Below are 144,179 nucleotides of genomic sequence, written 5' to 3' on the forward strand. Positions count from 1 at the left end.
CACAACTCCTGAGCCGGCACCCTGGAGCCCGCGAGCCACCAGTACTGAGCCCGCGTGCTTAGAGCCTGTGCTCCGCAACAAGACAGGTCACCGCAGTGAGAAGCCCACATACCACAACGAAGAGTAGCTCCTGCTCGCCTCACCTGGAGAAGCCCTCGCACAGCAACGAAGACCCAACACAGCCAAAAATTAATTAATTAATTAATTTTTACAATAGATTCTGATTTCAAACTCCACATGATAAAAAAAAAGATGCTCCCTCCAAATGTCCATATTATCCTCTTTGCCTTAATAGTAGTCACACATTTGTTCAGCAGTTCTTAAAGTTAATTTATGTCTTCAACCTGCACCACTTCTTAGAGTAACAAGTTTGTTAAATGTATTCTCTGCCTAAAATAATGCTTGCTTCTTTCACTAAAAAAAAAAAAGAATTAGTTCAACTTTCACCAGTTATGCCTTAGTCCTAATCATACATTAGTTGAGGGTTTTATACTCAACACCTCCTTACTCGTCAAGGTTCTGGGGATATGATGTGTCCCTCTAGGGTTTGTCTACCAAGAACTCTGAGTTTTTCAGTGCGCTGGGAGCTCTGGCTGCAGGGAGAGGTTCTAGGTCAAAACTGAGATGAGAAGAGGGCAAAGAGGTGCCATTCATCCCTACATAACTTCTTTTTGTTTGTTTGTTTGTTTGTTTCTTTAACATCTTTATTGGGGTATAATTGCTTTACAATGGTGTGTTAGTTTCTGCTCTATAACAAAGTGAATCAGTTATACATATACATATGTTCCCATATCTCTTCCCTCTTGCGTCTCCCCCTACATAACTTCTTGTTGAGATAAAAGCCAAGCCTCGGCCAAATAATCCTGGACCACAAATTCACAGCAGGGAAAGAGCAACCAAAGACCACACACAATTAGCGTGACACAGTGGCTTTCAATTGGGACAACTTTGCCCCCCCACCCCCACCCCGGGAAGCATTTGGCAATGTCTAGAGACATTTTTGGTTGTCTACTGGCATCTAGTGGGTAGAAGACAGGGATGTCGCTAAACATCCTGCAACGCACAAGTCAGCTTCGGACAACCAAGAGCTACCTGGCCCCAAAGGTCAACAGGGTAAGGTTGAGAAACCCTGGTGTAATTAATAGGATATCAAAGAGGACTTCTCCTAGCTTTGATTTTCAGCGTATTTCGCAGGCTTTGGTTGACCTATTTGGTTCAGCCTCTCTAGTTGAGGCCCCAGGTGATAGTGGAAAACAGATTTTTATACTCTTATTAACAAGCAGTACTCAAAATCCTGTCAGTAAAATTAAAAGAAAAGAAGAAAAAGAAATCCCACCAGTGACTGCAGTGAGCTCCGGCCATCTATGAAATACATATTGATAGACTCTACAGGGTAAGTAGAGAGGTTTACTTGTGTGTGTGTGTGTGTGTGTGTGTGTGTGTGTGTGTGTGTGTGCACACGCTATGTAAAAATCACTATCATGTAAAGAAGTGTATCTAGACAAAAAAAAGAAGGAAAAATATTATAGAGGTGCACCTGGCATTTAATTAATAAAAATGTTATTTTTCTGTATTTTGTTGTGCATGGGATTTGTCAGACTTTTAAATTTATAACTTATTTTATGATTTCTCATTCTAAATAGATATTTACAGTCACACCTACTTCGTATTAACTCTGCATGATTTTTCTTGAAAAGAGCCCCCAGTGGTAGAGTCCTCAGGTCCCACAGGGATCTTCACCACCACAACGTTCTCCCTTTCCCCACCCACCGGCCACTGACTTGCTTATAATTAAACGCGATCCTCCCCTGCCTGAGCTCACTGCACACCAGCTGTCCTCCCCACTCCACAGATGCTGCTCCAGGGATTACCAACTACCTCAACCTGGCACCTCCAAGCGATGGTCAGCTGCCAGTCCTCATGCTGCCCAACCCTCTGCGGCATATTGTACACGTTGCCCACTCCCTCCTTCTTGACCCTCTCCTCTTGGCTTTCAGACACCACACCCTGCTGGTTTCCTTCCTCCCTCTCCATCAGCCTCAGAGGCTGCGTCTCCTCCCTCACACCTCTACTGCATCCTCTTATCGCCTCCCTCTGCCATCCCTGTCCAGATGATGTCATCCAGTCCCATGGCTGCAGGAATCCACACAGATTCCTGCAGTCCTCAAGTCGCCAGCCCTGACGTGTCCCCAGAACTTAGACTTGTTTATCCAGTGTTCTGCCCGACATTTCTCTCTCTCTGCACAGCTCATAGGCGTCTCAAGCATCATGTCCAAACCGAACATTTGATCCCCTCTCCCACCTCGACCTGCACTTCCCTCCAGTCTTCCTCATCACAATAAAAGAAACTACCATCTACAGTACCTGGTTGCTCAAGCCCCAAATCCTAGGGGTCTCCCTTTCTTTTACTCTCTAGATCCAAATCCCTTAACAACTTCCCCTGACTCTTCTTCCCAAACGTATCCAGGATCTACCCACTTCTCTCCGGCTTCTCTCTCCTCTTACCTGGGTCACTGCTGCAGTCTCCGGACTAGTCTCTCTGCTTCCACTCTTCCATGCCCTGCCGCGATCCACTCTCCACACGGCACAGTCAGTGTAAATCAGATCATGGTTTCCATCATACTCAGAGTCCAATGCCCTGATCTGCCAGACACTAGCACCCCCATCTGAGGCCCAGCTTCCGCATCTGCTTGCCCACGTGCTCCAGGAGCATTGGCCCTTCTCTAAGTGGGACACACCAAACTCATTCTGCTGTAGAGTCTGTACTTGCCGTTCCCTCTGCCTGGAAAGCTCTTTCCCATGATCTTCTCATGGCTGACTTCTTTTCACTCTGGTCATCTCTTCAGAGAGGCCTTTGCCAAGCAGCCATTTGACACTCTGCCACATAAACCTATTTTAATTCTCTTCAATGCACCTATTACTATCTGATACATCGTTATTTATTTATTTGCCTTTCTCCCTACTATAATGCAAACTCCATGAGAGCAGAGACTTTGTATGTTTTATTCACCCTGTGCCTAGAACATTCAATAAACATTTGAAAAAACCAATGAATGGGACTTCCCTGGCGACGCGGTGGTTAAGAATCCGCCTGCCAATGCAGGGGACAGGGGTTCAAACCCTGGTCTGGGAAGATCCCACATGCCGTGGAGCAAATAAGCCTGTGCGCCACAACTACTGAGCCTGCACTCTGGAGCCCACGAGCCACAACTACTGAAGCCCGCGTGCCTAGAGCCTGTGCTCCGCAACAAGAGAAGCCACCGCGATGAGAAGCCCTCGCACTGCAACGAAGAGTAAACCCTGCTCTCCGCAACTTGAGAAAGCCTGCGCGCAGCCACGAAGACCCAACACAGCCAAAAATAAATAAATAAATTTATTTTTTTTAAAAAAAGTGAATGAATGAATGAATCCCTGTTTTACAGATGGGAAAACTGAGGCAAAGGGTTAAGTCCCAAGGTAATGGTACCACGACCATAGGTGGCAGAGCCAGGGTTAGAACCCAGGCAGTCAGTCGTCAGAGTCCATGATCTTAACCACGAGAACATCCTGCTTTTCACCACCCACTAGGCTCAGACCTGGTTATAGAGACCAGGAGGGCAGGAGGACACGGGGTGGGTCTTCTGTCTTGGAACCAAGGGAGACACTTCCTGGAACACAAGGAGATGAAACAACCTAGTGGGGTCTCTTCTTAAATACTAGAAGGTGGAATGTGAGTAAATTTACAGAGCCGTATGCAATCCACTCCTGTCCTGCTAGAACCGTAAAGCCTGCGGCTGACTTTGACAGACCTGCTCATCAAGGCTTCCCAGGGATTCCGAGCAGACGTGAAAGTCACCCTCATCTTCATCAAACTCAAAGCAAAATAAAGTCGCCTTCGGGAGCCAGCTGGGCCTGCCTAGAGGCTGCCAGTTTGGGATTTATAAGGTCCCCTCCCAAGGTGAGTGTGAGGGAGCTGGGAAGCCAGGGGCCCATTCCTTGCTACACCGTCTGTGCCATCGTTCCCTGAGAAAGGAATTTCCTTCCCCTTCAAGCGGCACGCACTTTCAGAAAGGGGTCTCAGGGTTCCTGAGTCTGAGGTAATTTGTTTTTGCTGTATTTGATGAAATATTGTGGCCTATTCTTCCCAGTGCCTAAGTCACTTCCTGAAGTTAAATTGGCCCACAGAGCAGCTTTCTCATAGAGTTAATGTATAGAGGCACCACTGGGGAATTAACTTTTGTTAATTTAAGTACTTAACAGTATCTTCATCCCACTCCACCCCCAATGTCCCCCGCCCAACCCGCCCCCTGCCTGCCGTTAACTAGTTGGTTGGGGTTTTTTTTTCCTTTTTTTTTTGCTGATATCTAGTAAAGTAGAATGCTTTTCACGCATTGTAGACATTCTCCTTGTGTTTTCTGCTCAGCGTTTGACAATAGTAAGGAAGAATGAAAGGGTTATATAGATCCTTGGAATTGAGTATTTTCAAGCTCATGGCTTGGAGAAATTACTAATCATTTTAGCAAAGGTTATGTATTTGGAATCTTTTGATTTAAAGACACATTCCTCCCTTTCAGATGTAATTTCTGTGAAATGATAATAATTCAGCAGTTAGTAGAAAGAGCAGTAAAGCCATATATCAAGATCACATTCCAGCCCTCTATGATTCCTATTTCTGACATACAATAAAGGGCAACATATTAATAAAAGAAATTCAGAATTTATTTTCAGCCAAGAACTACTGGAAAAAGGTTATTTTTTGACCTTTGTCTTTTTTTTTTTTTTCTTTTGCTGAAGGAGAACTAAGACCAAACTATCAACCTTGGTAAACTTGAATGTCTTCTATATGTTGCTTAGGAATGATTATTAGAAAGCTAAAACGTATACAGGTGTATGTACTTTAATACTGGAATTTAAAAGTCATTACTTAAATATGGAGAAAGTTAAATCTTAGGCATATCAGAAAACTTGGGATCAACTGAGTTAAACTTAAATTAAATGTGTGTGTGTGCAAGTTTCCCCTATTTTTTGAAGTTTGGAGCATCCAGCATACATTTACTGATAAGGGCTTCGGAAAATCAAGGGCTGATGAGGTCATTACTGGGAAGGTCAGAGGCAGTGTTTCAGTTGAGTAGAGAGACCCACGGAATAGTGCACAATGTGTAACTATATTCATCTCAATCAAAAGACAACATGAGATTTCAGACTTGGAAGGGCCCTTAAAAGTCATCTAATCTCACCACCTTGTATTCAAAAAAAGGCTCTACTGATAATGTGTTATCTTATGAGGGTGGAGGAAGGAGTGCCTCCCGAGCTGATCCAGTCTGGCTGGGTTGTGTGGTAAACTTATTGATTACTTAATATTATCTGTTATCTGCCAGCGAAAAGGTCTGATCACAAATAAAGCAGAATTCCTAGATGGGATCCTTTGTTAATTGCTTCAATTCAATGCATAGAATTGAGAAGTTTGAGTGTTTGCTACATTCAGATGCTTCTTGAGTAAGGAGGGGTAGGGGGTGGGCAGATGGTGTGGCCATAGAGATCTCAATGTTCCCTTCCAAGTTTCCCGTGGGTCTTGGGCAGCTGAGCTCAGTTAAAAGCTCACATTGTCACTTCCCTAGTCCAACTAGAAATGACTCAAAATGCTGACAGTCTCCTGGAGCGTCAGTGGAGTGTACCTCTGCACGAGGGCAGATACAAGCTCTGCGGTGGAATCAACAGAAGTGGACAGGAGTTCAAGCTCTTTGTGGCCAGATAATAAACAGATATGGTGGTCATAACTCCCCTGATATACAAGGATCCTGCTCGTGAGATGCCCTCACATTAAAAACACCACGGGGCTCCTAAATTCACAGATGGCAGCAGACACTTCAACTCCCCCCTTAACATCTCATGCAAGTCTCATGCAAGCACTACTCAAATAAATGCATTTGTGAATTAAGAGGAGTCATTCTTCTGGACTTGGAAGCCAATTGTTTACCAGTTATCAGGTTAAAAAAATGTTTTTCCCTTGATTTTCAGATAGTGGCTGATTTGATTGACTTGTTCAGTCCCTTGAATTTCACAGCAAAACTCAAACAATGACCACTAACGTCTGAATTGTGCGGGGAGGATTTTGGCAGCTGAGTCCACACACCCAAGAGTGAAGTCCAGAGCTGTTTTATTTCCGCACCGGTCACATTTTTATCCATAACGTCCTACTTTTTAAAGGAAAGGGCCAGTTGGCATTTAGTCTGGTGGAACTCCAGGTGGCCACGTGCCACTGGTTATGTAGCACACATTAAAGGACGTGTGTGTCTCCTCTTTCTCATTCCTTTTGCCAGAAGGATGCACTTTCCTGATAAATGAAATTTGGGGACCTCTCTTCCCTCTAATTTGCATGAGGGAATTAGGCAAAGGGCCTACAAGGATCATGAAGGCTCTTGTGCCATTCACCTGGAGTCACAGAGCAGCTACAGAGCTCCACGCAGATAGCGCAATCGCCACCACGTTCGACACGGAAATTACTCTGTAATTGAACTCTATTAGACACTAAGGCTGAGCCTCCCTGAAGGAAGAAATTTGAACATTTGGGAATATTATCTGGGAAATTTAGCTTTAAAAAATATTCATTTGAAATATTGGAGTGATTTATTTAAAAGTACTTTCCCAGAAGTTTAAAATATTCAAAGGATGACCTGGATTCTTCCTTCCTGTTGATACGTAGGGACACATCTTATAATACACACATTCTATCCTAATTGCTTAGTCATTGAATTTCAGTTCTCTCTGGAGAAAGAAGTCAGCCTGCATCATAAAAGAGGAAAGTCTAGGTTCCTAGCCTGGCTGCTCTCCAGAGCCTCAGTGTTGCATCTCCACCTGCCTGCTGGACATTTGAACTTGGACGCCCTGTAGATATCGCAAGGCTTGGCTGACTCAGAGCCCCAACCTCCCCTCTGCTCCCAAATGGCTCCCCCTCTGCTCCCAAATGGCTCCCCCTCCCAATTCAATGCTCACTGCCACCTTCCTTCCTTTTGTCCTGAAGAGCCATGAGCCCCCAAGGCTCACTGGGCATTCCCTTGCACTATCTCTCACACTCCACCCTTTCTTTCAATTCCCATTGCCCCCACACCCCTGCTGCTTCAAGCCTGGATGATTATAATAGCCTCCTAACTAATCGCTTACTTGTTTCTCCCCCTCCAATTCACTGCTGCCACAGTAATCTCCCTAAAACACCACTTAATCATGCCAAACCCTTAATTAAAAATCTTCATTATCTCTTCATTACCACCAGGATAAAGTCCAAGCGCCTTAGTTTCCTTCTACTATCTGGCCTCAATCCACATTTCCAGTTTACTGCCCACTATTTCCCCACAGTCTTCGTAGACTCCGCTAAAACCTGTCTAGTCACACCATTCATCCACCTGGAATGGTTTCTCCAGCCTGTCGCTGAGATTTGTGTTCATTCTCTGAGGTCCATGTCAAGTTCTCCTGCCTTTTTGTGAGGTTTCTTCCCTGGGCGACTGTGTCCCCCTAAGAGTTCCTAGAACACTCAATGTCCCAAGTCAGAGCCTACCATGCGTCATTATTTAGTTCTACTTTGACTATATGTGTCTTAAAATCAGGAGTAGTTCCAGATACATATTTACATCTCCCTCTCATTAGAATCACCACCACCACTTACTGCCTGCCATCCCCAATAAATACCGATTATGGTGTGATCTTGTTATAAGATAGTTGTAGTTTGATGGCCAAAGGAAACAACTGTTGTAGTGTGTCCATTGTGGTCCTTTATATTTGCGACAGCCCGTATGGGTGACTGGCATGCCAGATTATAAAGGGAATTTATGTGGTGTGGACAGGGGCTCAGTTAAATTCAACCAATCCCAAAGAGATACAGTAAAGAAGGAAAAACGCTGGGGAAATCATTTTCAGGGAAAGATTGCACTCCTCTCCACCTATAAGGACTAAAGAATACAATGGAGGAGACCCTCATGCACAGCTGTAGAATGGAAGAGGCTGAAGGGAAAGCAGGCACTCTGCCTGTCCTTGCCTTTGTGCTAGACTCACCAGAGGAAGGCACAGTACACCAGGCACAGAGAAGCATCAGGTGATTCTCCGGATTCTCTTCTGCATTTTAGTTCTGATTACAATATAGATACCTTGTCCTGAAGAGGCTTTAATGGCTTTTTTAAAAAACAACCATATCGTGTCTTCCCTGCTCTGTGCAGCCAGGAGTGCATTTCATCTCAAGGGCCTTTCCCTCTTATGCTTCACCTCAACTCACTGTATCCCTGCAGGAGTGAAGTGCTCTCCTTGTCTCCGTGGAGTCCTGAGAATGGGCACTCAAAATCTCACATGCCAGCATCACAGGAGTGAAAATTTTCCTTAGAGTCATTTGAATAGAGAATGCCTCCTTCCTGTCTTTTCTCACTTTCCTCCCACTTTTCACAGGGAAGAACCATGGGGGAAAAAAAAAAACCAAAAAAAAAAACTTCACAAGGAAAGCAACACCAGATAGTTGAGGATGTTGGATCTTCTTTTTTCTTTTCTTTTTCTATCTCCACCCCCAGCCCTTCTTCTCTTTAAACACATTTCACTGGGGAAAAGGAATCTGGGCGACTTGGGCATTAGCATTGTTTCTGGAAGCCAGAGGCGCAAATGATCACCTCTACAATTGGCATGATCCTGTGGGCACTAGCCAGAAGCTTTCCCATGTCATCTGTGTCCCTATGGACAGCTGTCACTCAAAGGGGCCCCCAAGGATGAGTTGATGCCCTCTGATCCACTTGTCCCATGTTTCCCAAAGGGTCTTAGAACAGGCTTTTTTTGCTTCTCCTAATAAAACATCAAAAATGGTATTTCAGTCAATGAGATCTGAGGTCACATTATGTGTGCAAGAGACCCAGAAGACATCATTTTCAAGAGCTTGAAATCATTCCAAGCAGGTGAACTGACACTCTCATGACTTGTCCCCAGGTTAAGGTGACTATAAACACTTTTACAAATTACAAATACAATAAAGTATGTGGCTTATGGAAGTAACCTGTGTTAGAAGGTGTCTTAGAAGAGGTAAGTTTGAGTGAGATTTTGATGTAGATGAGAGAAAGTGGGAGAGAGTGGTGTATGAAAAGATAATGTGGTTGAGTCAGAGTAATTTCTATAAGGATGACGCAAGTTCTATTAAGATGAAATTCTGGATGAAAGTTCACTTTCCCATCAGGCTTGAAACACAGATTTAGTCGAATCTATCTTTTTTTTTTTTTTTTTTGCGGTACGGGGGCCTCTCACTGCTGTGGCCTCTCCCGTTGGCGGAGCACAGTCTCCGGACGCGCAGGCTCAGCGGCCATGGCTCACAGGCCCAGCTGCTCCGCGGCATGTGGGATCTTCCCGGACCGGGGCACGAACCCGCGTCCCCTGCATCGGCAGGCGGACTCTCAACCACTGCGCCACCAGGGAAGCCCTAGTCGAATCTATCTTTACATCCATGGTGACCAGCACAGTGCCAGGCACAATAAATGGGAAGCAGATGTCTGGTAAATTAATGTATGAAAAATTAATTGTTGCAGGATTAAATACATGTAGTAAAAAGTTAACTAGAATATTTCTAACTTTCTTTTATCTTGGTATAAGTTTTTTTTTCCTTCCCCTATTGCCTGCTGCTGAACTTTTTGACTTTATGACAGGGTTGAGTGACAAACAGAAATGCCCAGATTACTTTTATACGCACATCCATAATGTTCTACTTGACTCATGGAGGGTGTGTAACCAGAATGCATAATGCACTTTGATCCCTTCGTAGTAGAGAGGCTATGTTAATGCTTAAGAGAGATAATAACACCACTAAAGCATGTTTAAAAGCTTTTTGTTATTGGACGGACATTAATGTCCTCAGAGACCTTCCAGGCATCTTCCAGATCATTTATGTTCTATAGGGAACTTCTCCGTAAAAATTCAACTTAGGGACTTCCCTCGTGGCTCAGTGGATAAGAATCCGCCTGCCAATGCAGGGGACATGGGTTCGAGCTCTGGTCCGGGAAGATCCCACATGCCGCGGAACAACTAAGCCCGTGCGCCACAACTACTGAGCCTGCGCTCTGGAGCCTATGAGCCACAACTCCTGAAGCCTGTGTGCCTAGAGTCCGTGTTCCTCAACAAGAAAACCCACGCGGTGAGAATCCCGCACACTGCAACGAAGAGTAGCCCCCGCTCGCTGCAACTAGAGAAAGCCTGCGCGCAGCAATGAAGACCCAAAGCAGCCGAAAATAAATAAATTTTTAAAAAATTAAAAAAAAAAATTCAACTTACCCAGGGTTTTTTCCTAGGTCAAAGTAACAGTTGTCATGACCCTTTCTTGTCTGCGTACAAACTTTACATAACGTAACCTCCCAGTCTAAAGAGAAAACTACAACAATTTCACTCCACTTGGAAGGTCATACATAGGGTGCAGAAAAGAAGTATGAATAGAACAATCATTAATTACAGGGGAGACAATATGGAGGCCTTTCCCTCTGTGTGACCTTGCAGGTCTCCACAGTAACTGTGTGCTAATTGGCAAACTGCATCTGCAGGTGAGGGGCGGCTGCCCCCTGACCTCCAGGAACACGAGCGCCACCTAGTGAGGAAATCCCACTTCAAAACTTTCAATCCTAACTTTATTCACTTCCCCTTGAAAGTGATTACTAAGTTCACACAGACAGGTATATAATTTTAAATATTTTTAACAAAGAATCCTAACTCCGGAGTCAAAAAACTGAGAGTCAGGAAATTTAAAAATCCAACCCAACACTTTGTATCACTATTTAAGATTTCTTTTCACCCATGTATACTTTCAAAAGTGCTGATATGCTGTTTTTCAAATCTAAAGAACACTTTCAAAACTCTGGAAGAAAACAAAAGAGGCATGGATGAGTGGGTGATAATAGGGTGCTGGGTGGCAGAAACGAGGCCTTTTACTATAGACTATGTTGTTTGTTTTCAAACCACATGAATGTATTGCTAATCAACAAATTAGGTTTATAAAGAACAGTCAGTGTATATTCATGTTACAAGCAGCTGTGTAGTTTCAGCAAAAACAGTATTACTTAGTTACATTAAATTTATTTGCTAATTTGCAAAGAAAAATAATGCCTCCTCCAAAAAAAAAAAATAATGCCTCCTCATGTGGTTAAAGAATTTTCTCCATGTAAAAGTACTTGCCTGCTAAATGTAGGAGGTACTCATAGAAACTTCACCTCAATCACACACACACACACACACACACAAACACACACACACACACACCTCCTCAGAGTTTCTTACATCTTACATAGGCGCACATCTCAGCTACTGATTTTTTAAAAAACACTTGTGTCAATGTACTCAACTTTCTTGAACAAGCTCTACCAAGTACTTTACCTATCTTGATCCTTGGACATACTAACTAAAAAAGTAAATGGATGTTAAAAGTTACAAAGCAAGGCTTCCCTGGTGGCGCAGTGGTTGAGAGTCCGCCTGCCGATGCAGGGGACACGGGTTCGAGCCCTGGTCTGGGAAGATCCCACATGCCGCAGAGCAACTGGGCCCGTAAGCCACAACTACTGAGCCTGCGCGGCTGGAGCTTGTGCTCCGCAACAAGAGAGGCCGTGACAGTAAGAGGCCCTCGCACCGCGATGAAGAGTGGCCCCCGCTCGCCGCAACTAGAGAAAGCCCTCGCACAGAAACGAAGACCCAGCACAGCCAAAAATAAATAAATTAATTAATTTAAAAAAAAAAATTTACAAAGCAAAGTTCAAAGGACATGTCCTTCAGGTGGCCACAACAGCTGAAAGAAGACTTCCATTTATCTCCTGCAACCTGGAGAGAAAAGACGCATGGCATCCCGAGCCCAAAGCGGCTTATTGTCACGACAAAGACGGGAACCCAGAAACATCAGGCTGGCCTCGTCAATGTTCCTGTGACACCAGGCCACCATCAGTGTGTTCAGGATGGCAGACCACTGTAATGTCTTCCATCCTGCCTCTAAAAGAATGACAGCTTACTCTGAGGTTATTTTATAAAAACCAGAACTGTCTGGTTAAAAAAATGTGAAATATATCACATAGTCCTGAAGATTTTTTGTGTCTATTTGTGATTTAATTTTTTTTGTCTACCGACCACTTTATGATTAGGTAAAAGACCCTGGAGACTCCACAATTGTTTCCACAAAATTAAAACAAAGCAATATACAAGCAAACTCGACATCTTCTACTACGCAACTGGGTGCAATTTTTTCAAGTTCATTTTGGAATTCTGAACCAGCTCTTCAGCGAATAAAAACCACAGAACCACTATATTTTACTGTATTTTGCATTTTAGATGAATATTTGGGAAAAATGTATTTCTGTCCTATTTAAAGCATAATAATAGAAAATAAAAATACAGGCTTGGGATTTTGCATATTTTAACTATATGGACCACATATTGTGGCCTAAACATAATCTAATCTTGTTTTCTTAAACTAATTTTTATTGGAGTATAGGTGATTTACAATGTTGTGTTAGTTTCTGCTGTACAGCAAAGTGAATCAGTTCATAATCCAATCTTAATAGCATTTGTTGGTATACCTAATACCAAGTTTAAGTACTATCTTTATATACATATATATAAACTATAGAAAATATTAATTAGCTTCAGCAATTATTATGTGATATATGTTCACAATTTTTCCTTACTCATATTTCCTTCAGGAATTACACTGAATAGAGGCTGATCGCTACAAAAAAAAGTTAAAGTACAGGTGTTTGGAGATTTTAGATACACGCATTTCTGTCTTTTACTGTATAAGGTAGTGACTTTAGCAAAAACTATAAAATGGGTAGAATCGGTGATGAGGCCATTATCTTGTAAAAATGGACTAAAATGAGAGATTTTTTATTTAACTGAAAGTTATGGCATTATTTTAAAAAAGGAAAATATGTACAACGGCAACTGTTGAATGATATCCAATTTATAGCCCTAGTCACACGGCTACAAAGCTAAAAAGAAGTGAAATTGAACAATCTTCCAGTAAATTAAACTCATGCCAATATCCCATGGCAACTGCTGGCCCAGCCATTCTCTTCATTCCATCTGAGTTGATCCAGCCCTAAACCTGTCTGTTCTAAAATTGTTCTTACAGCAAGAACCGCAATCCAATATTTGGTAATGAGTCATTAAGAAGGGAAAAACCCTCACAAAACAGTCAGAACTTTTATTGGATTCTCAATTAGAAAATATTCGTCTTCTACACAGATCTACTAGAGAATGGACCTGAGGACATGGGGAGGAGGAAGGGTAAGCTGGGACGAAGTGAGAGAGTGGCATGGACATATATACACTACCAAATGTAAAACAGATAGCTAGTGGGAAGCAGCCTCATAGCACAGGGAGATCAGCTCGGTGCTTTGTGACCACCTAGAGGGGTGGGTTAGGGAGGGTGGGAGGGAGACGCGAGAGGGAGGGGGTATGAGGATATATGTATACGCATAGTTGATTCACTTTGTTATACAGCAGAAACTAACACACCATTGTAAAGCAATTATACTCCAATAAAGATGTAAAAAAAAAAAAAAGAACATATTCGTCTTCTAGAGCTATTGGCAATATGGGAAAATTTATGCTATTTTTGTATATATGTCATTTTGAAGCTATTTCTCTAAAAGTGCAAGCCATTTTGGTTACTTAGTTGTTACAGCTGAGGAGAACCTAACATTCTCCATGAAACATTACACCTAGTTTCTTTTAAAAAATTACTGTATAAGACATATTTTACCACTTAGTAGATGGGTTTACATGTCCAACTGAACGAACCATTTGCAGCTCACTCTCCAATTAATGGATAGGAATGGTGACTGTTTCAATTTGACCATTTTAACAACTGGATTGGAGCTAATAACCTTTCTATTCAGAATTTTACCTTAAACAAACAGCAGAGCTATTATCAAGATTATCTGAATGAGATAAATCTCTGGTTCATATATAATTCTTTGAACATCTACTGTCTAACATGTAATTACATACTATGGGATCTGAGATACTTCAACACTACTCTCAACATATTCTGTGAAAATTACATTAACTTCCTAAAGAATCTCATTTTTCTCTGTAAACTTGTTTAAACGGTGACATTTAAATCAGCTGAAGGATGAACCTGAAGCAGCCAGGTGATGAGTGAGGTGGGATTGGCTTTTAATAAGCAACAGCTAATTTTTTAATATAAGTTTGCAATACTTGGAACACTCTTCAACTAAGAAAGTATTCGTTTTTTCTCTGAAACATGAATTTAACTGGGCATCCTGTATTTTATCTGGCAATGCCCAGTGGGCACCTGAGCACAAAGCGGGTGGGAAGGCTGCCACCACTTGAGAGGAAGCGAGGTGGCTGACGTGAGGTGATGGAAGGGGCAGAGGGTGAGTTGAGATGGGAGAGCCAGGAACCCAAGTTCTCTGTATGACCTATAGGTATCATTCTGTCATGCCTTCTGTTCTGCCTAAAGCAAAGTTTTACAGCACACTAACCACAGGCTAATTTCAATTTAATATAACTTTTCAATTAATAGAAAAACCTGAGAAACATTCTCAGGAAATAGATGTGCTGTAAACTCCAGAAAGATTTGCTTATTCTCTTGAAAGAAAGGTTAAATAAGGCTTCAGTGGATAAAGCATGTATATGTTCAATCTGCTTTCCACTTGGCTATTTCATCCTGAACTGGCCGAGTCTGTCGTGGTACGTGCAGGGGGTTCTGAATGATGCTGTCTGGGGAAACCTATTGTACTGGTGGGCTGAGGTGTCCTGCAGAGGCATAGGATTCAACTCTTGTCTATTAAATGCTGTCCATTTCTGCCCCCTTAGGTATTCTCACATAAACCTCTCTTAGTAGCACATGTAATTTGGCCTTCTCAGGTCTCTGAGTCAAGTAAACATGTTAGCTTCTGTTTTACAATTTCTACCTGGTGTTAGAAATTATATCATCATGTAACCTCCCCTGCCATCTTCCCCCACCCCCTCAAAAGTGTGTACAAGTGTCAAAACGTTTGTTTATCATGTATTCCAAATTCATTAACATTTAGCTGGTAGCTTTTTGTCAATATACAATTAAATAATATAACAAAGTCTTTTGCCCCAACCCTGAAATATTCTAGAAAATAATAGAAAACTCTGCAAAGAACGAAACTGTCTCTACTCTGCAAAGAACTAAAATACAATGATGTTAACACTAGCTGCTACAAAGTCTCCTGGCTTGTCATATGTGTGCATGCGTGCCTCTTCCGTAATTCATTCACTCAATATAGATAAAGCTCTCACGTGCTACACGAAGTATTTTCTGGCACTTTCAAAAGGAAGGTCAAATAGAGCCTTATTAAATTTACTAAATAACTCAGGCATTTTTGAGAGTCTATCAAGTTAAAAACTAAGCACAATGACAAATTCTAGGGATACTTATTGAATCACATTTAGAAAGAAAGATGAAATAATACTGGAAATTCAAAGAGTCCCTGAAGAATAGGGTTTAAATAGTTGTAAACTAAGGGTTACAGATCTCATTTCCTTTTAAGATCACCAAGGGTGACTTTCTCCAAATACATGTAAGACCTGTAACCTCAAAACTGCCTTCAGCAAAAGAAAAAAACAAACACACATGAAGTAACCCACAAAAAGAAATCTGCATTTCATATTCCTTTTGGGAGGTATGTTAGCTTTCTAAGGCTGCTGTAACAGAGTACCACAGACCGGGTGACTCAAACAATAGAAATACATTGTCTCGCGGTCTGGAGGCCAGAAGCCTGAGATCAAGGTGCTGGCAGGTTTGGCCCCTTCTGAGGCTGTGAGGGAGAATCTGTTCCAGGCCTCTCCCCTGGCTTCTAGTGGTTTGCTGGCCATCGTTGGCTTTCCTTGGCCTGTAGGTGTGTCACTCCAATCCTCTGTCCTCACCTGGCATCCTACTTGTGTCCTCACATCCTCTTCCTGACCAAATTTCCCCCTTTTATAAGGACACAGTCATACTGGAATAAGGCCCACACTAACGACCTCATCATAACTTGATTATCTGCAAAGAACCTATTTCCAGATAAGGTCACATTCACAAATACTGGGGATTAGGCCTTCAGCACCTTTGCGGGGAACACAATTCAACTCAGAATAGGGGGTATTGGACAACAATCCAAATACCTCTGGGTTTAAAAAAAGGAAACCATGCGAAGCTAGTATGATTTGCTTAGCCTCAATTTTGATTCAAGAACAGTTGATGTTTGGGTTCAAGAGCATCTTAATCTAGACAGTCACAGGAAGGCAAGTGTCACACCACAAGACACAACACAAGATGCTATTAGATCAGACAGCCATACGGGAGATGATTACAACTCATTTTCCTGACCCAGTGACCAAAAATAAATTATCAAAAGCTTCAAAAATATTGATTTCAAAAGCTACTAGTAAGGTCTGATTTTGACAAGTCAAGATTCCTTATAAAGACATTGCCTAGTTATGTGGTGAAAAGGGACACAGGACAAAGTCAGAGGCAGAGTTCTGCTTTCCAGTCATGGTTTCCTCAGATAGCTGGTAGCTTTAGGCAGATAATTACATTGGCTCTTGTATTTGTGGGTTCCACATTCTTGGATTCAACCAACCATGAATAGAAAACACTCAGGAAAAAAAATTCCAGAGAGTTCCAAAAAGCAAAACTTGAATTTGCCGCTTGCCAGTAACTATTTACATAGCATTTATATTGTATTAGGTATTATAAGTAATCTAGAGATGATTTAAAGTATATGGGAGGATGTGCATAAGTTATGTGTAAACACTATACAATTTTCTATAAGGGACTTGGGCATCCACAGATTTTGGTATCTGCGGAGGGTGGGGTATGGGAGGATGGAACCAATCCCCCTTGGATACGGAAGGATGACTGTAGCTTTTATTAGTCTCAGCATCCTCATGAGGGGGTTGGACAAGTGATCCCTAAATTCCTTCGCTGACTTTTGTATCCATCACCACTGCACACTGAACGACCTGATGAGATACACCCACGCATCCCTGAGATGGGGCCAGAAGTAGCCCTTTCCAGCGCTCCAAGGTGAGATCCTCAGGCCCTAAGCCATGCTGTGTGCACACTGTGTGCTCCACTGATTTAACTCTGACCTGCCAATAAATGCTATTTTCACTCCCACACACAGTGAAAGGATGGGGTGACGGAATTATCAAGGCCTTGATCACATGAAATGAAAAACATAGAGCAACTCTTACTAGGCAGCATGTCCAGGTGTTCCTCTCATCTCGTAATAACTAACTTCCTCTCCAACTCGCTCACCAGCACTGGGGAGTCACTCTGTGAACAGCCCTACAAGGGAAATGGGAGCTAAGGCCTTTGCCTTTGATAGCTTGGTTGACTTATGTAGAAGGTTCAACCAACAAAGGCATCCTTGAACTAAAAGGATCATGAACACATTAAAAAGTGTCTATGTAAGTACAGAGGAAGAGCCACTCTACAGAGCGGTGAGGTCCGGGGACACTGGCCACTTTCACCAGGATGATTCAGAGATGCCTGACAGCGAGGTTGAGAGGCTGACTTTCGTCTTTTCAGAACAACAATCCTACAGAGCAGTTGGTAGCACATGCATGTTTTTGTGACTGTGAACACATTGATGGCGGTCATTAGCCGAATGACTGCTTTAACTGGTTTTCACAAGGATCCAGTTCGTATCGACTGCAAAGTGTCTTGAAAGCCTCAGAAAACTACCCCAAATCTGGCTTCCCTTTGAATCCTTGAACACCTCCTCAAAACACACAGAATAGAACTGGACCCATGGACACCTATGGATGAAGACTTGGCAAGACCCTCTCCTTTGCAACATCTCGGCCAGGCCACTTGCAGGATTTTTGTACAATGGTCTGGAAACCTGTGTCTTTTCACTTTTATATTCCCGAACCTCATTTGCCGAGGAAGGGTGTATCAGGCTTCTTGATGTCAATTACTCCAGAGAGGTGGAACCAAGTTAGGTTTGGTTTGGTGAATTTCTCTGAATTTCCAGAGGGGTGATATAAGAGCCCTCTCATATCAGAAGTAGTAGCTGCCGTTGTCCTATCCAGTACCACGTGTGAAGGGGTAAAGAACCTATTTCCAGATAGGAAGCTTCATAAGGCTTCCAGCATTCCATGAAGGGAAATGATTCTTCTTTGCCTGGAAGTTTAGACTGACTCCTTGGTTATGAGGATGGAACAGAGATTTTTCTCCGAGAACAAGTTTTGGTTCCTGCTGGGTGAGAACATTGGAATGGAATGTCACTACTCAAAGCAGTAAGGCTGAGATTGTCAAGTGATTTGTCCCCTGTCACTGAGATAGCGCACTGATGCCTCTGTCAGGACTTTTCTGGCATATGACACACTGGAGAAATCAGAGTGGTGAGCATATGTGTATTTTTACAAAGGCACATACCATACTGTTGATAAAAAGGCACACGTTGTGGGGAAAAAAATCTGCTGGGGGGACTCAGTGCAGTTTCTACTCATTGAAAATCTTGATCAGATGCTGAGCACTCCTGAGTCAGGCGTGATTTTGGATTTACAATGCAGCTCTAGGCTTCATGGGCAGAAAACAGCCACACCAATATACACAGGAGTCCTTTATGAATCTCTGCGAATACAAATCCCTAGTCCTTTACTCCCACCAAGCTGGTGATGTGCTTCCTTCTTCGGTTGTCGTAAATGACTCTCAGCTACACGTGTGTGCAAGTTACCACCTGCACCTCCTCATTCCCTCAGCTTCTACCACAGCAGCATCAGCCCCTGATTGCAAATGCAACTTAGGGGGTGTTTTGTACCTAGAGAGAGCAGGGCCCCAAATGTTGCTTTAGGGAGGAAGAATTCATGATCACTAATGGCAAGGCTAATAACACTGGGTATAAAGAAAAGCTGGGGTGAGAGAGGAAGTAGTCCTTTATTGCCAGCTGATCTGCCCCGTCAGAGATAAGGGGATCCTTTGGGCTGGACAGTTGCATCAGTTGTCATCTTGGTTGCAGCTCACCCCTTGCCTGGTCCCATTTATCTTCCCCCTGATATTATCCATGACTCAAAGACTCCCATCCACAATAGAGACTTCAGATAGGTGGGGAGGAGAATTAGGGGCTTGTAGACACCTGGTGATAGGCGACTTGGATTTAGGCTTAGACGTTATAGGATCTCCATTTTAAAACATCCAAATGTTCATTTTGTGCAGTTTGAAATGTGACTTTCAAAGATGACCCTAATCTCTGGGGAGTAGATAGTCCATCCAACCGATGTGAATTTCGCTAGACAGCCCGTTTTTGCTTCCCCGTGAGGAATTAAAGTAGATATGCTAAAAGGTTGTACCTCTTTCAAAGCCGATTCTCCCTGTAAGAAAGTGCTAAACCTCAGAAGGCGATGGAAATGGCTGATAAGGCGTCTGGTCGGTGCCACCGCCTCCGTGGGTGGCTGCTCTTTTGACACATCTGAATTCGGAGCGAGAGGCTGTCGGTAACAAAGTCTTATATACAAAATATCCACTGTGAGAAAGGTTTGCAGTATAATGAACACCCTTATCATCACTCGAATCTTTACAACAGCTTGGATGACTTTCTAATTGTGGCTTAATATAGTTAATTATGGCAACCCTTCCCCATTTTCCAGGATGATGCATTAATACTACAGATCATTAACGTTACTAAATTGGCATAATGATACAGTAGATTTAACGTCCTAGTTACGTTAAGACCTGCTTTATAAGTTGGCTCCTTTGTTATTTGCCTTACATAGGAAAAGTACGCAAGCAAGCCTCTTAACAGTAGGCTGCATGTAACTACTTGTGTCGTTTTCCCTAATAAATTATTGATACAGAAAACCCCAAATGGAAGACTTCTTCATCTTCAGACTGTATGGGAAGCCAACATTTTCTTTCTAATATCCACTTCATCAGTATAAAAGTTAGAAAGCTGCAGCTCTCGAGCCAGGTTTTATAATTAGACAAGACTGTATTTTACATCTGCAAAATACTCATGCTTAGTGGGGAAAAAAATGAGAAACGCGATATGTTCCATTCTGTTGCAATGGTTATACCATTTTAATCTCTTAAGTTCAATATATATCCTCTAGCAGGCTAGACTTCTAGGATTTCATTTTTAGATCCTTAAGGCTGCATATATCTGTCAAACCAACATAATGAATTTAAAGTGCTAATGCCCAGAAGACCAGAAAAACATTGAAATATATCCTTGGTTGATTAAATTACCACCTCCAGCCACTTTACATCCTTATGTCCAAATAGATTTTCTTTTTACTTACCAAGTGCTGGATCTGGAAGATGTGGAAGATGTAATTTTATGGTAAAAACATGCACATGTCTTTAGACAAGAGCATTTTATTTAAGCATCTTTTTAAAGTCTGTAGAGTATTTCTGTGATAGGGCTTGCAATTTGATTACGGGGCCTTTCAATTATGCTCAACCTGCAGGTTAACCAGTAACTTTCAAGCGTATTCTTGGAACGGAATTTATGTTAAACATCTGAAGTACTAATATTCAAATGTTCATGATAACAATATCTAAAATAATGCGAACTTGTTTTGCAAAAATATACAGCAACCATGAATACTAATCTTTATGTTAAAAAAGTTGTATCTTCAGGAACTGCTTCGATTGACAGACTGACAACTCGAGATAGCAAAAATGACTCAGAGATATTCCCTTCTCCTAAACAGGGTGGCTTGGTCGTTTAAGTAGTCTGTCACTTAAAAAGATGAGACCGGGTGCAAAATCTTATTCCTCCTTGTAAAATGGGCAGTCAAAATCACCCTAGAAATAAAAATGCTGTGGACCTGAGTGGGGAGAAAATATTGGTTTTCCACTCAACTTTTACTGCTGGCATTTAAAGTAGAATCAAATCTGAAAGATTAGTCATGTCTTTCTATATGCCTGTATTCAGAGACTTAACAGTACACTGCCTTAACCTGTACACACTTACCACGTGGTCTGGTTCAAACACATATATGAACACACACATACACACTCAATTACACAATCACAGAACTCAAATATATGCATATTTCAGTAATTGCCCTCACACAAAAGAAAAGTAGCAGCAAATGTAGCCGCAGGATGTGGGGCTCATGTTCTAGCGGAAGATGGCTCATGACAAGCATCCGCTGTTGGACACCTTGTCCTGGCCACCAGGCTCTGGAAGGACCAATTCTGACCATACGTTCACTGTTCACACCCCTCCAAACCTGACCAAGGGGGTGAGAGAATGGTCCTGCCATTCCAAGGGGAAGTTTCTAGAACCTTGCAGTACTAACACATGGTGTAAAGACAGTGGGTATCAGTGGTTAGACATCGGGGTGCTGTGATGTCGGGGGGTGAAACTAAAGACCGAAATGAATGCAAAATAAAATGACAAGTATCAGAGGAAACAGGGGCAGGGACCAAAGGCAAGAGAGCAGATTTGTAGTGCTTTGAAATGAAACGTTATAATCCCTCCGACAATCCTGTTGACTATGAGCTATAGCACTAGGAGTACAACACAGGGAAAAAGATACATTGTGGGATAAACAGCTTCTTATAAGGTAAAACTGAATGGCCAAAATAGATGAATAAGGACACACAATGGAGAGGAAAAAAAAAATGAGTCAGTGGCAATATGAGAAAAAGGCAAAAGTGAACAGACGACAGAAAGGCAGAAGAGAAAAAAATGTAAATGAGTGAGACAAAAAAGCCAAAAGACAAAAAAGAAAAAGAGAACAAGAAGGGGAAAGAAGTAATATTTTCCTTGATAAAAATGCACAAAAGGGAAGATGAACTTTGTTCTTTTTCTCTTTCTACTCTCCTCTCTTTTTCTGCTTTTCGCCTCGCAGCACGCCAGCCTAAGCTGAGAGCTGTAATGTCATTAAATTGCAAATGCTTTTTCATTTCCGACACACACTGTTTACTTATCTGGCAAAAACATATGTTGGAAGGAATCCGTTAAATTCTGCCCATTGCCTTGGGTAAAAGTGCAATGGAAACGGACCCACCGAGCGTCCTCTTTCTTCTTCTTTAGCACTCCCCTTATCTACAAGACGGCTTCGCAGAAAACTGGCTAGTTCAATGAAAAATGAAGATACAGCGGGAGATTAGGGAAGAACACTGAGCACAAAATTCCTGGAGAGAGGGTCACTCCATTGCAAATGATTTCACTCCTCTAGATCTGCATAAATTACTATTTTTAAGGCATCTCCAAAGTCTGTATATTTTTCTCACTCTGTCAAACATTTAATTTCACGCCCCGTGTTCTGAATATGCTAAAATGCATATCTCTGATGCACCTTTAAGCCAGAAAAACGAATGCAAAATTGAAGATAAAATGATGTGATTTGCACTACAAGCCTATTACTTGAGGTATTTACATATAGTTTACCTCTGCAGTTCTGAGGATGATTTATTAAAAAAAAATCTGGATTAAGCTCATATAAATATGTATAAATCTTTGTTTAGAAAATAGATTTTGCAGCTGTTGTGTCGAAAAAGTTCTTTAAGATTCTGTGAAGAATTTTCCTTTTAGCATGCTTTGAGAGGGAAAAAAGGGGGACAGAATCTGACATTCTGCTTTGGTTGGGGGGAGAAAAGCATATTCCACCATCCGGCAGTTATAAAGACTCCTTTATTGCCCTTCCTGGCCCAAAGCAGGTTGGCCCCTCCTCGGCCTTTTATTATACTTATTTAATTTTCTTTTTTTCCCCCTGTTTTGCTTGGGTCCAAATAATAGTGCCCTGGACTACTAAACTCAAATGAAATATCGGTGTTTAATGACTGAAACAATCGTGAGCCTTTAGGATCTGCCCCCTCACGCAACCTCGGCCCCTTCTCGCGCCTTTTGTTAATACGCTCTCTTCCAATGCATCCTCACTGACACCAAGCCCGGGACCTGCCGGGAGCGACTTCCAGTTACCGATGTGAAAATGATTATTAACACACTGCAAGCAAGATCTCTTATCCGATGGGAAAGCAACTCTAAAAATACATGATTGCTCTAAACAATCCCCACGTGTGTGTTTTTGCCGCTCTTCTCTCTCTCTCTTTCTCCCCCTCCCCGCCAATCTCGAGTTTTGCCTCTTTGTCTGAAAAATGCTTTATTTAGTCCGGGCTCTCCCATACCCCTCTGATCCCTGTCCCTCTGTAATCGTTGTGGGGGAATTACTCTTTGCTATTTTCTTGTGAGGCTTTGGGTTTAGGAGAATTTAGATAACAAAGTTGACTAATTCAGAGCTGAACACACATTGGACTCTGCAAATATACCTCCTGCCACATGATAAGGGCAGGGCCAGCTTCTGGGCTGCACCTGCCGAGATGCTGTGGGAACAGCTGCTTCTGGTACTGGGTACAGGGAACAGCTATTTCTTCAAAGCCTGCATTAATCCTTTCGCAATTAAACAAGAAAGGGATGTTTACAGGCATTTGATCGCTTTCGGGGGGAGATACGAGTTTGCTTACAAAGACTGAATTCCAGTTCTGGTGTGCGGCGCCGCTTAAAGTTGACTAATGACAATTTAAAAGAGCGAAACTGCAGTCATTTTCAAAAGTTAAGAGTCATTCTTTTTGCACAAAATGGCTGAACAATCCCCCCTAGTGGTCTGTTTCCTGTTACTGTGATTTATGAACACTCTCCTTTCCAAAACTGCCCACTTGGTTTGTTTATAGGTTCATAGCAAAGAAATTGGAAGAAAAAAAACAACCACCAAAGTCAGACTATTTAGAATTGAGATGAGCTTTCACTGAATTCGTCCTTTCGACACCCAGACAGAGTCTAATTTCCCACAAAGTGATGGGGCTAAACCCTACTGTAAAGCCAGCTTTCTATCTCAAGGGTTTTCTCAAAACTGACAAATAACCTCAGAGCTCTGGTGTTCACGCTCCCCTCACTGAAATCAAGGAATAGACCAGGGGTGTGATGCGCTCAAAGTGCTGGGTTTGGGTTTCTGAAGGGAAAAGGAGTAAATCATGGAAATGGCCTGTGCCTTTTTTTCTAGAAGGTTTGGCCCCAACTGGATTATTTCAATCCTTTAGGATAGAATTACCTTTAAATGATTAAAGAACCTTGTTTCTCAAGTGTAACTGCTAAGAAAATGCCTGGTCATCGATGCCATCCATTGTCCCATCCTTCTGTTGACTCTGTGCACGAAGGTGGGAAATCCTGCTTCCGTCAGTGTCTGCAGGCGAGATGAACTGCCTAACATCCTCCACTGCTTCCCTCTAGGCCCCCCAACACACGAGGCCAACTCTCACTGGGTTGAGGTCACCCAAGCATTTCAAGCTCTGAACACTGAGATGAGGAGACATCCCATTCTCCTGAGCGCTGGCTTCCTTTCCGTCGGCCATGTTCCCAGTCATGCTCCTTTTCCAGACTAGATAGAAATGGAATCTAGCACATCCACTGATCATGGAAGAGACTATATAGCATTGCCCCGGACAGCTCAGATGGGGAGAGTATCAAGATTTCTTATATTACTGGACATCTTAGTCTGTTCAGGATGCTACAACAAAATACCCCAGACCGGGTACCTTATAAAGAGCACAAATTTACTGCCCACGGCTCTAGGGGCTCAACGTCCACCATGGTCGGGTTCTGGTGAAGGTCCTCTTCACACTGCTGACTTCTCACTCATGGTGGAAGGGGGAGGGCTCTCTCTGGAGTCTCTATAAGAATACTAATCCCATTCATGAGGGCAGAGCCAGTCACCTCCCAAAGGCCCCCCCTCCTAATACAATCACATTGAGAGTTAGGATTTCAGCATATGAATTTGTCGGGGGGTGGGGAGGACACACATCCAGAGCATAGCAGTGGAACGTGGGAGGAGAAGAATATTAAATATTTACTAAATATTCATCTACCAAAAACAGTGCAAGATAATCCTAAAAACCTAAGCCCTGACTCCCAAGAAGCTTATGACATAAGAAAAAAGTAACATCAAAAAACAAATCCATTGCCAACCTCCTTGCACTTCAGCCTTAAAGCTTGCAGATTTTTAAGTCTGGTTTTCTCCCAAACGTCTAGACTATTTTTTTCAATAACACTTGGACTTGGCTTCATTTCCTTCCTTTCAGTTTCTTCAGTCTCTGTCCTGGTCTACAAAATCATCATTTCTTGCTAGAAACATCTCTGGGAGCCCCAAGGCCTCTTTTTATTTATTTATTAATTCATCTTAACCCCAGTTGCAAGATAAGATCTACCTAACCATGTAACTTTCTTTCTCAGAAGTATGCTCCAGTTCCCAACTACATCATCGTGAAACTTAATCTCCTTAGCTTTGAGGCCCCCTTAAAAGGACTGTGGCCTTTTCAATCAACCATTTAGTAACAAAACTGTCACCTTCCTCTATACGTTAGACCATAATTGGATAAATCTGTTTGCTCTTCCTTGAACCACGACTTAGATTTTTACATGTACACATACCCCTTCTGTGGAGACAAATTCACCGTCAGTCTAATGAAGCTTAGGCCTCAGGGCCTATCACCTCGGTCATTTCTAAGAACTTATACCTAATTTTGCCTTTGTTTCTTAAAGAGGATCCTTCCCCACCAAATTACGTAACTTTCAGGCTCCACAAAATTGGTACCTGCCCCAGTCCCTCATCACTGCACCTGGATGTGAGCATTCACTCAGTCCAGAAGCTTCTTAAGACCTACACACATGCCAGCTCATCCTCTCTCTGAATTACATGTCTCACTTGTGCATATTATCAGTTTTAGAAGGTTGAGGGCTTTTCCCTGTGATTATATTATCTTTTCCATAAGATGATCTAGTGAACGACTCCACAGTAGAGACTATCTTTTTTTTACATTCTGTACCAGAATATCAAAGTGTTGGTCTACTATTTGAAATGTACTGAACAAACATTTGGCTGACTGTTTCTGAGGAAGTTGGAAATTGTTTATTTATAGGTATCAATATTAAAGATTCTTAGAGGCTAAAATTGTAACTTCCCAATCCCAAGGTCATTCAAATAAAAATCAAAATAAGCAGACATTTCTGGAGCATGTTCATTGCTGCATCTTTAAACTTTGAATGGGTGGGTAATAAATACTTCTTGAATAAGTCGTACATAAGTCAGGACAGGGGTGAAGGGTGAAGACTGTTACCCATTGGCTTATCACTAAAGAAGCCAGGGAAATTTAACTGGCTTCTGGCATGGGCTAGACCCAGACATCAACCTCTTCCATCATTGGTTCCACTGTCTTCTGTGTTGGATTCACTCTCAGGCACGTCTAACCCGTGCACTAGCACGACCTTCAGAACCTCTAAGCATATATCCCATTAGCACAGAAGCCCCAGAGTAAAAACAAAACAAAACAAACAAACAACAACAAAACTCCTTTTCCCCAAAAATTTCCAACAAAAATTGTGTCACTGGGCCAACTTGAGGCACAACCTGAGTCACCTGTCCCTCCTGACCTGGGCCTGGGGAATGGGCCAGGCCTGGGCCACATGTGTGTCTGGGTAGTGGGATGGGGGCCAATCCCCCACTGTTTTTTTCATTATGATTGAAAAAAAAGCAGGAGGTGGTTTCCTAACAGAAAATTGAGGAGGCCACTGTCATTTCTTTATAGAAAAACATGAATAATTACAAAGTGACAGAAATCTTTATAAACTGGTGGTTGGAGTATACGTTGGTAGAACTGCTGTAAAATATAGTTTGGGATTGTCTTGTGAAGTTGAATATGTGTGTTGTCCCTGACCCAGCAGTCCTGCTGGGTCAGGGTGTGTCCCAGAGAAGTGTGTCCAGAGAAGTGCTTCCACACACGCACAGGAACATCCATGGCAGCAGTACCCAGATTATCCCTGAGTTGTCTGGAGTTGCTAAGTGGTGGCAGTCCGTCACCCCTCATTTATGAGCCAGAATACTTGTATAAAGAGAAACGTCCCCTCATCTACTGGTACAGTTTACATAGGTAAGACAGGGTAAACATTTGATTTTTTTTCCCTTTTATCAATTTTCAAAATCAAGATTTAGTTTCTTTCAACTTTTTGGTATCCTTATGAACTCACGTGTTTAACTGTGTTTGATGCATTTTAACCCATTGCAGTTTCTGTTCTTAATAATATCAAATTGTTCCATCTTTGGCTGCTGGAAACCTTTTCAAGTTGGCTCCAAAGTCCATTAGATAAGACCCTGGTAATCTTTAATAGTTTCCTTTCTTTCTGGCTTGACAAGATGCTCTGACATCATCTTAGACATTCCCTGCCCCAAAGCAGCAAATTCTGCAAGAAGACCTAGCTCCTTTGAGTGAGAAATGATATATGCAGATGGCACTAGAGGTGCTCATTGCTGCTGGGTTCACCATCGTTTCTGGGTTTTTCCAGTGGACAGTACTAGGCATGAATATATACTAAAGATAAACTATATCAAGAGTTCATAGTGATAGTTCTAATTTAAATTCAGGGCTGCAGGGTTTTACTTAACCCCTTCTATATTACATTGTATCTCTCTTCTACATTGAGAATGCTGGTTCTCAAAGCACTTAATATTTGATCAAAAAAACTTGCTTTTAGTAGTTGATCATTTTTACTAATTGGACAATTTAATTGACAATAATGTTTCAATTGTTCTTACAGTTTTAATAAAGTTTACTCAAAGAAAATTATCTTAAAGATATCATTATTTTCCTACAGAAAAATTTAAATTGCAATATTTTACATTTTACCTAGTTTTGCAAAACATGTGGGGGGCTTCCCTGGTGGTGCAGTGATTGGGAGTCCGCCTGCGGATGCAGGCGACACGGGTTCGTGCCCCGGTCTGGGAAGATCCCACATGCCGCGGAGCGGCTGGGCCCGTGAGCCATGGCCGCTGAGCCTGCGCGTCCGGAGCCTGTGCTCCACAACGGGAGAGGCCACAACAGTGAGAGGCCGGCGTACCGCAAAAAACAAAAAACAAAAAAAACATTATGGGATATCCCACTTCTCTTCTAGTAATGTTAGTGATATGTAATGTTGGCAATGTTAGTATTTTCCCGTTTGGGGCTTGAAATTCAAAAAACATGACTTTTGACTTTTAGTCAAATTTAGTCAGATAAGTCTTCTGTTCACACATTCCACATGTCTTTCTGTGTAAAACATGTGATACTAAATTAGAGCAATGATTATTTAGTTTTGTATTAAAGAATGTCTTGTGAGAGAGCCTGGAAATGGCTTACAATGGCATCAACACATAAAAAGATAGGCCCAAACTTTCAGTTCCTCGCTGGAACAATAAAAATTTTATCAACCCTCCCGAGCAGGTTAGTGGGGAGGTAGGCTTAAATGCCAGTCTAGGATTAAATGCCTGAAGGGTGGGTTCCTTCCTAAGCAGGCCCCTCTCCCTTCCTTCAGGAAAGTTAAGAATTTAAATGTATACAGAGTTATATCACTAAGTGATGGCAATGGAATGATCCTTGAGCTGTAAGAGGCCAATGTCCACACATGTTCTTTCCACTAAGATAAACTGTTATGATTTTTAAATACGTGAACTGGGACTTCCCTTGTGGCCCAGTGGTTAAGAATCTGCCTTCCAATGCAGGGGACGCAGGTTTGAACCCTGGTTGGGGAACTAAGATCCCACATGCCGCGGGGCGACTAAGCCCACGCACCACAACTACTGAGCCCACGTGCCCTGGAGCCTGCACCACAACTAGAGAGAAGCCTGTGCACCGCGAAGAAGAGCCAGTGCACCGCTATGAAAGATCCCACATGCTGCAACTAAGACCTGGCGCAGCCAAATAAATAAATATTTTTTAAAGTAAAAAATAAAATAAAATATGTGAACTATCCACATGCCTAGCTCTCTACATACTCACATTGTATCTTGTATATATTTGCATATATATGTACACATGTGTATATGGCTATAAACTCATATATACACATATGTGAACATGTACATATATTATACATACATATATTCATATATAACTAAGATAAAGGATAAGTATGTAGGAAGTCAGGCATTTCTATAATTCATAGATATATCCAATACATATATATGGCTGACACAGTCTCTTCAGGTAATGAGTTTTTTATATTAACTACGTGTTTTAACAGCTTGTCTTTGAAGTATATGCTTATTTTAGATCATAAATCCAAGCACCAAGTTTACCTTCCAGTCTTGAATCTTGTTTAAATCTCAGCTTGTGCTCAAGAAATATTAAATTGTTACCATAACGTTACAGGAAACAGAGTGAACAATTCAAAATCACAGGTCATACCAAGGAAAAAATTAAACTGGTCATTTATGGAAAAGCAACAGTCATTGTGATCTTAACTTTTCTAACCAAGATAGACTATTAAAAAAAAGAGCAATGTTCCAAGTAGATTACACACGAAAGGAAGTGTACTGATTTCTGAAATCCTTCCTTATGTAGATGTTTGATAGTGCAACATCTGGTCCCTGGGGCAGGGTGGGGCAACTTAATGTTAGCATTTCAACCATAACTTTAAATTTCTCACAATGCAAACATCTACTGGATGTGCTTTTAGGGAAACCTATTAGTTTTCGTAATAAATGAGGCCTCACACCTAGTAAGTATCAATATACATTTGTTACAATCAGGCAAAAACAAATGTTATTAAATTTCGTGTCACTTGGTGGATGTAAGGAGAGTGAACTAAACTGTATACTTCCAACACACAATTCCACAAATGTGGAATCCAATGAGTGAATACATAATAAAATGAAATGAGACATATCTGAAAAGTAGCTGCTGTACTTATGTGCTAATCACACCTCAAAGCATAACGTTGTTTGTTTTTTTTAAATAACAGAGGCAATAAAATCCTATTACGGATTAATCTTGTGCCGAACTTTGTTTTTTAATCAAATCTATTCTGAGCTAAAGAAAATTCAAAAATGCAAATGCAGGGCCTGATCCTTCAGATCTTGTGAATATGTAAAGGCTGATACACTTCAAAGATTTTTTTTTAGAACTCAAATATTAAAGTCATCATGAGACACAGCAAAACATACTTATTTGTAAACATTTTAATTTTATATTCCATGTGAAATTTCACCCTAATAAAAGTCTTCAGGAGGGAGGGTTTTAAAATCCTGAAGTTAGATGTTTACTGAATAAATACTGCTCTAGTCTGATTTCTCACATAGGTACCACACTTTTAGACTGCAAGTGAGAATTCTATTGTTTCACATGGCAAACCAAACCAAACAAGAAGAAAACCACGTTCGAAAAGAGTCAGTGCTCTCAAATGTGCAACCCCGTCCTCTCTGGATACACACACCACTTGAACACAAAGGGTGGGTGAGTTCACGGAAGGGTTGTTAGTGCGGCAGTCCCCTGTGTGTTCCCTCCACCGGGGATGAAATATTCATTAGTAGACCTAAACAAACTCTTCAGAACATTTTTATCTCAAAGTGAGAAAATGCTATTCACACAGGCTGTTAATGAAGCCATCCACCATCTTGTTTGATGTTGTTCTTGTAGTTAAAAGGAGCTCTGAAAGGCCTCAGGCAGTGCCTACTCTCAGTTGGCAACTGTTTTATCCTTTGTGGGGCAACTGTGTAGCTGTAACACAGACTCTTCCCATAAAATGCCAACCCACATGCTGCAAATGCAAAATACAACAGTATTCATGGACACCAACTATATAATATCAGGTAGCACATAAACTACACTTTACTGCATGAGATCACAGTCTGTAGAAGGACATAATAACATATCATTATAAGGATGCTTCTTCTTAGAATTCAAAGCATAAGAAAGAATGTGTTTTGGTTTCTGTCCTAAAGCCAGAGAACCCAGAAAATATTAGGAAATAAATGTATACTGTTGATGTAATACATTAAACATGTGGTCTGTGCATCCATTTTTCATAAGAATATCTCACACTACTTAGAAGCAAATATATCATGGGAAAGAACTTCACGTTATTTTGAGATATGTGTATATACACATATGCACAAAACTATAAGTAAAATGTATAAGATTGAAAATTTACATCAAGGTTGTAATGACACAGTCAAAGAAATTTTAAGATGCTCTTATCATTCATGCAACTACTACTTCTGTCCCATTGGATGGGTACAGTTATTCAGAAGATGATTTTGCAGTATTTGTACTGGAGTGGAATGGTTGCCAAAGTCCCTGGGGACTGTGGGTAAAGTCACCAAACACAGTATTCTACACCCAGGTGACACACGGGCATTTCAAACTCAATGCCTCAAATATTAGACTCAATATTTAACCCCAATAAAATTGCCCATCTTCATGTATTTTCTATTTCAATTCATGACACATTACCTGTGCTGGGCAGAATCCTAAGGTGAACCCCCATGACCCACACTCTTGAGTGTGGACAGGACCTGTGAGTATGGTGGGATAGCACTCACACTCACTGTGTGTCAAAGGTGAAGGGATTTTGCAGATGTAGTTAAAGCCCCTAACTGGTTGACTTTGAGTTAATCAAAAGGAAGATGAAACTGAATGGGCCTGATTTAATGAGGTGAGCCCTTTAGAAGAGGATCTAGAAGTCAGAGAGATTCTCCTGCTGGTTCTGAAGAAGGAAGCTACTTCAGATGTAATACATTGGGAGAGGACCACATGTGGATGGCCTCTAGGAGATGAGAGTGACCCCTGGCTGACAGCCAGCAAGAGACTAGGAACCTCAGTCTTAACAGGTGCAAGCGACTGAACCTTGCCAGCAACCGCATGAGCTTAGAAGAAGACCTTGGGCCCCAGGAAGGAAGATGGCCCGGCTGCTACCATAACTGTACCTTTATAAGACTCTAGGCAGAGGACCCAGCTAAGCCATGCCTGGTTTCCCAACCCATGGAAACTGACATAATAAATGTATGTTGTTTTAGGCCACTAAGTTTGTGATAATTTGAAAATTGGAAAACTCGATACAGTATACTAAGGCAAGAACCTGTAAGCAGAAGCATAAGGGGGGAACATCTAACACTGCCTGGGAGAAGGGTGAGCCGGAGAGGCTTCCCAGAGGAGTTAACACTTAAGTTGAGGCCCAAAGATCAAAAGTCAGGGGATTCTTATTAGTAAAAAAATCATTAACAAACACCTTCCTTTATTCTGTAGTTCATGAGAACCGAAATGAATGAGGGTGTGAACTGACTTAGGGGTTTCCTTTAACTGATCCCAGATATCCTGGGTTCACCAGATCAGGGCCGTGAGGGGCTCTCAAATGTCCAGTAGTTCTTCATGCGGTTGCAGGCAGAACTACCAACACTGAACTTTTAAGGCTCCAGTGTCTAACCTTTGGCCAGCGCGAACATGTTCAATCACTAAATTCTTTCTAAAAGTCTAAACTAAATTGCTCTTACTATAGTTTTGAATTATTGCATATAATTGTCATCTGTGAAATATAAAAGAGCTATTTCCTCCATTGACTCTTTTATTCACATTATTGTTTGTTTTTTAAGAAGCCCCTCTGCCATTTCTTGAATCTGTAACTGTCACTCATTTCACATTTTCTCATAGAAACGACCACACTTTTGCTTTGTCTTCTACGCTCTTCAATATGTCCATAGTCCTCTCAAAATACTAAAATCCAATTGAACTGGTTTCAGTAACAAAATAATGCATTTCCAGCTCTTCCATGTAATGTTTCTAAACATTTAGTACATCCAGGCTTTGTAGGGTAAAATATATTCCATTGTTTAGTAATATTCAACAGTAGTCCAATATGAATTTTTCTTCGATACCCTGTGCATACTTTTTTTTTAAATTTAATTTTTAAAATTTTTGGCTCTGTTGGGTTTTCGTTGCTGCATGCAGGCTTTCTCTAGCTGTGGTGAGCGGGGGCTACTCTTCATTTCAGTGCACAGGCTTCTCTTTGCAGTGGCTTCTTTGTTGCAGAGCACAGGCTCTAGGTGTGCGGACTTCAGTAGTTGTGGCTCGCGGGCTCTATAGCACAGGCTCAGTAGCTGTGGCTCACAGGCTTAGTTGCTCCGCGGCATGTGGGATCTTCCCGGACCAGGGCTCAAACCTGTGTCTCCTGTATTGGCAGGCGGATTCTTAACCACTGCGCCACCAGGGAAGCCCCTACCCTGTGTTACTTAGTTATACCCCCATTTTATGTGAAACAACTTTGTTAGCTACCTTCATAGCTATGAATACAATGGCATCTTTTTTCTTTTTTATTTTTTTTGCGGTACGCGGGCCTCTCACTGTTGTGGCCTCTTCCGTTGCGGAGCACAGGCTCCGGATGCGCAGGCTCAGTGGCCATGGCTCACGGGCCCAGCCGCTCCGCGGCATGTGGGATCTTCCCGGACCGGGGCACGAACCCGTGTCCCCTGCATCGGCAGGCGGACTCCCAACCACTGCGCCACCAGGGAAGCCCTACGATGGTATCTTTTAAAAATATTTTTTAGGTAAAATTTATATAGAGTAGAATGCATGGATCTTAAGTGTACAATTTGGTGAATTTTGATGTGTGTACATCCATGTAACAAACATCCAATCAAGATAAGAATATGTCTAGTACGCCATAAAGTTCTCTTTGTCCCCTTCTAATCATTTCTCACTGTTCATGTTTCTATCACCACAGATTAGTTTTGCTTGCTCTAAAACTTCCTATGAATGTGAGCATACTCCTTCACGTATGGCTTTTTCTGTTTAACATAATGTTTTTGTGATTCACTTATGCTGTTGCGTATATCATAGTTCATTCCTTTTTATTGCTGAGTAATATTTTATTACATGAATATAGCACTATTTTTTAATTCATTCCCCTGTTTACAGATATTTGGGTTGTTCCCAGGATTTGGCCATTCTGAACTTTCTTATTTAAGTCAAATGACTTGTGGACATATGTTTTTTCCTTCTGGATAAAGACCTAGGAGTGGAATTGCTGGGTCTAGGATCAATGTTCATTTAACCACATAGGAAACAGCCAATAGGGAATTCCCTGGCGGTCCAGTGGTTAGGATTCTGTGCTTTCACTGCCGAGGGCACAGGTTCAATCCCTGGTTGGGGAACTGAGATCCCACAAGCCGCGTTGTGTGGCCAAAATAAATAAATAAATAAGAAACTGCCAATAAATTTTCCAATGTGGGTGTATCAGTTTACACTCGCAACAGCAATGTATATGAGTTTGAGCTGCTCCACAGTCTTACTATTTGGAAACAGCCTTATTAATTTCAGCCATTCTACTGGGTGTGAAGTGGTATTCGGCTTTGATTTGTATTTCTCTGATGATAATGATGTTGAACATATGTCCATGTGCTTATTAATCATTCATATATCTTTTCTGTGTTCAAGATTTTTGCCCATTTTTACAAATTAGGTTGTGCTTTTCTTATTTGATTATACGGTTTCTTTAGTCTGGATAAAGTCCTTTTTTTGATATATGCATTGTGAATATTTTCTACCAGTCTGTGTCTTACTATTCATTTTTTCATGATATCTTTTGAAAAGCAGAAGTTTTGATTTTGATGAAGACACTGTAAACTTTCTCTAAGCTTCACAAAAAGCTTACTGCTTTTTGTGTCTGAAGAAATTTTTCGCCAACCTGAAAGTCACAAAGTTTTCTTCTAGAAGTTTTGTAATTTTAGTTTTTATATCTTAGTCCTATTATTCCTCTCAAATTAATTTTTTGGGTGTGGTATGAGGTAGGTGGTTCAAGGTTCATTAGTTCATTATTATTTACATACATCTATCCAGTCATTTCAGTACCATCTGTTGCAAAGACTTTCCTTTCCTCATTTAATTGCCTTGATATGTTTGTTGTAAAGCATTTGATTAGGTAAGTGTGGGTCCGCTCTGGACTCTATATTCTGTTCCACTGATCTGTCTGTCTTTACACCAAAACCATATCATCTTGATTATTGTAACTTTATAGTAGGTCTTAAAATCAACTCATGTGAATCCAATTTTGTTCTCATTTTTCAAGAATATTTTGATTACCTCTTTAAAATTATACACTGTTTAATACTAATAAATATAATTTTTGAAAAAAAGTCAGTTTTTTTAAATAAAACATTTCAAAATGGATCTTTTGGCCAACAAAACAATAGCCAACACAGCCCCTCTTTGCTGCGAGGGTCTTGACAAGTCTGTTTAAATAGATTAGCAGTCTTATATCTTGTGTTGACATGTGTACATAAAATCATTCAAGGAGAGATTTCTGCACTCCCGTGTTCACAGCAGCATTATTTACAATAGCCAAGACCAGAAACAACCTGAGTGTTCATCAATAGATGAATGGAGATTTCATATATATACACTTAGAGTATTCAGCCATAAAAAAGAAGGAAATCCTGCTATTCGCAAAACCATGGATGGAACTTGAGGGCATTATGCTAAGTGAAATAAGTCAGACAGAGACAAATACTGTATGATTTCATTTATATGTGGAATCTAAAGCAACAACATGACAACAAAACCAAACTCATAGAAAAAGAGATCAGTTTTGTGGTTACCAGAGGCAGGAGGTGGGGAGAGGCGGAATTGGATATCAAGAGGTACAAACTTCCAGTTTTAAGATACGTAAGTACTGAGGATGTAATGTACAACATGATGACCATTGTTAGCACTGCTATGTGCTATATTTGAAAATTGTTAAGAGAGTACCTCCTATGAGTTCCCATCACAAGGAAAAAATATTTTTTTTCTTTTCATTTTCTTTATTTCTTTTTTGTATCTATATGAGATGATGCATGTTAACTAAACTTACTATGGTAACAGTAATCATTTAACAATATATGTAAGTCAAATTATTATGCTGTATACCTTAAACTCATACAGTGCTATATGTCAATTATACCTCATAAACCTGGAAAAAAATCATGCAGGAATGTGTGTGAACAGAACAAACTTTAACTCAAATTTTAGAATTTCATTAAAAAATTTTTTTAAAGAAAATGTTGCAATGACAGAGCGACATGTAAGTGCTACATACTATTCCTGAAGAAAGCATTTTATAGCTCTTACCAATGACATGCCTATTTTTGAGGCCATGCTTAATACTTTTTTTATGGGATGTATTTGCAAAGGGATGAAAACATGCTTAAAAATTACAATTGTTAATAATGAGATGAGTAAATACACTACTTAAAACATAATAACAAAATAAAATAAAAGATCCTTATTTTCTTTAACACACCTCAAAAAAGCATAATATTTAATAAAAATGAGGAATAATCTGGTTGATGAGAAAGATGCTATGCTACTAATAAAAATCAGCCTATCTGGCTGATTGACCTAGGAGATTCGAATGCTTTTCTTTCCCCTCCCCACAAGTACAGCACAACAGCATCAGTGAAGGACTCCTCCCCACAAATGCCCTTCCTATTCTTCTCCTGGCTGGGGCTATGAATGTTTTGGCAAGTCTGTGAAAGTATCTTCTGCAAACGTGAGAGGCCCAGGATGTCCATCTTCTATGCAGTATAAAACACTTCACTTGAAGTTTGTTTTAATCAAAAGAAGGGAGTATCATGTGGCAGCTAATAAGCTTTAGAGCCTGACACACTCTCAGTTCTGTCACTTAACTGTGTAACATTGGGTAAATTACTTAATCTATTTGAATGCATTACCTCTTAAGGTTGTTGAGAGGATTACATTAGAGAAAGTACTTGGCCAATGCCTTGAACTCTGTAAGTGATAAGTCACCACTGCTGGTTTCTCTTTTAGATTTTCCCCAGAGTAGATGAAGCAAACACTTACAAAACAAATATGTCCAAATAAGCATATGATTTACAAATTCAGTGCATTTAAAATTACTTAGAAACCACAATCATCATATCCCTGAATACTGGGAATGTGTAACAGTGGAAAGTGCATATTAGACTGGGAACCTGGGCCTAGATTCCAGTCCTGAGTCTGCCTCTATGTGACCATGTGACCTTGAGCAAATTATTTACACCCCCTTGCCCCTGCCCAGAGCCTCTAGATTCCTTATCTGTAAAATGAGGGGATTGTTTTAAGAGAATCTCTAAGACTCCTTTTCAAATCTGTGATTGTAAGATTTGACTAATGAATATAATTGCCACTCTGTTCAGAGTCAAACTAGTCAAATATTTATGATAAAACGTTTCAAATCCCCTCACTCCCCTCTAGCACTTAGGGAAGATGTCAAAGCTATGGCAAAGAGGGAGCCCGAGTCATTTAACTAATTAGAAAGCTTTTGCAGAAGAACGCTTACTAGCAATAAGACTTTACACTTAATATGGCAGAAACAAATGTCTCCAGTGTCACTTCGATTGGTAGGAAGACGTGGCCTCTGATCCTTCTCAGGTTGACCTCCCACAATAATACCTTTATCACTTGGACTAGTACAGCTCTTAACAAATTATCATACAAATCCTTTCTTCACTAATCTCAGTTATAACTTCTACAAATTAGTTGTCCTCATGGTATAGAACATTTGAATATTAAAGTTTAAATCCTGGATGTATTGGAAAATAAAGTCTCCTCATCTTTCTGTATTCTCATTTGAAGAGAAAAATGCCTGTGCTTCGATTCTAAGATGCATCCATGTTTCAAATTTTAAGATCTTGAAATTGAATGCATCTAATAGTCGATGTGTTTGGAAAGCATTGTGTCATAATTTGGTTAGCAGTAATTTGTTTCTTAGTAAAATTAACGGTAAATCTTAAAAACAATGGAATCTTAGATTCAATTACATACAGTAAAATCTCGCCAACTGAATACAGGAACTTGTGTAAGGCGCCAATGTAATAAATGGTCTTCAAAAAGTCTCGTCAATTGTCAACATAAACAATAGGGACCTACTGTATAGCACAGGGAACTATATTCAATATCATGTGATAAACTGTAATGGAAAAGAATCTGAAAAACTGAATCACTTTGCTGTACACCTGAAGCTAACACAACATTGTAAATCAACTACACTTCAATTAAAAAAAATTTTTTTTAATTGTCAATAGGAGAATGGACTGAATGTTGTCTAAAGTTCTTAGTTCCTAATGTCTACAGAAGTCCTACATGAATGCAAGGTCTTAGTATTAAATTGAATCCCTTCTGCAGAATGAGGAAATGTGCCAACACAAGCTAAGATAAAACCATACTGGCCACTATGATTTCCTCATTGGCCAAAGAAATCAGATGCTGAACTCTACAGATTCTTTTTATCAGTCTTCCCCAAACTGTATTTTATTCTCAGAGATAAGTTGATGTTAAAAAGTAAACATTTTGGGGTTTCCCTGGTGGCTGAGTGGTTAAGAATCTGCCTGCCAATGCAGGGGACACAGGTTCGAGCCCTGGTCCGGGAAGATCCCACATGCTGCGGAGCAACTAAGCCCGTGCGCCACAGCTACTGAGCCCGCGTGCCACAACTACTCAGCCTGCATGCTGCAACTACTGAAGCCCACACGCCTAGAGCCCATGCTCCGCAACAAGAGAAGCCATCACAATGAGAAGCCCATGCACCACAATAAAGAGTAGTCCCTGCTCACCACAACTAGAGAAAGCCTGCACGCAGCAATGAAGACCCGATGCAACCAAAAATAAATTAAATAAATAAATTTTTAAAAAGCAAACATTTCATAAACTTAAAATCAGTTATAATTTAAATCATTGTCTATAAAATAAACATGTATTTGTTTATAAAAATATAAGCAGCAAACAGTAAAACTTATGTATGCAAGTGCAATGTCCTCATCTTACAAGCCACCTTCCCATGTCACAGACCTAATCTAATGAAAATTGTCACAGTTGAAACATTTCTCCCTTTATACTATGTACTGTTTAAAAAATAATTAAGACTAGAAATTAATCTTTTAAAAAATCTTTTAAAAAATTAAATAAGACTAGAAATTAATCTTTTTAATTTTTCTTATTATAAAGGGTAATACATGCTCCTTGTAGAGAATTTGGAAAATGCAGAAAAGAATAAACTAAATAATTTGAATTCCACCACTCTGAGATAATCATCACTAAGATTTGAATGTATTTTTTCAGCCTTTGGTATAGTTCTATATACATTAGTGTAAAGTTGGATTCAGAGGGTATTGGTATATATGCCACACATGTGTAAAGTTTATGTCAATTTTTTTCACTTACGCTTATTTTATCATGACCATTTTCACATTAGTAAATATTCTTCAAAAACATCTTGGTAAGGTAGATCGGAACAATTTGGAAAAACAAAACATTGGATTCATACCTGACTCTTTAAACAGTGATTGTTGACTCTGTTTGCACACCGTCAATCACCTGCAGAAATTCTAAGAAAAATACAATGTCCAGACCCCACCCTCAGAAAGTCTAAATGAATTAATTAGTCTGGGATGGCATCTAGACACACAAATTTTTTTCTCATGTAATTCTAATGTGTAGCCCTGGATGAGAACTATTGTTTTACATCTAGATAAACTCCAAGTAAATTAAAAAATTGTGAAAAAAAAGAAACCATGTAATTAGTGAATAAAAATGTAACTGTATATATAATCTTAGGGTACTAAAGAACTCTAAAGGCAGAAACATCAAAGGAAAATATTCATATATTTAGCTGCGTGAAAACTTTACATTTCTGAATGCCAAAAAAATCACAAACAAAACGGAAAAGCAAACCACAAACTAGTAAAAATATTTCCAATATGCATTATAGGTAAAGCTCTTAGGAAGTATAAAGGAAAAGATGAAGAACTAAATAGAAAAGGTCAGGTATAGGTAAATCACCCAAGAAAAAAAAAGTCACTACATATATGGAGACAAAAAAGCATTTCCTCTTTAAATGAAAAAAAGCTGATCTTCACTTCAGACTATATTCCTCCTTTCCTGACTCCTCGCCTGCCACTCATAACTCAGGGGCCATACAGTAGCGTTTACATTTATACCCTGAAGCTTTACCTCATTAAAGGAAACCAAACTCTAAGCAAATATACTGAAACTAAAATACGAATACATAAAGAGGAGAGTCACACTGACACATAAAGGTCTCATAAAATCAGATGCAAAGGAACATAACACCGCTTTATTACTGAGTCCAGCTCTGCACAGGTTCAACTCTCAATCAAAGGAAGTCTTTTCAATCTGCTGCAGTGCCTTTACTCTTATTAGAATGCATACTCATTAGTTTCTGATTGCTCCTCTACATAGAACATGCCATTTTTGTACCTCGGTTTCCACACCTCTTGTACAGTATTCATATTTTATCTCTAAAGATTGTAATAAATCACTTCAAATACAATAACCCATTTAAGAATGGATTTTATAGGCTGAGAGGCACACCTTTGGTGATGTGATCGCAATCATCAGATGCTCTGATTCTCCTCAAGCCCGTATTACACGGTGTGTACATAAATGATGCAGCGAGGATAGGAGAGGTGATTATAGGCGAATGAGTCAACTCAACCCGAAGTGTACTTCCTGGTTTCAGGGTGTATCCATAGGAACCCTTTGAAATGTTTTGTTTTATTAATTTGGCTCCTTTCTATTTTTCACTTGTGCCAACACTTTCAAGATAATGCGGTTTAGACATGTCATAGCTGTTGAAAGTCATAGCGTGAGCTTGAGCTGACAGTGGTGTATCATCAAGAACTAGAAACAGCAAAATAACATTATGGTAAAGAGTATGAGAAAAAAGAAGACAAAGGGCAGGAAATATTGCCTTACCGACTTAAAGCAGAGCCCTGGGGGAAGACACCTGGTTCGGAGCACAGTGATTCTTTCAACACTGTGAAGGGGTCCTACTGGATAGAGTGAGAGAGATGGGTTCCCGGAAGCTGAAGAGCAGGCGGTGAAATGTTGCTCTCTGGAAAGGAATTTATATTTAAAAAGGTGAGAGATCTATGACCTTGAAATCTAGATATGAGCCATAATTTGTGATTTTTGATATTGTTCTTAAAGCCTGACTTTACTACATTTAGAATGTTTCCATCTAGAATTCTCAAATTAAGCTTATGAACCGCTCTATATGATTTTAGGAACAATCAAAGATAGAATTTACAGGGGCTTAAAAGGATTGTTAGTTTGGAAATAGTAAACTTTAATAACTATTGAATGCCATTTATTTCTACAGACCCTGATATCTTTACAAAAGGAAGAAAAGAATATTATAGTTTACTAATCTGATAAGGAACTTTGGTCATAGAAATTGGTGTATCTGAGAAGAAACCACTTTCTACTTTAACACCCCCCTCCCCCCCAAAAAATCTTTTACAAACACTCTAACTTCTGGATAAGTCTTAAAAGCTAATCTTCTGAAAGATCTATGAGGCTCACAGGCTAGGCAAGAGATTTTAAAGTTTATTTTGTGTGGGTGTATGTTGGAATGTAGTCACGTGTGAATTAGATAGAATCTTGAATATATTCCAGTCACACCTACTTTCTGTTCTAACCACATATGTACAATTATTTAAAACAAACACTTTCATCTCGTGGACATTTAAATATTATCTCTATGAATGAATAGATCAGGAAGAACCTCAGGTTCGCTGGAAGTTTTGCACACAACCTTCAGGTCTATAAATAAAGAACATCGCACTGAGTAGGCACAAGCACCATACATAATCTTTACAACAATCCTATGAGTTAGTAATATTAGAACCCATCTCTCACTTTTGGACACTCCTTACTCTATTCAGTAAGACCCCTTCTCCATGCTAAAGGAATCACTGTTTGCTCCAAAACCAGATTACACATGAGAAAATGACTGAAAAATGGCAGAGCCAGGATTGAAATCAGTCTGCCTTGTTAAAAAGTCCCTGTTCCTTCTAGTAGGTAATACTACCTTCTAAATATGAAAGATTTTGGCACCTTTTACAACTAACCAGCTATACTCTAAAGCATCTAGTGGCAAAAACCCTGAAATATAAGTGTTGCATAAAGCAAAAATTCAAAATAATACAACTGATTTTAAATGCACTTTTCAGAACACATGACTCTTGTCTTTCAAAGACATTTACAATAGCCAGGACATGGAAGCAACCTAAGTGTCCATCAACAGATGAATGGATAAAGAAGATGTGGCACATATATACGATGGAATATTACTCAGCCATAAAAAGAAACGAAACTGAGTTATTTGTAGTGAGGTGGATGGACCTAGAGTCTGTCATACAGAGTGAAGTAAGTCAGAAAGAGAACAAATACCGTACGCTAGCACATATATATGGAATCTAAAAAAAAAAAATGGTTCTGAAGAACCTAGGGGCAGGACAGGAATAAAGATGCAGACGTAGAGAATGGACTTGAGGACACAGGGAGGGGGAAGGGTAAGCTGGGACGAAGTGAGAGAGTGGCATGGACATATATACATTACCAAATGTAAAATAGATAGCTAGTGGGAAGCAGCCACATAGCACAGGGAGATCAGCTCGGTGCTTTGTGACCACCTGGAGGGGTGGGTTAGGGAGGATGGGAGGGAGTCGCAAGAAGGAGGAGATATGGGGATATATGTATACATATAGCTGATTCACTTTGTTATACAGCAGAAACTAACACACTATTGTAAAGCAATTATACTCCAATAAAGGTGTTAAAAAAAATAAGAAAAGACATTCTCAAAGAATGAGAGAACCTGAATGTTTTCATTCTCTAAACTGCTAAGGTTTATACCCTATTAACTATCCTAGTTTTTAAAAATCTCATTAGTTTGGGATGGTAAGACTTTCGAAAATATATGGTTCTTCATCAGGAAATCTGATACTACTACTCACTAGTTAATAGAACAATAGAGAAAAATCCTACCATCATATTCTTGGATGCTGAAAGGCATTAGACAACATCCAACATCCATTTTTAAAAACTTATTTTATTCTCTAAATTATGACACAAAATTGATTTTTTTAGTGTGCAGCTTTTTGACTTTCAACACACGCATAGATGGATGTAGCCACAACAACAGTCAAGATACAGAAAAGTTCCAACACCTCCAAAATCTCCTTGGTGTTACCCCTTCATAGTCTTACCCTTCTCCCACCTGTAATTCCTGGCAACCACTGATCTTTTCTCCATGACTATAGTTTTTGTTTATTTGAAAATGCCATCTAAATGGAATCATGTAGTATATAATCTTTTAAGACTGACTTTTTTATTCAGCATAATGCCTTTGAGACTCATCCAAGTTGTGTGAATTAAGTTTGTTTCTTTTTATTACTGACACTATTCCTTTGCATGGATATATCATACTTTATAAATTCAGGACATGTGGGTTGTTTCCAGTTTTTTATGATTGTGAATAGAGCTGCTATAAACATTTGTGTACAGATTTTTGTGTGAACATAAGTTTTCACTTCTCTGGGGTTATTACCCAGAGGTAGGATTGCTGTGTCATATGGTAATTTATTTAACATTAGAAGCAACTGCAGAACAGTTTTTCTAGAGTGGCTGTGCCATTTTGCATTCCCACCAGCAACACAGGAGAGTTCCAGATGCTCCACACCCCTGGTAGGACTTGGTGTTTTCAGTATTTTTATTTTAGCGTTCTAATAGGGGGTATCTCACCATGATTTTAATTAACATTTCCCTAATGGCTAATTACGTTGAACATCTTTTCATGTGCTCATTTTTCATCTATATATGTTCTCTTGGTGAAGTGCCTGTTCAAGATTTTGGTCCTTTTTTTTTGGCTGCATGTGCAGCTTGTGCAATCTTAGTTCCCCAACCATCAGACCCGGGCCCTCTGCAGAGAAAGTGCTGAGTCCTAACCACTGGACCACCAGGGAATTCCCTGGTCCATTTTTTAATTGGGTTGTCTGCACACTGTAGGGTTTTAAGAGCTCTTTACACATTTTTTAATATAGAGCACTTTATTGCATAAGTGATTTAAAATATTTTCTCCCAGACTGTAACTTGTCTATTCATTCTCTTAACTGTGTCTTTTGCAGAACAAAAGTTTTCAATTCTAATGAAGTCAAATTTATCAATATTTTCTTTTGTAGATTGTGCTTTTGGTATGTCAGAACTCTTTGACTAACTTTAAGTCACAAAGATTTCATCCTATGTATTCTATAAAAGTTTTAGTTTTGTAGTTTTACATTTAAATCAATGATTCATTTTGAGTTCATTTTTGTATAAGGTGTGGGGTTTATGTTGAGGTTCATTTATTTTGCATGTGGATGTCCGATAGTTCCAACACTGTTTGTTGGAAAGACATTCATTTCTCCACTGAATTGCCTTGGCATCTTTCTCTCTTTCCTCTTATATTTCTCTGGAAGGGACTGTGTAGAATTTGGTATTATTTCTTCTTTAAATGCATGGTAGAATTTACTAGTAAAACCATCTGGGCCTTGAGATTTCTATTTCAGAAGGCTTTTAAACCTTTTAAACAAGAATTCCTTAGTCATTATAGGACAATTTTGGATATTTAGTTCATCTTGAGTAGGTTTTGGTGGTTTGTGGTATTGGAAGAGGTAATCCATCATGAGCCCAGTGAATCCCCGCATATGCCTTTGCTGGGTATGTCAAGAATGCAAGGCTCCAAACACTCTCTGTCTGGGTCTTTCTCAGGATTGTGTTTGCAGTGAGAAAGGTGAGGTAACTTCTCCCTCTCAACACAAAGCCAGTTACAAAAGAGAGAAATTCCCCAAGTTCAGAGTTCCTTGGGGGCTACACAAATCCACTGCATGTGTAACATCCATCTAGTCTTACCAGTATTGCCCCCATGGACTTAGAGGTATGTGTAACCAATGCAAAACAGCCTGAAGCTCATGATGCTGTGTTCTGAGTAATAAAGTCCTTTGTCTCTGACCTAGGAGTCTGATGTGTTCTGCAGCCTCCATGAAGCAGTAACAGGTTAACTAGTTAGGTAGTAAGTAGGGTAAAATCTCAGACCCTTCATAGTTCTTTACATATGGTTTTCAGGAAATGATTATTTAAACTAAATTGTCATAGTAATGTTAGCAGAGGTTTTGTTTTTGGTTTTGTTTTGCAGTATTTTCTTGTTAGTCCGTAAATGTCTGCCGAGTCTGATATCTCCTCTTTTTTTCCTGATAACAGTAATTTGTGTCTCTTCTTATTTTCTTTGTCAATTTTATTAGCAGTTTATCAGTTTTACTGATTTTTTTCAAAGAAGCAGTTCTGGTTTTATTGATTTTCTTCATGGTTTTTTGGTGTTCAAGTTCATTGATATCTGTTCTTATCATATTATTTCCTTCCTTTTGATAGCTTTGGGGTTATTTTTCACTTCTTTATTTTCTTCAGTTGGAAGCTGAGATTATTAAGACTTTTCTTCTTTTCTGTACAAGCATTATTTTTTAAGTTTTCTTTATGTCTTTTCATGCTTGATAGCTCCTTTCTTTTTTTAATTTTTATTTAATTTTATTTATTTACTTTTATTATTTATTTTGGTTGCGCTGGGTCTTAGTTGCAGCAGGTGGGCTCCTTATTCGCAGCTCACAGGCTCCTTAGTTGTGGCTCACTGGCTCCTTAGTTGTGGCATATGTGCTCCTTAGATGTGGCATGTGAACTCTTAGTTGCAGCATGCATGTGGGATCTAGTTCCCTGACCAGGGATTGAACCCACGTCCCCTGCACTGGAAGGCGGATTCTTAACCACTGCGCCACCAGGGAAGTCCCTATATAAGCATTTGGTGCTATAAACTTCCTTCTAAGAAATACTTTTGCTTCCTCCCACAAATTTTCATATGCTGTATTTTCATTTTCTGTCAATTCAAAATATATTTGGTAAGCCATGGTTCATTTAAAAAGTGTTTGGTTTTCAAGTGTTTGTAGATTTCCCAGTTATCTTTCTGCTCCTGATTATGATCAGAGACCATATTTTGTATAAATTCAATTCTTTTAGACTTGTTATGGTTTATGACCCAGGATATAGTCTATCATTTTTTTTTCAGTCTATTTTAATGAATGGTCCATGTGCACCTGAAAAGAATGTATATTTTTCTGCTGTTGGGTTGAGTGATCTGTAACTATCAACTAGATCTGGTTGATTGGTGGTGGTGTTCAATTCTATATTCTAGCTGATTTTTTTTTTTTTTGCGGTACGCGGGCCTCTCACTGTTGTGGCCTCTCCCGTTGCGGAGCACAGGCTCCGGACGCGCAGGCTCAGCGGCCATGGCTCACAGGCCCAGCCGCTCCGTGGCATGTGGGATCTTCCCGGACCAGGGCACGAACCCGCATCCCCTGCATCGGCAGGCGGACTCCCAACCACTGCGCCACCAGGGAAGCCCTCTAGCTGATTTTTTACTAGTTCTGTTGATCACTAAGAGAACACAGGTCTCCAACTATAATTATGAGTTTGTCTATTTCTTCTTTCAGTTCTGTCAGTTTTTGATGTATGTATTTTGAAGATCTATTGTTTGATGTATACATTTAGGTTCGCAATGTTGTCTTAGTGAATTGTCCCTTTTATCTTTTAATCCTTTCTTTATCCATGGTAATTTTCATTACTCTGAAGTCTATTTTGATCTTAATATAGTCATTCCAGCTTTTAGTTGATTATTGTCTGCATGTGTATATCTTTCCCATTATTTTATTTCAACTTACTTATATCATTATATTTGAAGTGAGCTTCTTACAGATAGCATATAGTTGGGACATTCAAAAAAATCTATTCTGACAATCTCTGTCTTTTAACTGGTGATTTAGAACACTTACAGTTAACGTAATTATCAATGTGTTTGGATATAGGTCTATCATTCTGTTGTTTTCTGCTTTTCTATTTTTCTCTGTTTTTAATTCCTTTGTTTCCCCTTTCCTCTTTTTCTTTTCTTTTTTGAACCTTTTTTATTATTCCATTTTAATTTTCCTGTTGCATTTTCAAAAAAAAATATATAGTTTGTTTTTTTCTTAGTTCTTATTCTAGGGATTACAGTATAAATATTTAACTTTTCGAAGTCTACTTGGAACCACTTCATGTGGAATGTAGAACTCTTACCACCATGTTACCAAAACTAATTAACCTTGTTCTGGAGATACTAGCAATAAGGAGTAAAAATGAGAGGTATAAAAGGGAAGAAGAGAAGTTAAATGGTCATTATTTGCAGATGACATGACTGTTTATCTAGAAAGTACAAAAGAACCAACTAGAAAGTTATTACAACTGTTAGGAGATTTCAGTTGGGTGATTGAAAGCAAAATTAAAATACAGAAACCAACAGTCTTCACATGTAAAACAATAGCCATATACAACATATAATGAAAGAAAACATTAAAATATCTTAGGCATTATCAAGAAATGTATAAGTTCTATATAAAGAAGTCTTTAAAAAGTGATTGACAAACACACACTCATATTAAAAAAATAGAAAGGTATTTCATACCAGTTTCATGCATCACTATGGAAGCAACCACAGTTCAGACAGTTGATGACATGCTTGGCTAAGGAGCCAAAAGGACAAGCTACCATCTGTGAAATTAACATCCAACATGTTAAGGAAGTCAAATCCCTAAGTTGATATGGAAACTTAATACATCTCACTAAAAACAGTAAACAGGATTTGTTTTTCTTTTTAAAAAAATCAGAAAAAAAAGGATTCTAAAGCTCATACGAAAAAATTGGCAAGAATAATTTTAAAAATTATGAAAAAGGAGAGTATTAACAGGAAATTATCCCTATCAGACAGTAAGGCATATTTTAAAGCTATAATAATTAAAAGTGTGGTATTAGACCATGAATCAACAGTTTATTGAAAAGGCTTAAAAGTCCCCAAATAGATTAGCTACAAATCAATAAATAAAAGGTGGATTATACAATATATGATGTTGCAATAAGGGGGCAACCATCTCAAAAAAATTAAGTTGTATCCCTAGTTCACATTTTACAGCAAAGCTAATTCCAGGTGGATCAAAACTTTAAACATATTTTTAAAAAAAGACTGTTAGAAGAAAATATGAGGGGTTTAAACATAATCTCCAAGAGGTAAGGTTTTTCTACCTATGACACAGGTAAAACACAGTGGTCATTAAAAAAAAAAAACTTTTAATTCTACCTGTATTTTAAAAAATCTATAAGCTCAACTGAGCTTCAGTGTGCAGAGTCTTTGTTGGGGTTTCACTACATGGGCATGATAGAGTCTCTCACTGACCACAGGGTTGAACTTAATCCCCATCCCCTTTTCCCTCCCCAGAGGTCAGGCTGATATCACTGTGATTCAAAGCCCCAACCCTCTAATCATATGTTTGGTCTTTCTGGTGTGGTCAGCTTTCATACTGAGTCATCTCATTAGCATAAACTATCAGTTTCCACCATGAATAACAAAGACACTTCTAGCACTCTGAAAATTCCAATGATTTAGATCCTAGAAAGTGGGATTGAGGGTGGGGGCCGAGCAGGACAGTCTGGGAGTAGGGGAAGAGGGCCAGGCAAATTTTTTATTCCAAGAGTTAAGAGGCTACCTGTAATAGCAAAAGGCTGGAAACCAAGTCTAGTAACAGAGGACTGATTAAAAAAATTAAGATTCATTCATATAATGGAATTCTAAGCAATCGATGAAAAGATGGGGCAACTCAGTAGTTAGGATACAAAATAAACTGCTGAATGTGCAAAACAACCTGTATGGGATGCTCCAATCTGTGTTCACATATGTTTATATATACATGGGGCCATCTCTAGAAAAATATACAAGAAACTGGTAACAGAGGTTGAATCCAGGGGAGGGAAATAAGTGGCTGCAAGGACTTGCTTTTTTACCCTTTTTAACCTTCTAATTTTTGTACGATCAATGACATATATTACCAATTTAACAAGAATAAAACATTAACAATGTATTTGAACATTTCTATGAGGGTACTGAACATAATTTATAATTTAATCTTTGAATACTAAGGGCTATTGTCATGAGCTATATTGAACAATAAAGCTCTAAGTGTCTATTGAGGCACACAGGGCTGTTTTCACCCACACTAAATGACCCCAGGCTGCTGTGATTTGAGTGTTCGCGTCATTTTTAGATTTTCTTTCTCCCAGCTGCTTCTGACTACTGTCAACATTCCTTCCTCTAGCTAACTTAAACGTCTTTTAAATTGGTGCTTTTAGTGCGGTAGGCTAAAATGCCAGTCACATGGTCCCAATACGGTCTATTTAAAACAAAGGGAAACTGGCTCTTTGACAACTTGAGGAATCCTCTTAAAATTGATGAGTTTTAGAGGTTAGACTTTATTTAACAACTACTTGACCACTCAAGATTTTTACACATTCTCAGTTCCATATAACTTAATAAAGAACAGCAAGGCATTACTGAAGTCACTATATAGTTGGTATTGCTAAATACATGCCTGAAACTTTTCCAGAATTGCTTTTATCCATTCATTCAAAAGTATTTTTGAGCATCTAGTGTGCACCAGAGAATGTGCTAGGTGCTAGGGATACAGCAATGAACAATACAGACCATGGCCAAACTCCCTCAGAATTTACATTCTAGTTGGGGAGAGAGGCAAGAGGCAAAGATAAAGCGGTACTATAAAGAGAAAAGAAAATACTGTAATAGAGTGATTAGGATGGGGTGCAGCATTAGACAGGATGGTGTATCTGTAGGGTCTGTTCAGAAAAGGAAAACCACTAGGCTCTCTCTCCCTCTCACACACACACACACACACTCCATTTTTAATATATAAAATAAGGCATTTATTATAGGGATTCTAGGGGGCTATTCCTTTTGTGTCTGGCAAGTGAGAGGGAAGATGAATGTGAAGTGGGGAAAGCAAAGATGCACTGGGACCTGCCAGGATGAGCAAAACCCATGGGAATTGGGTGGAACTCATGAGAATGGCCTGCAAGTCTCCAACCTCGATAGTGGGGTTGTCCTGCACAACCCAGCACCCTTTGTCATAGAGTAATACACACATCTGGCCCAGGAGTCAGAGAAGCTGAAGGAGGTGACCCAGTAGGAGCTGGTGTTCTGTGGACCTGGCTGCTGGCCCACACACCAAGAAGATGAACCAGCAGATAAGCAATAACCTGGCTGAGCAGCAACAGTGTGTGCCTTGCTTGGACCTTTCAGTTTTAAAAACAATCTGGATCTGGCTACTTTACTTCAGCCCACTAAATCTTACTCCAAACATCTCTTTGACCCATGCTATTCTGGAATTATGCAGAGGTAATTCTGAGAAACATATCTCCAGCTTAGCTACATTGGCCTCATATAAATCCACCACCGATGGTCAGAGGTCTCCGAAAGATATCTGAGCTGACAACTTGAAGGATGAAGATTCAACCATACAACCACATCAAGATTTGGAAGAGAATATTCCGGGCAGAAGAAATAGCTAGTGCAAAGGCTCTGAGGCAGTGATATAAATGAGGTATTTTTGGATGATGAGACTGGGGCATAGTGAGAGGGACAGTGGTATGAAATGAGATCAGAGATAGAGGGAGGGACCACATCACGTGGGGCCTTGTAGAACATGGTAATGAGCATGAGTCACTCTTTCCTAAGTGCAACGAGAAGCAAGTGGAGAGTTTTTAATAAGACAGCAGTAGTTTGATCTGATTTACATTTCTAAACTATTTTAAAATAATTTCAGATATAAAAGGCACCAGGTTAGCACAAAGAACTCCATCATCCGGGTGATTTCCCTTTGCTTTGTGGAGACTGGGCTGTAGCGGGCAGGACCACCCCTTCCACAACTCCAAGCTTCTTGCTCTTCTATGTAACTGTCACTCCTAGAGCACAATGTGCGTGATGCCCTTGGAGTTGTGCAGAGAAGGCACCCAAGTGTGGAAGCAGCAATATTACAGAACTACTGCACAAGTTCAGTTTTCAGATCTCATTGGAAAACCAATCTCATTATTTTAGTCTCAATTCATAAATACATGTTGGAACAAAAATTGCTATTACCTCTTCAGATCTAGTCTCAAATTTATTGGCTATATCAAATCACTTCTCAAAAACAAAGAATCTTAAAGATTTGAAACCACTGAAGCTATTTAAAGTGAACGTGTCACAAATAATTCCAGATTTCCAAAGAATTTCCAGAGAATATGCATAACTGCCTAAAGGAAACATGGTGAAGGGGCCAATGTTTATGCTGATGTATAGATTCTAGTCTCCTTATGTTAGAATTGGTCTTAGACTTGTATATCTCCCATTTTCATTAGACATGGCTTATTTTACTTGAGATCATGAAAATTTTTCCTAAAGCAAGCTCTTCTGCCTGGATTATCTCTCCCTGCTAGCAATACTGTCTGGCTGAAAGCCAAGTGTTCAAATATTGAGGGTACAGATATTCAAGCTCATTTCTGATTTTCAGCACAATTCCAGGTTTAATGTTAAAAACCAACAGCTAAAATTAACTATGGATAGCCATTCATTCTCACTAAAATTTAACACAACATCTAATAGGTGCTAATTAAATCATGAGGGTAAAGTAGAAAAGTGAAGGAAAGTCAGGTGACTATGGGGAACCATTTATCCTCTCTCTTATACTCAGTTAAAGGGGAGTGTGGTTACAGCACTAGACCTAGAACCTTTATTCACAACTGCCTTATATATTTACTAACTGTTTTTCTTCATTTAACAGTGGCTCTTAAATAACAAAATAAATTATCAGCAAGTTCAACCATAACTTAAAAAATAGAGTAAAAAAACCCCTGTTCGAGCCTCATAAACGCAAGCACAGCAATATATTTCATACATGTTGATTACAGTTTCCATGTTCTTTGTGTAAATAACACAAAGATTATTCTCTTCCCACTGTTGCAAGTTCACAAAATTTATGAAAAGGCTTCACTCTTTTTCCCCAGCTCAGTTAACTGTACTTCAGTTGAACACAACAGACAATAACTGGGGTTATTAGTGAGATGTGGTAAAAGCAAAGGTCATGACCACTCAGAACAACACCTAAACCTAAGATACACCTCAGATTTTCTAGTCTCATCCTGTAGCTCTCATTTATTAAATAATTTACAAAGAACTGTTGAGGATTTAATGAGCAGGCTGAACTCTGTCATTCTGCCATTTTGCTAGTCATGAACACACGTATTTTCCCTTTAAAATGAAGCAGAAGGGCTTCCCTGGTGGCGCAGTGGTTGAGAGTCTGCCTGCCGATGCAGGGGACGCGGGTTCGTGCCCCGGTCCAGGAGGATCCCACATGCCGCGGAGCGGCTGGGCCCGTGAGCCATGGTCGCTGAGCCTGTGCATCCGGAGCCTGTGCTCCGCAACGGGAGAGGCCACGACAGTGAGAGGCCCGCATACCACAAAAAAAATAAAAATAAAAAAAAAAATAAATAAAATGAAGCAGAATACTATTCATTTCCAATGAGACTAGATGTAAGGGAAAAACAGACAACATCGAAGAGATTTTTAAGTTGTGCTATGTTGCTTTAACTGTTTAATTTTAAAAAGGTTAATTACCAGATCAGTGCACCATCTCTTGCTGAACAACATAATACCTTTGCAAGTAGATAAAAAAATATCTTTAAAATAAGCCAGAGGTAAAAATGTAAAGGCCTGAATGACTTGAAAAACAGAAACAGAATAATTTCTGATCAGTGACTATTAATGGGCATAGTCATTTTATACAGCAAGTAACAACAATTTAGCAATTTTTTAAACAGGCACTTGATAGAGTGTATACTCAATACTGGGGCATCATACGCAAAAATATGGCTTTATTACAAAGGATTCAAGATGGCAACTACTTAGAATCCAGTGCCAACACGGATTATAACAAATCCAGTGAGTATTTTGTTTTTCAATTATTCATAGAAAATTTAATCCTGATTAAGTATCCTTGGGCAGGAATTCATGGGTAGTTGATGACTGAAACCAGCATTTATGTGAAATGCTTCTGTTAATTTAATCTGTGTATACAGCTTAATTATGATTGGGGATTCAGTGTAAGAGAAATGAATTATATCAGGATTAAAACTTTAGTACCATATCACAGAGTACTTTCTCCTTCTTTCTTTTTCAACATGTAAACCAGCTTGTCCCTTCACCTAAGTGCTCAGATTTTAAAACCCTTTGTAAAACCAATGCAATGTATCTAAGTTTTTCATAAACTATCTGTCAAAAACGCTTTGCTAATCAAGCTAAAACCTAGCTAGAGCTAGAATAGAAGAAAATGGAGAATAACCCCACCCACAAATAAACAAAAGCTTATTCACTTAACTATGAATATATTTTATACTGATTTTCTGAAGTAACTTCATTTTCAATTTCTTTAACTCCAATACAAAATGCATTTTCCTTAAAGCATAAAAAGAAGCAGTTTTTAACCAGTGTATTACACTGATTTCATAACTGGACTTGGTTTAGACATGTATAAGCAAGTAATCATTTAACTGATTACTTTTTATAAGACTATCAAACCTGAGTTAATTATTGATAGAAGATGAGGCATTATAAGTGGTGAATCTCTTACCAAAATATCATATAATTCTTTTCATCTTTATTTCCATATGGAAATTGCATAAATGACCTTATAACAACACTCTTTCTTGAAAGTTTATTAAGTATATCTCAAAACATTTATTACCTTTTTTTCAGTTTGGTACTGCTTAAATGCAGTTGTATAAATAACATGCTCTGCTTTCTCTGTTCAATTTTTCATACCAAAAGTATGAAAAGAAAAGTCACTGTATTTGAATCCTTATTGCACTCTGGTAAATAAATTTACTTTTCCTCTAAAGAAAATCAAGTATCAGAAGTGAGGGCGACTTTTGTGTCCAGATGATATGGTCAGTGGCAGTGTTACTGAGGAAAGTGAAGAAACTTCCCAGTAAAGACTGTGGGATAGAAAGAGTCTGTAGAGAATCACCATGGAAACAGACTGGCAAAGGATAACGCCTACTGTAATGACCTGAAAAGAAAAGAAAGAGAATGCTTTACTGCCTGCAAAAACAGAAATTATATTCATTTTATCATGGACCTATAAATACTTTATACATATATAAACTTATATATACGTTATATAAATATACATAAATAAAAAACTGTATCTGTCCCATCTTTACTGTGTGTACATTTTGTAAAAGAAATTTTCAATAGGAAAATGAGACTAATGTTCAACTATAATTGTTCAAAAGTAAAATTCCTTTAACAGTTAGTTTATAGATGTCAAAATAAGACACAAAAGAATAATTTGCTAAACCATCTTCTCAGGGTGCATGCACTAAAGAAAGTAATAGGAAAAATCAGACTCCTGGCTAATCTAGTAATAGGAATAAAGCATGCCCCTACCTGAATGCTGGAGAGTGCTCTAAAAGCCCTTTCCGAAATTCTCAAGTCACTTCTCTATTTTTGTAGACTACCTTCCTATCTATTTACCCTTTGTAAATACCTCAGGTTCAAGAAACATTTGTGTGTTCAACCGCACACTGCATTGCTTGTAAAGGGCTCCTGGCAGAACTCCACTTCGAAATGATGGAGTAATTCACCTAAGAAGGTAGGTATCAATACAACCAAAATGTGGCATACTTGAGCATGGCATTCCAGTCTGCAGGCTGTTAAAGCAACTAGACTGACTTTTAGAAAGCTGTCTTGGTTTTTAACATTATGTAGCAAAAAATTTTAATCATTTTTTCTTAACTACAAAGATGAGTTATAAATTTTATAATTTAATTTATAAAACAGTATTATGAAATTGGCTAAAATAAGAATAACAAAAGCTATTTTCCATCATTCTGCTTATAAACTAAATTTAAATACTCACTGGTTCAATATTTTGTTTCAAAGTTTTATTTTAAAGAATCCAAGAAACCGCTGAATGGATAAACAGGCCTTTCCTACTTTAATAATTTCCCAATAAAGACTACAAAAAACTATTTTGATCATGTATATTATTTACCTTATCTCTTTGGTAGTCATTAAAAATGACAGAAATGCATGCAAGACCTGGATGGCATAAAAACCACAAGATACAGCCCTGAAACAAATGAAAAATAAGTCAAGTAAGCGCAGCTATGCTTTGTTTTCAGAATGTACCAGGTAAATAACAATACCAGCATATTTAGGAGGTCATGATTGATCTCAATTGGCCTGTACAGTAGAACTTGCAATAAAATGTAGAAATATATTTGCTATTGTTGTGACAATGATATTCTGTTTCTAATCAAATGGGTGTTTTTGGAGTATTTAAAATCTTACACCTTCCTCATACATATATTTTGAGGTTTTGATATATAAGTAACAAATCTGAGAAAAACAAGGTACAAATGTGTAATATTTCTATAAAAAACAAGTAAGAATGTACATTCATATTTGCATATAGATACACAAAGAAATTCTGTAAGAATACACAAAAAACTGACTAGCAGCGGTTACCTGTTTGAGATTTAGTACAAAAGACACAGAATTAGGCGAGTAGGAATGGGAAACTTTTTAACACTATACTTTTCAAATATATATGTTCTATTTTTCCTAGAACATGGCAACTTATCCTTTTCCAAAATTAAATTTGAAATAAAATAATAAGTTAATACTAGTAGCTGTTGAAATGCTTGGTATATTGAGGTTATAAGAAAAAAAACAAGATACAGAAAAATGTGTTCACAATGCTACTATTTGTATAAAAGTGAAGGGAAATATAAATATATATATATTTTTTGAATTTTATTTATTTTTTTATACAGCAGGTTCTTATTAGTTATCCATTTATACACATTAGTGTATATAGTAATATATTTTAAATTCTCTAAAAAATAAATTAGGAATTAATAGCAGTGATTATTTGAGGAGGTGATAACTGCATAGATGGGAGAGAAGAAACACGTTTGCTGCTTCTTAAATACTTTTGGATGTTTGAACCTATTCAAATAGTTATATTAAAACATATAAAAATTAAAGTTTAAGAAAAAAATTTTGTACTGTTTTAAACATAGAAGAAAAGAAGAAATTTAGTTTTTAAATACCTGAAGTATATACTGACTTTTGAAACAATAAGCACTACTGTCTCTGGGAAGAATTCCGAAGTGAAATGGCATGTCCTTGCCTGTTTGGTACTCAGAGGCCTGACATGGGTTCCTAGGGCTGCAGCGGCAGCTTTAAAATGCTCCACATCTGGAATAAAGAAGGAATTTGGCCCTCCTCCGTCTCAGCCTCGTTCTACTGAGACTGTCAACTAGGGTGGGCTGACCAAACAGCTTATCAGAATGATGCTCTGAGTTGCCAAGATGATGGGTTACGGATTCTCTCAATCTGACCAAAAAAATATAACTTTCTAGGAAGGGAGGCTTCTGTAACGTTACTGACTCAACCTGTCTCCTGATCTTTTCCTTTATTAAATGGATACAGAAAAAAAATCCATTTGCCTTTAGATCTCACTAGCATAAGAAGGACACAACAAGGGGGAATGAAGTACACATGATCTCATATGGATGACATGAAATGGCTGAAACGTAGTATGTACTCAGCCTCCTGGCTCCCTCTGCTTATGCTGAAGGACGGCTCTTCATAGTTTGTTATAAAACATTGCATAATTCTGGGAGTAACAGTTCATAGTCCATTAATGGCTGTTTTTTGAGACATGCAAACCGTATCCTAATTTTTTTATTAAAAAAATTCTGATACTACAGAAAAAATGTAAAATCCCTATTGATAAAGAAATTATAATACAGGCAAAACGGACCTGCCAAAGATTACATGGAAACTACTGTTTCATGAGTTCTGCAAAATGGGGATAATATCATCTATATCTCATAAGTTATGAAGATTAAATGATTTGAAGCACATAGAGTACCTGGCACGTAATAAAACCTTACTAAATATTAGCATATGGTTGCTCCTTAACTTCCCAAGTAAAGCAAAATGAAGTTGATAATGTGAAGAAGTCATTTTCTAACCAAACCCATACTTTGGCAAAAGTGATATAGAACTCCCTCTTGAGTGTACTTCTTTCCACTGTGATGATCTGGTAGAGTCCACAGCCTAATGACAACGCTAGGCAAATTCTTAAAACAATTAGAAGGATCCCTGCTAAGTTGTGGTGTGAATGGTGGCTGTGAGGACTGGTATCTTCAAACTGTTCCCAAAGTAGCAAAATACTCTGTAAAAAACAATATTTAGAGAAAAAAGTCATGTCTACTTACAATAAGGTACTTTTTTCAACTCTTTTCTATATCCCCTTAACCAGTATATAAACATTCCTAAGAGGCTCTAAGATTTATCAGACTATATAAGGTGTTGATTAATAAAGCACAATCAGTTTTTCCTTCACTGATACCCTCAGCTGGAGAAAAGGGATTGTAATCAAATGAGACCACATGCAAGAGATAAAAAATGCTACTGTTACCAGGATTCAAGTAAGACAGCTCTAATGATGAAAATAAGTCGAAAAGATGAAGAGAATAAACATAAAACTTTCTTCTAAATCTCTTTCTTACTTCAACACTTATTAGGAATCAAACCGTTCTGCATTCAAGCCCATTATCTCAGGATAAACTTTCAAATATCTCAGTATCTTTTGTAATCCAGAAATTAACAAGTCAGAATTGTTGATTTCAGACCTCATTCTTTTCCCACGGTAACTTCCCTGGGTAAAGGAGAGTAGATTTTCAAGTCCAACATAGCATCCAGGGCACAGTTACTTATCCTTATTTGTCTGTTCACCTTTTTTACCATATTGTTACTATCCCAGTGTAAAGCTCACAAGTTCTTCATTAAGTTGTTCTGTTTACTGCTATTCAGTAGAAATCAGTGCCCACATTCCCTCCACCTTTACCAAACAGCAATCACTTCAATTACGATAATTTTCACCATCACACATGTCAGTAGCCCTCTGTGCTCCCTTCATTTGCCAACTCAGCCTTCAGAATTGGGTCTTCAGTGGCTTCCAAAGAATTTAGGTCGAAACTCCATTATTAAATCCAATTTTAGGCTTTATGGGGTTTACCAGCAACCACTTCCTTTCCTCATTCTCAAATCTTCCACCCTAATTTTACTCCAGCTACCATTCTCGCTAGGTGAACTCTTTTCTCATCTTGCACACATAAATTTCCTTCTTGAAACAAAAATTAGATCTTTATTACAGAAATTCATTCCTCTACGCCAAATTATACCCGTCTGATTCCTTAACTTGCATTTCTAAACGTAACTCTTTACAACAAAGAAGTGCTATTATAGAACTATCATTTCCTGCTATGTGAGGTAATGGATATGTTAACTGGCTTGATTGTGGTGAACATTTCATAATGTATAAATATATCAAAACATCAAGTTGTATACCTTAAATCTATATAATTTCTATTTTTCAATTATAACCCAATAAAGCAAAAAAAAACCCCAAACTACTATTTCCCATGATTCACATTTTTACATATTCATACTCCCATATTTCCACATACGTATGCTAATGCAGGACCTGTGGAATACACTGTACACATTTACGTGATCTCTTGTTGCCTGTCTCGTCCCCCTAGTCTGGCTGCTGTTGAGAGTCAGGGCCGTGTCTAATACATTCTTCACAAATGCTCACATAAACTCTAGGGTAGTGTTATAATCTCAATTTGTATTTGTTTATGATAATGAATTTAAATTGCAATGAAATAATGAAAATTCGATTTTTAAAACAGTTATTGAGAAATGAGAATTTAACCTGATATTAACACTACTCTCCATAAATCCTGGATCAAAAACATTAAGTTGGCAGAAATTACCCTTATTTTAATCACCCCTAATTCAGTTCTTTCTCACTAGCCCTCCCATCCTGGCATTATCTCCTTTTTAAATATCAATATCTGTGATATGGTCTCTTTCTAAATCAATCATGTAAATTCAATAAACCTTCACTCAGCACCTAAGGTACTAAAATAAGTACTAGAGGTAGATGGGCACAGGCCTTACCCTTCACTAGTGAGTTTTTCCATTTATTTAATGCATTAAAACTTAGATTATGATGTCCTTTACAGAGCCCAGATGTATATTTCATTTTCATCTATAGCTGATGGTCACAAACTCAATACAAATTTTTATGTTTGTATCTTTCTTCTTAATTTTTATAAATCCATTGTACATAGGCATATGGAGATCCTAGAATAATGTCTATAGGTCACTATAGAGAAAAACAAAAAAAAGGCATAGAGGACTCTTCTAAAAGACCAAGTTTGTTTTTACATTTGTTTTCAAAAACAAGATCCTATTCTTTTTTATTCTACGATTTGTTTTTTCTTTAATCTGATATTCACTTGAATTCTTTCATGTATAAAGTAGATTCTGGCCAATGAATGAATCTCAAATTCATTAACTGACTCATTTAATATTGAGTACTTACTAAGTGGTAGAAAATATGAAAGAAAGCTCTTAATTAGGAAATGAGAATCTAACTGAATATTAAATATACTGCACTGAAATAATCTGATAGGAAGCTCAGATTCAGGTAAATTACAATGAAATTCTACAATATACATATATCAGCACTCAGAAAATTAACAGGTTATTTATCTATCACTCTTTTTTTTCCCATTTTTTAAAAATTGAAGTATAGGTGATTTACAATGTTGTGTTAGTTTCTGATGTACAATAAAGTAATTCAGTCACACATATATATACATATTCTTTTTCAGATTCTTTTCCATTATGGTTTATTACAGGATATTGAATATAGTTCCCAGTGCTATACAGTAGGACCCTGTTTATCTATTCTATATATAGTAGTGTGCATCTGCTAATCCCAAACTCCTAATTTATCCCTCCTTCTCCCTCTTTCCCCTTTGGTAACCATAAATTTGTTTTCTATGTCTGAGAGTCTGTTTCTGTTTTGTAGATAAATTCATTTGTGTCATATTTTAGATTCTACATATAACTGATATCATATGGTATTTGTCTTTCTCTTTCTCACTTACTTCATATATGATCTATCACTCTTTAAATTCATAGTTTAAAATGACACAAATTCCTCATGGGTCCCAGGTTTCTTGACATGAGATATGTTCAAATTTGTATTTCTCAATATTGCAAAGCAGAAACATTTAGTATCACTACTAACCTGTGTTATGACAATGAAGACAGCAATGCCAGTGGACGCAGGAGTAGAATCCCACTGGAGAGGTCTGCTCTGAGACTTCTTCATTCTGACTATTGTCCAACCCATGCATAGACTCAGAAGTAAGTATAACATTTGAATTTGGGAAGCGATGTCAAAAACTAATGGGAAATGAAAAGCAAAGTCAACTGAGTTTTCACAATACGAAGAATTTTATCCTTTTTTTTTTTTTTGGTCACACTGCGCAGCTTGTGGAATCTTAGTTCCCCGACCAGGGATTGAACCTGCGTCCTCAGCAGTAAAAGCATGGAGTCCTAACCACTGAACCACCATGGAATCCCCAAATTTTATCCTTTTTGCATTGAGAATATAATTATTTTATTAACCACAAAAGACAGGCTTTTTAAAAAAGAAACTGATGAAATTCAATAAGAGATATTCATGTATAATAATTCTAAAGAATTAAAATTTTGCCATTAAATTTGTAAACTTTCTGAAAATAGTTAAAACAATGGCAATACTCCTATTTTTAAAAATATATATGTGTCCATATCATATCTTTATTAAGGCCAACTTTAAATCTCTTTGTGTTTCTTATTCTTCTTAGTTTTTCTAATTACAATCTATAACTCACTGCTTATGAAAAGAAACAAATTTTAAATATAACTTCTGCAATGTGGAGAATACTTCTGGGTTGTTAATTTTTTTTGGTGGCTGACCTATAATATGAAGAGTATTTTCTAAACCTATCAATAAGAAATAGCATGACAATAAAACGCAGCGCTGCTGTAACATCCAATTATGTTGGCCCTAGTGTCAAGAGTCCTGAAGACGAATGAAGCGCTCCATGCATTAGTGTGATGTGCCACCCGGTGGCCATCGCTTACACTGCAGGGGAAGCTGGCTGTGGTAGAAAAGATGCAACGAAACCGCCTGCACCCAGTTCAGTGCGACAAGAAAATAACAAGCAATAATACTTCAACTGCCATGTGTATTCATTTTAGAAGTTCTATTTACTGATTTTTAAAAAAATTATTACTTTTTCATCGGAGTGTATTTTGATGTGGATTTTGGAATAAACATGTGATCACAATTCAACAAAATAAAACTTTCTTCAAATTGCCATTTATAACTTTGATGTCTATGACTTTTATTTCTTTTATATAAAGATATCCTTAGAGAAACAGATAAAACTAGCTGTAGTATCAAACTTATATTAAAAGTTACAAGCCAAAAACTTATTAATAATAGACCTTTTCAGCTTTATTTTGCCATATTTTTCTCCAGCTCTGCCACCCAAATGAAAACCAGATACTTTACATTTATGCTTATATACTTGTAATAGCGAATTCTAATACTGAACTGTCACTACACTTTAATGATATAAAGTGTCATGGCCTTTCAGAACAAGCACAATTTTCTTACACCATAGATTTTAAATGACTGTGATGCTAATTATTTTTATTAAACATTTCACAAATACATATTCAATTATTTAAAGAAGTTAGCCAAAGGAATATCCCTAGATAAGTTGCTAATTAGCAAAAACAAATACTGGGGAGGAGGGAACACTGATTTTCTGGCTCATTTCTTTACATACTAAGTAATGCACATATTGATATAATACCATAACTGTGAGGGTAGCTAGACACTGCTTATCTGTTCTTGAAAAATAAGTAATGTAGATAAAATACACAGATGACACAAAAACCCCATTCTGTGGAATTTGATTAAAAATCTTCATTAACCAAACCTGTTGTCAGAACTACCAAAAATGATCAACATTGATTTATTGCAGTTTTTTTAAAAAGACTTTTGCTTTTAACTTACCATGAAGATGCCAGACAGCCTAAAACACTGTTTTGAATACAGTAGACACTCACAAAACTTCAAAAGTCCTTGATTTTAGTAACAGCTTTGCTACTGATAGGCCTCTGTGTGCTTTGCCTCTTTGGACCACAATTTCTTCATCTAAAATGCATAAGCTAAATTATTTCTATGCTCTGTCCAGCTTTAAAACTCTAGGATTCTCTTAAACATCCTGAGTCATCTAAGAGAAAACAGGGGTTGAAACCAGGGTTCTAGTAATGTCAAAAAAGGAGAAGCAACTCTTGTCATGCCCAAGAGGTAAACAGTATCCATCCTCTTCACAAGGAAAAGGAAAGATTCTAGAAGTTTTAGAATCTTAAAATAGGCAGCAAGATCAGGATAAGTGGGTCCTGAGATGTTTATAGAGATTACCATAAGATACCCTATTAAAGAGTGAGGAGACTAGAAGAGAAATATGGAAATATAAGGAAAGTAAATCCTAGAATGTCTTCGTATTCAGAATCTGCTTTTTTAGAGCAGGATTGAGAATGGCATATGACCTGATGTCCCTCTAAAGTTCCCTTTAAAAAGTCATGATTATAGGAACTTTTAGTTTTTCACCATCATATTTAATTGAAAAACTACTTCACAAAAGTTCCTCTTATAAATTAAAGAACAAAGCTGAGAGGTCAGCTCAATTACAGGTATACGCTATGGCTCTGGGTTAGAAATAGAGACAAAAGAGTCACAAAAGGGATGAAAAAGGGAAAAAAAACCTTTAGCTTTGTGGTCAGAAAATTTGGGTCTAAATCTTGGCTCTACCATTCACTAGCTGACTGACATTTGGGAATGTACTTCCTGTCACTGAGCCCAGATTCTTTATCTGCAAAATAGGGATAAGCATATCTACTTCACTGAGTTTTTATTGAGGACAAAAATGAGAGAATGTGGGAATCTCCTGGTGGTCCAGTGATTAAGACTTGGCCTTTCCAATGCAGGGGGTGCGGGTTTGATCCCTGGTTGGGGAGCTAGGATCCCGCATGCTTTGCAGCCAAAAAACCAAAACATAAAACAGAAGCAATATCGTGACAAATTCAATAAAGACTTTAAAAATGGTCCACATGAAAAAAAAAAGAGAGAATGCATATAAAAATGCTCTAAAGACAATGAAGAGCTCTGCACATTACCTATGACTAAGAAGAAACTAAATAGGATATGTGGAAACTAATTGTATAACCTTGTTTCCAGCTGAGCTGAATCTAACCAACCTTGGATAAAAAAACTGTATTATGACAAAAAGTAATTGACAAAAAAGGAAAACATACAAGAAGCAGACAGCAAGTTTATGTTTTAAAAAAACGCTCAGTAAGATACTCACATTCTGCCAAACTTCCCATAAAAGGTACCCCTATTCCATCTTTGGAGTAACTGAAGAATTGAAGAGGAGAATATTAGCATCAATTACAAGTGTGAAAAAAATCATTCATAATCAAAGCAAGCATAATTTTGGTGGACTAATTAGGATTAATTAGACGTAATGATGAACACAGTTTTAATGGTTTTGAGTTACCTGGAGAAATGAATGTAATTAGCAAAAGCTGAACCAGATTGTAACAGCAATGCAGTTGTCAGAACCTTTAAAACCACGTGCATGGGTCCTCCTTTCTTAATAGCCTGCCACAATGATTGCGCATAAATGCAAGCAATCACAAAGTACACTAGGACCAGGAGGGAAAAGAACTCATGTAACCCTGTGAAGAGAAGAAAGGAACAAGCCAGTTATAGTGTTGGGTTGCTTTCAAACCTTCCCATCAGTATATTTCCAGAACTTGCTTTTTAACTGAAGTCATAGCATTTACTTTTGTAAAAGAAAAAAAAGGAAGACTGTTGAAACAAATAATTTTCTACTTTAGGATACAGTTTTAACTATAAGAACGCAGATTAAACTGAAGTCAATCTATAAGAAATCATATTGGTCAGGGAATAAGCCCAAAGACTCACCACAAGATCATAGTTTTGGTCGAAACAGTAAATTAAAACAATGATTTCAGCATTCAGTTAGATATGCTTTTTTACCCCCCAAAGTGGATTTCTTTTATAAGACGTTTAAAAATAGATTTAGTCAGTCAATAAGAGTTTTATATACCCTGACAAAGATTCTCAAAGTGTGAGCCCTGTGCCAGCAGCACCATCAGTACGGAAGTAGTTAGAAAGGCAGATTCTTGGGACTCAACCCGTATCTACTGAATCAGAGATTCTGGGAGTGGGACCCAGCATTCTGGTTTTAATAAGTCCTTCAGTGATTCTGATACAGCTAAAGCCTAAGAACCAAGCTCTGGAATGTATCATAACCTTAAATTCCCATTTGGACAAAGCGTCAAAATACCTGTCACGACCAGGCCTCCTTCTGAAGTAAATGGCATTCAGCTCTGTCAAACCTATGGAGACCATGGGACTCCACTCCACAGGTGACTGAAACTGAAACACCTGACCAAGTGGCTACCAATCCAAAGACCAGTCACTGGCCAGCAGCATCACTTGGTTCTCAAAGATACGAAGCCAGTCATGTTCTCTTGGGACATCAAACCACAAAACATAGAAAGGATGAGGCAAGAGAAACTGGAGTTGAAAAGAGTTGATGATGGAGCAGGCCAAAGGAGTCAAACCAGGCCATGATGAAATCAAAATTCTGGGCAAGCAGAAATTCTGAATGAGCAGAGGGAGCTGGTTGGTAGAGACAAGAACAGAGCATAGGAATGTGCAGATTTTATATTAAAAATGGTCCCAGTCATTAAGCAGCCTCCAGTTTCTACCAGCAGCTTTTCAGTAGTCTTCACACATCCTCAAGATAAACACCCCTTTTTCTGTGTTACCTGGAACCTTTTGACTGTGTCTTCATTTTTCAGAAATTTCAGAAAATTTTATAACGAACCAGGGGCCAGCTTTGAGTTTAATGGCTTACATTTACTTGGTTACATCTAAACCTAGTCCCTAATATTAGGGCTTTTATATTCTATCTAAATAACACTGGATATCGTGACAGTGGCTGTAGCTGTCTCCATTGAATCTGTGTATGAACGTCTAAACTGTACTCACTTCCATTCCAACTGTGACCCCTGAATCTGCTCTGGCTTCCCATGTGGGATAAACTCCAAACAACAGGCAGAGAAGGGAATATTTACATTGTATGGAAAATAATTTTAGAAAAGTAATCCAGAAGATACAAACAGTAGGAAAAATACTCAATAAACAGTTCAATCTCAATCATGTTTTTGGCATTGTTAGGAGAAAGAGAGAGAGAGAGAAAGACATATTTCAGCCACTGGGTGTCTCTCTTGCTCTACGTACATAAATGTTGATGGTCCACTTCTCTAGGTGAGAAAGTATGTTTAGACTTCAGGAAGAGAATATCAAATAACAGAATGGGCATATTTTCTTTTAAAATTCCTGATATAGAGGCGTATTCTAGCTTTAGAAATAATGGGACAATAAACCTGGGATTGTTATAGTAATGGAACAAGGCATTATTATAAGCTAAACATATTATAACTGTGTGTCAGTAAAAGTATGCTATCCTGTGTTCTGAATCTGTTTTTACCTTTTCTTCTTAGTATAAAGAATTAAATATGGCATTCTATTTAAATTTTTATTTATTTATAATACTTTACAAAATATTCATTACAAGATAAGGTTTCAGACGCTATTAGCTTAGAAATGCACCATGAAAAGAAAATCCCAGACTATTTATTGAGAACCAGAATAATATAGGAGGAAGGGACTTTTGAAAATAAGACACATGTCACTAGCAAAAAATGTTTTAGGATTATTCAAGATTAAATGTATCTTCCATAAAAAGCTAACACGGTAACCAAAAAATTATTTCATTGAGATAATATATTAAATAACTTGAACTAGGACATTTGTCCTACACTTTGCTCATTGCATTTTGCATAAATTATTCCTACCTTGACCCTGATACTTTAAAGATAAAACTCTGGGTCTGCACTCAAGTGTTCTTTTAAATAAACCACCTCTAGGGGAAAAAGTCTGTTTTTTTTTTTTTTTTTTCTCTTCAACCAACTTTACTTTTGTTCTGCCACCATCCTTCACAGGAAAGTAATCTACGTTCACCTTGAAATTAAAATCTAATTTTAAAACAGGTGGAGGGCTTCCCTGGTGGCGCAGTGGTTGAGAGTCCGCCTGCCAAAGCAGGGAACACGGGTTCGCGCCCCAGTCCCGGAAGATTCCACATGCCACGGAGCAGCTGGGCCCGTGAGCCATGGCCGCTAAGCCTGCGCGTCTGGAGCCTGTGCTCTGCAACGGGAGAGGCCACAACAGTGAGAGGCCTGCGTATCGCAAAAAAAAAAAAACAACACACAAAAAAAACAGGTGGATACTAGGTATTAACACTTACATATACACAAAAGAAGAAAAACACTCTTAAATGAGCATGCAGTAGGTGACAAACACGTATGTTATAAGGGAATGAGCAGATTTTAAGGCAAACTTAACTGGAAACACTGGCAAAATTCAGTAGGAAGAAAACTTCCAGGACAGCTTTAAAAAAATTCAGTTCCGGCTAAATGATGGGAGATGGGAGAAAATAGGGTAAGAAAAGGAGAGAGTCAATGGGTCATGAGGCAGCCCCTGGAACACTCTCGCCTACCTGTGATGCTTGTTGTCTCAGAACCCCAATGGCCATCCTACCCTCAAGGGTCTCAAGATAAATCCTGATTAGTCTAAACCAATTAGAGAAATTCCAATATTCCCCTTTCCCAAAGAGGTAAACCTAACCCTTTACTTCGACATGTTGGTTTACCCTTATCACCTTTCTGATACCTTCACTTACATTTCTCTTATGATGTTAGACAATGAGGTCACGTGTCGAGTTCTGGCCAATGAAATAAGGGAGCTTCTGGGAAAGGTTTCCTTGCTCTTAAAGAAGAGACATTGAATTTTGCAATTGCCTAGATGTACGGCCCAGACTGCTGCAGTTAACTTTGAATATGAGGGAGCTGACAAAGCTGACAGTCAGAGGATAACAGAGTAGGATAATGTTAAATAAACTACCCTGAAGAAGCCTCAGAAATTATTGTCATGTAAGAGAATTAATTTCCTTATTGTCTATACCACTTGCATTAGAGTTTTCTGTTACTTTAAGTTACAGAGCCAAAGGTAAGATCCAACCCATTATCTTTCAGGATAACGGAGGAGAAAAGGGAACAAGAGAAAATAATAAACATATCTGGAATCTTCAGAACAGTGAGATGGCAGGTGTGACAGAGCCTGTAATACCATTCCAATGAAAACCAGTCTACTGTAGACAACAATGCTTTAATTCTCAGGATTCTGAGTACTTCTTCTTTTGGTCTCTACCAATCACAAATACAGTTAACAAGGATTCTAAGTTTTTAAGAGGTAGTTTTATTTTATTCTACCTTGAAGCATGATATTCCTATGCAGTATTTTGTCAAGTAGCATCAAACTTGCCTTAGTCTACATTCAAAAAAACCCTCCAAAACAAAAAAACCTAAGTCTGTAAAATACAGGACTAACTAAAGTCTCGTAGATATAAAATACATAGTTGGTTTGAAAGAAAACAAACTGTAAGATTTAACCAGAGTAGCATATAACATTAATTGTAGCTTTCTGCACCAGGTTATTCTAATTCAAACCTCTAAGATACATGCTTTAGCAGTCAATTCTCAGTAAAAAGCATAGCAAATCAATTTTCTCTACTTAGGGCAGAAAATTAGTCAAATGAGGAAAAGTTTCTAAAATGAACTAACTGGGAATTATTCCCTGGAAACAAATTCTATACCTGAGGCTACAGAATAGGAAGAATCCCTCTTAAGGCTCTACGCTGAAACCAGCACATTACCAAAACAATGTGGAATATGGACTTTTAGCTAAGTGGTTCTGCACATTAGAATCAACTTCAGAGCTTTGACCAACTACAAGTGCCTGGCTTCCACTCCAAAACCAAGTCTATCTCTCAGTCTCTGGGGGTGGACAGGTGGACATCTGTATTTTTTCCAAAGCTCTCCACATGCATACACAGTGACAGGTTGAGAACCACCGATTTAGACTTCAATGTAGAATTAATCATAGTTTAAGGCATTTAAATAATAAAATGATGTGATCCTTGGAAATTATGCCAGACATCTAGCAATGAATACTTTTGAGTACTTATGGCACTTTTTAATAATCAATCCCTACAGATTAGCCTTGCACAGAATCCCATGCTTAATGAAAATCCATGTTATAGTGAAATTTCTTCCCTCATTTAAATACTCTTGGTGACGTGACCAAAGTAACTCTCCCCATTCTAGCATAAGAAAGACAGATTTTAGACATACTATAAGTATCAAATCAAAATCAGTCACAGGAGAAGACAGGTCAAAAGGAGTCAGGACTAAGAACTGAGTCAGAATGGTTAGTGGGAACCCTAAAGAAAAAGCTAGCCATAATTCAGGGTATTGAAAAAAACACGAGAAGATATGGGCAAGGTTCAGGATGAGCCAGGGTAAGGATGACTGACATTCAGTAGTCCAAGCACCACACAGGGCACAAATGTCATTGCTTTATGGCCTACGGTCAAAGTTCAGATATCAAACTGGGAATGAGGAAAGAGTCCAGAAATGAGAGCCTAATAAGGAGGCAAGAAAAAGAATATCAGGATCCAGTGAGTCTCATGGATCCACACAATAAACAAAACCACCTCGAGCCTCCACTCTCCTGCCTGAAGGCAGGAGGGGGAAGGGCTACCAGATGTGGACTCCACTAGAGGCAGTAGGGTTTGCATGTACAGCGACTACAGAAGAGCATTACTTCCTGCTGAAGCCTGACCAGTCCTAAAGATAAGTGTCATATGAAATAATGAAGCCTTATAGTTAAAAGAAACCTTAAAAGCAAGTTAATCCAACCACCCATCCAATGCTATCACTAGACCTGGGTTTCATCAATGCCTTTCCAAACTATGTAAAATAAATGTCAGTATCTCTTACTAAGATAAAAGAAATGGTAGGACAGAATTAACTTTCAATAATGATCTACATTGATCCAAAATAGTATCAAGTGAAATTTAACCTTCACATTCATTTGCACTCAAAAACAATTATGTCATTTCCTTCACAGTAAAGACTTTTAGAATGAATTATTTTTAAATGTTTAGGACCCCATTCTGTCACTATGTAAGTATTTTCTCAAACTAAAGGATATTTTTTAAAAAGTTTCTTTCTTCATACATTAAGTCACTTGTGACTTATTGTTTATAACACAAGCTCCTTGAGTTGCTTTTCTAGCTGTGGCAATTTACACTTTGAGCTTAACAACTGGTTTAGTCTAATGTGGCCTCAACTCCTGGCCTACCTCCACCCACTCACCTTGATGGCAAATGTAATGCAATGGGATTGAACTTTCCTCTAAGCAGACTGACTCTTCCAAGTGGGTAATGAACTCATGAAGAGGTAAACACCTAACCCTTTTTTTGACAGATGGCCTAGAGATTTTAGTTTTCGTTCTGACATGTTAATTTACAAATCCATAATATTTTATAGCATGTCCACCATTAATCACAAGAAGTCATTCATTTCTGTTTGGGCTAGGAATTCACTTCAGTAGGGCAGAACATAAAATTTTGTCAACCTAAAATTTTGATGAAATATTTTATGGGAGTAGATTTAATTTTGGAAAGTTTTATCAATTTTGATCATTTCAAAAATGGTTGCAATCTCCAATAAAGGCAACCCCTAAATATGTTCAAACAACCTAGTAAAGGACAGCTATACAAAGTAGTGGAGTTTCTATCTCACTTAATCACTGGGTTACTAATTTAGACTGCTCAGTTTCTTAACATTTTTCTGTTTATAAAAATAAAGCTTGCTTATCATAAAAACAAAAAGATTTAGAATGTAGAAACTGAAAATTATCCATAATTCTACCACCCAAAATATGGAAACAATCTGTTACTATTCTTGTCCTTCTGTTTATTCTCCGCCTTTTTTAACACACTTGAAACCACACAATACAAAATTTCCAGTTCTGCTTTAAAACTTAATAGTACAGCTGTTACAATTCTACAAGATTTATTTAACCATTTGTCTACTGTTGGACACAAGTTGTTTTTAATTTTCAGTATTCTAAAAACACAACATGAAGATACTTGTGCATAAATCTTTTTCTGTATTTAGGACATACATTTAAATACATATTCTTACCAGATTCTCCAGCACTGAAATGATCAAATGGATTCCCTTCAGCATCCGGGTTTAGTAACATCATTTCAAATGGGATATCTTCCACCTGAGAATTCTCACTGTCCTCTTTGCACGTATACTTGTCTGCATAGAACACGTGCCACATTTGTGGATATGGAATCTGAGACACTGTCAGATTATGTTCAGTCTGATTCATGGCTACTTTAAAGAGAAAAAAAATAGCACTTTCAAAGCAAAATTCTCAAATGTATTCATTGTTTTAGTCACATAATCAATTTGAAATGAGAATTCTTTTGTTTAGTTCTTATTGTCTCAGTAGTCCAAGCCCTGATGTAGTATTGGAATAAGTTCTGTAAGTCATAAAGCAGGTAAAAATAATGTATTTTAACCAACCAAAGGAATCACTATAAAAGTTCTATGAGATACCACAAATGACTAGAATAGTTTCACTGAAACTCTGAATTTCAATTTTAAGTATTTTCAAAGTTTTCAAGTGAGTTAGCAACACTAAACATTTTTTTGTTGTGGTGGTAAAATGTACACAATACAGAAGTTACCATTTTAACCATTTTTAAGTGTACAGTTCTCTATTAAGTATATGCACAATGCTGTGCAGCCATCACAGTAACATTTCTGAAAATTACTTGAGTTAAATTTAAAATGGAGCATTCAACTTTGGAAATTATTATATCTAAAAACTATGACTGACAAACACCTGCAAAAGATTTCCCAAAATCTCTTCCTGATTTGTTATTCTTTAAAAAGGTACTAAAAGTCGAAAAATAGAAGTTACAGGAATATGAGTTGTTATACTGGGTCACATCTATATAGTGTGTTGGGCTGGGGTGGGAACTCATGAATGTTGGCCTCACACAGACCTGTGCTTGCATCCTGGCTCCAATCCTTACCTTCTATATGACTTTGGGCAAGTTACATAAGCAATGACACTCACTTTCTTCATCTGTAAAATGAAGATAATACAGCAAAGAGCTGATGCAAGGACTAAGTTATATGAGTCACTTAACATGGTATCTGTCATATAGTAGTAGTTGCTGAATAAAGGTTAATTGTCCTTTTCCTTTCTTTAAAATATGGTGATTATACCAATAAGTGGTTCTCAATCCAGGGCAATGCTACTCCTCTGCAGGGCATTTGAAAATACGTAGGGACAGTTCTGTTGTCACAGCAATTGTTCTCAACTTCAAGATACTTGAAGCGGGGCTGTGCTACACCTCATACAATCCAAGCTTACGTGACAAAGACCCGTTCTGCCCAAAATGCCAGTAGCACCCCCTTTGAGAAACACTAAGTGATGTCTAAGATCCCTTCTCAATCTAAAACTATGATTCTGACCTAAGAGAAACTCACTACTACCCTGAATGTTGTAGGAAAGTGGCGTCTCAAACACTATGTGTAATAAAGACAATGGAAGAGTTAGAGAAGCAAGTCTTACGAATCATATTCATTACTTAACCTCTCTAAATTTCTTTCTTCAGTAGTAAACTTAAGATACTTGCCCTATCTGACTCAGAGTTCTTGTGAGGAGCAAATGAGACAGTATATGCAAGTCCTGTGTGGAGTCTGATTCTCTATAAAGTAGAGTATTCTTAAAATATATGATTATGTTGGGTGCAATTCCCAAGTCTAGATTGCCCCCACTGCATGCCAGTCAGTCTTGATCTTTTCCTCAACTGAAAAAATGAAACTTTTTAATAAATAAAATACATTTCTTGAGATAACTGGAAATTTGTATATGGAAGAGATTTTAGAGGTTATTATGAAATTATTCATTTTCTTAGATGCAGTAATGGTATTGTTATGGTAATGGTTATGGAGAAGAATGTCCTTACTCTTATAAGATGTATGCTGAAATACGGTGAACTGCTCAAGGCACCCATAGCTTATTTTCATTTCAGTTAAAAACAAAAATCACACACATACAAACATAAAGCAAATATAACAAAATATTATTGATAAAATTATTAAATCTAAGCCAAGGATATACAGATGTCGGTTGTACTATGCTTTCAACTTGTATGTATAATTGAAAATTTTCCTAATAAAAAGTTGGAGAAATATTATTTATACGTTGTCTTTATAAATGAGATACAGATTTATCTTGTCAGAATTCAAATTTTGAGGACTTAAACTTTACATTTGGGAATTTCATTAATAGTAGTTAAACTGGACAAGATGATTTTGTTAAGAATACCACAGCATTGTTTTTTTGGATAGCTTAATTTAGCTGACATTTATACTGTTTTTCTTACTGCACAGCTTCTAGAAAAAAGTAGCAAAGACTCTAGTTTCTCCAGTTTCTGTTAAATTGATGACCTTTAATAAGAATTCAATATATGATCAATAGCAGCTCAGAAATAAGGCTTTTGAAATGTGCAGCTCAAAATTATGTAATCTGGACTTCATTATATAAAGGCTTTGCTGTGTTGAGGTTTTATCACTTGCACTTTTTCTCTTAGATAAAACAATATAAAAATTTAATCATTATATTTTCACCAATACACTTTTTGATGTTTCATTTTAAATTATGTAGATCTACATCAAATAAAAACAAAAGTGTGCTTCATAAAGTGATATTGGCCTCAGTTTTTGTCTTGCTGCCTTTTTCAGTACGCCTAGGAAATAAGCCTCTTGACAAAACTGCATGTTCATTGTTTTTGAAACAAAAGACTACAGCACAGCACGCTTACTGTATGCTGATGTAATGAGTACCTCAAATATTAACAAAACTTGAATTGCAGAGAATGGTGTTGAAAGGCTAATCGCCCAATAATATTATAGAGGAAATGAATACTGTTAACAAAATTACCCAGAATAATAAAATACTAACACCTTTAAGCGATTTATACAATATACCAAATGTACAAGAGGAAATATATGCATATGATGTAAAAAGATAATACTGAAAATGTTTTATATACAAAGTTACATTTAATTCTTATAATCTGACAGCAAATTTTTTTGCATATAAACTCATCATTTTCTGTGCATTTAAATATCTTCTTTGTTTGCTTTAAAAACCTACAAAATAGTTTTTATCATTTAAAAAAATGTGATGTTTTATGAATTACTGAAAGAGAAAAAAGCAAAAAGTAAGACTGAAAAATAATTTCTCAAATATTAATTTGGGAGAATGTATAATCATAAGCAACATTCAACACTGAGATTTTTCAAATCTACTAATTTTTTCATAGTTTACAGCAGCAATAAGGTTTTACATAGGAGTTAGGCATAGTTAATGGGCTCATCACCAAGCAGGTGAAAAGCTATTAATTCTTAAAAGTCTCATTAATGGTCAGGAAATGAGAATTATTTCTATAAGGAATTATTTTCAAATACGTGATACTACTACACTGTCATGAATTTAAGGATATGCTTTTTGTTTCAATGCATCAGAGCTTCTAAATAACAATATACTATAAATATGAAAATAATATATAAAAGTTGGAGAATACAGATTTTGTTAAGACTTGGCTTTTGTTAAGGGAAAAAGAACTGATTACATATGTAGAAAGTGATATATATGTCATTAGTACTCAATTTATTTCAGACCTCCAAATTTAACAAAAAATCTTCATTCCTCAAAAATTCCAGTTTCCTGAGATCTTCCGTTCCAACAATTCCAAAGAATACCCTTGCACTTAAGAGTAGGGAAGAGGAAGGGAAAACAGAAAAAGAAACAACAGCAAGAGGTTTTATAAATTATAGCTCTCTACATATGCAACTCCACCTAAAGAGTCATAATTAGAATCACAGCATTTTAGGACTTTTAGGAAGCTTAGAGAAAACTAGTCCAACTTCCTTGTTATACAGATAGGTGAAGTGCAGCTCAAAGATAACAAGATCTTATTACAAGTTACTAGCAGTGATTCTCAAGTTTAGCTGTCGTTGCAATGCAGCAAGTCTCTCTATATACGTAAGTTCTGTGACTGAAGGTATTTGGCTGATAAAAAAAATTATGTTTTTGCAAGCGTATATAGTATATGATATAATATTGATCATGTAATATAAGAAAACAAATCGATTCCTATAGCTCAAAGCTTTAAACTGTCTGATAAGTTACTATTTCATTTAATTTCACTTTATTTTATTTGGCTGCGCCGGGTCTTAGTTGAGGCACTTGGGATCTTCCTTGACGCATGTGGGATCTTTAGTTGCTGTGTGCAGGCTTCTACCTAGTTGTGGCCTGTGGGTTTTCTTTCTCTAGTTGTGGTGCGCAGCAAGAGCACATGGGCTCTGTAGTTGAGGCACGCGAGCCTCTAGTTGAGGCGCTCGGGCTCGGTAGTTGTGGCGTGCGGGCTTAGTTGCCCCGCAGCATGTGGGATCTCAGTTCCCCGACCAGGGATCGAACCCACGTCCCCTGCATTGGAAGGTGGATTCTTTACCACTGGACCACCAGGGAAGTCCCTGATAAGTTTTTAATAGAGAAAGAAAAAGACTTTGAGGTGCGAAGTACAAAGCAAATGACCTACTAACCAAAAACCCCTCACTAAGTTCCATGACAATTCATCCTACAAATACTAAGTCAATGCTTAACTGAGCACTAGTGTATCATAAATTCTCACTCATAGTACCATGTAACTAACATTCATAGTCCTTATCACAATAGTAGTTTCACACTTATTCACAGTGAACTTATTTATACCCTCAGCAGCCTTAAGGACTGTAAGAGTGTCAGTATTTTGGTCCCTTGATGTATCACTAGTGCCTAGCATAGTACTGGAAGTGCTGTGAATGAATGAATGAATGAATGAATAGACCAAAAGAGCCCTGCTGCTCTCACTGATTGATTTTATAACAAATAAATAAAATGTAAACTTGTAACTAAAATAAATGCAGTGGAGGAGAACAGTCTCTAAAAACTCAAGTGTTATTGGATGGATGAGCCAAAGAGGGGAAGGAAGAAAAAGCAGAGGAAAAGCCTGTGCAAAGGCCCAGGGTGGCAATCAAAGAACACCTGCGCTACAAATAAAATGAGGCCCAACGGGGCAGTGCTGTGAGATGAAGCTGGGGTCGGGGATAAGCAACAGCCAGACTCGGATGGCTCTGCTGATCAGATTAAGGAGGGCCGTCTTTGTCCCAGAGCCATAGGAACCCATGGAAGTACTGAAGGGCGTGGTGAGGATGCCAATGTGACATGATCAAACCTGCCATTCAGAAAAATCACTCTGATTCCAGAGGGGGACCGGCATAGCTGCAGTGGCCAGGTAGGAGCTACTGCAATAGTACAGGCGAGAGATTACGGCAGCCTGGAATAACATGGTGGGGTTAGAGATGAAGAAAAGTAGATGAAATCAAGAGATACTGAGAGGTAACTTACGAAACAAGAAGGGGATAGAGAGGTCAAAGAGGGCAGTGTTGGAAGACTCCTTGGTTTCTAGCTTATCCCCTAGACAGATGGTAGTGCCAGTTCCTGAAACAGGGAACACTGGAAGAGGACCGGGCTTGGATGGGCAAGGTGGCTGACATTATGAGAACTGGGAACAGAAGGCTAGAACTTTTTATACATATGTGCAACACCTAGATGATTAAATTGGGGTAGAAAGGAAAAGAGAATTGATAATGAGCATTTGTATGAATTTCCCAGATAAGTTCTAAAATTCAGGGTTGAGGTAAATAACTTTATGTAACTGTCTTTGATATCTGAATCCAGTCATTCAGGCTTCTTCAGCATACTGTCAATGTCATCTCACAAACCTAGACAAAAGATCCCCACAACGGGTGGCAATGACTGGAGACTTGTACTCTTATCCCTACTCAGGTTATGAGGGAACCAGACAGGTGCTAAGACTAAGACTGGATGTTTAGAAATGGCAGTGCTTTACTGACTAGACTGAAAGAAGAGTCAGAGACTCGTCATTATGCAGAACATGGTAGGGGAAATACAGGGGGGAAAGGGGAGAGGGATAATTCCTATTTTTTTCTCATGGATGTCTCATATTCCTAATTAACAACCAGTTAACTTCCAAGGGGTAAAATGGGTAGCATGGCATATGCTCTTTATCTCTATATTAAAAAGATCTGCACTCACTCTGGATGGCAAACACCCTAATGCATGGGACAGTGTTGCTGAGAATGGAACAGCTCAAGAATTCAGGCAACTAGAATAATAAAAGTAGAGCCTCTCCAGAGGCAAACCTAGAGGTTTATAAATGATGTGGGGCTGGTATATTCTAAAATGACACATTGTGTCACCATATGACTTGGTCCCGAGTCCCAATAACATGTTGCAAAACAGCATCACTTGGGCTAAATTATACAATTAACTGAGATAATGCAAGCTTAGTGTTTAGCTCAGTGCTACCAGATAATAAGCATTCAACAAATGTTATCATTCACTCCATGCTGCCACTTGGTCAAAATATATCTGCCATATTGGTATGAATTATGTGACCTGTGAGAAGTCTGAATGTAGGAACGTACACCTTTATAAATTATCTGGATATTTTTTCAAATATTTTGAATAAGAGGGGAAAAAGGCATTCTATCTTTTGATCAAGGAAAAGATTAGTTTCCTTAAACTTTAGCTTAAAATGTACTCAACAGAGTGTGATATGTGCTGTGCCATGAAACATCTAGATATGTAAATACTATACTCCCGACATTAAGGAAGAAAAAAATATACATAACGATCAAAGAAAAAAGGATATACTCACTTGTCAACTGAGCTTTGGATAATTTTTCGCTACAACTATAACCGTGACCGCTTTCCTGCAGCTTTAGCCATTCCTGGGCTTGGAACAGGTAGAGTTTAGCTTCCTTTCCAATGGCTACTGCTATGTCATTGATTCTGACACAGAGAAGAGCATGGTCACCTGGACATTAGAACAAAAATTATCAACTAGTTTGGTCTTGTATGGGACTGAGACGGTAGGACAATTCAATACCTCTATTTATCAAAATAGGAATTAAAAGAGCACAGTTTTTCTTAAATCTCATTTTAGCTAGGTAGGTCACATTAGAATGACCATCCCATTCAGATGCAAGTCAAGAGATCATTCACATTAATTATCCAAAACAATGTGTGGTGTTTCCTTATACTTCAGCTGATAACGCATGGTTTTTCACTGAATAAACAGCCACTTCTGTGTGTAGACATTCACTGTGATAGAATTTTGCCTCATTTTACAACCACTCCACATCTTTAACACTTGCCTATAAACTATCCATAGAAATTTCCTGCCAAAATTTCTTTTGTTTTTTAATATAACATGGCTGTTAATATTTAATTATTTTTTAATATAAAAAACAAAAACATGTTATAGCAAGAAAGGTTAAATAAATGAGTTTTGGGGTAGACCTGATACAAAATTTGACATCTGTGACTTTTACAAAGGAATTTTCAGAACAATATATGTTGTAAGACAACTATAGAATGAGCCTTGTTGCACACAGCAACTACATTTAAGGCCCAGGAGAGAAACAGCAAAAAGTAGTTGCCTCTAGGGAAAGGGACTCTGGGTGAGGAGAAGGGAAACAGGGCTGTTTTTTCATCTGAAGATCTTTTTATTCTCCTGTTTCTGTTGTTTTTACTATTATCACTTTGACTAAACATTTTAAATAAATTTAAAGTTATAGTGTGTATCAAAAACCGTCTAAGTCTCTGATATAAACTAATTACGTTATAAATTATCAACAGCCTTAAAAGTGACTCTAAGGCCCTATTAACATCTTAAATCACATTCTGAATTAGAGTTCATATTTCAGTACTGTATGGTCTTAGTATATTATTTTCCTGAATTCGAATTCACGGAAAATTGGTAATAGTAAAATACACACACACAAAAGATAGAAAGTGTGTATGTTAATATACTTGGAACACTCTATTCCTCAATCTTACCTGAGAAATCTGGATTTACTACATGTTTCTCCTCTATGTTTATCAGGTAATCACCATGAAATATCAGGGTTGTCTAAACCTGTCTGGGAGTCACGAGTAATAAGCCGCGTCACAGCTTCCATACATGCCAGATTTTCTGGTAGTGTCCAGACTGTACCATTTATTGTAGTGACATTACTATCACTGTCAATAGTCAAAGTATAGTTACAGCCAGTTGATTAAGTAACTGAAAATGTTACCTAAAAAAATAATAAAACCCTCGAGTTTCTTCTTCATTCACCCAAGGTCTACTCCACAATAGATTTTGTTAAATGGATTGCATCTCCTTTTCTCAGTTATTTTTAAAACTTCAGATTAAAAATAATAAAGTTTCCCTTCCCTTCACACCAACAATTCTGTAATTCAATACTTTCAATTTCTTTCCCAACCAATTAGCTTCCTGTTTTTATTATCTTCTTCTAAGAATCCTCTCTAGGACAGTATTGTGATCTTGCATCTTTTAATGCTAAAGACTCTATGAATCAAGGATCCTAACCTCATCAAAGCAAATAATTATTTGAGATATAGTAGTAGTCAAATTAAGTAGTATATACCAAGAAAAACATTCAAATTTTGAGAGTGCAAATAAATAAGGCAAAAATTAGAAGGAATGCAGATTCATTCATTGAAGAATTATGGATTTTTGAGGGAGACCAGAAGGGAAGAATCGAATGCAATCTCATTCAGAAGGGCCACAGAGGATACAAATTATGAAGCTTCCAGGATACACTTGCACGCATTTCTGTAAAGTTAATTCTAGCCCTCGTGGTCCACAGTAAAGCTACTCCTTTCGTAGGGAGGTAACCAAACTGTCCCAGCAATTGTGACAACTAGATTATCAGGTGCTTTTGGGGGAGGGGTGGGTGATTCCAAAACCTCTCTGCTGCAAGTAGGTTTTAGCAAACTGATCTTAAGACAAAAAGAACAAAACCCAGGAAATCTAAGTTCTGGGACTTCACGAATTACGGTGGCTTAGTGTACACAATCAGGCTGAGAACGGAGCGAGCAAAGGATGCTTCTTTAAGCGAAGGATCTCGAAACTGGCAGCAGGAGAGTCATCAGCACATTCGTTAGGACAGGGAGGAAAGGGGAAACGGTCTTTTAGGTGCAGAATACAGCCACCAACCGGGGTAAGTGCTTACAAGGATCTGGGGAGCAGCAACACAGGGGCTGGCCATAAACGCATCCCACGATTCCGGGAAGCTGCGATGGGGGCGGCTGCCGGCCACGCGGGAAGCGCAGGTGAGCTGGGTGAAGTCCCCAGCCTCGCCGCCGCCGGCTCCCGGCTCCCCACGCGAGGCGGGGAGGGAGGGGCCGCGGGATGGGCCCACGAGCCTTCATCCCTCTCCCCGCCCCCGCACCTACCATGGAACTCGAAGTGCCCGATGCTCTGGCCTTGAGCGTCTCGGGCCGCGGCGCTGCTGAAGCTGCCTCGCAGCGTCTTACCCTGGCTGCCGGGTGGCCACCAGCAGCAAGTGAAGGCCACCGCCAGCAGCCGCAGTCCCCCCATCCCCGCCTCCTGCTCGGCACTCACACCCCTGCCCCTAACCGCCTGTGGCCGCAGCCCCACGTCTACAGCTTGAGATGGGGAGGTGAGGGGAGAGGGACCGGCGTCGCGGGCCCGCCCCCGGGGGCCTAACAGCCAATGAGGGGGCCCCTCCACCACGAGCCAAGGATACCCACCAATCAGAGGCTGAAATGGGCGGGACTGCAGATCTGCAAGTCCCATCAGTCCCCGGCCTTTTGGCTAGTTCCCGCCTTTTTTATGGAGACTCAGGAGGATGTTGCTTCAGGTTACGGAAAAATTACTGCCCTCCTCTCCTCCGCGCGTGTGGTGCCATTGCGCATGCGCGAGCGCGCGGAACGGGCCCGAACGGTTTCCAGGGATGTGTCGGATACGAAAAGGACTAAGAAACACACAACAGCAACGTTTCTGGTGGGGCGAGGAATACTCCAGCAAAGAAAGCCCTACGTGCCCATGTAACGTAGTGGACGTTTCCAATTTAATGTCTCAAAAGCACCTAACTGCCCCTGTCCATTTAACGCCTGGCCTCTCGGCACCTTCAACCGACTTTTTCCTCCTAGGTTTCCTGTCTTCTTGAGCTATGCCATCATCCAACAGGCCAGACAGCTGAAAATTATAGCGACACCGCCCCCGCCCCTTACCACCACCCCTCATACCTCTACATCTAATCAATTAAATGAAACAAGTTTATTAGCGCCTCTTCTGGACGGTTAGGTTAGGAAGTGCCAGCCACTATTCTATGCAGGCCACCATCTTACCATTATTTACTTGGCTTATGGCAACTAACCTGGCAAGTCAATTTTCCCGAAGTGGTTACACACAGTCTATCTCTAGCCTAGTACCACAGAAAGCTTTGGGAAGCGCAGTATGACTGTATCACTTTCCTTCAAAGTCTCTCAGTTGTCTTAGGACATAACCCAAACTCTTCAGAATATGACTTTCAAGTCTCTCGAATTTGTATCTCTCAACAGTTGATGTCCATCCTTACTGAGCCACTGTCAGTTTGCTAAACACACTCCAAGTTCTCCCCTCTGGGCCTATAGCACTTGCAGATTCCTCCTGCTGGAATACTTCACATATTCTACCATTCAGCCTCCATTTCATCTCCTTTTCCTACTTTACTTTCCCAAGGCACGGTAAGAAGCCTTTCTCAAACCCTCACATCTGTGTTAGATACCCCTGGTACCAGAATCCCTTACTGCCCTACCAGGGCAGTTACCACACTATTTTGTAAATGTCTATTGATTTATCTGAATCCCTTACTATATGGTAAGCTCCAGCTGGTCAGAGACTATGTCTGTCTTGATGAGAATAGAAGCTCAAAAATCATTTCATGAATAAATGTATATAAATTATTTTCATTTGACAACAAGCTTTTATTACATATAATCAAGTTCTCACAACAGACCTCATCATTTAGAAAAAGAAATCTTGAGGGAACATTTCATATATACCCAGAGTTTTCTATATCTCTGGATGACCAGGAATAAACTGGAGATATTAATATATGAGATTTTTATTTATTAAAATATTTTATTTATTTTTAATTATAAAAGTAATTCATGCAGCTTAGAAAAAAATTCACAGTCAAAAAAGTACGGGGAAAAAAAAGTATGAAGTAAAAATTGAAGTCCTCATTTCCTTCTTTCCCTGCTCATACGGATACCCAAAGGTAACTCCTTGTTAATAGTTTAGGGTGGATCCTTTAAGATGTGTATTTACAAATTATGTGGTGTTTGCAAACCAAGGACAGGAATAAAATTGGTCCTGAAAAAAGTCTGAACATTGGCCTTGAATACTGTGAATATTTCTTCTTCTCTTTCTTCTCTTCATAATCAACTTTGTTTTTCTCTCTCACTGAAGACAGGCTTCTTCTCTCTCTCTTTTTTTTTTTTTTTTTTTTGCGGTACGCGGGCCTCTCACTGTTGTGGCTTCTCCCGCTGCGAAGCACAGGCTCCGGACACGCAGGCCCAGCGGCCATGGCACACGGGCCCAGTTGCTCCGCGGCATGTGGGATCTTGCCGGACCGGGGCACGAACCCGCGTCCCCTGCATCGGCAGGCGGACTCTCAACCACTGCGCCACCAGGGAAGCCCCCAAAACAGGCTTCTTGATTCCCCGTTTCATTTGAATGAGTACAGCTACCAACAAGTTGCAAATGTTTATAGGTCCTCAGAGTTCAAGAAGAGCAACCACATCACACTATGCTAAAACCTCAGTCCAATTCCAAATCCCAGGAAGAGGATTCAGTTAGCCTATGGTGAGTCAGATGCACATCCTGTGGTCTGCCTGGGTGGGTCAACTTGGGGAGATGATAAAGGGTAGGGAAGTCTGGTCAGATAGAACAGTAAGTATTCACTACAATATATTTTGGTCCTCATTCCATGTTGGTACATTATTTTTAAAGGCTATATATCAGCCCATTGCATTGAAGAAGTGAGACAATACTAGTAGGCATTTAGATTGTATCCAGTTTTTCATTATAGCAATGAACATATTTATGTTTTTCTGCAATTATCTATATTATACATCATGAAATTTGGGGATCATAGACTGGTGTGTACATTTGAACTTTTCATTATGTTACCACTTGGCCCCCCAAAATGGTTGTAACAAATGACACATCCACATATACTGGGTATTCCCATTCTTCTTAGACTTCACCAGCACATTATGTGGAAAACAAAAACAAAAAACCAAGATATTTATTCATCTGAATAAACAGTATTTACTGATGGTTTATTCTGTACCTGGCCTGGTCCTGAAGCCTTGGGATTATAGCAGGAAACAAAACAAAGGCCCTACCTTCATGGAACAGTAACAATGAGCAATTCAACATAAATGTTGAAGATGGCTATGGAGAAAAATAAAGAAGGGTAAAGTGGCTCGGCAGGGCTCGGGTACAGCTTGCTATTTTAACTGGAGTGATCAAGGAGGGACTCTCCACTAGGGTGGCATTCAAGCTGATACCTGAGGGTAAAAACTAGGCAGACATCTGAGGAAAGTGCACCCAAGCCCAAGAGAAGAAGCATGCCTGGGAAATGCAAGGAAGACCAAAGCAGGGCAGGGAGGCTGAGGCAGGGTGGGCAGTAGGGAAAGAACAGTAGGAAAGGATCTAAGGATAGGATCTAGGGAACATCTTTACCACGACTGCAAGCGGCCCGCACTGTCTGTAAATGGTGCCGACGAGAAAGTAAAAGGCCATTTTGCAATTCCAACCTCCCATCTCCACAGTTTGCAAGAAGAGAACTAAGAGAACTGGAGTTCTCAGCTCAACCGGTGAGTAATCTGTGGAGATCGCTGTAGTTCAAGAATGAAAAGAAGGTAATCATTCCTAACTCCGACCACATGTGTAGCTAAGTAAAGCCTAATCCACGGTGGTGTCATTTGCCCCGGAACCTTTAAGACCCTACTTTCCCAGCTACGCCGGCCACTCCAATCCTCCGAGGTGTTGGCAGAGAAGAGCTGCGCCTGCGCAGTGGCGCTGCGCGGACCGCACACCCGGAGGCCCCGCCCAGCCGTCAGTGGGCGGGGACAAGTCAGCCCGAGCTCCGGAAGCGACCGCTGCCTGCCCCGTTAACGTGTCGGGGGAGGGAGACGCGTCGCAAAAAGTCGTAGTGGGACTTCCCTACGATCTACAAACGTGGCGTTTTACGGTTCCAGTCCCTGCTGAGCTGGGAGATGTCGGCTGCGGGACGGCCCGAGCCCTTGCGTCCTCCCAACGGCTTTGCGAAGCGGGTCCTGGTGACCGGGGGTGCTGGTTTCATGTAGGTAACGGCGCCGCTGGCAGAGTAGTGGCTCCCCAGAAACCCCAATCTTTCCCTGCGCCTCTGCTTGCTCTTGGCAATTTGGGATCAGCTTCGGGGATCTGATTGACAGGGGGAGGGTCTTAACGCACGACTAGGATCATCCCACTTTCTCTCCACTTCCCGGCCTGCGAAGACGTGCGTGGCTCCTTTGAAACGACTTCTTTTAAACGCCTCCCAAACTAAGCAGAAGTGCTGTGGTACTGTCCACCTTTCTATCTGGCCCGAGAGGTACCTGTCACTCTTCTGAGTGCGCCCCCTTTGCAGTAAGCTTCTCACCAACTGCCTCAACCCAAGCCAAGGGCCCACGATACACAGGCCTTGGACATATAGGCTCCATGAACCGGTTTTGGAATTATGATAAGGGTTTCATTTATTCAGCAGACTTTAAAAAATCCTCTGTCGGTGTTTTGACCTGTACTAGTCGTTTGAAGCCTCTTTCCCTCTCACACCCATATTTAATCAGCAAGTCTTCTCTCTCTCCTTCCGAATAGACCACTTCTCACCCTCCTCCCCTGTTCTACCCTAGCCCCTGTTAATGTCTGCTTTTGCCTAGACTGCTACTGTAGCCTCCTGATTGGTCACACTGCTTCTACTCTTGTTCCCTTAAAGCCTGTTCTCACGCACAAGTCAGTGTTTATTAAGTAAATAAGTGCGTAATTTCACTCCAAAGATTCCTGTCGGACTTAGAATAAAATGTAAACTCTTTACCATGTCTGGAAGACGCTCAGGTGTCAAAGCTCAAACCGGATCTCCTGTCCTTCCACCTCTTGCTTTTCTGAGCCTCTTGCAGTTCCTGGAACCCAGGAGGCTAGTTTCCTCTATTTTGAGGCCTTTGCACTTGCTTCCTCTTTGCTTAGGCTGTTCGCATCTCTCAGTTCAGATGTTTACGCAGAGGTCCCCTCCTCCCAGCCTTAGCTGAGCACCCTATCTAAAATAGCCCCTCTCCCAACTAACACACTTATCACTACCTGAAACTATAGTGCATATTTGTGTTTACTTGCTTATTGCCTACATCCCAACCCTAGGATGTAAACCGAGTGAGGGCAGAGACTGTGGTTCCCTCAACACCTGGAAGAATGCTTCCCTCCCCCATTAGTATATTAGATCACCTCTTCCAATCTGACAGTGGTTTGGAGGAGGGTACCAGGCAAGTTTCACTTAATGAAAAGGGGAGCGTGGGCATAAAAGGGTGGAACAGTGCTGGTCCAGGAAAGGTACGTCCTAGAAAGTTCTGTGAAAGGGCTGTCAAGTACAAACTCTGAATTCATAATTTGTTCCTAGGAGCCCAATGTTTTGGTGTATATGATAAAAATCTGGTGGATCATCTCACTGAGAGATGCCTCTGGCTCCACTTCAGGGTCCTCTAAAACCCTCTGTGCCACTAACTTCAGGATGGTTTCAGCAGTTCTTAGCCTTGGAAACCTAGGTTTACCACTTTACACCACCAAATTCTTATACCAAGAAATAGCAATTGCAATAGGCTACTGTGAACATGGACAACTCCTATGCTCATAACAGCTTAATTTTTACATAGTTTATACCTGCCGTCTCTGAAAAGGCACATTGTCATTTAAGTCCATCTGCAGTGAACACCACCCATTGTATTTATGATACTGCTTTACTACCACGCTCAAAGACAGCATCATTTGGTTAATTATTTTCTTATACCCAGGACCAGTAAATTCTCTCTTCACCATAGTGTAAAGGGAGTGTAAGACTTTGTATATCAGTACTGTTGAGAAGATTAATGAAAAGTGCGGATGTGTATATATTCAGCATAGTTATATCATTTCTGTTATCTTGCAACAATTTGAAGGTATCTTTGAATAGTTTCCCAATATTCAACAACTTAGGATAACATTTGAGAATTTAAGGAAAAGGTTAAATTTTCTGCTAACAAGATACGCTTTTCTCTATAGTGCATCACATGTGATTGTCTCCTTAGTAGAAGATTATCCAAACTATATGATCATAAATCTAGACAAGGTAAGTTTTATAAAAATGAGCTCTGTGTTTAAAAAAAAAAAAAAGAGCCCTGTGTGCTGATACTTATTTATATTTTAAAAAAGTATTAGAATCCTGTCCTGCTGATATCTTAGTTTTTTATTTAGTCATTTTAGCAGCTTAGGAGCCTATATAGTCATGTGTTCATACAGTTTTAGATCTTACATAAAGTCTTGAAACTTTTAAATTTGTTATGATAGCCCATAACGTAAAGGTTTTAAGTACAGTATTTTTACTAAAAGAAAATCTTCACTCTGAATTCAGTATTTAGTGTAATCTTGTGATTGTTAACCTTTTTTGGCATTGAGATACTCTGATTATTTTATTATATGATTTTATAACTGCCATCTCCTGAAAATTATATATTTATTTTAAAAACTAAAGTGCACGTAAATTAATTTAGTTTTGAGAATTTTTCTGTAATAATTGGAAGTTCCCTGGAGATTCTGAAAGCCATGATTGGTAATCACTGTGTTGTTGACTGTGAACACAAGATACAATTAGTTACCTTAATTTTATAAAACATAATAGTAAAAAATATATAGAGACAAAAAATAATCTGTAAGTCTTAATAATTTTTGCCTGCCATAATATCATGGACAGTAATTTTTTCCTCCATCTGTATACACTGATTTACCAACAGTTAACTCAGGAAGAAGCATAATGAGTTACAATATGTGTAACACAGGTGTAATTGTATTCAATCACTAATTCCTTTTCAGTAAGGAATGGTGAACTCTTACAGCCCCCAGTGGCTGAAGGCAAATCTGGGCAGGAAAAGTTTTTAAAGGAGAGGCTTATAAAAATTAATTTTTTTGTATTTTGAAAAGGTAAAAAATTACATATTTTTGTTTGTTTTTTTTTTACTTTTAAGATATCAGAAACTTCTAAAAACACTGAGAGCAAACACTTTAAGAAGACACGTTTTTGTGTTATGATCAGAAATCTATAGTATTTTAAATAAATTGATATTTTATAGGAAAAGCTGTTATCACTTTTTGTGTTGTTTTTCCCCCATCCTTACTTATTTTAAGCTGGATTACTGTGCAAGCCTGAAGAATCTTGAAACCATTTCTAATAAACAAAATTACAAATTTATACAGGTATGGAAGTATTCTTATAGTTATATAATTATTTTATACTGTGCCTCTTTAGTCATTTAGACATTATATCTTTCTACTTTGTAAACTTGTGTAATATGGGCTTGGAAGCATGCTTATTAAAGACCTTTTTAATTTCCAGTAGTACCATGTGCTATAGAGAATATTACTTGTAGATTGATACTGCATATAAAGCTACATGTTATTTTTGGTGCCTTGGCAGATCTATGAGTAGCTGACTGAAATTCCATGGTGTGTGATTTTTAGGTCTTCACTAGCCTTCTTCATAAGACCTTGCTGGTATTTAAAGAGATTGGTATAAAGTAGGGTATTACGCGGGCCAGTCAGTAGTCAAAAACCCCACCATACAAGCCCATGGTAGTCCAAAGTATAAACCAAGCAGCCAGGTCGCGGTACGCGGGCCTCTCACTGTTGTGGCCTCCCCCGTTGCGGAGCACAGGCTCCGGATGCGCAGGCTCAGCGACCATGGCCCACGGGCCCAGCCGCTCCGCGGCATGTGGGATCTTCCCGGACCGGGGCACAAACTCGTGTCCCCTGCATCGGCAGGCGGACTCTTCAACCACTGCGCCACCAGGGAAGCCCTGATTTATGTTTTTTAAAGTGATTCTATAAACTCTCTTTTTAACCACAAATCTTAAAGAATATACTAAGCAAACATTTCATAATTTTTTTCTTCTATCTCAAAGTGTCTCCTGTAGTCACTGAAGAATTGTTGAGAATACGTATTTTTAGAACTAAACGTACATATAACATTAAAAATACTCATAAGTTTACTTAGTTGTGGTGAAATCCATCATTCCAGTTGTTATACTTACTTTGAATATATTTCAATAGTGGTTATCTCAAACTTTTAAAAGTATGTTTAAATTTTTTCCTGTTAACATAGTTACCTTAGGTTGGCAAGAATGTTAAGAAAAAAAGCTGGCACAGTCCACAGAAGTAGTTGGTGCTCAAAAAAATACTGTTTTAGACACTTATTTGCAAAAACATATTTTGAATTGAATATCTGGTATCCTAGGATGCTGAAGAAATACCTCATTACTGTATTTGACCCGTCAGTTGAATTTTCAAGATATTCTCTTTTATACCTGGGGGAGGGGATTAATTTTTTTTCTTATCATGTTTTTGTTCATGAAGTAAAATGGTTATTATGATTGGGAGTGCTCAATGAAACTTAGATTTTTCATGTTTGTTTTTTTATATAGGGTGACATATGTGATTCTCACTTCGTGAAACTACTTTTTGAAACAGAGAAAATAGACATAGTACTACATTTTGCTGCACAAACACATGTAGGTAAGCATTGTTTAGTGGTGGGCAGATGTTTTTTTCCAGTGGCTAACTAGCCAAAATCAAGGTCCAATAATGGGGTTGAACAAGTAGGTACTTAATGTATGTGAAAGAACATATACCATGTTTTACCAGAAAAGCCCATAGTCACTCTGTCATCTAGATACTTGGTGCTATTCAGATCCCTTGTGTTAGCGTAGGGTAAAATGTAACCTTGAATGTTATCTTAAAACTGAGTTTAGCCAAATCCAGAATTAGTGATTACTTCTGGGGAAATGGGCCTTCAGCTATATTTTTATGTTGTTTTTCTTAAGGTGGGTGGTAGATACACAGTTGAACATTATATTGTTATCTGTACTGTTTTGTCCTAAGATATCTTCTAATAATTTGTCTAACATTTTATATTGTGAAATGTAATATATATTCAGAAGAATTTAGAAGTAAGGTTAAATGAATAATGATAATGTGAATACTCATGTAGCCATCACCTAAACAAAAGAATGTTGCTGAACCCTCTTTAGTAGTAGTATTACTACTGCCTTATTACCTGATTTTTAAGTTATAATTTCCCTTGGTGTTCTCTGCAGTTTTACTGTTTCTGTATTTATCTCTAAACAGTATAGGTTAGTTTTGCCTGTTTTTAGATTTTATAAAAATGCATATATAAAATAACATGAAGGGTTTTTGGTCTTGCTTTTTCATCCTTGGAGATTCATCCATGCAGTTGGGTGTAGGTGTAATTCGTTCCTTGTCAGTGACATACAATGTTCCATTCTAAGTATATACCACAATTCCTGTGTCTGTTTTACTCTTGATGGACATTTGGATTGTTTGCACATTGGAGCAATTTTGAACAATACTACCATGAGCATTCTTACACATGCATCTTGGTACACATAAATACACATTTCTCTCAATATATAACTGGAATTGTAAGATCTGCACACTTCAACATGGAGATAATTTCCAACTGTATTCCAAAGCAGTTATACCAGTTTCTTCTCCTGCAGGAGTATATGAGGCCTTCTGTTATTCTAGATCTCACCAAAGCTTAGTTGTGTCAGTCTTTTCCATTTTTGTCAATCTGAGTAGTGTGTAGAGTGGCATCTGATTGTGCTTTTAATTTGTATTTCCCTGATTACTGATGAAGCTGTGTACTTTTTATATGTTTATTAATAATTTCAGTTTCTTCTTTTGTGAAATGCTGTTGAAATCTTTTGCCCATTTTAAAATTTTTAAATCAGTTCTCATTGATTTGTTGGAATATATATATGTGTGTGTATATATATATATGTGTGTGTGTGTGTGTGTGTATATACACACACACACTGGATACTAGTCCTTTGTTATGTGTATTATATATATATCTTCTCCCACTCTGTGGCTTATTTTTTCATCTTTTTGCTAGTGTGTTTTGATGAACAGATGTTCTTATATAAATTCTCAGTGAATTTATATATCTTTTATGGTATGCTGAATGCTTTTTGGGTCTTAAGAAATTCTCTTTTACCCCAAGGTAATGAAGATATTCTTCTGTGTTATCTTTGAAAAGCTTTATAGTTTTGCCTTTCACATTTAGATTTGTAATCCATCTGAAACTCATTTTTATATGCAGTATTAGATAAGAGTCCAATTTCATTTTTTTCTATTTGAATGCCAATTGGGCCTCTACCACTTATGGGAAAGTTCACCAGTTTCCACTGCTCTGTCATGTATCAAGCATCTATATGAGTATCTGTTTCTCAACTCCCCATTGGTCTTATCTGTCTGTGCCTGTGCTGATCACACAGTATATTGACTAATGTAGTGTTTTCATATCTGGTAGAACAAATCCTTTTACTTGGTTAACGATAAAGTGGTTTTCCTTCCAACAATTTATGAGGTGCTTACCGGTACTTCCTGTTGTCAGTCTTTGGTGCTTTTATTATATTTTTCCCTGATTATGAATGATGTTAAAAACCTTTGCATTTGTTTACTGGATTATCCTCCTCCCTTTCCTATTTGTATATCTCTTTAGAAGGTTTCTGTGTAAGTCTGTTTACCATTTTCAAGTGGGTTGTCAGTTTTTTCCTTACAGATTTTTATAAGTCCTTTATATATTCTGAATTCAAACCTTTTCCACTACCTTTTTTCCAATCTGTGATTTGCCTTTTCACTTCCTTTCTATTTTATTTTATCTCATCTCATCTCACCCCACCTCGACTCACGTCACGTCACCTCACCTCACCTCAGCTGCGTTGTGCGATCTGGTTCCCCAACCAGGGATTGAACCCAGGCCTTTGGCAGTGAGAGTGCTGAGTCCTCACCAGCAGACTGCCAGGAATTTCCCTGCCTTTTCACTTTCTTAATGATTTCTTTTGATGATTTGAAATTCTTCATTTCAGTGTAGTCCAGTTTATCAGCCTTTTCCTTTACGGTCAGTGCTCTTTGCGTTCTGTGTTAGAACTCTTTTCCTACCTCCAAGGTCATGCAGATATTCTCTTATATTCTCTTCATAAAAGTTATTGTTTTGCCTTCTACATTCAGATATTTTCCCTATATGAATATCAGTTTGACCCAGCACCATTTATTGAAAGAATCAACCTTTCCCCATTGCCACCTTTGTTGGAGATCAAGTACCCATATATGCATGGTTCTGTTTCTGGGCTCCTGTTCTGTTCCATTGGTCTTTGTCTATCCTTATGCCATGACCACACTGTAATTACTGTAACTTTATAATAATTCTTGATACCAGCAAAGCAAACCCTCCTACCTTTTAGTTCCAAAATTTTTTAAAATTTAAGAGCATTTTAAATTTTAGATGTATCATTTCTTTTTTGAATTAAAAAAAAGTATTTCCTGCAATATAGCACTGATAGTTTTCTAGGTTCTAAGAATTCACATGTACTATGTAATTTGTGTTTAAAGAAATCATAAGTAGCAATGCACCTTATGTTATTTTTAACACCATTGCAGTTGTGGTGAATGAAGAAACGTGAATAGAGCTTTCCTTAAGCCTGAGTCTACTGTTTAATATTTGCTTTGTCCCTTGAGTGGAATTCTTCTAGCTTTTTCTTCTTTTTTTTTTAGATCTTTCATTTGTCCGTGCCTTTGAGTTTACATATGTTAATGTTTATGGCACTCACGTTTTGCTAAGTGCTGCTCATGAAGCCAGAGTGGAGAAATTTATTTATGTCAGCACAGATGAGGTCTATGGAGGCAGTCTTGATAAGGTGAGCTTAGAAAATGACTGTTTCGGACTTCCCTGGTGGCGCAGTGGTTAGGAGTCCGCCTGCCAATGTAGGGGACATGGGTTCGAGCCCTGGTCCGGCAAGATCCCACATGCCGCAGAGCAGCTAAGCCCGTGTGCCACAACTACTGAGCCCATGCGCCACAACTACTTTTTTTTTTAAATAACTTTTAATATTTATTTATTTATTTATTTATGGCTGCATTGGGTCTTTGTTGCTGCACACGGACTTTCTCTAGTTGTGGCGAGCGGGGGCTACTGTTCATTGCGGTGCGCAGGCTTCTCATTGCAGTGGCTTTTCTTGTTGCAGAGCACGGGCTCTAGGCGCGTGGGCGTCAGTAGTTGCAGCACGTGGGCTCAGTAGTTGTGGCTCACGGGCTCTAGAGCACAGGCTCAGTAACTGCAGAGCATGGACTTAGTTGCTCCGCAGCATGTGGGATCTTCCCAGACCAGGGCTCAAACCCATGTCCCCTGCATTGGCAGGAGGATTCTTAACCACTGAGCCACTAGGGAAGCCCTGTGCCACAACTACTGAAGCCTGCGCACCTAGAGCCCTTGCTCTGCAACAAGAGAAGCCACCGCAATGAGATGCCTGCGCACCACAATGAAGAGTAGCCCCCGCTCACCGCAACTAGAGAAAGCCCGCGCGCAGCAACAAAGACCCAACGCAGCCAAAAATAAATAAAATAAATAAAACAGATATTATAAAAAGAAAATGACTGTTTCACCTACTTACCCCATACCACCATACAAACCTGTCTTATGAAAACCTACTCTGGACTTTTTTCATCTTCTGATTATACACACTTACGGGATTCCCCAGAATATTATTCCGTTGTGTCTTCTGTTCAAATCAAATAGTACCACCCCAAATGGGGAACGACAGCCTAGTCTGGTACAGATTTATATATGTAATTTGACCGACATATTTTGCAAGCGAGCAGCAGCTTTTCCCTGATCACCCAGTCTTACATCATGAATGTCATTCCCATGGGCCAAAGCATGTGTAAGTTATGCTGCAGCATAAGGCCTGTCTCCCTTCTCTTCCACTCAGCAAAGCATATTGTACTGTCAAGGAGTGAGTGTGAAATTGTTGTAGAAACTGGAATCTGTTCTCCTTTGTTAATCATTTGTAAACATTATACTTTTTATGCAAAGAGAGGCTCCATTCTCCAGTCTGTATTTTTCATAGTCAGTGTTTACAATGACCTCATTTTGTTTTGTTTTATTTTTTAAATGCATTTATTTACCAAAACATGTACATAGTGGAAAAAAAACCAAGTAGTTTGAAAAGACTTATAATGAGTAAAAGCAGACCCTGACCACTTCTCCTCAGTGCCCAATCCCACTTCTGAGGAACAACCATTTGCAAACTCTCTTTGCAGTTTTTATCAGGTAAGCTTGTACTCCTGTCAGCCTACATCAGATCTGACACAGTAGCCAGAATGCTTTTAAAAATATAAGTCAGATCATGATATTACTGTCATCAAAACCCATCAGTGTTTTGACAGTGGCCTTCAAGGTTCCACATGCTCTGGCCTCTGGCTTTCAGACCTCGTCTCACATTTCTCTTCCCTCACACTAGCCTCCTTGTAGTTCCATTGGACACAGTCTGTCTCAGGGCCTTTGCACTTGCTGTTCTGTCTGCCTGCCTTACAGGGTTGTTATGAACTTTAAAGAAGTTACTGCATGTAAAGTGCTTAGAAAAATGCCAGGCACATAGTTGGGTTTCAATAAATTTTTTTTTTTTTTTTTGACTGCGTTGGGTCTTTGTTGCTCTGCGGGCTTTCTCTAGTTGCGGCGAGTGGGGGCTACTCTTCCTTGCGGTACGTGGGCTTTTCACTGCGATGGCTTCTCTTGTTGCGGAGCGTGGGCTCTAGGTGCGCAGGCCTCAGTAGTTGCGGCGCGTGCGCTCAGTAGTTGTGGTTCGCGGGATCTAGAGCGCAGGCTCAGTAGTCATGGCGCACTGGCTTAGTTGCTCCACGACATGTGGGATCTTCCTGGACCAGGGATCGAACCCGTATCCCCTGCATTGGCAGGATTCTTAACCACTGCACCACCAGGGACGTCCTCAATAAATGTTTTTTAAATGTACTGATTTACATTTCAAGTTTGTAATATGTTCTCCGATTTTTCTACTTAGAAAGTATACCTTATACTTATTTTTTAATATGTCTTTTTAAAATTAGGAATTTGATGAATCTTCTCCCAAACAACCTACAAATCCTTATGCATCATCTAAAGCAGCTGCTGAGTGTTTTGTACAGTCTTACTGGGAACGATACAGGGTAAGAACTGACCTCAGAAACTCTAGAATCATTTTTCTTTGGACTTAGGTGTTAAAACCCCAAGTTAGCATTAGCAACATTTCATTTTTAGGATGGCAGACATAGATTAAGAAAAGTTATATATTAAGGAATTTTAAAAACTGATTTCCAATATTGTGTGGACAAAGCAGGGACCTGCTTCTTAGCCAGTTCATCATTTAAAGGAATAATTTATGTATATATTTTTTTCTGCTTCACTAATAGGTAGAGTGTTACAGCTAGAGTGAAAAGCCCTGTTGTAATGTCCTGATTCCCAGGAGTCCTCTGAGTGAAGGAAGACAGTGGGAGGGCAGATTCCCTTACCAGCCACTGCTCCTCTCGGCCCCTCATGAAAGGGAGATAGATTTACCCCAGTGGCTGTGTCAGTGTCCGTGCAGGAGCCTTGCCCACTATGAATCATCAGCTGGAACCCCTGCACTTGGCTTCCCACTGATCTTCCAGAGTTATTAGGGACTGGGTCAGAAAGGCGAACCAAGGGATTGCTTCAGCTTCTCTAGCCTTTTGTGTTCCAGTAGCACTGGTCTTTTCCCTCCACGGATGCTCTTTTTATTTGTAAGGGTTGGTCCAACAGAGAAATCCAACTTGAAGTTTAACATCTCAGTGGTCTCTGGAAGAATCAGGTAGAAATGTCCTTAATTTCCTGCTATCAGACCTACAAACCCACCTCCATCTGTATTCATCCTTCTCTTGTCTCAGTGAAGACACTATTCCTCTTCTTCCTTTTGGAACCTCTGCCTTTATCTGAATCCCGTCCTCTCCTGTCTTTTCAGGAACCTTACATTAGAAAAAAAATCCCTTTGCTTCTGTCCTTAAGGTGTGTGGAATTATTTAGTCAAAAGTGCCCATATGTTAAAACTGCTTATCTTTAGATAATCATTATTATTGGACCCTTCCATTACCTTAATGTCGAACTCTCTTTAAGTTTCCAGTTGTCATCACACGAAGCAGTAATGTTTATGGACCACATCAATATCCAGAAAAGGTACATTTTACTTTTGAATTCCTGATGTGTTTTAGTGATTGTAACTTCTCATTATTTAAAATAATCCCTCTTCAGTTATTTGTCCAAAGAATTTATGTTGCAATTGTAATTATAAATACTTCATAGGCCACATACAAATCTCATACATGTTTAGAGTTTGAAAACTTGAGTTTAAGTCTCAACTTGATACTCACCAGCTGGGATGACCTTAGGTCCTTTGAGCATTGTCTTTAAATCGACGGGTAATGATAATACTTAGGAAGGATTTTGAAGAGTCCAGTGAGATGATGTATGTGAAAATGCCTTGTACTTTGCAGGATTCTAAAACACTATAGAGTACTCCCATCACTACTGTCACACCAGTGAAGACTCCTTCCTAGTATGCAGTCAGACCATATGTCAGGCTGTACAGAAACGTAGACACTAGTTAGAGAGTGATGCAGGAAGCTTGTACATAAACTTGTCTTAAAGGCAGCCGATTAGCTGTTCCCCAACTCCTCTGTATTGTTGCAGGCCTGAATGTCATCCAGAAAGTAGTTTAGCAAATAAAGAAATGTAGTTAAAAGGCGGAAAATGTGTGTGGTTGATTCTGTATCATTAAGCCCAATGTTAAGTAACTACTAGTCTCACTGCCTAAATTTATTTATTTATTTATTAAAATTTGTATTGGAGTATAGTTGATTTACAATGTTGTGTCAGTTTCAGGTGTACGGCAGAGTGAATCAGTTATACATATATCTCACTGCCTAAATTTAGAGCTGGGTTTTCTCACTTCTTAGCCGCTGGTTGCCTTGATCTGTCTGCCCAAAGGAAAGGGCCAGATCGTGATCTGCTGATATTAATATATATTTGGCTTAATTTTTTAACACTAATTATAAATTTAATAATTTCTTATCTCACCATGTTTGACACAAATTTTCTTTGAATCCAGTGGCACTGGAATTACTTTTTATTAATTTCACAAGCACTTATTGAATAAGTACTGTATGTAAAGTAAAAAGTATATGATTCCTGCTCGTATGAAATCAACACAGAAGTGAGCTTGCAGTGACAGAAAACTGTTCAGGAAGATTTCTTCTGAACTTTTTCACTATTTATATCATTTTATCTTCATTTTTATCTAGCAAATAACTCGTATTTGTGAAATAGGAAATGATCTTACAGTTCTTTTACTTATCAAAATTGTAATAAGTGTTTCTTGAACTCCTGATAAGAATTAGAATTTGCCCATAAGTGTATTTCTTAACAATAATAATCTTTTAATCTTACGATGAGTTCAGGTTTATATTAATGAATGAATTTCCAAAGTCTGAAATGATAATTTAAATATTCTTTTAGGTTATTCCAAAATTTATATCTTTACTTCAACACAACAGGAAATGGTATGTTATTTACCTTTGTACCCATGTTTTTCTGGTATGCTAGAGTATTTAGTGTCAGTGTTTCTTGAAAATCATAAAGTGTTAGAGTTGGAGGCCTTAGGATTTAATGTCCCAACAAACTTAAGAATTCCTTCTACAGTCAGTGTAATAGTTTAAAAAATAATTATAAAGTATAATTCATCTTTATAATTTGATTACTAAGATAATTTTAATTCTTAAATAATCCATCCTAAAACTTTGAGTTATAGCATTAAAATTTGTCATCTATCTTTATATAATTTTACTTTTTCAAAAGATTTAACTGAACTGTAGATAGTCTTCAAAGTGAACTTAAGGTATAAAATTGATGAATAAATATTTCTGCAGGGGTCACTTACATGTTTGCCGCTTTCCTAGTGAGCACCCACAGTGGGTTTGGAGGTCAGTTAAGAATTATGGATAAAATCTGGAAGTCATGAGAATTTGTATTTTCAGTAAGAGATGTCTAGGATCTTCATGGGAATTGCCTTCTCTGGAATTGTACCCAATCATTGCCTTACCCTGGTTTGGGAGAGCTTACTTTTTTTTTACACTTTATGATTCCCTTTCATTTCACCTTTTTAGCTGCATTCATGGATCAGGGCTTCAAACAAGAAACTTCCTTTATGCTACTGATGTAGTAGAAGCATTTCTCACTGTCCTCAAAAAGGGAAAACCCGGTGAAATTTATAACATTGGAACCAGTTTTGAAATGTCAGTTCTCCAGCTTGCCAAAGAACTAATACAACTGGTATGTATATATTATAAAAGGGTAGTATTTTCAAAATTGTCACTAAATTAGTGGCATTAATCACTAATTTTGTCAAAATCAACAATTTACACCTTTGAAAAGTGAACCGGTAAAAAAAGGAACTTCATAATTCCATATGTATGCAGAGATGTGTCATTATTTGAAACTGCATCACTCATTTAGTCGCAGCTTTTCAGGAAAACAATTCCACAACGTTAAATGTGCATACCCATTGTAAGACATATTCAATTTCAGTAAATCGAATGTTAAATTGTGTGTCCTAGAATCAAGGAACATTGATATATAGATAATAGTTATGAGTGTTTTTATGTACTAGTGAGCATCGATTATAAATCTCAGGATTCAGTAAAAAGAGCAACTGAATGAATGGAAAAAACTTGTTTTCCTTTACACCACTCACAGAACATCTGTCCTCCAAACGTGTGAGTGTGAGTTTTCCACGCCCAGCAATTCTCAGACACCAGCTTGGTGTCCTACTATTTAACTCAGTTCTGACATTATCTATCTGGAGATGGTGTCAGATCCCACAGGTTAAGGGCTCAGTCTCACAAGGCTGCCCTCACTTCACATGTCAACCCCAAGACCTGGCTGTCACCTGTGCTTTTGATCATCGAGGTATAAGTCTGAGGTAATTTGCTACAGGGCCTCACAGAACTTAGGAAAACAGTTTACCCACTAGATTACCAGTTTATTACAAAGGATGGAGGAGATGCATAGGGCAAGATCTGAGGGAAAGGGTGTGGAGCTTCCTGCCCTCTCCGGGTGTGCCGCCTTCCCAGCACCTCCGTGTGTTCAGCAGCCTGGAAGCTCTCCTCTTGGGTTTTTATGGAAGCTTCATTAAGTAGCCATGATTGATTGAATCATGGCCACTGATGATTAGTTCCACTTCTGGTCCCCTTCCCCTCCCTGGAGGTGGGGGCAGGGAGGCTGAGTTCCATCTCTCCAATCACATGGTTGGTTCCCTTGGCAAGCAGTCTTCATCCTTAGGTGCTTTCCAAAAATCACGTATTAACCTGAACTCTGGTGTGGTTGAAAGGAAGTTATGAACAGCAAAAGACACCTTTATCTCTCATCACCAGGAAATTCCAAAGGTTTTAGGAACTCTGTGCCAGGAGCAGGGATAAACACCAAATATATATTTCTTATTTTAAATCACAATATCACACTGAGTAATAACCAAAAGCCAAAAAAATTCATTTTCTCCTATAGTTTATGTAATGTGTATTCTCTCTGAGCTTCAGATGGAATTCAGGTTATAAAGTATGGAAAGAGTTAATAAAATGCTATTCGTCTTAGCTGTCTTCCCCACTTGGAGGAGGTTGTTTTTCTTGTCTTTTGAATCAGTTGTTGAATACCATTTTCTGGTCTCACTTTATAATTTGACTCGAAGGTCTTCTCCATTTTGACAGATCAAAGAGACCAATTCAGAGTCTGAAATGGAAAACTGGGTTGATTATGTTAATGATAGGTGAGTAACAAGTTAAAATATTGGGGAAAGGTTGTGAAATCTTAGGTACTTATAAGATTTTAAAATGTATGGACTTAGCCAGAAAAGTTTACCTTTTTTGAGTTTTCTGCTAGAATGTTTTTTCCTGATAATAAATGTCATAACAATAAACTGTAGCATTATTATTAGCTGTGTGACTTAAAGAAAGTTATTGACCCTTTCCAAGTCTGAGATTTCCTTGAGTGTGAAATAGGGATAATAATTTCTTGCCTATGGAAGTATTTTAAAATTTAATTTATAATGTATATAAACTACCAGACCCAGGGCATGGAACATGAGTCCTAACAAGTTTATGTGTATTTATTCATTCATTCATCAAACATTTAGGTATGAGACATTGCATTCATACCTAGATTGTGGTTGAAATGAGAAAAGGGTAAGCCACAGAGAGGGTTAGGCTTCTGGGTTATAGAGGATTTTTAACATATACTATATTTTACAAATATATAAGTGTGTCAGCAGGGAGAATTTTTTGAGAGAAAATTTGAATTATGGACACACATTATTTCTCTCAATATTTAAATTTGTAAATAGGGAATTTCCTGGTGGTCCAGTGGTTAGGACTCCACGCTTTCACTGCCGAGGGCCTGAGTTCAATCCCTAGTCTGGGAACGAAGATCCCTCAAGCCATGCAGCAGGGCCAAAAATAAATAAATAAATACATTTGTAAATTTACATCCACAGTATCATTTTAAATCTGTTTTGTTTTCCAAGACCTACCAATGACATGAGATATCCAATGAAATCAGAAAAAATACATGGCTTAGGATGGAGACCTAAAGTGCCGTGGAAAGAAGGAATAAAGAAAACAAGTATGTTATGAGTTGATCGTTTGCGGGAGGGGGAGAATCAGAAAAACTTTAAGGCACAGTAATTTATTTTAGGACGCTACAGACAGCGTTGCGGTGAATCACTTTCACTTTTCAAATTTTTACATTTAATGTATTTCTAACGTTAGTAATTAAGTATCCTGAATTTCATAGGCTACCTTCTGAGTAGGCTCCCTTTGTCTTACTAGCATTTGTCAGATTCCTATTTCATTGATTCTCAGATGAACATTTTTCACATCCTTGAGAGGTATGTGTTTTACAATCACTAGTGTCTTATTATTTCACCTTTTTTTCTTTCTTACTAATATGTAAAGTAATGGTCCATCTTAAGATCAGGCATCTGAGGTTTGGTGAAATAGAGACAGTTGCCATCTTTGAGCGTCTTGAGTCTTTTTATACTGAAACAAATAGGAAGCAAATTTAGTATGTGCAGAAATAGCCACTAAAATAAGTGTATATATAGTCTGTGCATATATGTTAAATTCTGTTTAGAAATGTACTCAAGAGAAAAGATACCCAAGTGTAGGAAAAAGTCTCAGTTCAGAGCTTGACATACAAAATATTTGTGTTGAATTTGAAAAAGCAAATTCAGGGACTTCCCTGGTGGTCCAGTGGTTAGGACTCCGTGCTTTCACTGCTGTGGGCCCCGGTCAGGAAACTAAGATTTTGTAAGCTGCGCACACAGCGCAGCCAAAAAAAAAAAAAAAAAAAGCAAATTCAAAGATAATTTATTATTTTTCAACTAAAAAAACTTTATTAATAGGATAGCAACATAAAATAATTTTACATATTAACAAAAGGAAGTTGACATCATCTCACGGTGCCTATCATGCAGTATTGTGATGTTTACATGAACAAAATACTACACTGTTTTTCCTATGACTTTAAAACCAGTACAAGTGACTTATCTCCCTTTCCCCCTGAATTCCCTAAAATTCGAATGTTTTAATACTTGTACCAGCAAATTCAGTATTGAAGGACTTTTGAAGTTAAAAAGAAAAAAATTGTTGATTTTTAAATCTACGTTTTCAGGTGATGAAATATCTTCTGATTAACATCATTGGTTAGTTCAAAATCAAATTGTTTTCGTCATTAGGCAATCCTTGCCTACACATTAGCTGATGGGCAAGGCTTTTCTTACTTAGCAGGAACTCAGTAAATATTGGTTAACTGATGTTTAGTTTTTTATTTTTGTCTTTTTGTTTTATCAGTTGAGTGGTACAGAGAGAATTTTCACAACTGGAAGAATGCAGAAAAGGCATTAGAACCCTTTCCAGTATAACCACCGTTTGTATAGTCGGGACAGTTTTCAGAGAAAGAAGAAACTTATCCTACCTCAACAAATGATATGAAATCAAGCGACCAAATGAAGTGTCCTCTTTTCATTTGGAATTAGATTATGACTTTTTGTATAAAATTCAAATGTAAAATGCCTCAGTCTTTAGAAGAGGTTCAGTATTAGCATAGGATGTAAATATCAAAATTCTCTCAGAAACCTTTTCTCCTAAAAATTAGGAACCAGTAAGCATAGAAAGACTCTTCTGTAGGTGTGGGCCAGGAAGGAGGAATCTCCTGGTTCTGAGAACAAGGACAGGTAATAGCTCTGGGCAGATGACAGCCTTCGCTGGCATTGAACTCAGCTTCCCATCCTTTCCCACTGCCTAGACAGTCTCTGAAGTTTTTTAGGCAGTATAGGATGAGCCTCTTGCCCTAATTTATCTTTTTAAGGTCTGATGTGCTACAATTGCTTTAAAAATGGAACAAATGGAAGCATATCTAGCACTTTTTATTTGATAATTTTGTACAATTAAGTTAAATATTTTTTGAAAGAAGGATGTCATTTTTATATTTTCAAAATTGGTCATTGAACTATGTAAGTAATCTTGTATCAGAGAAATTTTATCATGTATTTACTGTTTAAAATGATTTTATTTATAAAATTATCGATACTTTATTAATGTATTATGTGGCCTTTTTAAAAGTAATGTATGTTTTTGTTTTGCTGTAAAAAATTTTTTTAAATACTTGATTACCATGTATTTTTAGTTCCTCTCTTCCCTAAAGACTTTAAGATGATTTGAAAAGGTAACTGATTGGATATTACATTCAGAAAAGGGAAAGGGTCAAAGACTATGCCCAGCTTTCTGGCCTCAGTGTGTGACTGGTGCCTTGTTTTCTCTGTGGAGTAGGAAGCAAGGTTATTAACTCAGAGGTGGTTGAAGGAGGGCGATAGGAGTGGCATAAGGGCCTGGGAAAAGTGTAGTAAGCAGATTGAAAATTAGTAAGGGGATTTGCCAAACAGGAGTGAAACACAAACTGAGGCCGAACACTGTAATTGCAGAATTCTGCTATGTGTCGAAATAGATTGAGCCAGAGCTGGGCTCAGTGTGAGGCCCAGGGACTAGAGTTGAGTGAGATCGACTGAAATGATGGTCCCCTGGTCTTAGGTGTGTAGGGAAGAAATGCTTCTTGGAGGTAGTCTGTAGCTCTAGAGAAAATGGAGAGGGGAGAGGGCCGAAGGGAGAGGGGGTACGATCTCAGGGAGGCAACTGTAGGAAGTTACAGGCAGAAAATGGGACCAACTGAGAGCAAATAGTCTTTGGTGGAGTTTGGTCATTGAGGGTAGCTGACAAAATAAAAACACTTGTTCTGTGTCATTTGTTCTTGCACATATTTTTGTGATCCTTCAGGCAGTGAAAATACTCTGTATGATAATATGATGATGCCCATATGTCAATTTATATTTATCCAAACCCACAGAATGTATATATAACACCAAGAGTGAACCCTAAGATAAGCTGTGTCCTTGGGGTGATTATGGTATGTCAATTTGGATTCATCCTTGGTTAAAAAAAAAAAAAGCACCGTTCTGGTGAATGATGTTGATAATGAGGGAGACTATGCATATGTAGGGACAAGGGAGCACATGAGAAATCTCTGTACCTCCCTCTCAATTTTGTGATAAACCTAAAACTCTAAAAAAATTGTCTTAAAATTAAAAAAAAAAAAAAAGAACAACCTTAGAAAAGAAATCAGCTAAGTTGAAAACTTTTGGTCTCCAAGAGCCCTCTGAAAGCTGCCCTTTCCTCCCTGCTCTATACTCAACTTGCCGCCATCTGCTTCCATTCCGCCTCCGCTGCAAGAGTTATCCCTGTAGTTGCCAGCCTCAGAAACCCTCCTGAGAAATGTCATCTACTCTCATCGCTTTAATTACCATCTTTTTTTTTTCTTTTTCCAATTTCAATTCCTTATCTCTATGCCAGGATCTCTTTTCTGAGCTTCTGATCTCCAGTTTGAAATCAGTTTGATAGGACCTCAAAAATTTAAACATAGAATTACCATATGATCCAGGAATTCTCCTCCTAGGTATATATCCCAAAGAATTGAAAGCCGTATCTCAAACAGGTATACTTGTACACCAATGTTCATTGCAGCATTATTCACAATAGCCAGGTGGAAAGTACCCATATGTACATCTACAGATGAATGGATAAATAAGATGTGGTCTATACAAACAGTGAAATAGTATGATTCCACTTGTATGAAGAACCTAGAGTAGGCAAATTCATAGACACAGGAAGGATAATAGAGGTTTACCAGGGCCTGGGGGAGAGGGGCAAAGTGGGGAGTTATTGTTTAATGGGTACAGACTTTCCGTTTGGGATGATGAAAAAGTTCTGAAAGTGGATAATGGTGATGGTTGCACAACACTGAATGCACTTAATGCCACAGAATTGTACACTTAAAAATAGTTAACATGGTACATTTTTAATGTATATTTTAGCATAATAATTTTTAAAAATGTGTACCTAGACCAACAGCATTTTTATCAGTTGCTAGAGCTGCAAGTTCCTGGACTCCATCCCAGACTTAACAGAATCAGAAACTTTGGGGAGAGGGCCCAGTGATTCTGATGCACGCTAATGTTTGAGAACCCTGCTCTATAATATGGGGAGATGAAGCCAGAGAGAAATGTGGTGGCCCAGTCATGGATGGCCTTGTCTGCCATGAAAAAAGTGCTTGGACCTCATTCTGCCAGCAAAGAGTTATTTTGGGATCTTAAGGAAGAAATCGACATCGTTAGATTTGTGAGATTTATCTAATTCCTATTTTCAAAACTAATAACGTGCTCATTACAGAACACTTGGAAAATTAAATCAATAAAAAACGCACACCAGCCGTTGTCTACCACTGGAGGATAACCCCTGCTAATGTTCAGATGTATGTTCTTCATTTCATTTCTTGGAACATATATATACATTTTAAAAAACCAAAGTGGGATCTTAATGGACGTACTGTTTGGGAGCCTGCTCTTTTTCACTAAGCAGTGTATCAGGAACATTTTTACATATTATGAGATCTTTTGCCATTATTTTTGACTGCAGAATTTTACGTGTTTGATAGCTCATTCTGGCAACAGTATGAAAGATAAATTTAAAGGAAGGCAAGATTGAACTCCTGCAGGGATCCAAGGTATGAAGTTATTGCAGTCAATCAAGCTGGTGATGATAAGGCCGGAAGCACAGCACTGCAAACAGGTAGCATCGGCGACAGACGTGGGAACTCTTCAGATTAAAAAAACTTGTTGATTGATGATTCGTGGGAGGTGCACTCTCTTGGGGGGTACTTTAAGGTTTTGAATATCGAATTGGAAAGAGTGGAGAATGGTAAATCATGTTTGGGAGATGGTGAGCTTTAGGGATCTGTGGGATATCCAAATGGAAGTATTTAGCAAACAAACTCATGAATCATGTTCAGATTGGTGGGCAGGGTTTGAGATCTACAGATACATATTTGGGAGTTAAATGGCAATTAAAACCCTAAGAGGGGTTTAAATCACCCGAAAGAGAACATACAAAATGACAAAGTTGATGGTGGGCGGCGTGATTCATAGGCAAGCCATGAGAAATACCAGGGTTTTAATTGCAGGCAAGGAAGCCAGGGAGGAGATTAAGAGGAAATCGTTTTTAAAAAATAAATAAAAATAGAGGAGTAGAAGAGAACAGGAGGAAATAACACCACAGAAGCCAGTGGGACAGACATATAATAACAAGCAGGTGTCCAGTTGAAGTTCAGTAAGGCAAAGACTTGAAAAGCACCCACTTGCTCCAGCCACGCTGCAGGCAAATTTTCTAGGGTCGTTTTAGTGGAGTGTGGGGTGAGGGAGAGGGAGAGCATCTGGATAATAAAGAATTGAGTAGTGATTAGGATGGAGGAATGGAGAAATGGAATTCAGACCAGTCTCTGCCCTCTATTTGCTTAAAAGCAGGACATAAAGTTGTAAAGATGTCCCCTCTTCCCTCCCTACCAGGAAGGACAGAAGTTAATCCCCAGAGACAACTGTACACCCTGATCAGCCCACAAATGGCACCAGAGGAATCTATGTAACAAACTTTACTAACCAGTTTGTTTTTTTAAATTTATTTTTGGCTGTGTTGGGTCTTCGTTGCTGCACGTGGGCTTTCTTTAGTTGCTGTGAGCGGGGGCTCCTCTTCATTGCAGTGCACGGGCCTCTCATTGCAGTGGTTTCTCTTGTTGCAGAGCATGGGCCCTAGGCACGCGGGCTTCAGTAGTTGCGGCACGCGAACTCAGTAGTTGTGGCTCACGGGCTTAGTTGCTCCGCAGCGTGTGGGATCTTCCCAGACCAGGGCTCAAACCCGTGTCCCCTGCACTGGCAGGTGGATTCTTAACCACTGCGCCACCGGGGAAGTCCACTAACCCGTCTTATCTATTAAGATAAGTTCCCCTTATCCATTAGTTTCCCTATCTATATATTTACCTTCCCACAATTTGCTACCCTAGAAAGTTGGTGTTTTTCTTTTGTCTTGTTACTTCTCTACAAATTTATTGTTCTTTTGTAAGATACAAGCCCCAGTTCCAACCACCTTTTTGAGTTACTCATCACTGGGTACTTCCATGAGTATATGCAATGCACAGGTTAATAAACTTCTGTTTGCTTTTCTCTTGTTAATCTGTCTTTTGTTAGAATAATTTCCCATCCAGGGAACCTAAAATAATGGGTAAAGGGAAAACAGATTTTTTCCCCCTCTACATCCCCAAAATTCTCTTTATAGGTTGTTTTTTCTTTGTTTTGTTTTGTTTTGTTTTCCCTGTACCAGGCTCCAATAAAGGTCCACACATTACTTTTGGTTATGTCTTTTTAGTCTCTTAAATATAGGGTTCTATCCCCATCTTTTTGATTTTGTTTTTCATAACATTCGTATGTTAAAGACAGCAGGTCAGATGTCTTAGAGAATGTCTCATACTCTAGATTTGTCTAGTTATTTTTTCATGGTGTCATCTAACTTATTTCACCATTTTCTGAATTTCTTATAAACTGGAAGTTAGGTCTACCTAGAAGCCTGAATAGTTTCAGGGCAAACAGTTTTTGGCAAGAAGCCTTCGGAGGTGATTCCATGCACGTTGTATTATAGGACTAGGAGGCCCATAAAAACTGGCTGAAGGACTTCTATTTATACTGACGTATAAATGATTGCTAGCAGGCCCTTTTCTGAACCCAGAGTTTTATCAGGAGACAGTGAATTGAAAGCAATTAGGCCTCAAGATTCTCAGAGTAACATTGGCATAAGATTTCTTCCTGTGCTGGGGGAATGGGCCAGGTTAGTGTAAGTAGCAAGGTTCCGCATTAAGGTCAAGAAGACCATTTGCCTCAAAACCCAACATCCCCAAAGTGCATGTGGACCATAGATTTAAAAGAACTGCCGTATTTCAATAAAGCTGGTCGAATATAGGGACAAGCATGGTGCATTGTGACAGCCCTGGCCTGGGGGCTCAGAACAGGGTTCTGGTCCCACCTCTGTCACCAAATGACTGTGTAACACTGGGAATCATTAGCCGCTCTGGGCTTTTATTGACTCACACATAGGATAGAGGCTGCTGTCCCAGGTGATCAAAATGAGGTCATTTTGTAACTATTACATAAGCACCGATGTGATTGCATGGCAGTGTTTATTTCTTGTGGAGACAAGAAAAAAACACTTTGACTTTACTTCTCACATTCCTTGCGGGGCAAGCAGGGGAGACTCAGTCACTCCCAAGTCAAAGCATTCTTCTTTTTCCAATCACCCAATCATTATTAAAGGGCAATAGGTTAATAGTCTGAACAGGACGCTTCTGTGTGTGGTGCGGTGGGCTCCTTCCCGTCCCTCAGGGAAGCTCTGGACACTGGACCATCTGTGTGAGAACACGTGGAGCTTCAGCGCCTTCTGAATCCTATGCAACCTTGTGTCGTTGGGGAAAACTGGGTGTAGTCAATTTTCCAATTGCTAATGATGGAAAGGGGCTGGATAGTTGAGTGGGAGAATCTGGGGTCAGGGCCCTGCTTACTGTCCCTGTAACGTAGGAGAGCCCTGGAGACGTGCCCTGACAGCTCCACCTGCAGGACAGAGGAGACATGTCCCAGGAGGCCTCCCACTGGGGGATCCTGAGCACAGGAAGCAGCAAAACTCAGCTCTCCCTCTCACTGCATCCCTCCTGCCCACAAACGTCCTCCAGAGAAACTCCGGCCTGTGTGTGCAAGGAAGACAGGGGAGAAGGGTAGAGAAGAGCTGACTTGTCGCCAAGCGTCCTGAGTAAGGTGCGTCAGGAAGTGGCCAATGCTGGCACACGGAGCTGGGGGTGTAAGGATACAACAAACAGGACTAGAGAAGTGGATGGAAGCAGGGTAGAGTCAAGAGTGCGAGGCACCTGGGAGGTTGGAGGGCCACAGGACCAAATAACACAGGTGCCTCTGTGGCCTCCTTTTCTGTGGCCTCCTTTTCTGGTCACTTAACACCATCTTGTGCATCTTCAGTGGTGCAGAGGGAGAGACTGATTTATTTCTTGGTTCTGGCTTTTTTTTTTTTAAATTAACAAGGGATTTAGGAAAGTCCTGACTTAAGTTTATTCTGCCTTATTTCTTTGGGTGAATAACCAGGCCTTACCCCTTAATCACTGGATAGGGGTTGCGGGGGGGAAGATGGAGCAGGGATGCAGTTGGGAGGCTGGCCCAGTTCATCCAAAACGAGAGACAGGGCTTCCCTGGTGGCGCAGTGGTTGAGAGTCCGCCTGCCGATGCAGGGGACACGGGTTCGTGCCCCGGTCTGGGAAGACCCCACATGCCGCGGAACGGCTGGGCCCGTGAGCCATGGCCGCTGAGCCTGCGCGTCCAGAGCCTGTGCTCCGCAACGGGAGAGGCCACAACAGTGAGAGGCCCGCGTACCGCAAAACAAACAAACAAACAAAACAAAACAAAACAGAAGACGCAATTAAGCCGACAGGTATTTAAAGAACGCCCAAACCTCTGAAACTCAAGCTCTGGAGTCCAAGTTTCCTGGCCTTTAGGGCATTGTTGAAAATCCACATGGTTAGTTAGGCGTTTGCTTGATGGATGTGGGAGGACTGGATTAGCACATAGGAAAAACTCTGTAGGTTGTTCTTGAGTATAATTTACTTAATTGTTTCTGGCCTTGTAAGTATACCCGGAGGCGTAATATTGATGTCTGTGATTCAGCAAAAACAAAAACCAATAAGGTCTTTATCGACTTGTGGTTTAATGGCTTTAAATAAATTAACTTCTTTTGCATCAATTCAGTATACGGATGATATTTACAATCTATTACCTTTTTAACACTTCTCCCCTAAGTTATAACTTTAATATATATGTTTTGGAGAAATCACTTTCTATCCATCAAGAAAGAAATTATTTCTATACGCAGAGAACTTCAAAAGGCATAAACATGCCCATAAAAAAGCATGTATAGGTCTTCCCTGGTGGCGCAGTGGTTGAGAGTCCGCCTGCCGATGCAGGGGACACGGGATCGTGCCCCAGTCCGGGAAGATCCCACATGCCGCGGAGCAGCTGGGCCCGTGAGCCATGGCCGCTGAGCCTGCGCGTCCGGAACCTGTGCTCCGCAACGGAAGAGGCCACAACCGTGAGAGGCCCGCGTACCGCAAAAAAAAAAAATAAGAAAAAGGGGAGCTCCCAAGCACACCTACTAAAGGCCAACACCTGCACAGCCTCATAACTCACAAGAATGAATGAGCTCATAATTGGTGGATTAAGTAAAACGTTTCCATTATTAAGACATGTTTCTATTTGTGTTGGACTGTTTGTTTTCTTTGTATCTCTCAGAACACAAAACCTTTATTTAGCTCTTAATCTCTGTTACATCTGGAAGGTTTTCTAAAACCTGTTTATCTAGAAAGTTATGTAAATCTTCCACTTAAGAATAGCAGTCAGAACATCTTAAGGGACTTGAAAGATGAAGAGAATGTTATTGTTGTTGTTAAGACATTTATTGAATGTCAACCATGTAATGTGTGACTGTGATCCCAGCTCATGGGTTTATGACCTGCATTAATGCGGGTTAGTGCCCTGGCGGATCCTGGTCCCAAAATGCTTCAACTTGTCTCCGTTAGGCTAAGACAACCCCGTTTTCTTTCTGGAGCACTCACTCAGAGGTCCAGCTTCCTGCTCTCCTATGTTGAAGGGGGTTTAGAGCCCTTTTTTCCGTCCTTTTTTTAATAATGCCAGCGGAAAAAAATTTTAATACATGAACAGAAAAGAAAACACTAAAAATCATCCAGAATTTTAAATTAACTACAAACTCTTTTTAGTCCTTCTGAAAGAGTTGCTTATTGACAAATCAATAGATGTCAAGAAGCATTTCTTGAGAACCCAAAACGTTTCTGGCACAGGGCTGGATGATATAAGGCGTAGAAAAGGAACAGGAATCTCAGTCCAGACCCTCAAAATAGTTCATTCTCTTGTTAGCGAACATAATAAAAACAAGTATAGTCAGAGGCTATGGCAGTGGTGATGAGTCACCACTGAGAGGATGAGAAGGGAGGTGTGTTATCATTCGCTGGATAAACGTGCATTGAGCGCCTACTGTGGGCTCTCTGCTTTGCACATGGGTAGTTTTCTTTTTTTAATTGGGGTATAGTTGCTTTACAATGTTGTGTTAGTTTCTGCTGTACAGTGGAGTGAATCAGCTCTATGTATACACAGAATGGATGGAGACCTTAAGGAGGTGACAGCAGCCAGTCGGGAAATATAGATGGATAAACAGATAAGGTGCGGGGAAGTACCAAGTGGAAAGAACATGGAACATTTCCTGGGGAGACAGGAAAAGCTGATGCTTGAACCCATTCCTGAAGGAAGAGAGCGGCCCGCAGGGGGCGCTAACTGAGCACGAAGTCTATGCCTTGTGCCACAGGCTGAGCGCCGTACGTGGATCACCTCATTTAATTCTCACAAGAGCCCTATAATAGAAGTAATTTTTTACCCCCCTCTATTTTACAGACGGGGAAGCTGAAACCTCAGGGTTCTAGAACCTATGAACATTACACAGCCAACAGATGGAGTCGGAGCTCAGGCCCAGGCAGCCTGCCTGCAGGGGCTGTGCTCTTGGCCACCCGCCACGCCACGTGCGTACACAGAGCAGCGGCCCGCGCCGCCATTTCAGTCTTCTTCTCCGCCTCCTGCTGGACCGCGTTCCTCCTCTTCACCCACTGCAGAGGAAAAAGCACATGGCTTTGGTGCACCATCCGTCTGTTTTTACAATGTGAGAGTTCAAGGCTATAAACCAGAAACTGTTGCAGGGACTCTCAATTCAGATCCTTCAGCCGGGTTGGTTGAGGGTGACGGGCGCTCCACTGCTACCACGGACACGATGAAGAAGTCAGATTTACAAGGATAAAGCTGCATTCAGGCCCTCCTGAAATTTCTCTCGAGGTCTGGGATAAAAGCCATCTTCTTAGGATTCCCCGCCTTCAGGGGCGAGATCAACTGTCCCAGCTGCCCGTCCGCCCTCCACCGTCACTCCCACTGCCACTGGGGGGAGGATTTGACATCCCCTACTCCAGCCTGCCTGGTTTTCCCTGTCGTCTTTGCCCTTTTCCTTTTGTTCTGCGAGCCCAGCACTCCTACAACCTGTCCGGGAATCAATTCACATCCCGCCAGCCATTCCCGGTCACACGCCCTCTTTCAGAGCCCACTCCTCGATAATACTCACATGTTCCCGTTGGAACATGGAGACTCTGAAGTATGTCTTCCTGACGTCCAAACCACCTTTTCTGAGGAGGTGGCATTGTGCCATAAGGAAATGAGCACACGTTCAAAACAGGTAATGAAAGATGGGACAGAGTCCCATGCCCAGTGAGTGCAGAGTGCAGAGTGCACTGGGCGGTCAAAATGGGGAGATCAACAGTAACTCAATCTGCGGGGAAAGGTTTCAAGAGGAGGCAAAGCTTGAGAGAGAAATCGAAAGATGGCCATGAACTGAGGAGACACTAACAGAATAAGATGTGGAATAAACAGGCACCTGATTATATTTTTCTCCGAGCAGTTTACCAACTTGACCTAAGAAAATGCTTACAAGGGAGATGTTTCTATGCTGTGCGTACCCGTACTTCGTTCGTGCTTACTCAACAGCTGAAACTACTCAACAAATCAGGCCTTCATTTTGTAAAAGGAACATAGCATATTCTGCCCATAGAGCCTTTTCTGATTCACCAGCAAAAGCTTTTATTTCCTCCTAAAACTATTCTCATTTTCATGCACACAAACATCCCAATAACTATTAACTTTTCATAACATTTAGGACGTGGCAGAAGTTAGATGCCTGACATATGTTTAAATACTTGCGTTCCTACAAGGACTATTATGTGTAAAATGAAAATGCTAATAATAGGTAACTTCATAGGGTAGTTACAAAGATCACATAATGCCTGGCACATAACGGGAGGCACATAACTGAGGTCTAATTGACGAGTGAATTAATACCCTGAGGGCACACGAGATTTCATAAATGTGAGCGGCCTTCCCTTTCAAACCAACAGAAGCAGAATATATGCAAGATTTAATGCATAAATCCCACAAGTGACTGTCTCTCATCTGCTGACCAGCAACTCATCACCTCACTAAACTAAATCTTCCCTTTTCTAGTGACTCCAAAATAGACTGAAATTTCCTCCTTCTTTAATTCAATTCAATTCAATTTAAATTTAATTTAATCCTTCAGTTTCTACCTCTGGGTCCTGGCTCAGCTCCCAGGAGCCAACACAATACATAATCAGGCCCCTGGGCTCCATTTTCTTTACTCCACAGCGCCTAGGTTAGCCTTGGGGTGGGTCCTACAGATAGCTACCAGAGTCGATGCCCCAGCACACCCATCACCAACACACACACTCACCATGAAAGCAAAAATTTTCAGAAAAATTAATTCCGAGCACGTGCCAAAGTTTTATTTCAGACTTGCAGGACAAAAGACTGCACAAGGTAAAAGCTTGTTCACAAAAAAGGTCTTAGGAAAGGGCTCTTTTAAACATTGAAAGGAATGTCTATAGATAAGTGGCTCTCAAACTTTGACTGCTTCAGAAACCCCTGAAGACTTGTTAGAACACCTAAGGCTGGGCCCACCCCAGAGTTTCCCATTCAGTAGGTGTGAAGCACGGGCGGGAATTTGCATTTCCAAGTAGCTCCCAGGTGAAGCCGAGACTGCTGGTGGTCCTGGGACCACACTTTGCGAACCACTGATCTAGACTCTAATGAAAGTTGTTGCGATGCAAGACTAATTTTACAGAGCTGTAAAGCTGCCATGCCTTTACCCACTGTCTAAGTAACCCTGGCTATGCCACCCCCGGGGGCCGCGCTTCGTGCGCTTCTAACCCCAAATACCTAGCTGCCCGGTTCCCTCCTCGGGCAAGGCCAGAGGGGGACCATTTGATTAAACAGCAGGGTTTTGCTTTTCAAATTGGGATGCTTTGGCAATGAGATTTGGAACGAAGTTTTGTTTCTCGCCCTCCGACACGGAACTATTCCTTTGGCACCAGCGCGCTGCCCCTCTCACCACCGGGCGTGAGTCCCGTACCCCGCACTTCCGGATCTCCAGCAGGGCGTCTCTGGCCCCGCCCCCACCCCCACGCTTCCCACTGCGCAAGCGCAGCAGCGCCTCCCACGGAGGCGCCTCGGAAGTAGCTGTGAGTAGCGGCCACATTCTCAGGGGTGACTGAGAACGGCTGTTTCCACTTCTCGCTCACCCTTCAAGTCCCAGTTTTTACCTGGGGTGGAATTAATGAGCCAGGTTACTCTAAACGGGTGATCCTACGAGAAATTCCAATCGAAAAAGAAAGACCCTGCCGAAACCCGGGATCGAACCAGGGACCTTTAGATCTTCAGTCTAACGCTCTCCCAACTGAGCTATTTCGGCGTCTGCTTTGTTGTGTTTGGAGTAAACTATCACTGAACTCTTCGCGTCCGCCCCTTCCGTCTTTTCCTACTAATCACTTACAGCGTTTCTTCCTTGTCCTATTAAATGGTTATATGTTAAAAAGAAAAGAAAAAAAATTTTAAATGGTTATCCGTATCAACATTCTTCGGCCTGCTTTTTACAAGCCATGACTAAGTGCACTGTACGTTACTTACTTTTTTCAGTATAATCCAAACCTTTGGTTTAATCATCGACAGCAGGCGTCGTGAACGACCCGGTGTCCCCGCTGCGGGATTGGGGGGGCAGGGGTTGGGCTGGCCCGCAGCCCGGCGGAGCGGAGTCAAAAGCAGCGACGGCGGCAGTGCGGCGGGGCGACGCCTGCGCGCCCCTAGCTCACCACTCCCCGCCCCCAGGGCTCCGCGGCTCCTCGGGGCGTGGATTCGTCTTCCCCCAGCTGGTCCCCGCGAGCCCCGTGCAGGGTGGTCCCTTTGGCTTGCCCTCTGCCCAAGCAGTCGGCCCTTTCCGCTCTGACCTCTCACTTTTCACGATTAAGGTGGACAAGAAGTGGACCAGGGCATGGAGGCAGGACTGCAATCTCCCTGTGTTCCTGGGTCCTCGAAATGCGCCCTTTCCCACCACCACTTCGCACAGAGTCAGGCGCACCGTAAAAGCCTGGCGAGCTCACTGAGGACGAGCATCCAATGTCAATACTACTTCCTACACCAGTTGACGAATGTTTCTGAAGCACCAACTACCTGCCGAGCACAGACATTCTGCAATGTCCGAACATCCTATTGTCTGTTGTTGTTTTTCCCTCTCCAATTAAGTTGTAATTCTCTGAAGGCAGGGGTGTTAATCTCACCTACCTTTCACCCAAGTAAGTGGAAGTTTCACAGCCAGTTTTGAGGGATGGATGCATGCATGCGTACGAATATGAAAGAAAAAGAAAAAAGTTTTGAACATGGGAAGTGTTTGCAATCTCTAAGGTGTAGAGCCACTTTCTGAATTCCTTTGTTGCGTCAAATCCAAACAGAAGAGCTTGAGATTTAAAAGAAGTCATTGGTTAAGGAAGGAAAAGGGACCAAAGAGAGCTTGGGGATGAACAAAGTTCTGTGTAGGCTTGGGGGCAGGGGGGTTGGAGTGGAAGAAGAAGAAACTTGGAGCAGCTGCCTTGTGCGGGTCAAACTTAAAGAGATGGGGAAAGAGGGGGCTTTTACAGCCTTTCTTGTGTGTCGTGAATGTAACTACCTTTCACATTCTCAAAATACCGCAGGCAAGGCTTGAACCTGGGTGACTAGGAAAGTTAAGTTTTGATGGGATTTGGGGTACGGCTAGGGGTGAGGAAAAGGTCCAGCGTCTGAAGGGAAATGGAAGGAAGAGGACTGGAGAGATAAGAGAAGGAAGAGCACAACCAATAAACTTCTTTTATCAGAATTTAATGTAAGATCCTTCAGCAAATTACAAGATAAGAGAAACTACATTGTAATAGTGACCATTCATTGACTAAAAGTGGATTTCAGAATATAAGTGTTATGACGTATGTCATGAATTAACTGGGTGGTCACACAGCCCGGTTTGCCCAGGACAGTCCCTGTTTACCTCCTAGAATCCTGTCATGGTAGCACCCCTTTCACTCTTAAAATTATCGTAGAATGAAGGGAAAATCAATGATGTGATCACCCAACTTGTAAACTATGAAAAAGAGTCCAGCTTGGGGCTACATAATGAACTCTACCAGTTTCACTACAAGAGAAAAGATTTTTAACAATCAACTCAATATTTGTCATTGGCGTTTCACAAAGGGGACTGAAAGTTTTCAGGACTTAGTGTCATAGTTTCTGTTCTGGGCAGGAAAGCAACCTGGGACGCTGCAGTGCCTTCACAGGGAGCTGCAGAATATGTTAGATTTTTGAGGGAAACGCAGTGATACTGGACATCTGTGGGACACTGCACAAACTGCTAGGTAGTTCATAGTTTCAGCAATAGATCACTCTACAGTTCTTTCAGTGATGTCATCTCTTTGCAAAGCTAGGTTTTCAGCAGTTGTGATAAAAAGCAAGTGCACGTGAAAATAAATGTGTAACAGGAGATGAGAGTAGTGGTGTCCAATCTGCTTCCAAGGTTGGACAAACTGTGCACTCCCCAACAGGTACACACAGCCCATTGGTAAGTAATGTTGGTTGTTTAAGAATGAAATAAAAATATACCTTTCTTTTCTTTTATGTGTCTAAGTTTTTCCAAACAAAGTCATTGGACATGAATACTTAATAAATTGTTTGGGCCTGAGTACTTCATAAAAGGAACTGTTCGGTATTTCTTTTGGCCTGGGAGCATTGGAAAAACTTACTGAGACGCTGAAAGCATTATGAACAGAGAAGGTTTGGAAACCTCTAGCTTAGCACCTTAGTGTTGACAGCAGGAATGAAAATTATTACTGAGTTTGGGAGAAAATCTTCTTTGTTCAGCAAGATTACAGAGGCAAGAAGAGCCATCAGAACTTCCACAGAGACCAAACGCCAAGGGCTAAAATGAAGTGAAAAATCTATGAACACACTCACAGTCGGAAGGAACAGATGATAAAGAAATTGGCATTCAAATCAGGGAAAGGATGTTGAAGAAGGACTCCGTGTTGAAAAGAAGCTTTGGCTGTAGTCCTGTCTTCCAAATTAGTCCAAGGATTCTGGCCAACTCCAGTCTAATTACCTATGATAACCAGGAAGACTAATTATGAGAACTAACTAGAAGATCTAAGAATAACAAAACTGAAGAGAATATGTTGCATGTAGTTGTAGTAACGAATAGATTTTTGAACAGCTATCAATTGATTATCTATCCTGAACTTTGCTCCTGGGACCCCACAGTCCAAAAAAGTAGCACTTATTTTTATTTGCCTCTGATTTCAATCAGTATTTCTCAGAAGTGTTAAAAAGATGGGAATATATCAAAAGGACGTAGGAGCCAGTTTAAAGGGGCTCTTACTGGCCAAATCTAGGATAATCCCAGTATCAAAATGAATAAGAGAAGTAATAGATTATTTACCCCTTGAATAAAATAAAAATCCATGAGTACAATAATAGGAGGAGAATGAGATTGAGGGTTCTGGCTTACAGGTGGTAACTGTCATCAACTGATAAATGTGGAAGGAGTGGTTGCATTGGAAATAGCCATTTTCCAAGCATCATAGTAAAGGCTGGTTCGGTCAAGACTGATCAATGGATGCTAAGTATGAGGGGAAGGTTGTATAATGAGGAGGATCATTGCATGGTCTCAAAGTATCTCTCCACAGATTGCTCAATAGTTTCAAGGGGGAAATTGAAACTATACAGTGGGGAAACTGGACAAATCCTTGATCTGGTCACCAAGATGAACCTCACCAATGAAGGACACTGAGACATCATGGGCCTCCTAATGTCTGGGCCTCCTAAGAGCCTGGAAGGAAATCATCTTGTCCTGGTATAAAGGGGGAGGGGTCAGCTCATTTTGCTGAATTTAAATCCACAGATGGATTCCGACCCCCTTTTTTCCCTCCCTCTCCGCTTCTCCCAAAGTGGTTTCCAGCTTTTGTATACACATCCATACGCATTAGAGTTGGGTCCATGAATGGTTAGTGTTAACAAGTGACTTTGATTTGGGCTTTGGGGAAATGAAAAATGATTTTAAAAAATGAAGTTTTTAGAACATTTTCTGAAAATTAAATAATTTGAGGTCATTTCTGCCTAGTCAAAGGGGTGGGAAAATTTACAAAAGAGGAAGGAGTGGGCTATCATACGTGTTTGTAGCAAAGCTTAGGGAGTTCAACTGGGGGTGTAAATACAGAAGAAGGAACAGATCCCTCCCCCGTGAGGCCAGGGCAAATACGTGTCTGCTCACAATGGGGCTGCTTAGAAATGGCCTAGTTGTAAAACCTCAGATAGGGGCCTGGCCAGGGGGATATGACGATGGAACACTTAACAGAGGGGCCATTGTTTTGCTTCCTCAAGGAATGGGTCAACCCCTGTAGAAGCTGTGATACATTCAGTTTGAAGTTGGAAAGCTAAAAGTTGGAAAGCTAAGGTCCTCCACCCCTGGCCATGTGGTCGCTGGTGACTGCACTTGGGGGGCAAATAAATTTCATGGAGAAGATCTTTTATCTCCTCTCCACTCCCTCCACGGCACAAAAAGTGTGTCCTAGGCTGTGGACCATTCACACACCCCTCGCCGTGGGACAGGTTGACGCTCACTGCTGCTCAGCTGTATGAGGAAAAACAGGGACTCTGTTCAGAAGGTCTGAATTTGAGTCCCAGCTCTGCTGGTAACTGCGTGAGGACATAATCTTTGCTAAGATGCCTGATTTCTTTGGGCTCATCTATAAAATGGAAAACAATGCCTGCCACCCAGGATTGTTGTGAGCTGCAGATAAAATCGCTCCTGTTCAAATGAAATCATGTGTGTCAACACACCCTGCCAGACAGAAAGCTCCTCTGTATGGGTGACTGTTGGTACTATGTGTTATGATGCTTTTATTATTTACCACTGAATTTACAAGTATTCTATCAAGGAATAATAGCAACGGGTAAGCAAAATGTAGTGTATCCATGCAAGAGAATATTATTCAGCCATAAAAAGAAATGAAATCCTTATATACGCTAGAGCATGAATGAACCTTGATAACATGCTAAGTGAAAGCAGTCATTCACAGAAAGACTAGATATTACAGTAAGTCCCCCATATACGGACCTTCGAGTTGTGAACTTTCAAAGATGCAAACGTGGAGCTTACTAATGAAGACCTGATGGAATTGGAGGCCTAGAGAAAGGACGAAGAGAAACAAGAAGAAGAAGAACAATTAACTGAAGAACTGAGGAGACTCACGATGCAGGAAATGGCAAGGGGACTTTCTTTATTTGAGGAGGCACTGTTAGTCTTTGAGGCACAGGACCGGAACCTAGGACGGTACACGAAGGTTGCAGCAGCCATTCAGAATGCGATCCAGTGCTACCGTATCATCTATGATGAGAAAAAAAAGAGCTACTACCCAGACATCACTGGATCCTTTTTTCAAGAGGGTAGATAGAATTGAATCCAGCAGGGAACCAGCACCTGTGCCATCAGCGTCAGGCATGAGCGACATTGCAGCTTGCCCTCCGTCTCCTGTTGCTGACGATCCTTCAGCTCTACCGTCTCCCCCCTCCTCTCCCTCCTCCAGTCAGTAACTCTTCTTGCGTGTTCCCTCGATGCCAGCCCCTGGATGCCAGCTGTTGTACTGGACTACTGTACTTTTCAAGGTACTGTACGGTAAGATTAAAAATGTTTTCTTTATTTTTTGTGTTTGCTTATTTTTTATGTAGTATTTGTGTGAAAAGTATTATAAACCTATTGCAGTACGGTACTATAGAGCCGATTGTGTTAGTTGGGTACCCAGGCTAACTTTATTGGACTTACGAACAGATTGGACTTACGAACTCGATCTCGGAATGGAACTCGTTCGTACGTAGGGGACTTACTGTATATGATTCAATTCATATGACATATTCACAATAGGCAAGTGTATAGAGACAGAAAGTAGATTAGTGGTTTCTTAAGGCTAGGAGGAAAGGACGAATTGGGGAGTGATAGCCAATGGCTATGGGGGTTTGTATAGTAAAGAAAATGTCCTAAAGTTGATTGTGGTGATGGTGGCACAGCTCTGTGAATGTGCTTAAAAACCTTGGAAATGGACACTTTCAGTGGGTTCATTGAATGGCATGTGAATTACGTCTCAATAAAGCTGTTACCTGAAAAACACACAGCAGCAGTTGGAATCACCCAAGGGTTCTGAACATGAAACAGTATCTTTCTCTTTATGTACTCATTAAAGGTATCTGGGTTCCTCTATCAACAATAGTAGCAGCTCACCTTGACAAGCACTGTGAGGTGCCAGGCTCTCTGTTTCATCCTCACAACACAAGTTTTGGTCCCCAGTTTAGAAATATGTAACAAAAGCTCAGAGAGGTGAAGCAGCTTGCCCTAGATCACACAGCTAGTGAGTCGCCATGCTGGGGTTTGAAAGCAGGCAGATGGACTCCGCTGCCTCCATCCTGCCCCTCACCTCCTCATATCTTCATTGAGCGCATATGTTGAAAGGTTTGGGACTCCATGAACTTTCCCCTAAAATTTTGTCTCCATGAACTTTCCACTAAACTTAGATGGTTTGGGCTAGTCCTATTTAAATATTTACCATGTAATTTGCCATCTGGGAGGGAAAAAAAGCAGAGTCTAACTCTTTCGGGGAATAGTTAGTCTAGAAAGGCATAAACTCAGTACCAGTGACTCCATCTGACTTTACTGCCGGGCATATATTTGATCTTGAGATCATGCCAGGAAGGTGTGTGTTTGTTTCTCAGCCTTTTCTTCCACCTTCCTAGAAAGCCAGAGCTTCAGATATTATTAAAAGCCTGTGTATGTATCTGTTTTCAGAGAAAAAAAAAGCGCGGGGTGGGGGGTTAGGTCCATTAACTGGGGAATCATTTAACATTTTGGTAAGATTTGGGGGCCCAATATGGTTTTGTGATCTACCCTGTCATGAACCTGGAAGGCTATCGGCGAGGCATCTGCCATTCCCCACACGCTCCAGATGACTTTCCCCTTTGACGCAGGGTCGGAGGCTGTTTCCCAGCACTGTGGCAGCCCTTGCCACTAGAATAGATTAATTTTGTCATTACCCTTTCTCAATTTCTGCCTTTGACCAGAAAAAAAGAGGTTAATTGTGTGCCATTTCTCAGGAGAACGAGGTATCAGCATTTCAATTCCTGATAGTTTATGAATTGTGGGTAGCTAATTAAAACTTAAAGATTAGAGGAGCTATTTCAGCTGAGGCCTTTTGCAGGACTGTGAAATGGAGAGAACAAAGGGTTGTCTTTTCTTTTTATTCGGACAGCTTAAATGAAACTTCAGGCTGGAATAGAGCCTTGAATTGTTTTACCAACTGAGTATTCATTGTATCGATTCTAATTTTAATTTGCAGCCAGCGGTGTGGTATCTGAAAGCTGTTGAGGGGTGAACGCTGAGATTACTGGGAACGTGAAACAGCAGGATTTGCGTTTGGAGGCTCCGTGTGATCCTTCTTGACTTCTGAGAGACATCTTAAAGTCAGATAGGAACCACTTACAGATTCTATTAGATGTCCTTAATTGCCGTCTCAGAACTCAATAGGAATTTAGAGCTCTTCTGTTGTGCCTCACAGTTAACTGTTTGAGTTGTCCCATGGTTGATTAATGGATCTGCCACAAGCATTGGAGTTTTCTTGGTTCCTTTCCTCCCTGGTTGGCTTCCAGGCTATTCCATTTGTTTGGATACCACCAACATCACCGAAAACCTACATCTCTGGCGTGTGAATCAAGGAAGCCCCCAGCCCCTGCCCTACTTTGTGCAAATTAGGAAGGGCACAGCTTCAGCTGATGCAGTCCCTGCAGACACGTAGCTTGCAAAGTCAAGTGTGGCTGGATTTTAGCTCCTACCCACCTCCTGACTATGTTCCCTTGAGCTGGGCAGAACGCACGCAACAGATGACAGTGGCCATGAGTCAAAGGACTCTTTCCGTCTTAAATTTCTTAGCCATGTATCTCAATACGCTTCTTGATGTAAAAGAATTTCTTCTCTTTGAAATGAGATTAGGTTAGATGAGATTGAACAGGTGTGTCCAGATGCGAACTCCTTAGACGCAAAACTAGGCTGTGCTCATTTTTCATATCCCCGACCTTCTAGTTTTTTCCTTCTATCCAAATTGAATAAGCAGCTACTAGGGCCAAGAAATAACCAGATTGGGGGAGGGAGTGACGATGGGGCAAAGGAGCAAGGACTTTCCATTCAATCAGAAGAGTGTGGGCAAAGACTGAAGCTGGAAGGAATTTGGTGCATTCTAGGAATTGAAATAAGACCAGGAAAATTGAAGCTTGGAGATCAGGGAGAAGCACGAGGCCAGAAGAAACTGCAGGGCGGGGAAGAGGACAAATCATGGGGGCGCTCTGGGTCCATGCTAAAGATTTGGGACTTGTATCCTATGAGGAACTGGAATCTATCCAGATACTCAGTTTTAAGCACAGACATAAGCTGGTCAAACTTGTCTTTTAAACAATAACTCTGGTCATGAAAAAGGAACCACCCGGAAGGGAGCAGGGAGATCTGTGCAGAGGTCATGACCCCAGGTCAGGCAACAGACCCTGGTGAGTTGAACGTGGCACTGGTGGAAAGTAGGGGAAAGGGAACAGTTTTAAGAAACCTTGAGAAATTAAAATCAACACGATTTGGTGATGGACTGACCAAGAGCACTAGAGGAGAAAAACGCCGAGGGTGGCCCCCTGGTTTCGGCATGGGTGACTGGACAGTATTAGTGCCACATCTTGAACTGTGGGACCCCGAGAAGTAGGTTTGGAGAGTGAAATCCTGAGGTGGGTTTTGGATGCGTTGGATTTAAAGTCGCTGTGTGTCCTCCAGGTTGAGCTGATAGCTAAATACATACGCTCTGGCAAGTGACTGAGGGTAGGTAGTGTGGAAGGCCCCGTTGAGGCTCACACCAACAATTTTTGGTGGCATCAGTCTGCCTGGTTGAATCATCGTTTAACAGTTGCTCAGGTGCTGGCACAGAGATGGCCAATGGTTACGTTGATCTAGGGTGGAGAGTAAGTCAGCTGGTTATGGAAAGGGAATTATGAGCATCTGCGTTGTTATAATGATGGAAAATGGAATTTAGGATGGATGAAGAGGGAAGAGAAGACAAAAAGGAAAGTGAAGAGGGAGGGAGAAGGCCCGTGAGCCAAGGGTCTGGCAGTCCCATAGACTAATGTATCATCAGGTGACAAATAAAGGTTAACAAACATAAATAAGATGACGTCTATGGGTTCCAGGGCTTAGAACCTGTTATCTTTGGGGGGCATTACTCAGCATACTACAGAGTACTTGAGCAAGGAAGCAGGAAGGATGGGAGGTTGTGATCACAGAATTGGGTATTTACATGTTTTCAGGACTTCACCTCCAAAATTACACAGAGTTGTCGTTTTTGGAAGCGACACAGTTTCAAGTGATACTAAAGGCAAGAACAGGACCATGAGGGTGGTGTCTAAGCTAGAGGAAAGGAGGAATATTGGAGATGAGGTCAAGGAGATGAGAGCCCGGATACCAGATGGGCATTCACACAGACCTTGAAGTCACATTGGACGATGGCAGAAATGGCAGTGGCCAACTGTCAAGGTCCTCAGAGAATGAGGAAATGCTATTATAAGTCAGAAGAGGACAGAAAAGGAGGAGATGTTGGCAGGTGGAATAAAGCTAAAAGAGCAGAAGAGAAATTGTCTGGAAGCTATTTCCAACCTATATCATTCCCCTCGATCCCCTATTTCACCACTTACCCTCTTGTGATTTAGCAAATGATCACATTTTGGGGGGAAACTTTAGAAACTATGTAATTAGCATGCCTTGACATTTATTTGCAACAGCGAATCTTTGTAAAAACTTCGCTTTTTTGGACACAGTTTTGATATTGGTTTATTTTGTCTTTCTTTGAATGAGCTCATAAATTACTTGGTATTAACATGGATCGCTTCTAAAGATTTATTCTTTTGAAAAGTTTTTTGTTCCCTCCACTGCAAATGACACAAACCATGAAATCTTGAACACAAAGAAGCATTGCTTAGTTCCCTTAGCTTGAATCATGTGGTTTTCATCAGACATGTTTCTCTTCTGGGCGGCAGTTTTAGGAGGGTTTAGTTGACCCAGCTTGTACCTCAAGCCCTAACTCTGCCAGTTTTCTTCTTCACCCACCCACCCTTGACCATCATCTCTTCCTCCTTTGAGCTAAGCCAGGCTCACAGTATCTGGCAGGAACGCTAAATCAGCACATCCCTTCCCATACACAGGCCTGGTTAATAGGAGGCTTGGGAGCTACTGGGACCAATGGAATCTGGTTCCTGAGTCCTGCTCTGTGAGATGAAGGTGCTCTTGTGGTTAGGGTGGGTGGACGGCATACGAGAGCTTGGGTCGCTGCGTATCACTGCCTTGTATTCCAGCCACCGTGGATGTTGTCCTGTTTCTCATTTTCCTCTCTACAGCCTCTCTCGGAAAGGTCACTTTTCAGCCCTACAACTCTCAAATCTGTCCTTTAGTTCAGAGCTTGTTCTTGTGGTCTGGATGCATAGACCAAACATCCCACCAGGAGACCACACAGCACACACCAACTCAACTTTTCCTTCCCCAGCCAAGCTCCCAGATGAGCACATACTACCACATGCTCTGGCTGTGCAGCTGCAGGCCACTTCCTGGGCATGACCTACACCGGTGCTGCAAGCTGAGGCCCAGGCTCTCCTGAAGTTCTTTAATCCATTTTGAGTTTATTTTTGTGTATGGTGTTAGGAACTGTTCTAATTTCATTCTTTTCCATGTAGCTGTCCAGTTTTCCCAGCACCACTTATTGAAGAGGCTGTCTCTTCTCCATTGTATATTCTTGCCTCCTTTATCAAAGATAAGGTGACCATATGTGTGTGGGTTTATCTCTGGGCTTTCTATCCTGTTCCATTGGTCTACATTTCTGTTTTTGTGCCAGTACCATACTGTCTTGATTACTGTAGCTTTGTAATATAGTCTGAAGTCAGGGAGCCTGATTCCTCCAGCTCCGTTTTTCTTTCTCAAGATTGCATTGGCTATTCGGGGTCTTTTGTGTTTCCATACAAATTGTGAAATTTTTTGTTCTAGTTCTGTGAAAAATGCCATTGGTAGCTTGATAGGGATTGCATTGAATCTGTAGATTGCTTTGGGTAGTAACATTGGGTAATCAACCTTTTCACCATGTTGATTCTTCCAATCCAAGAACATGATATATCTCTCCGTCTGTTTGCATCATCTTTAATTTCTTTCATCTGTGGTTCTGACAATTTTTGAATCTTCTCCAGTGGAGAGAGAGGGAGATGGGAAGAGAGAGGTAGGGAGGGGGGAGAGAGAGAGAGAGAGAGAGAGAGAGAGAGACTGAGAGACCGAAATTTAAAGAAATTGGTTTACGTGATCATGGAGGCTGACAAGTGTAAAGTTTGCAGGGTGGGCCAGCAGGCTGGAGACCCAAGGAAGAGGTGATGTTGAAGTTCAAGTCCGAAGGCCATCTGCTCGCAGAATTCCTTCTTGCTCATGGGAGACCAGTCTTTGTTCTGTTACGGTCTCCAACTGATTGAATGAGGTCCATTCACGCTATGGAGGATAATCTACTTTGCTCCAAGCTCACCCATTTAAATGTTAGTCTCATCCAAAAAACACCTTCACAGAAATACATGGAATAACTTTTGATTGAATATCTGGGCACCCAGCCGAGTTGACACAAAAAATTAACCATCACAGCAAGTTTTCCAAGGACCAGACTGAAGAGCATTTATTAACTTGTCCCACACTTCGTGTGTTCCCGTGTGTCTCGAAGGAGGCCCAGGACTTGGCTGTCCTCTTCAGCCCACAGGGCTGACCTTCACAGAACTTGCAGAAGCCCTTTGATCCATCTTGCTCTGAAGCCCTGACATCCAGAAGTGCACTGAAGCCTGCAATTGTTTTTGGTTTTCCCACAGTGAGCATGCAGCTGGCCTTTTCTACCCACATGATGGGCTGATCTGCTTCTGAGGCTCACCTGTGTGTTCGTGAAATGCAAGGCTTCACAGGGCAGGAGCCGCCATAGAAAGGGCAGGATATTGTCTGAAGGAAGATGCATTTGCCTCAAGCTCCTGCAGGGAAGCCTACTCATAATCTCACCAAATTGAAGGAACTGTAGACATAGAAGGTGATCCTCAGTCCTAGGGGTTAAATGTTTTCATGAGGTAACCCAAAGTTTGCCGATTTCACTGTGGAAAAAATGATGGATAATCTCAATATCATAAAATAAAAGACTAAAAATGCCACCTCGGCCTGCTCTGAGAAAACAATGTGTACATAGTAACAGAATGCCTAATGTATGGGGGAGCCAAGTGTATCATGGCAAAGAGAAATGCATTGTTTGTCAAAGACTTTGAGAACTAGATGCTTCACAAGAGTGGGAGATTGTCTGCAAAACTACTGGTACGTTATATGATAGTCTTAGAAATTTCCCACACGATGTTCATCAGAAGCCAAGTCCTTAGTCTTTTGCAGAAGAACACATTGTACTTCGTATGGGTATAGCTCAAGGGATTCTGTCACTTGGGTGAGGAAAGGCAAAATACGGGCATAGCTCAGAGATACTGCAGGTTTGGTTCCAGACCACAGCAATAGAGTGAATACTGCAATAAAGCCACTCACACAATTTTTTTGGTTTCCCAGTGCATGTGAAAGTCGTTTCCACTATACTGTAGTCTGTTAAGTGTGCAATAGCATTATGCCCAAAAAACAATGTAGCTCCTTAATTAAAAATACTTTTTGCTATTGCACAGCAAAGGAAACCACTGACAAAATGAAAAGAATGGGAGAAAATATTTGCAAATGATATGACCTGTAAGGGGTTAATATCCAAAATCTATAAACAACTCAATATCAAGAAAAAAAATTTTTTTAAATGGCAGAAGACCTGAATAGACATTTTTCCAAAGAGGATATACAGATGGCCAAGAGGCACCTGAAAACAAGTTCAACATCGATAATCATCAGAGGAATGCAAATCAAAGCCACAATGAGATATCACCTCACACCTGTCAGAATGGCTATTGTCAAAAAGACCACAAATAAGAAATGTTGAGGATTTGGAGAAAAGGGAACCTTCGTACACTGTTGGTGGGAATGTAAATGGATGCAGCCGCTGTGGAGAACAGTATGGAGCTTCCTCAAAAAGCTGAAAATAGAGCCACCGTATCATCCAGGAATTCCTGGATATATATATATCCGAAGGGGGAAAAAACCCCACTAGCTTGAAAAGACACATGCACCCAATGTTCATAGCAGCGTTATTAGCCGAGATATGAGAGCAACCTAATTGTCCAACAACAGATGAATGGATAAAAGAAAATATGGTGTGTGTGTGTGCGTGCGCACGTGTGTATATGTGTGTGTATATATATATATATATATAAAAAATGGAATGTTACTTATAAAAAAGTATGAAATTTGCAGCAACATGGATGGGCCTACAGGGTATTATGCTTAGTGAAATACTATGTGTTTTCACTTATATATGGAATCTAGAAAATAAAACAGACGAATGAATATAACAAAACAGAAGCAGACTCACAGATATAGAGAACAAACTAGTGGTTACCAGCGGAGAGAGGGAAGGGGGCAGGGGCAAGATAGGGATAGGGGATTAAGAGGTACAAACTACTGTGTACCAATATATAGTAAATAAGCTACAAGGGTATATTGTACAGCCAATGAATATAGCCATAGTTTATAATAAAAAATACTTTATTGCTAAAAAGTGCTAACCATCATCTGACAAGCAAGGTTGTCACAAACCTTCAATTTGTAAAACACAATATCTGTGAAGTGCACTAAAACAAAGTGTGCCTGGGAAGAAATTTGTAAATGATACTTTAATTCTAAATTTAGCCTAAGATGTCTGCTTGCAATGGGGGTAAAATAAACATTTTTCCCTGAATTAACCTGATTCAATATTCACTTCTGATTGGCTATTTCAAACAAACCTTAATGCCATGAATCTCAGGCAGAGACACGAGGGGATAAATAGCAAAACATGGGCAGTTGTTCCCCCTCCTCTGGGCTCCCATAGCCCTTCTCATGTGCTTCGACTTGAGGGTCTTGCCATCTCACTTTTGTACTGTTATGTGTTTTTCTCTCTTACCAGACCCATCACGGTGCCTGGCACATACCAGACTCTCTGTATGTGTTAGTTGACTGAATAAATGAGTGTATAGCCAGTATATTATGGTCTGTTGATTCTCTTTAAACATCACTAAGGGAGAAGATGGGTATAGTAAGGAGAAAATTACTCAAGAAACATTTTATTAGAAAGGTATTGAGAAGGAAACAGTTGAACGAAAGAAAAATGCAGGCAATGTGCAAGTCCAGTTGGCTCCGTTCCTGAGATCCTTCTCATTCTGGATGATTTTCTTGGGGGCTGGCCTGGCTCTGGTCTTTTCTTCTCTCTTCATCAGATCTTCCAACACCTCTGCAAGTTGGACTACTTCCAAGGAAGGTTGGGAATTTTTCTTTGTAAAATTTGGGGATCTAGCTCTAGCTATAATCTGAAGGGTCCACCTATGTTTTGGCAAACAGCATGCCAACATTTGGCACGGTGGTTTTGCAGCCTGGCTGGCTGGCCCAGGGCCCTCGGTATCATGGTGATCTGGGGTTGTTGGGAAACCATCCTGAGATAGTTTGGCTGGTATACAACCAGTCATTCTACTGAATTGGTGACCTTTGGAAATCTCTGAGCAACTGTAGGGAGCAGTAGGTTCTATTTTTTTTGTTTGTTTGTTTTTTCTGTTTTTTTTTTTTTGCGGTACGCGGGCCTCTCACTGTTGGGGCCTCTCCGTTGCAGAGCACAGGCTCCGGACGCGCAGGCTCAGCGGCCATGGCTCACGGGCCCAGCTACTCCGCAGCATGTGGGATCTTGCCAGACCGGGGCACGAACCCGTGTCCCCTGCATCGGCAGGCAGACTCTCAACCACTGCGCCACCAGGGAAGCCCAGTAGGTTCTATTTCGATCATTGAAAGCCAACCTGATTTCACACAACGTTGTAATCTTAGTGCTTTAGCAGTTAGTGCTTTAGCTTCAGCGTATCAAAATATAACACACAAAATATTTTTTCTCCTTCACATCTATGCCTTAGCACATCCAAATTCTGTATTTTACCACCAGTCCATACTTGAAGAAGATCAACAAGGTCTGTTCCTGCCATTGTAAGATCTCTGAGATGGGTGGAAATGTTGATGACACGCCAGAATCCGTTCCAAAGACAGCTCGTATAGAATACACCTCTTAAGTTCCAAGGTGATTCATCTGGGTTGCACTTTGTAGGGTTCAGAAGATCAGAAGATAGGGTTGGGTAACAGCAACGTGTCATTGAAGATAAGTGAATATTGACGACAGAGTGAATGGGGGGATGAGAAAGGCAGAGGAGAGTCAGTTGGCAATGCTCCGAGGCAGGCAGTATATTGTTCCTTTCTGAGAAGTGACTGCCATCTGGCTTCTTTTATACAACAGACTTACCATGCAGTGTCACTACGCCTTACAGAGTAATCTTTGCATGAATTCTGAGTTGGTGCTATAGTAAATTGTGTATAACCAGATTTAAAAGAAATTCCTCATAATTGAAATATGGGATCATGTTAAACCTCTTATTACTCCAAAAAGACTTATACAGCTAAACCACATTTCTCTCTCTTTTGAGCTACTGTCCTATCCTCTCTTCTCTACAATTGTGGAGTGATTAATATAGTTAGAGAATGGGTAACCGTGAACATTTAAGAGAAGTATTATTATATGAGTGTGGCGACATATTCGATGAAGGTCTCACGTTATATTCTTATTTTCTCTTCGAATTTTTGCATCTTGCATTTTGACACACAGTCCCCGATCCATTAAAATGTAAACTGTAATGACGTGTGTAATACATTTTTTTCTGCAAGTTTTGGCCTTAAAGATGAATTTATTTCTTGGGCACTTTCATGCTATGCTTTTGGGAGTGGAGATGCTGCAGTCTTTCTGGAAGGCAGTTTGGGAGCCTTCGTGTAAAAAGAGCATTAAAATAAACGTGGACTTTGACACAACAGTCCTACTTCTAGGAATTTAATCCATGGAAATGGTCAGAGATGAGTACAAAGATTAAACAAAGATGATTGTTGCAGAATTCTTAATACAGGTGAAAAATTATAAACAACTCTAAATGTCCAAAAATAGGGAAATTGATTACACCAATTATGATAACATCATAATTATTTATGGTGCAGTGAGTTATTATGTACCTTTAAAAATCATGAGAAAAATTTGAATAATATATTGCTAAATGGAAAAATTATAATATAGAACGTGATATCACAATTTTGTTTAAATTTATGTGTATGTACCCAAAACAGATTGAACATATAAATGTCAAATAGTAAGCCATGGCTATCTCTGAGTAAAGGACTTATCCATGAATGACTTTCTTCTTTGGTCTCTTTAACAGTTTAGAAACTTTCTATAATGAAATGGATCATTCCTTCGTAAGAGGATAAATGCTAGGATAATGCTAGGGAAGACCCCCAAGAAGCCAGACAGCAAAGGGTTAAACGAGATTTCACACATAGTTGCTCTACTTTTGCCGCACAGGGTAGAGTACATGAGTGATGGCGGAAGGAACCAAAGATCCATGAATAGTATCAATTAGGCATTCTGGCATAGGACCCAGCCTAGGAACTCTCCAAAGACAAAGAGGAAGAACTAGTCTCAGGGAACCCCCAGTGAAATGAATGAGCCGAACTGCACCTAAAAGAGACTTACAGAACCCAAACAAAAGGATGGAGACTGAGGAAGAAGTGACAAAGGAATAAGAAGAGATCTCTAAGGAAATATTTCCTGGGGCCTGCCAGGAGCCAGGATTCTGAGAGGCCAGCCACCCCCAGAAGGCAGGTGTCATCAACCGTGAGACCTAGAGGGGGCAGGTGGGGCAACTGGCCGGGAGAGTTTGGGGTATTGGGGGTGGGTTTAATGGAGAGTTGCTGGAGCTTCTAGTCTTTCAGAGTAAGCTTGAACTTCTAAGTGGGATCTCCTAATTTTATAAATGCTGGCCATTAAAATTAAAAAAAATTAATAGGCTTTATATTTTTAGGGCCGTTGTAGGTTTATAGAAAAGTTGAGCAGAAAGCAGAGTTCCCATATACGCTCTTACCCCTGCCCCCCAGTTTCCCCCATTATTAACATCTGGCCCTAGTGCAGTACCTTTATTACAATTGATGAGCCTGTATTGATACATTATTATTAACTAAAGCCCACAGTTTACATTATGGTTCACTTTCGGTGTTATACATTCTATGGGTGTTGACAAATGTGTAATAATGTGTATCTACCATTACAGTATCGTACAGAATAGTTTCACTGCCCTAAAAATACTTTGTGCTCCACTTGTTCATTCCTCCCTCTCTCTCCCTGAACCCTGATCATTTTACTGTCTCCACAGTTTTGCCTTTTCCAGAATGTCATGTAGTTGTAATCATATAGGATGTCGCCTTTTCAATTGGTTTTGTTCACTTAGCTGTATGCATTGAGGTCCCTACATGTCTTTTCATGGCTTGATAGATTATTTGTTTTTATTGATGAATACTATTCCATTTTATGTATGTACTACAGTTTGCTTATCCATATACCTATTGAAGGGCATCTTGGTTGCTTCTGGTACCTTTTTTTTTTTTTAAGACAGCTTTATGGAGGTATAATTGACATATAATAACCTGCACATATTTCAAGTCGAAAATTTGATGAGTTTCCACACATCTATATATCAGTGAAACCACTACCAAAATCAAGATAATGAATGTGTCTATCACCCCCAAAGGTTTCCTTATGCCCCCTTTGTAATCCCTTCCTCATACCCCTACCTGCCACCCTGTCTCCAGGCAAACACTCATCTTTCTGTCACTTGCGATTAGTTTGCATCTTCTAAACTTTATATAAGTGAAATCATGCCGTGTCTTTTTGTCTTGCTTCTTTCACTCAGCACAGGTGAGGGCAGGTATTTCCCCTGGATTCTGTAGAAGAAGCTGGCATGTCTCCTGAGGATGGTAACTAAGAAGATGCAGCCAGAGATTTGCCCTAGTGTCAAATGTCCCCTCCATGCAATATCTCCTTATACACTATATTAGTTATGAAAATAGCCCGAACTGTTCTTTCCTTCAGAGTCATGTTGCAAAAGAGTCTCCACTCTCGTGAGTCCACACACGCAGCACTGTCACAATCTCATGCAGTGAGCCGTCCAAGCACAACGCCCTGCCCTCCCCCCATACTGCCACTCCCTGTGACTGATGTCTTTTGATAGGACTGACCTGGTTTTGATGGAGTGAAGCTTTCAGCCTTCCTTCGCTCTCTGTTTTAACAACCGCAAATTATGGAGAAGCGTTTTTGACATATAATTACATGGAAGATAAAAGTAGATTATAAAAATGTGTATTCTATAATTCCAATTCGATTAAAAAAAGACTATTGAAGGAATGACTCATTACATCCCTCTGGAATGATAAACAGCAAAAGAGTAATCAGAATTACTTCTGGATGGTGAGATTATGAGTGATTTAAATTTTCTTCTCCGTACTTTTCCACGTTTTTCAAATTTTCTGAAATGAATGTGTGTATTGTTATCAGAAATAGTGTGAAAAAAATTTATATTAAACCCCAAATTTGGGTTTTTGATTTGCAAGAAATTACCAAGTTATTTGGAGTAGGTTCCCATGCCCAACTAACTTGAACCCTAATGTTAGGAGAACTACTGACTGAAACTGCCCACCTTGGCCAGGCACCACAGTAACCATTTGTATGAGTTATTTTATGACAGGAAATCCTGGTAAGGAACACAGAACTAACAAGCCACCACCAACCGGAAAAATTCGGGCAAGGTGAAAAGGAGACCCCAGTCTGTATGTCCTACCAACCTCTCAGAATCCTTCTCGCTGGAATCCATCTTGGCTGAGTGATGCGTGTGACACCAGGAAGGACCCTGAGTCAGAATGATTGGCCAGAGACAATCCAGAAACTAACCCCATCACCATAAAACCTGAGACTTCGAGCCACGTGGCAGAGAAGTTCTCCTGGGTTCCCTTACCCTCCTACTCTCCACCCGGCTGCCCCTTCCCAATAAAGTCTCTTGCTTTGTCAGCCCATGTGTCTCCTGGTACAATTCATTTCCAAGTGTTAGACAAGAGCACACTCTTGGGCCCTGGAAGGGGTCCCCCTTCCTGCAACACTAAGGTAGCAATAGTCACTGTTTATCATTCATTCACTTACTCCTCCAGCAAACATTTATTACTCAGTTATTACGTGTTAGGCTCTGTGTTAGATATTGGATACAAAGATGAACACAATAGTAATCCCCTTCCATTGGAAAGACCCCTCTTCAGCTGATTAGTTATTCAGGTCAGTGTACTGATTTGAAGAGGTCGGTCAAGTTGGGGGTTGGGAGGCGGGTGGTGGTTAAGAATTCAACTAGGAAGTTGGTTTTGAAAGAGAAGGAGAAGTGTATTGCTTTTGGTACTCAAGACTGTGGAATCCATTCCAATGACAAATGTCATTCAGCATGATTGTATTAGTGCCTCCATCAGTGAACTGGAAGGGTCATTAAATACTTGAGTGTAGTAGCAACTGCGGTTCTACCAATGTGTTTTCTGACTCCATTATTCTAGAGATTTTTTTAAAGTTAGCTTCTTACTTTGCAATAATTGTAGACTCACGTGCAGTCGTAAGAAATAGTACAAAGAGATTCCATGTGCCCTTTACCCAATTTCCCTTAATGGTAACATCTTGCAAAACTATATTATAATATCACACATTCTCAGGATTTTAATACCTAGGAAAATGAAGAAGAGACCGGTCTGGCTCCTTACCAAACTTCCTATATAGCTGGTACCTCTGCCATTCTTGGCAGGATTCTGCAACACTGGCTTTTTCTCTTACACTTTAGTAAAGACCTCCCTGAAGATAGATTTTTTTCTTTATATCTTAAAATATTCAAATATTTCCTTAAAGGGTTACATTCAAATATCTCCTTAAATTAGATTATTTTCTTGAATGAAGTTAGTATATAAATGTCAAGGAACAGCATTTAGTCATCAGGTTATGGGGACCCTGTGAACAGAAAACTTAACCTATGAACAGTAAGGATGTTTGTAGCCATGGGCGGAAGACTGATGAAAAGATTGTTCCCAAAGGAGACTGTTGAGCAGTGCACAGCCTCAAAGGGGCCTTCACAGGGGCACCTGGAAGTGAATGTAATCTCCAGCCACAGTGCCATATACAAGGAAGCTTCTATTGCTTCTACAAGAAGAGGAACAGCCGTGTTCAGAGATTCAAAAGACTTAAGTTCAAGGGAAAAATCTGAGAGGGGAAGAGATGGAAAGTTTTCCCAGGAGGAGCCCAACCCACCTCCCAACTCAGAAGGAAAAAAAGGAGCTCCCTGGACCTTTCCATAGAGATGGAGGGGCCAGTAAGCCAGGAGACCATCTGGATGTTCAGCTGATGAGTTTATCCTTCAAGGTACAGTGCTTCCCTGTTCTCATTCACGAATTTAATAAATATTACTGAGCACTTTTTATCTGTCCGTCCCTAACTGTTGAGTTGGCAGAAAGATGAGAATTGAGTGACTTTTTTGGGGTTTTTTTTTTTGAGGATATTGCATTAAAAAAAATTTATTTATTTTGGCTGCTCTGGGTCTTAGTTGTGGCACACGGAATCTTCATTGAGGCATGAAGGATCTTTTAGTTGTGGCATGCGGGATCTTTTTACTTGTGGCATGTGGACTCTTAGTTGCAGCACGCATGTGGGATCTAGTTCCCCGACCAGGGATCAAACTCGGGCCTCCTGCATTGGGAGTGCAGAGTCTTACCCACTGGATCACCAGGAAAGTCCCAAGAGTGACTGTTAAATAAAAGATACTTGAGACAAAGATGAGAGGGAAAAAAGTGTCCATATCAGGAAAGCGATATCTTATATTTTACTCATCCTGGTTGCCTAGCGTCAGGGAAGAGCACTGTACTATGAGTCAGGAGACTGAGGCTCTGTCACTAACTAGCTCTGTGATCTTGGGTAAGTTATTTTTGACTCTGTGTGGGCATTGGTTTTCTCAGATGATTGGTCCAAACAATTTTTAAACTTCTCATCAGCTGAATAATTTATGAGGTAGGATGGCTCAAAGAGATCATGTATAGGACTAACTGTAGAATAATAAGAGTGGTACTGCCTGACAAATGCTAACCTTTAAAGAAGTAAGCTGCCAACACCCAGTTCGGAATTTCCGATGAGATTAAGCAGAATTCTTCTCGTCACTAGAAAGCAGCTGAGGCTTAAAATGGTGTCTCCCCAACATCTCTTCAGTGTCTCTCTCCCACCCACGTGACCCACACCAACCCTCCTTCAAAAGCCAAAATGTGAATGGCTGAGGGTGACCTGGTTGTGAAAAGATATTGAGTTTATGAGTTTTGATGTCCAGTTTCACCATTTACCATTTGCTATGAGTTGAACTGTGCTCCCTCTGTGTTTCCCCACCAAATTTATGTGTTGAAGTCCTAAACCCAGTACCTCAGAATGTGACCCTATTTGGAAATAAGATTGTTGCAGATCTAATCAGATGTAAGATGAGGTCATGCTGGATTAGGGGGGACCTCTGGACTTGTGTGGACTTAGGGTGGACTTGTGTCCTTATAAAATGGGAAATTTGGACACAGAGGCACACACACGGGGAGAACACCATGTGAAAACTGGAGTTAGGCTGCCACAAGCCAAGGAACTACCAGAAGCTGGGATACAGTCTGAAAAACATCCTTGCCTCTTGCTTTCAGAGGGAGCATGGCCCTGCTGACACCCTGATCTCGGACTTCAAGTCTCCAGAACTGTGAGTTAATACATTTCTACCATTCAGTTTGTGGTACTTGGTGTTTAAAGTAACCAAACAAGGAGGCCATTGGTCTGAGGTGGCTCTAATGTTTTGGTCGTCAACGCAAGCAAATCAGAACCTAAGCCAGAGTGAATTCCTGTAAAAGCCTCAAGGTTAAGAACAACCCAATCACAAACAGCCAACTAGGCTTTCCCCCAAAATGCAAACACTTAAGCTATAGCCAATCAAATAATGTCCTTGCTTTGCTGCTGCACCTTCTCTGTAAAAACCTTTGCCCTAGCTCCTGCTGGTGAAGCACTCCTAACAACTTCCAGTTTGGGGCTACCCAATTCAAATCACTGTTTGCTCAAATAAACCCTTAAAAAATTGAATATGCTTTAGCTTATCTTTTCACAGTTCCTTATGACAATGATAGCAAGCTAATATACTATCTGTGTGATCTTGGGCAACTCAGACAAATTCTGTGAGGTCCAATTTCTTCAGTGGAAATTGAAGACATAGAGGGAGGTTTATTTTTTTTTAATGTAGGTAAGTTTTTTTTTTTTTTTTAACAGAGAGAATTTAATATAGAGAACTGTTAACACGACAGAAACTTGTGAAATAGGTACTTGAAAGGGTAAAAGCACAACCCTAAGGTATCATGGAAGCAGTATCGGTAGCAAAAGGAATAAGTTAAGATTATTAAAATGAGGAGCCTAGAGGTGGGCTCTACGGAAATGAAACTCAAAGTTCTGCGGAGGAGGTGCCACTCAGCTGGTGCAAGTGTCTGGAGGGCACCTGAAGAGGCTGATCCTGTGACTGTGGGAAAACTGCCAACTGCATTCAGCTGCTGCTTCAGGAAGGCATTTTTAAGTGTATTTCATTCCTTAATGCTTCACCTTCTGTAGTTCCCAGTCCCCATGTGCACCATGACTTTGCTTCTTCACTTACAGGTTTGTGTTTCCTTGAGTCTTCAGGGAGGAAAAACATGTTTCCACCAAGAAGACTGCTCACCCCTCCATCATTTCTGAGTTCTGACTTGGGCTTCGAATAATCCTGCTAAGATGAAATCCGTTTCTGTGGCATAAATGGACAGTTGGTGTTCATAAATTTCAATTGATTTTTATGACTATAAAATATTATGTCATTATAAGCACCTCTTATAATTGAAGTAAACCAAAATCTCCAATAAATTATCTTGTTTTGCACACTTTTCAGTGTGTTCTTCTTATATTAGAACACTTTAAAAAAGAAGAATTCATAACAACAAAATTTAAATTCAGTAGGTTGTTGTGTGCTGTGATTTGTAAGAACGTATTTCTTTTTTGTAGTTTATAAAATGAACTGGAAGTTTAGAGTTATTCTTTTGGGCTATGTATATTTGTGTGTTCGTGTGTGTGTGTGTGTGTGTGTGTGTGTGTGCACTTGGCCTATTAAAATTAACTAAATTAATTTAGATGAGATTAAATAAGAAGAAATCTTTTCCAAAGACGGCGTCAGGCACCATGGTTAGATGCTTTTGGACAGCAGTGATAAAATAATGAGCTTGGTATCAAGTATCAGATTTAGGTCAAGTATTTTTTGAAGATTTATTTTATTTTTTTTTTTTATTTTTAATGATAGAATTCATCTTTGTCAGCTCTTGAAATTAATGAGTTGCCTCAAATCTGGTTTACCCGGTCTCTGTGGCTTATTTAAGCTTTGTCCACACATATATTTGTTATAATTAATGATGGAGATTCCTAAGTTCTAAGGCTAAGAGAATAGCATACCTGTAAACAGCACATCATCATTTAATTAATTCAGCAGAATCTAGAAAAGAACAGTTCCCTTTATTTCTGGGTAGTAATATTGCATAAAAGATAAGAATATTTTCCATGTGCTGAAGTTAGAAGTATTGATTTAGTTTCCAGAGGAAACATATTATGAAAAGGACTTCTAATTAGATTCTTGGATTAGATGTGTGTATGTGTGTAAGTGTGATTTATAGATGAGGAAACTGAGGCTGAGAGAGGATAACTACTTTGTGCAAGGCCATTGAATTCATAAGTAGCGGTACCAAGACCGAGAAAACAAATCTGTGATGTGCCAAAGCCATATTGTTTCTACTACTTACAGGAGGTTCCTTTATATAGTGTCATCCTCACAAGTGCCCATCATTCTAAATTTTTTAACTTAAATTTTAAAATTTATGATTAAAAAGTAAGTACTACATGTGAGTGGTTCAATATTCAAAATGTACAAAAATATAGAATGAAAACAAATCTCTTTTTCTCTCTGGTTCCCCAGCTCTTTAGGCCCCCTTCCCAGAGAAAGCCACTCCACCAGTTTCTTGTGTATATTCGTCATATTTACACACACACACATACACATACACTCCCTCACTATGTTAGCATAGTGAATTCACAGTTATGTATCTTATGATTTTCTCTTGACATTATATTTTGGTGATCCTTGCAGATCCCAAACTGTCTTAATTGTACATTTATAGACTATGGTGGATCTGTTAGTACTAAAATTGTGTAAAAAATTTACATTTTCAGGCCATACAACCTGTTACAAATGTATAGGTGGTATTTGCTGGGTTTGATCAGAAGTGGGCAGAAAGGGGAGTGAATCTCTCCCTTCCACAGATCTGTATTTTGAAGGGGGAGTAGCTATATTACTTACCCAAGTCAGTCATTAAATTATAGAGGTACACATAAAAGAATCCATATTGAATACCCATTACCAGGATGAAGGATAAAAGCCAAAATGATAAAATAAAGATTAGAAGGCACAAGTGTGCATAACAAGGAACTGAGACGGATATAAAGATGAGCGATGCAAAATATGAAATTAAAAAACCTGTTTGATGTATAAACACAGCCTTAAGAATAGACTATCAAAAAATACATGCAAGAAGGAAAAAACGCATCCAACTGAAATAACCAGAAACCACACAGCCCGTTCCTAACCCTTGATTCCTCTGAAGAACAATTCACACCACGAAGAAAAGCTTTTAGATGTAGAAAGCAAAACCCTTATCAGGACAGATGCCCAGCATTTACGAAACAATTTGGACACAGGGGAAAAAAATAATCTCTTTTCCCCATGATGTGGCTGCAGAAAATAGATCAAAAAGCATCAGACAGAGGAGTCCAGCAGGGCTAAAAACAAGGAGGATTTTCACATTCAGGGGCATGGAAAAGGAGCAGGCAACTCGCTGACAAGCAGAAGAAAGAGGCAGATGATTGATTTCTCTGTATTAATCTTAGCTATGGCTCTAAAATGTTTACCACCCCATTGGATTGCTTACCAGGCTCTGAGCCGTCTCTTCCTCCTTTGAATGTAGCGAAGACATGGTTTGCATCCTACCTCCAAGGTTTTGCATGTCCACCCTGCATTGTCCACAAATTCTCTAAAGAATCACGTATTGAGTCCTTTTTATGTGCAAGATGGTACTAGATGCTGAGATGCAAAATCAAAGTGAGCAGAACATCAATTTTCATTCAGATTCTTGCCTCAACTGTAAAAGAAAAGGGTAAAATATATTGCTTTCTGATAAGGCACTTTTCTACTCAGATTATTTCCCTCTGTGATATACAGCTGCCTCTCTTTATTGGCTTTCAGAACATTCCATAGACTAGTCCTTGATTTTATGGCTTCCGGTGACAACAAACGGTCTCAATGCGCCCAGGAGGTATTTCCTCCTGGATTCTGCTCTTCGCTTTCTAGCAAAGACTTTCCTTTTTGTAAATAAGGCAATGTTTAATTACAGCCATACTCATGATCTGAGATCTTCTAGGCTCATGTCCTTAGATGTCTGATTACTTACACCAGCGTCTCAGGAATTCTTTTTGAATTCTTCTCTAAGCCTCGGCTTGTTTACAAACAACTTGGCTGGGAGCTTATTACTGTTGGACTTACACAGAAATGTATGTGTGCATCTATACATCTCTCCGCCTCCTTTTTCAAGGAACTTGAGATAGACTGGAGAAATACATAAATTTACAAAAGGATAAAATAAGAATTTCCATATCTAGGAACATATGGGAAAGCAAATATCAAACAAAACACTGTGTGAATCAGTTGCTAGACACGGGGCTATGAATTTGGTTTTAAGCGTCATAAATGGTCAAGGCAAAGAAAGAGACACTATCCTAAAATTCATAGGATCTAAAAGTTCAGGACAAGCTAGTTGCTACGGGGAAGCACCGTTTTTCTGGAAATTGAACCCTGAGAGAAATCTCTCCCATGGATCCTCATAAAAATGACACTGTGACGTATATGAGATGATAGGAAAACGCCTTACAAGTTTCACACGGTATTTTGCGATGACATGCCTTAATGTAGGCTTATGGCTTGATACTAAAAGTTAACTCAGTTAACGTAATGGGAGGAGGGACCCCAAATTAGTACTTTAGCTAGGCTCCTGTATCAAGATGAGGATTTCTTAACTCTATTCTGACCTTCTTAGGGCTTCCATCTAGGGTAGCAATATTAAACCACAGAGAGGAGGAGGTCACGTCCTATGGCAGAGATTAGAATGGTGTGGCCTCAAACCAAGGAAGCTGAGGAAGGGCAGCAGCCACTGGAACCTGGAAGAGGCAAAAAGGTTCTCCCCTAGAGCCTTCAGAGGGCGCGCAGTCCTACCGACACGCTGAGTTTGGACTTCTGGTCTTCAAAACTGTGCGAGAACACGTTTCTGCTACTTCAAGCCACTCCGTTAGTAGAAATTTATTAAGGCAGCCCGAGGAAATGAACACACATGGAATATTTCAGTTCACTTGATTCCAACATTTCCTTTGGAGCCTTGCTTTATTCTGACCCAGTGACTCTCACCTCAGACTGCACATTAGAATGGCTTAGAGAACTTAGAAAAAATGCTGACGTCTGGGCCACACGCTCAGAGATTCCACTTCAATGGGCTTGGGCTACAAACTGGCAACGGTCTACAGTCAGAGTTGAGAACATACATTTCTGTGTAAGTCCAACATTTAATTAGTCATAGCAACTTAATATCATAGGGGTGACACAGAAGTACATGGGGTGGGAACAGCTATATAAAAATTTTTTTAACTTAGGCATTTGCTTTGGGACATAACATTCTGTATCTTCATGCCCGAATAGAAAGCATTCTTAGACACTGTCTGAAGCAGTTTTGCATCAGCTGTCTGCACAGACCCTTATGGCACTAAGAGAGTCCTGTTTCTACCATGAGGAGGGAGTATGGATGTTCTCACAGGTGGCCACCGCTGCCCATCTGGACGCTCCCCTCACTGCCTCTGGAAGCACTGCGGAGGCGTTGCCTTCTAGACTGAAGCTGGACAATGCTTAACTTTAACATAAATCAAAAGACATCATTTGTAAGCCCTTGCTCCAAATTGTCCCACTGCCTCTTGACAATTAGACAATGACAATTTTGAATTTCTGGTGGCATGGTACTTTGTGTAATTAAAAAAAAAAATCTGCTGCAGAGACGTGCTGAATAGGAGAATAGTACCTTATTATTTGGAGGGAAGAGGGTCCTTCATTGTGAATTGTGGAACAAAGCAATTCCTTGTTCGTCAGCCCTCAATAAATGTTTCTTTATTTGTGAAGTTGTGTGATGGCCCGTAGTGGTCTTTCGCGCACATCAGGGAGCAGTCAGGAGTGAGCTGCAGTTAGCAGTGGGGCTGGTCTATGAAGGGCCTTTGACGCCGAGCTCACTGCATCTATTGACTCCCCAGGAAGTCTGAGGTCACAAGCTTGCCTGGAGCACATGAGCCCAGATAATGAAGATGGTTTGGCCTTCTTGAAACAAAGCCAGAAACTTTATCTACTTCATTGTGCCCTTTGGGTCATGTGCTAACGATGAGGATTTGTCTAATACTAATCCCCCTAATGAAGGCTTCTCCCAGCCCTTACACAAACCCCACAAGGCCCCGTGATTTGGCAAGCCAGGCAGAATAAAGGCGAAACGGCGTTTGGCTTTTGAACTGAGTTCAAGGCAATTAAAGCCATGGACTAAGGAGGAAAGGAGGGGGTTTAGAAATACCAGTATAATAAGTAGTATGACTGGAGCGCTCCGTCAATTAACTCAATGAGACAAAGCCTGATTTCACGGGGGAAGGCGGTGAGAAGCGCTACCCTCATTAAATCTGGCCATTAGAGGTGCTTCTAATGGAATTAACTTTGTTTTAGTGGTCTGAGTTATATAAAGTAGTCTGTGCATGTGCACGTACACACGTGCACACAGGCAGGTTCTGTAATTTTTGTGGGTCTTTCTTTCAAGAGGAGAGGAATAGAACGCGAAACAAAAATACACCCCCCAAACCGCAAATCCCCAAAGAACAAAAATCAAAAACGGGGTGGATGCTCCAGTGCTCAAGAGTGGAAGACAAGAGGAAAGCAGGACAGAGGCGAGGAGTGGAAGGCGCGAGAGAGTCCTCCCGGTTATAAAGCCATGAGCCCCCTTCGATGGGGGCTTCTGCTCGGCTGCCTGGGCTGTGCGCTCCCGCCGCGGGTGCGGGCGCAGTTCCCCCGGGTCTGCATGACGGTGGGCAGCCTGCAGGCCAAGGAGTGCTGCCCGCCGCTGGGCGCCGACACGGCCGACGTCTGCGGCTCTCGGGAGGGCCGGGGCCAGTGCGCGGAGGTGCAGATCGACACCAGGCCCTGGAGCGGTCCTTACGTCCTGAGCAACCAGGACGACCGAGAGCGGTGGCCACGGAAGTTCTTCGACCGGACCTGCAGGTGCACAGGTGAGGAAGGCGGGCAGACGTGCGCATGCGCCCAGCTGGGTGGGGCAGGCCCGCTGGGAAAAGAGCCCCTTCCAAGGAAGAGATGGGACTCTTGAGATGCTTAGACTAGGCTTTGAAAAGCAAACCAAGTTGGTCCATCGCAGGCAGGGAATTGAGTAAGGCTGATGTCTTGGTATACTCTTCACACCCTTTGTATATCTAGCTATGAACACTAAATAAATATTCCGTGGGCCAAGCTTCATTATATGAACGCGTGCCGACACACCACGGGCTTGTCTGTTGGAGGGGGTAGCTAAAGGGCCCAAGAGTCAGCTTTGAAACTCAGAGCAAAAGTCCTTTCAAGATGGATTCAGTGCCCTCTCCTTCTGAAATGGGTTTGCACTTGTTGAAGAGGGTGGTGGGTGAGGCCTGGCCTCTGGAAGACAGACGTCGAGGGTAGGTGTTCTATAGTCCGAGTCTCAGCGTTCCTAATGATTTGAACAGGTCTCAAGCAGGATACGTCTTGCTCGTGAAGGTTATGATTGGGTTGTAATTTTGCCAGCATCGGAGAGATGTGGCATGACAGAGTTTTCTCCGCGAGCTGAAGAAGAGAGGCCGGTTAGGAGATAAAAATGGCTTTTTTCCCTCTTACCTGGGTTTGATGTGAGCGTTTCAAAATTTGCTCAGTGTCTCTCTTTTAGACCTTGGTCTCTCTTATTACCTGTTTCTTTGAAATCTCTGTGCACTTCTTAATCCTCCGTCTCTTCTGAGCCATCTCAAATCCTCTTTCACGGGCCTCCCCTCCAGTGTTCAGCAAACATGCACAGCAGTGATAAACACTCAAAGGCTGGCAGGGCATGTGGAATACAAAACACATAAGCCATAACTTTAGCAAAGCCCTTGGAAACTGTTCTACAGTGTCTAGCCACACAAGAGCTTTTTCCTTTTGAAATTATGTTTTTATTGATGTTCTTATATGATACTGGCACATAGGAAAATACAGATAATTGAGCTACCTAAGGACATAAAAAGGTAAACTAAGGGAATGTACAAAGGGCTGTGATGTGGATGTAGGAATGATATCAGATGTTTTTAACTTAAACAAATTCTGAAGCTATTTTTTATACAGTGGATAAACAGGATCCTATTGTATAGCACAGGGAACTATATTCAACATTCTGTAGTACACCATAATGGAGAAGAAAAAAAATTCTGGCTTTATAACCATTTTGTAGTCATATTGTTAATTCTGTGATTCAAAGGAACTGTTTTGTCTTGGGGTATTATTGTGACAAAAAGTTTTTAATAGCATGTTGAATATATGCTGTTCATTTTCTCTAAGCTAGTTGAGCATTTGCTTCTGTAGACATTATCTTGTAGATTCTCATGGTTTTTCAGTCTAATGAGAGGCAGCAGGTTTCATATTACTTGTGGGATTGGAAACCACACTACAGAGTGACTTCTTTGTCTATGACTCAAAAATTCTTCTAGAAAATTTGTTTCCAGGGCAATTAATGATAGAGTACCACAAGTTACAAAGGTTGGGAATCTCCATTTTATAGAATCCTGGGGGCAGAAGACATTAGGAACTCAGATATAACTGTTAACTCTCCTTATCACCATCTACTCTATATTTCTGACCTGACTAGCAAGTTTTTTAAAAAGTGGAGATGGAAGGAATCAAGGATGGCAGAATAGAAGAGATAATTGCAGTCTCCCTGTCCTGAGGGAATGGTTATAAATATTCCTCTAGAAGTGGCAGTAAATTAGGATCACAGTGACCTAAGTTGTCTCTCTCCTCCAGGATTTGATCTGTCTAGACTCATTCAGGACCATAGCTCTTTCCATCCCAACTTTGGATGGCTCTACTCATGTTGGCTAGACGGTCTTTGTCTTTGAGCCTCAGCGTACCAGGCTAGGTCCTTAGTGACTGAGCTAGACAGCTATTTGGTATACATAATAATCACCGTGATGTGTCATATGCCTCAAAGCAAGACACATGTCTTTCAGTTTATTCTCCCTAAAGAGTGAGTTGCTTGCTTTCTGAGAGTAATTTCTTCATGATTTAGAAGGCAGTCTTCAGAAGTTAAACCTGATCTCTGGTAGCCTCAAAATTCTTTTGCAAATAGAATCACTGGGATTCTTCTGGTGTCACCCAAAATTTATTAATGAAGAAATGTATATTAGCAACCAGACTGTTGATGACCTTGAGCTTTGTTAATACAGTGGAAAGATAAACACACCATTCATCTCTTGATGGACATTTAGGTTGTTTCCACATCTTGGCCATTCGGAATAATGCAGCAATGAACATGCGGATGCCAATATCTTTCTGAGATCCTGATTGAAATTCTTTTGGTTAAACACTCAGATATGGGATTGCTGGATTATATGATAGTTTTATTTTTAATTTTTTGAAGAACCTCCATACAGTTTTCCACAGCAGCCGCACTAATAGTGTGTGAGGGTTCCAATTTCTCTGCATCCTCGCCAAGTGGTATGTATTTGCAACTTAATACCGTTCAGCCCTACAAAAGAAGGAAATCTTGTAGTATGCAACAAATGAATGAAACCGGAGGCCATTATACTCAGGAAATAAGTCAGTCACAGAAAGATAAATACTGAATAATCCCACTTATCTGGGCATCTAAAATAGTCAAATTCATAGAATCAAAGAATGGAATGGTGGTTACCAGGAGCTGGGAGGAAGAGGAAGTAGAGGGTTACTAATCAATAGGCATAAAGTTTCAGTTAAGCAACATGAGTAGGTCCTAGAGTTCTGTACAACAGAACTGTACAAAATTCTACCTAGAGTCAACAATAATGTATTGTACCCTTAAATATGTGTTAAGAGGGTAGATCTCATGTTGGCTATTCTTATCTCAATTAAAAAAAAACACACACAAAAACTCATAGTCTCCTCGATCTTGAAGTTGGTAAAAGATTTTAGCCCAATAAAAAGAAATAAATGCAAACTCTGAGGGGGGGAAAAAACCTTAAATTATGTGCTCAAATTCTCTAGAGAGAACATCTCTATTCTCTGTGGGGATAAACTGAACCCCCCAAATTACTGAACTTAATTGTCAAGAAGTGGTAAATTTCAGGAGACTTTGGCATTAGCCATTCACCTTCCAAGTCTCACCTGCCAGTTGGCATTCCTAAGCATAGACCAGCTGCAGCTGGGTCTTTGGATTTTTGAAAAATATGTGCACCAAATGGTTTATGAACACTTATCTGAGAACTTCTTGTTTGTACAAGTGACTAAGTGCCTCCACTTTCCAATCTCTGAAATGGGGATAATGATGAAACCACATTTGTAAAATCCTTTTGAACTCTGTAAATGAAAGGCCTCATGTGAGTATAAAGTATTGTCATTAATATAATAGAATCTCTAATTAAAAGGAATAGGCTATTTAGAGCTCCTTGTAAATTCACTGATTGGTGGTCTTTAAGCTTAATTAATCTAATAGCCCTTGGAGGTTGAGCTGATGCAGTTCATGTAGGAATGTGCATTGTTTGGTTGTTCTCATTCTCTTTCCATTTTCTCTCCAGTCCTAAGTAGGTATAAGACTTTGTCTTTTTAAATTTAATTTTTACTCAAGGACATACTCAGTGATAGACTGGTATCTAGGGATCCTTTCTTTTTTCTCTCTCCATTTCCCAGGGAGATAACGCAATCCTTTCTAAAAGGGCCCCGTTCATTTATATATCTATATATCTATATCTATATCTATATATCTATATCTATATCTATATCTATATCTTGGCTGCTGCTATTGGTGGATTAATGGAAAAATTTAACTCATTAAGTTGATGTTAGGAAATACTAGGAAATCTAAATTAAAGAAATAAACACTTTGTGTGCTAGGCTTTTATGTTATTGCACTTTTCAGTTGTCTTCAGCACTTTAACAAATTCTTTAAATCAGGGTTAGAAGCTCAAATATGAAAGGGATCTGACTGCAGACCTGTGGGGTATATTTTCTCTGAGACATGCTGGAAAAGGGATTTTTTATCAAATACATTTATGGGTCATAGGTGAGCTCACAAATACTCACAAAAGCACACAAATGCTTTCTTATTAGCATTTCTACATTGCTTTTCAGGGGCAACTCTGGCTTCACGAGATGTCTTTGTTCAACATAATTGTGAAGCATCTCTGGTCTTCTGAGTCAGAATCAATCATTTTGTCTTTTGTCATTCATGGTGTTTGGTTAATTTTTGTTTTCACTTTTCCCACAGTTAGACTTGCGTTGATATTTCGTTCCGCCCATGTTCCTTGTCCCACTAGATGAACGCACTGTGCCTTATATTTGTATCCTCTAGGGCTTAATGCCTTTTATTTAGTTATTCATGACTCCTTCATCAG

At 39.8% G+C, this 144,179-nt stretch overlaps 3 protein-coding genes and 1 non-coding gene across 10 annotated transcripts in view; 2 read left to right on the forward strand and 2 right to left on the reverse strand.

The window, feature by feature from the left end:
• Positions 1–53,227: 53,227 nt before the first annotated feature.
• GPR180 (G protein-coupled receptor 180) lies at positions 53,228–79,210 on the reverse strand. 3 transcript variants are annotated; one of them, XM_067713640.1, is made up of 10 exons: positions 79,003–79,209; positions 76,415–76,573; positions 69,741–69,941; positions 63,092–63,272; positions 62,900–62,949; positions 59,716–59,873; positions 56,587–56,778; positions 54,583–54,660; positions 54,076–54,172; positions 53,458–53,595 (listed from the first exon to the last, which is right to left on the reverse strand). In XM_067713640.1, the coding sequence occupies exons 1-9, from the start codon at positions 79,145–79,147 to the stop codon at positions 54,083–54,085; spliced, it is 1,254 nt and encodes a 417-aa protein (XP_067569741.1). In that variant the 5' UTR covers positions 79,148–79,209; the 3' UTR covers positions 53,458–53,595; positions 54,076–54,082. The 3 variants fall into 3 exon arrangements, with proteins under 3 accessions (XP_067569740.1, XP_067569739.1, XP_067569741.1); XM_067713639.1 differs by lacking the exon at positions 54,076–54,172 and having other exon boundaries at positions 53,228–53,595; positions 69,741–69,938; positions 79,003–79,210; XM_067713638.1 differs by lacking the exon at positions 54,076–54,172 and having other exon boundaries at positions 53,228–53,595; positions 79,003–79,207.
• Positions 79,211–82,703: 3,493 nt separating this feature from the next.
• Positions 82,704–101,089, forward strand: TGDS (TDP-glucose 4,6-dehydratase). Of its 5 annotated transcripts, XM_067713884.1 has the most exons (13): positions 82,705–82,928; positions 84,890–84,956; positions 86,009–86,077; positions 87,301–87,391; positions 90,455–90,597; positions 92,804–92,902; positions 93,864–93,923; positions 95,262–95,305; positions 95,909–96,074; positions 97,505–97,563; positions 98,317–98,414; positions 98,621–98,679; positions 99,644–101,089. In XM_067713884.1, the coding sequence occupies exons 1-12, from the start codon at positions 82,843–82,845 to the stop codon at positions 98,644–98,646; spliced, it is 1,008 nt and encodes a 335-aa protein (XP_067569985.1). In that variant the 5' UTR covers positions 82,705–82,842; the 3' UTR covers positions 98,647–98,679; positions 99,644–101,089. The 5 variants fall into 5 exon arrangements, with proteins under 5 accessions (XP_067569986.1, XP_067569985.1, XP_067569989.1 ...); XM_067713883.1 differs by lacking the exon at positions 98,621–98,679 and having other exon boundaries at positions 82,707–82,928; XM_067713887.1 differs by lacking the exons at positions 82,705–82,928; positions 98,621–98,679 and adding an exon at positions 82,948–83,198.
• Positions 101,090–111,573: 10,484 nt separating this feature from the next.
• Positions 111,574–111,646, reverse strand: TRNAF-GAA (transfer RNA phenylalanine (anticodon GAA)). Its single transcript has one exon. It is a non-coding gene; the product is annotated as a tRNA-Phe (tRNA).
• A 27,628-nt stretch (positions 111,647–139,274) lies between these two features.
• DCT (dopachrome tautomerase) overlaps positions 139,275–144,179 on the forward strand; it is a 32,996-nt gene continuing 28,091 nt past the window's right edge. Inside the window, exon 1 of the mRNA XM_067713145.1 lies at positions 139,275–139,832. Within this exon, the coding sequence (XP_067569246.1) occupies positions 139,538–139,832 (295 nt within the window). The 5' untranslated portion in view covers positions 139,275–139,537. The remainder of the gene's footprint in view (positions 139,833–144,179) is intronic.

This window comes from Pseudorca crassidens, chromosome 18 (genome assembly GCF_039906515.1).
Source record: "Pseudorca crassidens isolate mPseCra1 chromosome 18, mPseCra1.hap1, whole genome shotgun sequence".
Lineage (NCBI taxonomy): Eukaryota > Metazoa > Chordata > Mammalia > Artiodactyla > Delphinidae > Pseudorca > Pseudorca crassidens.

Coding starts and splice junctions, on each gene's coding strand:
- TGDS (XM_067713883.1), top strand. CDS start 82,843: ATGTCGGCTGCGGGACGGCCCGAGCCCTTGCGTCCTCCCAACGGCTTT. Junction 90,598..92,803: donor ATGGAGGCAGTCTTGATAAG/GTGAGCTTAGAA, acceptor TTTTAAAATTAG/GAATTTGATGAATCTTCTCC. Junction 93,924..95,261: donor CACATCAATATCCAGAAAAG/GTACATTTTACT, acceptor ATATTCTTTTAG/GTTATTCCAAAATTTATATC.
- GPR180 (XM_067713638.1), bottom strand. CDS start 79,147: ATGGGGGGACTGCGGCTGCTGGCGGTGGCCTTCACTTGCTGCTGGTGG. Junction 63,273..69,740: donor TTTCAGTGCTGGAGAATCTG/GTAAGAATATGT, acceptor TTCTCTTCACAG/GGTTACATGAGTTCTTTTCC. Junction 59,874..62,899: donor TATGGGAAGTTTGGCAGAAT/GTGAGTATCTTA, acceptor ATTTCCCATTAG/TTTTTGACATCGCTTCCCAA.